Here is a 121,896-nt window from a genome sequence, read left to right on the forward strand (position 1 = left end):
CCAAAATTCTTTTATGATTAAAATATACGATGGTTGATTCAGCATTGATTGATATTAGATATTTTGTTGATATAGTACTTGGAAAGTTGATGGGTGTTTGTTGTTGCTCTTTACCAAGAAGGAGTTGTAAGTTGAGAAGCTTTAACGCCTAGACAAAACGAGTGCTTCTTTGTCTTATATCTCTTAGAGTGTATTGGTATCTCACCTGATAAAGTCGCTTAATTAATGGTCAACTCGCCAGATTATTTCACCTACTAATCACCTCCCCAAGTAGTCAAATTGCATGGTTACACTAGAAGAAAATCTGTCTATTATGACAGTTATATATCTCACAAAATGGGAGGGAGAAGAAAAAACTGTCACAAAATAGAAAATTTCGCGTTTTTGGCGGGAAAAGACGGAATTTTTCGGATAACACTTTCCGCGACAGTTATTTGATGTCATAGAATGTTACCATTAAAAAATTTATTATTTTATATTTAAAAAATTAAAATTACAACTTTATATTTAAAAAAAACACAATTTCCCCTTCTAAACCCTTAATTTTTCCCCAATTGCTTCCTCCCATCCGTGTTTCTCCCCTAAATTTTCTCCATTCCTCCTGTGCGCGTTTCTTCCCATTTCAGCCATCTTAAGTCTCGTCGTCACCACTTCCCCCCTCGTGCCCGTCCGTCCAAACCTCCTCCTCATCGTCACCAACACCCCGTCGCCACCACCCCCATCTTCTCCAAACCTTCGCAATCAACTTGAAGCTTCAAATCGTGGACATGAGTCGTCACCCCTCCGCCGGTAAGCTTCTCTTCGTTATCTCTTTCTCTCTCTCTCTATGAAGTTCTTCTTTGTTGTGGTTACAACAACTCCATGAGATTGTTTTGTGAGTTTCAGTTCTTTCCAATTTCTTTTTTCTAATCGTTGAATTTCTGTTATGTCTTTAATTCGTTCTTGCAGTTACATGGGATTATTTTGTGAGTTTGAGTTATGCCCAATTTCTCTTTTCTAATTGTGGATTTCTCTTGAATTTTAATTTATGGCAGTGTACTGTGGTACAATCTAAAATTGTTCTAATTTTCCATTCTTTAGTTATTTCAACAATTAAATTCAATGATTTTGTAGGATGGAATTGCTATGTTCCAAAATGGGAACTAATCAGACAAAATACTAGTTGCTGGGAAAACAAAATTGATTAGATCATTTTTCTATTTAGTATTCACATGGGAAAAGGCTTCGTTGTAGGAAAATACCCCAAATGAAGGCTTGTTGTTGATTATATTAGATCATTTTTCTTGTTGCTGTCTTGTTTCTCCTTCCTTAGTATACAATATATTATGTTTTGATTACTTTTAAAATATATCTATCCATCAAATCTTATTTAGAAGTATTTTTACAGACTTTTGATCTTCCTATATGTTTGGTATTAACTTAATTAACATGCTTTCCGATACAAAATCAACTATCAAGGAAAGAGGTAACTCATACCTGTTATAAGAACATTTCTTGATTTTTCAATGAGTTGGAATTGAAAATTTGATTTAGAAGAATTGTGCTTTCAGGTGGAGCCACCATATTGTTGATGCCACCATGTTGCTGATTGATTTAGGAGAATTGTGATTTAAAATTATCCTTATTTCTAATGCCACCATGTTGCTGGACTAAAAGAAACATAATAAATCATTGGTTTATGTAAGATAAATCATTTGTTGGACTAAGGATTTTGCTCGGACCCTCTTCATCTACTAGGTAATTTTCTCTCTGTCTTTCAAAGCTATTAAACACTCAAAGTTAGCCACTGAATCCTCCACCCCATTTAGACCCCTTTTGTTTTTGTATTTCAAAATCAACTTTGGTTTTTTTTTTTTTTATTTTGGATTCAATATGTATGAGTAATGAATACAGACATTGGGCAAACTGATTCGCCTAGGTTTGGTCATCTTGGCTACCGAATATAGAGGGGATTTGAAGTATAAAGATTACATGAGATTGAGTGATTTAGTATTTCCCTTGTACAGGTTTTGAGTGAACTCAAGTTTATGGTAGATTGGGGTACATTAAAGTTTATTGAACGTATTCATCATTGTCCCATTGCATAATGTCCTATATAAGATTCTGATTTCTCAACGGATTAGTTTAAATCATTCCTCACATTTTATATTTGATTCTTTAATTGTAATATTGTCACTTTAATACTTTGCTTTAGCAGTTTGTAGTCATGAAAGTACCACCTTATTTTGTCAAAGGTGTCTATATATATATATCTTGTTATATTTTTTTGCTAGTGTACAGAAGGAGAAAAAAAAAGAAAACGAAAAAGGATGGTAGTTAGTTTGGTGAAGGCTTGTGGAGGAAGAAAGTGTTTGGGTAAAGAAAGCTTTCCAAAATTTTGTTCTCGGCTTTAAATTCCATAGTGTATTTTGCTATGACTTTATTGGTGTTTTTTTTCATCTAGAGGATGTAATTCTTTGAATTTGTGATCATGGATGTTTTAAATTTGAACATGATTGTGGGTTTGAAGAGATCTATCATTTGGATGGTGTGAAATTTGTTTTAAATTCTTTGGTTTATGATTTAGGCCAAAGAGATTGGAACGGTATAAATGAATCTCAACGGCCTGGGTATTGAGAAGGTTAGATCTCTTTCAACTCTTGATTTAGTACGCTTTCTCAATTTACTTGCTGCAACTTTGTTTCTTCGTTCTTTTATTCTTCATCTTCATTTCAAATAGGGACGTCTCGGCTTTACCTTTTTTACCTTAGATGAATGCTGTTGTGAATTCTTCTTTTCTTTATACACATATGTGCAGAACCTTCATCGTATGAATATGTAAAAACAATAGTTATGAGTTGGTCTTATGGTAAATAGAGAGTATGGCATTTCTTTGTCTCATAATTTTATTGAATTGTGTTTTCTAACTTCGTTCTTTTAACTTTATAATTTTCAATGCAATGTTGATAATTTGTGATTTCAGAGAAGGCTTGATGACATACACACCATTTATTGCAAGAACTTGAAGAAGATGAGATATTGGTTGTTGAAGTTGAGAGCATGTATGTTGATCTTTTTAGTTATGTGGAACACATAAACAAGCCTTTTTCTCACAAGGATGAAGAATGGTACTTCTTGTCTTTTTACTTCCAGATTTTCTTTCCTTTTGTTATTCCCCCTAATTCAATCTCTTTTGCCTAATTAGGTTGGGAGACAAATATGATCCAACCAAGGGTTGCACAGTTATAGTTGTTTGATTTTGTAGGAATGTAATTTCTGGATGTAACTTCATACTTAGAACCTATTGATTCTTACAGTTTAGTATTTTTTTTTCTCCATATTTATGTTATGAAATTTATTGGTTGTGGTATAGAGAGTTAAGTAGTAGTTCCCCAATATTTTGGGTTTCTACTTTGAGTTGGCTAGTTTATGGTCCTAGATCCTAGTAAAAATTTTATCTTTCTTTTGCCTTTATAAAAACATGTTTATATTTGTATAGATACTACTTTATTTTGTAATTTGGGATTGATATAGAGTATAGTTAGATTTTGGTTTGTTAAGGGAGGAAGAAAATAAAGAATTAAAAGCTTGGAACTTCATGCATCTTTTTCTCTCACTCTTTTCTTGGTGAATGTATTCAAGTCTTGAAGATTATGTAGCAGAGTACTACCAGCAGCAGGTAGAAAGGCTTGTTCCGTACTTGTATGTTTTTTTTATGATGAAGACATTCTTCACTGCTCAAACCCAAAATTTGTTTTCTTCTCTATCACTAAAAGCAATTTTGTTTTCGGTCTAAAGCGAAATATGTTTTCTTTTTTGCTTAGCAATATTAATTCTAGGCAAGTTGAGAATACATATTTTGATCTTGATTTCTGTTATACTGTGAAAAAGTTTCTATAATGCTTTTTGATTTCTTCAATTTGATCTGAGTAACTTTATTTTTTTAAGAACAAACGATCAGAGTTCACCACATGGTTGGTTGAAATAAAAAAGGTAAATTAACATTGGTAAATGTGTGAAATAGTTTTATGCAATGCTTGAATTTCCTTCATTTTTAACACATTTCATGCTTTCATTACGATGGAGCCTAGGAATGGAAGAAGAAAAAGAGACTTCAAGTTTCTATTTTGTTTCTATTTCAAGGACATGATTCCTAGACTTAAAAGTTAAAGTTCTTAGTTTTAATGTTATTCTCATTTTGTTTGTAGATTTTAAAGAGTTGAAGATAACAATCGATGAGACATTGAGCTTTGAGTTATGTGAGAGTTCTTTTTTAACTGAGGTAACTCTCTCTCCCTTGTTTCTTAATTCTCTCCCTTTGCTTTCCAAATTGCCTCCCAGGCCATCTTGCCATTGTGAAATACTATTGGAATGTGAGTTTATTGGAAGTTTAATAGGTAACTGCTTAGATTCTTCTGCTAAAGTTCAAAATGTCCACACCTCCCAAGGAATAACTCACGGTAACACTCTTATCTCCATTTCTATATATGAATCTTTGACCCTTTTCTTTTCTTCTCTTATCATTTATGTTTTTCCTCTCTTTTGGCCTTATGGTTTCTGGGTTTTCCTTGGATTTTTCATTGCTTTGATCTTCTGCTTGGTTTGGTTATTTGGAATTGTTGGTTGATCCTACTGTTTTCTGTTGTTTTCTTTTTCCCCTCTTTTCTTTCTGGTTTTAGCAAATTTGAACTCAGGCTGCTAGTTTTTATGATGTGTATCGGTTGAAGTTTCAAGTTGTTTATTCTGTTTGGAAATAAAAAAAAGATCTAGAGAGACAAATGTAGTTTATTAAAGTCAACAGAGTTAATTATTTTAAAACTAGTACATGTTTGAATTCAATATTATTACATGCTTCTTGTTTTTTCTAGTTTTAAGTAGCATATGAGATTTTGTCAATGTTTGGGTATAATAATCTAGTTTTTAATGAGATTTTGTGAATGAAGGATTCTGAGTACCCTTTCATTTTTTGGACTTCCCCATTGTAGTTCTCACTCACCTTAGTTTCTCCATTCCCACCATTTGATTGGAGATTTTTTTTGTTATTACTCCTTATAGGTTTCTTAGGAAGAGTTCGATATATATGTGACTGGCTCATGGAATTATGGTATTTGGTGCCATACTGCATTGGGATATGAATCTTCTTGCAATCAAATAACTGCAGAAGGTGATTATTTGCTTGTGTCCTTGGTTCACTACCTTTGAATGTTTAATATATGGATTGGGGATTAGAGATGTATGTTTTTGCAATGTGCTGTCTAATTGGTTTTTGTAATTCAGAACTGCGGTCTTCCAAAATATGGACAACTTTGTCATACACATGGGATAATGCTGGGCACTTCATTCAAGTAAGACGCTATAGACCTACACTGTCGCAAACCAACAATGAATGGTATTTCAATACATGTATGGCTTGCACATGAACCCTTCAATTGTTGTAGCACTTTTTTTGTTCCTGAACCTGAGTAGTTGCTGTAATCTTCCTATTCGTTTTAATAATTTGAGAGAATTGGTACATGATTATTCATAGTTCATCTTTATTGGCGATGATTGCATAATACAAACTGTTTAACTCTAAGGATTACAAATTGTCGTACATGTATTGTCGTAGGCTGTTTTGTTCTAAGGACTAGGAACAACCCAAGAAGTTGTTCAATTTGCAGTGGCCATTTGGTTGGACGTTCTTCTTCTCCTTGATCTCTTTCTCCTCTTCTTAGGAACTTCATTTTCATTATCAGATTTGAAGAGGGACCACCATGAGTGGGGTAGTAAAATGAATAGAGAATGGGAGAGTGAGCTGGGTATGTTTTTGGTATGTGTATTCTAGAGAGAAAGAGTAGCAATATGTTTTTGTTTGCTGTGTTTGCCTAATATAGTCCTCATGGTCTTCTCTTTTCATTTCATGGAATCAAGTGTTGAAGTTCTTGTTTGTGTTCTGTATTTTGTTGAGACGTTGATTTAGTTATTCATTGACTGTATTATGTGTTATGGATTCTTTGTAGGTTCAACTGGAGTCGACAAGTTCATGAGTTTTGTTTCAAATATCATTTCTAGAAACGAACATTCTCGGTTGGTCCAGTCAAATATATTCAAATGCTATTTAAAATATTTTTTGATTAAGGGCTAGTATTTTGTACATGTGGATTACTGAAACTTGTATTAAGATGTACAAATATTATAAATCGTATTATAGTGTATATATATTAAAGTGTTGGCTATTTTCTTGTACATTGGTGTGAAACTTGTATAATTTCAAATTTGTCATTCTCAGCTACATTATTGTCATTCTAATGGTTCGTGTAATGGTGGAGCTGCATGGAGAACAGGATAAAACTATAGGAAATTGAGAAATGTGATAGTTATTAGTTGTTGTAAATTGGAGAACGATGACAGTTATTTAACAAAATATATTCATCGCTTTTTGTGACGCATGCATGCTTAGAAGTGGAACCCTTAGACTATGTTTTGTCAGTGTCTACACCGTCTGGAGAAATTATGTTGTCTAAGGAAAAGATTAAAGCATGTGAAATTGAGATAGCTGGTCGTGTGCTGGACGTAACCTTGTTGGTATTAGATATGCGTGACTTTGATGTAATTTTAGGTATGGATTGGCTAGCTACTAATCATGCTAGTATTGATTGTTCTCGTAAGGAAGTTGTGTTTAGTCCCCCTACTGCATCTAGCTTTAAATTCAAGGGAGTAGGAACAGTAGTACTGCCTAAAGTAATCTCAGCTATGAAAGCTAGTAAACTACTCAGCCAGGGTACTTGGAGTATTTTGGCAAGTGTGGTGGATACTAGGGAAGGTGAGACTTCTTTAACTTCAGAACCTGTGGTAAGAGAATACCCAGATGTATTTCCAAAAGATCTTCCAGGACTGCCGCCACATAGAGAGGTTGATTTTGTCATTGAGTTGGAGCCAAACACTACTCCTATTTCTAGAGCCCCTTATAGGATGGCTCCTGCTGAGTTGAAAGAACTGAAGGTACAGTTACAGGAATTGCTTGACAAAGGCTTTATTCGACCTAGTGTGTCACCTTGGGGTGCACCAGTATTGTTTGTGAAGAAGAAGGATGGGTCGATGCGTCTTTGCATTGACTATAGAGAGTTGAATAAAGTAACAGTCAAGAACAGGTATCCTTTACCCAGAATCGATGATTTGTTCGATCAGTTACAGGGAGCCACGGTGTTCTCTAAGATTGACTTACGGTCAGGTTATCACCAGTTGAGGATTAGAGACCGTGATATTCCTAAGACTGCCTTTCGTTCGAGGTATGGACATTATGAATTCATAGTGATGTCTTTTGGTTTGACTAATGCACCTGCTGTATTTATGGATTTGATGAACAGGGTGTTTAAGGATTTCTTGGACACTTTTGTGATAGTCTTCATTGATGATATCTTGGTTTATTCCAAGACTGAAGTCGAACATGAGGAACACTTACATAAGGTGTTAGAGACTCTTCGAGTCAATAAACTGTATGCTAAGTTCTCGAAGTGCGAATTTTGGTTGAAGCAGGTGGCTTTTCTTGGTCATGTGGTTTCCAGTGAGGGAGTTTCAGTAGACCCTGCAAAGATAGAAGCGGTTACCAGTTGGTCTCGACCCTCTACAGTTAGTGAGGTTCGTAGTTTTCTGGGTTTAGCAGGGTACTACCGGAGGTTTGTGGAGGATTTTTCACGTTTGGCTACTCCTTTGACTCAGTTGACAAGGAAGGGAACTCCGTTTGTTTGGAGTCCAGCTTGTGAGGATAGTTTTCAGAACCTTAAGCAAAGGTTAGTTACTGCACCGGTCCTTACTGTACCAGATGGATCTGGAAGTTTTGTGATTTACAGTGATGCTTCCAAGAAAGGACTGGGTTGTGTTTTGATGCAGAAAGGTAAGGTGGTTGCTTATGCCTCTCGTCAGTTGAAGAGTCACGAGCAGAACTACCCCACACATGATTTGGAGTTGGCAGCAGTGGTTTTTGCATTGAAGATATGGAGACATTACTTGTACGGTGAAAAGATACAAATCTTTACTGACCATAAGAGCCTAAAGTACTTCTTCACTCAGAAGGAGTTGAATATGAGACAGCGAAGGTGGCTCGAGTTGGTAAAAGATTATGACTGTGAGATATTGTACCATCCTGGTAAGGCGAATGTGGTGGCTGATGCTCTTAGTAGAAAAGTATCACATTCGGCAGCACTCATTACTAGACAGGTACCATTGCATCGAGACTTGAGAGAGAGCTGAGATTGCAGTGTCTGTGGGGAGAGTCACCTCACAGCTAGCTCAATTAACGGTGCAACCGACTCTGAGGCACAAGATTGTTGATGCTCAGAGTAGTGATCCTTATTTGATGGAGAGACGTCGCCTTGTTGAAACAGGGCAGACTGATGAGTTCTCCATATCCTCTGATGGTGGGTTGATGTTTGAAAGACGTTTATGTGTGCCAGCGAACAGTACAGTTAAGATTGACTTACTAGATGAAGCCCATAATTCCCCATTTTCCATGCATCCTGGTAGCACGAAAATGTATCAGGATCTAAAACGATTTTATTGGTGGCGGAATATGAAAAGGGAAGTGGCGGAATTTGTTAGTAAGTGTCTAGTATGTCAGCAAGTTAAGGCACCTAGACAGAAACCAGCAGGTTTATTACAACCTTTAAGTGTGCCAGAGTGGAAGTGGGAGAATGTGTCGATGGATTTTATTTCAGGGCTGCCTAAGACCCTGAAGGGTTTCACAGTGATTCTGGTTGTCATAGACAGGCTTACAAAATCGGCACATTTTGTACCAGGAAAATCCACTTATACTGCTAGTAAGTGGGCAGAGTTGTATTTAACTGAGATTGTGAGACTGCATGGAGTGCCTGTATCGATTGTTTCTGATAGGGATGCACGGTTTACTTCCAAGTTTTGGAAGGGACTTCAGACTGCTATGGGTACGAGATTGGATTTCAGTACAGCCTTTCATCCACAGACTGATGGTCAAACTGAACGTTTGAACCAAGTTTTAGAGGATATGCTACGAGCTTGTGTTATAGAGTTTCCAGGTAGTTGGGACTCTCATCTACATTTGATGGAGTTTGCTTATAACAACAGTTTCCAGGCTACCATCGGTATGGCACCATTTGAGGCTTTATATGGCAAATGTTGTAGAACCCCTGTTTGTTGGAGTGAGGTTGGTGAACATAGATTGATGGGACCTGAATTAGTTCGGTCTACTAATGAGGCTATTCAAAAGATTAGAGCACGTATGCAAACAGCGCAGAGTAGACAGAAGAGTTATGCGGATGTACGACGAAAAGACCTTAAGTTCGATGTGGGAGAAAAGGTATTCTTGAAGGTAGCACCTATGAAGGGTGTTATGCGTTTTGAGAAGAAAGGAAAGTTAAGTCCTCGTTTTGTTGGACCATTTGAGATCTTAGAGAGGGTTGGTGTTGTGGCGTATCGCTTGGCATTACCACCATCTCTCTCTGCAGTTCATAATGTTTTTCATGTTTCGATGTTGAGGAAGTATGTGGCCGATACGTCTCATGTAGTGGACTATGAACCCTTGGAGATTGATGAGCATTTGAGCTATGTAGAACAACCTGTGGAGATTCTGGCTAGAGAGGTAAAGATGCTTCGTAATAGAAGCATTCCATTAGTAAAGGTTTTGTGGCGGAATCATCGAATTGAAGAGGCGACATGGGAGCGAGAGGAAGAAATGAGGACTCGTTATCCAGAGTTATTTCAGGATTAGAACTTTCGAGGACGAAAGTTTCTTAAGGAGGGAAGAATGTAATGCCCCAAAGGTATGTATATATATATATTTTGTTTTTAATTTTATATATATATATATATTTATACTTAATTTAAATAAAAAGAAAAGAAAAGAAAAGAATATATTTTTCCTTCCTTCTTCCTCTCGCACGAGCGCCGCACACAACCCCTCTCTCATTTTCTTTTCTTCTCCTTCCGGTACCCTAGCAGCCGCCCACCCATTTTCCCTATTCTTCTTCCCGTCCTGCCGCAGCCAACCGCAGTCAGCCGCCCCATCCGTTCGCACAGCAACCGCCGTCGGCCATCTCCATCTTCTCTTTTCCTCTCCGTTCCGTCCAAACCCAGCCGGACGTCGCTGCAACCGTCGGCCGCCATCTCTGTTCGCGAAGCAAGGCCGCCGCGTGAACCTGTAACCGCCGGCTGTCTCCCCTCTCCTTTCTCCTCTGTTTTCAGCCCAGCCGCCGCCGATTCCTTCTCCTCCGTTGTCTGCACTGCCGCGCGACTCTCCGGCCATCTGTATACGGTCTCTCCGTCGCACGTCATCTCTTCGCAAAGCCACTGCTCGATTTCTTTCGCGAAGATTTGGGTAAGTTGCAAAAAGATTCACATTGGGTTGAATTTAAATGACTGATGCGTTGAAGGGAATTATTGAGAAATTGTCTTAATGTTTAGGTTCGTTCTTCATAGACTTCAACGTGGTTAAGGAGCTTAACAAATTTGAAGGTAAGGGATTTTCTACTGGACTCACTTATGATTGTGAATTGTATGTCTGAATGATTATCTTTGACTGAGTAAAGATGTTGAGATGATACTTATGAATGTACACTGTGGATTGACTGAAAATATATATATATGCATAGGAATTGAAGTAGACTTAATGTTGAATGCATATTGTGATTGTCATGGAATATATATATATGTGTGTGGATGTGGACAGGACGAAAATTGTAGATTATGCTTGTATGAGATGCAGGTGCGATCTTGTGATTGTCGTTTAGATTGGGTGTCGTTACGCTAAAGTATGACTGTGTGCTGGTGATCTGAGGGGTGTATTGACTGTATAGTTTGATTGACTGATGTATTAGTATGTTATTGACAGACATATGACCTAAGTGAGATAAGTTGACTGTTAGGACGTTGAGAGAAAGAACTCTATGTTTTGAAGTATCTGAAAGATGGATTGAATGGAATGAGGGGATAAATTGTTAGGTTGTATTGGGATGATTACCTTGTAGGTGTCCCACGGGATCACCAATTTATTTTGCACCTTCGGGAGCATTTGACTGATATGTGTTCTGCAGAACACTTGACTGATATGTACGTCCCTCGGGGCGTCAGACTGATATGTACGTCCTTCGGGGCGTTAGACTGAGATGTGTATCCTACGGGATCACAAGACTGCGACTGTACAGGGTGTCCCAATAGAACTTTAACAATTTATTTTTCCCCTGACGAGACCAGTAGAGGGTCTCTTACTGAGTATTTAAAATACTCACCCTTCTTATGTTTAATTTTCAGGCAAAGGTAATAAAGGCGGCAAACCGGCGAGGGGCAGGAAGGAAGCGTGATGCCATAGGAAACGTGTAATTGCTTCCGCTTATTTAAGATTGATTTGAAATTTAGTTTACAAACGTTTGTTGCAAACAATATTATTTTATGTTTTCTTGAATGTTTAAAAATCAGGACTGACTTGAAGATGTTTTTTTTTTTAAATTGCTTACGTTTTGTTTTATATTAATCAAAGTCTTTTGTTTGTTAAAAATTAACGATCTCGACTTACTTAGAAAAGTTGGGTCGTTACAGGTTGGCTTGAGTTTATTGCTCAAATCCTCCTCCTTTGAGGCCCAAATAGGGTGAAATATGTTCAATTCACCAAATGAAAAAGATTGGTCTCGATTGATCGCGCTACTTCGGCTCAAAGCCTAATTACCATTTTTCTTAAGACCTTTTCATTTCTTTTTATTAAATTTACTATGGAATACACTCCATAACAAGCTCCAAACATTATAAAAAGGAGAGCTCCCCTAGTTTTAGTTTCAAAGTGTCTTAGCTGTAAACACTTCTAAGTCCGAGTCTCGTAACTCTAACCAACTAAAAGAGTTACTAAATTCTCTTTTTGTATATTATCTAAGTTTAAGAGCGGAGTTAAGGTTGTGAATAATACAGAAAAAACTTTGAAAGCAGGTTCTTGTAATTAAAATCAGAAAGGGAGACATTTATTCATGTGGTTGTAATAATATTTCTTACATAATTGTTTTCTTTGATCTGGTGGGTTGTGGGTTTTCTATGTAGTTTTAGAGTAAATGTATTTTCCTTTAATTTCTCGACTATTCCTACTGTGATAGTGAAGTTTTTCTAACATTATCTTCACCTTGGTCTTCCAATAAAATGCTTTAATTAAAGCTGAGTTGTTAGGTTATATATGGTTTATCTTTTTTCTTATTGATTCAACATACTTAAGAAAAAAACAAAAGTTGTGGTAGGAAAAGGAAAGGAAATGGACAATGACAGTGTAGTTTCATTTGGTAGTTTATGTTGCAGAATAATTTGAATATCTTAATAAAACAAATCATCTGGGAAGGATAATGAATGATCATAATGGATAATTTTTCCAACAATATAATCTAATTGATTTTTCTTTCTATATTTTCAAATATAGCATATAACCAAAGATCCAGACTTCGATTAAATATTCCAAAATGTTATTATCAATCTTTATAGCACATACAGTCTAATTATATTTCTTGAATTCATCTAAGAACAATACACAACCTTTGGATCAATAGAAGATTTATTTAACGTTAGAGTATATAGATATAAGATTGTTTATGCCGTCATATATTATTGTTCTGGTAAAGAAATATAGTCACATATATATATTACTTATGTGTGTATTGTAGTAAAAGTACATTTCTTTCCATACATGAGCTATATATGTAGATCTTAAATTGGGAGGGGAGAATACATATATGTTAATTTCCAATTTATGTTTTAAGGAGCGACGTTGTCTTTTCTTCTCTCAAATGTTCAGGAAGGGCATTGTGAAGAAATTTCTTTTCCAATCCATGTGGATGACAAAAACATAGGTTGAGCTTACAATCACAGTCCCATGGATCAGAACAATCAATACGACTATTGCATGGAATGTTGACGACATTTCTGGCATCTGCCACGAACGTTTCTAAAATATTTGAATTGTTAATTGTCACGAGATCATAAGATAACAATAATATTGTGAAAAGGAAAAATATATTATCTATAAACAATTGAAATGGATTTATATATACCTGAGATAATGAAGAACATTAAGAACAAGAGGGCGAACTTTGTTGAGGGCTTCACCATATCGAATGTGTCTAGTGGGTTAGTATTATATGATTTGGAAGATTTGTATTTGTTTGTGTGCTTTTGAAGGAATAAGATATCATAATTTATAGTAAAATGTTGTAGCTTAAAATGGAAGAAATTATAGAGGATAGTTGCAACAATAACAAAATAAGATTAAATTTTAGTATATGTTTTACCATTTTTAGGTTTTAGGTTTTACAAACTTTAGCAAAACCAAAGATGGAGTTTGGCTCAAAACCCAAAATTAAGAAAGTCATCAAACTAAATGCAACAAAAAAATTTCTGAGCAGACGTACAAGTAGAATTTCTCTTTCAATACACTTTTGATTACTATATACTTTTGAAATATTAAAATAATGAAAGATCTTAAATTTAAAATGTGTGATTGCTGATATATTAAGCGTGAATTGGTATGAGATATATTTAAAATGTGTGATTGCTGATATATTAAGCGTGAATTGGTATGAGATATATTGTTAGATACACTTGAAATGTTGATACGTAGTTCATGTCAATGTTTAATACACTCATTATCTTATATCTTATATACGATTGATACACTCTGTTTATAAAAGAAAATATTTATGCTTTATTTCAAATGTGAGTTACATCTTAATTATGATTGAATGTGCATTGTTGTTGTATATGATGAATATGGTGGTGGTAGTAGACATTTACAAAATAAATTTATAATTTGCAAATTTGAATAAGGACTTGTAAAATAAAGAAAAATGTGATTTGACGCTAAAATCGGGGATGTGAACTACAAAATAAAAAAGTTAAAAGTTGTTAGATATCTCAAATGAAGTCATAATGATGTTAATTGTAGGGGATTTGATATGAGTTTTATCTTAGTCCCAACAAGGATTAGGATACGAGAGTTTCATAATCCTTCCAGAAAAGTTAGATTATCGGACACATGTACATTTGACATGCCTTATATATATATATATATTTATCAATTTCGAGGCTTGGCCTCTGCCTCATCCTTGGCCAAGATCAAGACCAAAATGGTTGATTTGGGCTTTTTACTAAAATCATTCTACTTTTAAGGCCAAAATAGGCTGGAATACGCTCCAATTCACTAAACGAAGAAGGTTAGCCTGACAGATCGAGTTAGTTTGGCAAAAATCCTATCTCTTTTCCTTAAGGCCATTTCATCCTACCAACCTAGTTGCATTTTTATTTACTATTGTTTTCTTGGTAGGATAGTTTCTCCTTCTTTGTTTTGTTTATATACCCTTTAGCCAAAAAACTAAATCACCCATGACAAGTTCTTAACGTTGTAAAAAGAAAGCACCTATAGCTTTAATTAGTTTCAAATCGTCTTAATTGTAAACACTTTTAAGTTAGAGTTTCGTAACTCTTATTAAATTCTCTTTTGGTAGTATCCTCTTTTGGTAGTGTCTAGTTTAAAAGTGGAGTTTGGTTGTGAGTAATACAAAAAACTTTAGGAAAGTGTTCTTGTAATTAAAATTAAGGAGAGAATTATTCTATCTGGTTATAACAGTTCCTTACATAATGATCTTCTTTTCAGTGGGTTGTGTGGTTGAATGTTTCTATAGTTTTAAGTTTTTCCAACAAAATACATCGATTTCTGTTGGTTCAAACACCCCTTTGAGTATGTGATCGAAAAGGCAAACTTTGATATTCTTGCCCAATTGGTGTATTTGCCAATAGTCAAAATGACATCATGAATGTCTTTTCATTCTAGGATGAAGTACTTCGATGTCGAGAAAGATTAATGTTAAGATACAGTGAAATTATATATATTTCTTGAATTCTCATCTAACAACAATATGCAACCTTTGAATCAATAGAAGATTTATTTAACATTAGAGTATATATATATATGATTGTTTATGTTGTCATATAATATTGTTCTTAGCTTGTAGAGATATACAGGCATATATATATCTTACTTATGTGTATTGTAGTAAAAGTACATTTCTTTCTACATATGAGGTATGTATGTAGATCTTAAATTGGTAGCGGAGAATACATATATGTTAATTTGTCTTTTCTTCTTTCAAATTTTCAGGAAATGTGTTGTGAAGAAATTTCTTTTCCAATCCATGTGGATGACAAAAACATAGATTGAGCTTGCAGTCACAGTCCCATGGATCAGAACAATCAATACGACTATTGCATGGAATGTTGACGACATTTCTGGCATTTGTCACGAACGTTTCTGAAATATTTCAATTGTTAATTGTCATACATAAGATAACAATAATTGCGAAAAGAAAAAAAAAGATATTTTTTATAAACAATTGAAATAGATTTGTATACCCGAGATAATGAAGAACATTAAGAGCAAGAGAGCTAACTTTGTTGAGGACTTCACCATATCAAATGTCTAGTGGGTTAATATTATATGATTTGGAAGATTTGTATTTTTGTTTGTGTGCTTTTGAATGAATAATATATCATAATTTATAGTAAATTATATGGGATAGTTGCAACAATAACAAAACAAGAATGATTAAAATTTAGTATAGCTTTTATGAGTTTTAGGTTTTAGCTTATGCAAACTTAGCAAATTCAAAGAGAGTTTGTCTCAAAACCAAAATTAAGAAAGTCGTCAAACTAAATGCAACAAAATTTCTTTTAAGCATTCATGACTGTTTTTTCTTTTCTCTTTTCAATTTGGGATGTATACAACTATCACATTAGGTAACTTTTCTAGTAGTGCCTCATTAACCATTTTTCTTAAGACCTTATCATTCTTTCTGTTCACTATGGAATATGCTCCATAACAAGCTCCAAACATTATAAAAATAATTTTTAAGAGCGGAGTTAAAGGTTGTGAATATATATAGAGATCCTCTAGTTTTAGTTTAAAAGTGTCTTAATTGTAAACACTTTAAGTCTGAATCTCGTAACTCTAAATAAAATTTCTTTTGTATTATCGTAGTTTAAGAGCGGAGTTAAAGGTTGTGAGTATATATAAAAAACTAGGGGTGCTGTACATAAGCTAGGCTGGGTTGGGTATGTGGAAAGCTATGGACCAACCCAATGTATTCGCTTTGGGGGAAAAAAATGAACGCTATCAGTTCAATATGCAAGGCAACCCAACCCAAAAAAAATCGGGTTGAGCCTGGTTATTTTTTTAAAATCTCTACAAAAGTTATTTAGACAAATTTTCATCATGTTTTTCAATATACAACGTGAACAAATTGTTATTCAAGGTGCAAGGTGATTATATATATATACATACATACATAATCGGGTTGGACTGGGTCATGCCTTACTCGCACAACCCCGCAACCCGACTCAACATTTTCTTCTCCAATTTTCTAACCCAATCCAACACAAAATTTAATCCAACTCAATCATTATAGTTTGGATAATTAGATAATCATAGTAGGTTGGGTTGTCGTTTTTTTGAACACCCGTACAAAAAAAACTTTGAGAGAATTTCTTCTAGTTAAAATCAGGAAAGAGAGACACTTATTCTCTGTTGTTGTGATAATTTTTCTTTACATAATAATAGTTTTCTTTGATTCAATGGGTTGTGAGAGTTTTCTATAGTTGTAGAGTGTTTTACATAAATGTATTTTCCTTTAATTTCTCGACTATTCCTACTGTGATAGTGAAGTTTTTCTAACATTATCTTTACCTTGGTCTTCTAATAAAATGCTTTAATTTAAGCTGAGTTGTTAGGTTATATATGGTTTATCTTTTTTCTTATGGATTCAACGTACTTAAGAAAAAAACAAATGTTGTGGTAGGAAAAGGAAAGGAAATGGATAATGACAGTGTAGTTTCATTTGGTAGTTTATGTTCCAGAATAATTTGAATATCTTAATAAAACAAATCATCTGGGAAGGATAATGAAATGATCATAATGGAGATAAAGTTCCCAAAAAATATAAACTTGATTTTTCTTTCTATATTTTCAAATATAGCATATAACCAAAGATCCAGATTTTGATTAAACATTCCAAAATGTTATTATCAATCTTTATAGCACATACAGTGTAATTATATTTCTTGAATTCATATAATAACAATTCACAACCTTTGGATCAATAGAAGATTTATTTAACGTTAGAGTATATAGATATAAGATTGTTTATGCTGTCATATATTATCGTGTTATTGTACAAAAATATATCGTCATATATTACTTACGTGTATATATTGTAGTAAAAGTACATTTCTTTCCATATATGAGCTATGTATGTATAGATCTTAAATTACGAGTGGAGAATAACATATATGTTAATTTTTCTATTTATTTTTTAAGGAGAGACGACGTTGTCTTTTCTTCTCTTAAATGTTTAGGAAAGGCGTTGTGAAGAAATTTCTTTTCCAATCCATGTGGATGACAAAACATAGGTTGAGCTTGCAGACTAAGTCTAGACTTTAGTTTTGGTATACCACGCATGTTAAGGTTATATAAGATAACTATTATTGTTGTTGATTTTGGAATAGGCCACACATATAGGAAATTTTAGTTGCCTATATTGGATTCGAGTTATGTAATTGTTGATGATATTGCTAGATTAATGAAATTATTGATGGTTTCCTTATTATACTAAATTCAGTCATTTTTTGTGTATTAAATATGTTTTATTGACGAATATACATAATGCAGGAAATAGGAAATGAAAAATTTTGTGTATTAATAAATGATATACATGACGTTAAATACATGCCAAATATACTATCTTATTTGAATCAAAAATACGATTTTACTTGACAGTTTTGTAGTGTCAAGTATACTAACTATCTTACTTGACGTTAATACAGTGTTAGGTAAATGTATACTTGACGGTTTTATAGTGTCAAGTAAATATATACTTGATGGCTTTTTAGTGTTAAGTAAATGTATACTTGACGGGTTTTTCGTGTCAAGTAAATGTATACTTTGACGGCTTTTTAGTGTCAAGTAATGTGACTAAACTTGACAGTCAATTACTTGACGGTTTTAAAGACGTCAAGTATACGTTTACTTGACAACTGTATTAACGTCAAGCAAAACCATTTTCTGAAGTAGTGGTGCCATGGATAAGAACAATTCATACGACTATTGCATGGAATCTTAACGACCCTTCTAGCATCTGCCACGAATGTTTCTGAAATATTTCAATTGATAATTGTCATATGATAAGATAACAATAATTGCAAAAAAGAAAAAAAGGTATTATTTATAAACAATTGAAATGGATTTATATACCTAAGATAACAAAGAACATTAAGAACATTAAGAACAAGAGAGGCGAACTTTGTGGAGGACTTCACCATATCAAATGTCTAGTGGGTTAGTGTTATATTTGATTTGGAAGATTTGTATTTGTTTGTGTGCTTTTGGAAGGAATAATATATCATAATTTATAGTAAATTATATGGGATAGTTGCAACAATAACAAAATAACAAAAACAAGAATGATTAAAATTTAGTATAGGTTTTACCAGTTTTAGGTTTTAGGTTTTGCAAAACTTAGCAAAAGTCAAAGGGAGTTTGGCTCAAAACCCAAAATTAAGAAAGTCATCAAACTAAATGCAACAAAATTTCTTGTGAGCAGAGGTATAAGTAGAGTTTCTCTTTCAATACACTTTTTTATTACTATATACTTTTGTAATACTAAAAAAAACTAAAATAATGGAAAGGTCCAAAATTTAAAATGTGTGATTCCTGATATATGAAGCGTTGGATTGGTATTAGATATATTGTTAGATACACTTGAAATGTTGGTATATATGTTAAATCTAATGTTTATATGTAGTTCATGTTCAATGTTTAATACACTCATGTGATCTTATATCTTATATACGATTGATACACTTGAAATATTATGTTTATAAAAGAAAATATTTATGCTTTATTTCAAATGTGAGTTATAGCTGATGATTGAATGTGTAGTGTCGTTATATATAATGAATATATGGTCGTGGTAGTAGACATTTACATAATAAATTTATAATTTACAATTTATATAAGGACGTGTAAAAAAAGAAAAATGTGATTTGATGCTAACGTCAAGGATGTGAACTACAAAACTAAAGTCATGAAATATTCATACCTATGTAAGAGTCTTCGAATTGATTGGATATATGATATATGGAGAATGGTTTTGTTTATATATGCTCGAGTTTTGAAACTATATTTGATGAATACCATTGATCATATATATATATTTATGAAACTGTTGCTGGACAACTGTACAGGACTATTAGATCAGCACAATACACGAACAAAAATATAATTCAATTACAATTTTTTTTTAAAAAAAATTGAAACATGCTTGACGGTTTTAAAATGTCATAAACAATTGCATTCTTGACGATTTTTAAAAGGCATAAACAAATACATTTTTGACCGTTTTAAAATGTCATGAATATGTATACTCTTTGTTGGCTTTTTGGCCCTTAATCTCAAATAAATTTATTTTAATTATTCAATTAATTTATGTTTTGATGATAACAAATCTGATTTTTTTTATTGACAATTTTATTAATTTGAATAGACCATATCGTAGAGCTTGGAAAAATGATTCAAACGCCTCTTGAATCACCCAAATCGAAGTTCAAATGAAGAAAATATTGCTAAAAGAAGCTTAACGAAAAAATACCCGAGATGGTGACGTGGCGACCAAGCATTCAATTTGAACCAATTAGAGAAAGCCACTTGGAGCAATGAAGAAGTATCAAATGTGGCTTTTTGTTATGTTTTATTGGCTTTTATAAAGAAAATGAATTTAAAAGAAAAATGATTTTAATATTATTATTTTTTCTTGTGTCTAACGGCTAGTTTTTTTAAAAGAGGGTGAAGTTGCTTTATTGATTTCTTTTTAAACAAAATATTTTGAAAAGACATATTATTATATTATTATTTGTATTGTGTCTAACGGCTAATTAAGTTTAAACCTCAACCATTCATTTTTCTTTTACTTATATCTAATGACCCAAATGATTTTGAATTTATCTTTCCTCTCTTTTTAAATACTTCACATTTACACAAGATCACAACATCTTTACAATCCTCAAGCAAAAAGCCACCATTGTTATTCTCTCTAAAGCTTCCAATTTTTATTCTTTTCATCTTATTCTTGAGAGCTTCTTATTGTATTGTGAGGATTAAATTTGTGAGCTTCAAATTGTATACTCACTCTTTTAGAGAGTTTTCTTTTGTGTGATTTAAAAATTTCAACATATTGTAACGGTTGGATCCTAACCCGTGGAAAGGATCGGGTTTGCTCTTGAACCCGAAAAAGGAGCAAGAATCGGTTCGGCTCAAATCCGTGGAAAGAATCCAAAGAAGATTTTCAATCAAAATCCCAAGGGGTGCTTGGGAAAGTGGATGTAGGTTGAGTTTAACCGAACCACTATAAAATTACGGTGTCTTCTTCTCTAACTCTTTTCTAATTATTTTTTAATTTAATTTTAGTTACATATTCTTATTGGTTGAGTTTGATTGCATACTTCCATTCATATCTTTTTATCAATCTTGTTATTTAACAAAGTTTACAAAGTTCTTTATTTAAATTTTAGAAAATATCTAATTAGTTGATTTTACTTTTTATTTGTTAAAAAGTTTATTTAAACCCTATTCACCCCCCTCTAGGGTTGCCATACCGATCCAACACTCTTGACGGTTTTAAAATGTCATAAACAAGGGCATTCTTGACGGGTTTAAAATGTCATAAACAAGTCTATTCTTGACGGTTTTAAAATGTCATGAAAATATGTATATTTGATGTTTATAAAACGTCAACGTTCTCTATTCTTGACGTTTTATCAACCATCAAGAAATTTGACTTCCTTGACATTGGCTTCATTGACGTTTTTAAAACCGTCAAGAATAGGGTCTCTCGACAGTTTAAAAACGTCAAAAGAGCATGTTTTTTTAGTAGAGCATGTTCTCTATAGCCTTAATTAGTTTCAAATCGTCTTAGTTGTAAACACTTTTAAGTTAAGAGATTCCTAGTAACTTCGGTTAAATTCTCTTTTGTTAGTATCTAGTTTAAAAGTTGAGTTTGGTTGTGAGTATTACAAAAAAATTTAGGAGAGTGTTCTTGTAATTAAAATTAAGGAGAGAATTATTTCACGTGGTTATAAAAGTTTCTAACATAATGATCTTCTTTTCAGTGGGTTGTGGTTTAATTTTTCTATAGTTTAATTTTAGAGTGTTCTACGTACCTAAATTGTTATGTTTCTTTTAATTTCTCAATTGCTCCTACAATAGTAGTAGTGATAAGCTTTTCCAACAAAAGTACATCGATTTACTGTTGGTTTACAGGACTACATAGTCTTTTTTTTCTCTTTCTAATCCACTGGTTCAAACACCCCTTTCAGTATGTGATCGAAAAGGCAAACTTTGATATTCTTGCCCAACTGGTGTATTTGCCAATAGTCAAAATGACATCATGAATGCCTTTTCATTCTAGGATGAAGTACTTTGATGTCGAGAAAGATTAATGTTAAGATACAATGTAATTATATATATTTCTTGAAGTCATCTAATAACAATACACAACCTTTGGATCAATAGAAGATTTATTTAACATTAGAGATTCATTTAACGTTAGAGTATCTATATAGATATATGATTGTTTATGTTGTCATATATTATTGTTCTTGTAGAGAAATACAGTCATATATATATTACTTATGTGTATTGTAGTAAAAGTACATTTCTTTCCATATATGAGCTATATATGTAGATATTAGATTGGGAGGGGAGAATACATATATGTTAATTTCCCATTTATGTTTTAAGGAGCGACGTTGTCTTTTCTTCTCTCAAATGTTCAGGAAATGCGTTGTGAAGAAATTTCTTTTCCAATCCATGTGGATGACAAAAACATAGGTTGAGCTTGCAGTCACAGTCCCATGGATCAGAACAATCAATACGACTATTGCATGGAATGTTTACGACATTTCTGGCATTTGCCACGAACATTTCTGAAATATTTCAATTGTTAATTGTCATACAATAAGATAACAATAATTGCGAAAAGAAAAAAAAGATATTTTCTATAAACAATTGAAATAGATTTAGATACCTGAGATAATGAAGAACATTAAGAGCAAGAGAGCTAACTTTGTTGAGGACTTCACCATATCAAATATCTATTGGGTTAGTATTATATGACCTGGAAGATTTGTATTTGTGTGTGCTTTCAAATGAATAAAATATCATAATTTATAGTAAAATGTTGTAGCTTAAAATGGAAGAAACTATATGAGATAGTTGCAACAATAACACAACAAGAATGTTTACAATTTAGTATATATTTTACCATTTTTAGGTTTTAGGTTTTGCAAAACTTAGCAAAACCAAAGGGAGTTTGGCTCAAATCTCAAAATTAAGAAAGTCAAAAACTAAATGCAACAAAATTTCTTCCAAGCAAACGTACAAGTAGAATTTCTCTTTCAATACACTTTTAATTACTATACTTTTGAAATACAAAAAAAAAAAAAAAAAACTAAAATAATGAAAGGCCCAAAATTTAAAATGTGTGATATTATTGTTGATTAAGGTTTGATTGAATGATTGGTATTAGATATATTGTTGATACATTTGAAATTAATAGTGTTGATAGATGTTAAATATAATGTTGATACATACGCATTTCTGTCTAATTACTTCAAGTATTTACTTATTCACTCATGTCTTAAATCTTATATACGAATGGTATATACACTTGAAATATCATAATCATAAAAGAAAACATTTATGCTTTCTTTCAAAAGTAAGTTACAGCTGAGTGAATGTGGATTTGTTATTTTATATAATGATGGTGGTGACACTAGACATAGACAAAATAAATTCAGATACGGCAGGTCCACTTGCAAAATAAAGAAAAATGTCATTTGATGCTAAAGTCAGGAATGTGAACTACAAAATAAAGAAGAACTTAAAAGTACTTCTTAGATATCTCATATGAAGTGGTCATAACGATTATGTAATTGTAGGGGATTTTATATGAGTTTTATCTTAGTCCAACTAGGATTAGGATCTGAGTTTCATAATCATTCCAGATAAGCTAGGTTACCTCTTAAGCTAAATGGGTAAGGGCACATGTAATTTTGGCATGCCTTTTTCATCAAATTTCGAGGATTGGCCTCTACCTCATCCTTGGCCAAGATCAAAACCAAAATGGTTGGTTTAGTCTTTTTACTAAAATCATCCTCCTTTCAAGGTCAAAATAGGTTGGAATACACTCCAATTCACTAAACAAAGAAGGTTAGTCTGGGTGATCGGATTACTTTGGCTAAAACCCTAATTAACCCTTTTCCTTATGGCCACTTCATCTTGTCAACCTAGTTGCATTTTTATTTACTGTTGTTTTCTTGGTTCGATAGTTTGTCCATCTTTGTTTTGCTGTTTATATTCCCTTTAGCCAAAAAATTAAATCACTAATAACAAGTTCCTAACATTGTAAAAAGAAAGCATCTATAGCTTTAGTTTCAAACCGTCTTAGTAGTAAACACTTTTAAGTCAAAGTCTCATAACTCTAGTTAAATTGTCGCTTCGTATTATCTAGTTTAAAAGTGTAGTTTGGTTGTGAATAATACAAAGAATGGGTAGGAGAGTATTATTGTAATTAAAATTAGGGAGAGAATTATTGTGTGTGGTTATAACAATAGGGAGAGAATTATATTTCTTGAATTCATCTAATATAATAGCAGTACACAACCTTTGGATCAATAGAAGATTTATTTAACGTTAAAGTATATAGATATAAGATTGTTATGCTGTCATATATTATTGTTCTTGTAGAGAAATATAGTCATATATATATTACTTATGTGTGTATTGTAGTAAAAGTACATTTCTTTCCATATATGAGCTATATATGTAGATCTTAAATTGGGAGGGGAGAATACATATATGTTAATTTCCCATTTATGTTTTAAGGAGCGACGTTGTCTTTTCTTCTCTCAAATGTTCAGGAAGGGCATTGTGAAGAAATTTCTTTTCCAATCCATGTGGATGACAAAAACATAGGTTGAGCTTACAATCACAGTCCCATGGATCAGAACAATCAATACGACTATTGCATGGAATGTTGACGACATTTCTGGCATCTGCCACGAACAATTTTTCTGAAGTGATACAATTGTTAAATTGTCATACAATAAGATAACTATTGCAAAAAGGAAAAAAATGGCTACATATAAACAATACAAATTGACTGATATACCTGAGATAATGAAGACCATTAGGAAGAAGAGAGCGAACTTTGTCAAGGGCTTCACCATATTCGATCTCTAGTTGGGTGAGTATTATGTGATTTAAAAGATTTGTATTTGTTTGTGTGTTTTTGAATGAATAATATAGCACAATTTATAGTAAAATGTTGTAGGCTTAAAATGATAGAAATTATATGGGATAGTTGCAACAATAACAAAACAAAAATGATTAAAATTTAGTATATGTCTACCATTTTTAGGTTTTAGGGTTTTGCTATGCAAAAAAAACACCAAAAGGACAATTATCGTAACCAATGCTAAAAAAGAACAAAAATAATCAAAGGTCCAAAATTCTTTTATGATTAAAATATACGATGGTTGATTCAGCGTTGATTGATATTAGATATTTTGTTGATATAGTACTTGGAAAGTTGATGGGTGTTTGTTGTTGCTCTTTACCAAGAAGGAGTTGTAAGTTGAGAAGCTTTAACGCCTAGACAAAACGAGTGCTTCTTTGTCTTGTATCTCTTAGAGTGTATTGGTATCTCACCTGATAAAGTCGCTTAATGGTCAACTCGCCAGATGATTTCACCTACTGATCACCTCCCCAAGTGGTCAAATCTTGCCAAGTAGTCAAATTGCATGGTTAGATTGCCTCGTCAAAACACAAACTGCAAAACAGAAACTGGTTAAGAAATGGCCGAGTCATGGATCTCGCTCTCTTTAAGATGTTTTCGCAGCTCTGGTCTCTTTGTGCAAAGAGTTTGATCGCCTCGTCATGCTCAGGATAAAATATCCTCGTTCTTCAATTAGTTTTGCTCAAAACTGCAAAACTAATTGGAATTCACAACACTCAAATAGACACTCTAATGCTCGGTAGAAAAGAATGAGACTGATATATATAGTGAGTATGGAGAGACGAACGATCATATTAGTGATGAGAAAAGTTTAGTTTTTAATTTAAGTAAAAAGTATTTTATTCCTCCTCTCCTCGCCATAAGCCCGACGACGGTGGCACGTGGAGATATAGACATACCTACGTTTGGCTATCTCCTCACCACTTCATAAACTTGGATGCCCTTTGGGTCTAAATCTGAGTGAATGTATGAGTTTATAAAGGCGACCTTGAGAATACATGTTTAGAGTAAAATAATAATAAATATTTGGTTACTCAAAATTTTCATTTAACAGTGTTTGATATAATAATGTTGATATCTTACTTCAAGTATTTGCCAGATTGATGTTTGATACACTCAAACTTTAAATCTTATATATGATTGATACACTTGAAATATTGTATGTTTAATTTATTAAAAGATAAACATGTATGCTTTATTTCAAAAGTAAGTGACAGTTGATTCAACACTGATTTCTGTTAAATATAATGATGACACACTTGAATTTTTGAATGGTTGATAGACGTATCAAATAAATTTATAATTTACAATTTGGATAAGAGATAACGTGCAAAATGTATAAAGAAATTGTACTTTAATGCTAAAGTCAGATATCTGAAATTCAAAATAGAGAATAAAGAAGTTCTTAGATATCTCATATGGAGTCATAATGATCGATGTATCTTTAGGGAGCTTGACATGACATTTATCTTTGATCAAACTAGGATTTGGATATGAGTTTCTTAATCCCAAATAAGCAAAGTTATCTCTTTAAGCTAAATGGGGTAGGACACACATTTGACATGCCTTAGCTTGTACGTACATCAAATTTCAAGGCTTGGCTGAGATCGAGACCAAAGAGGTTGGCTTGAGTTTATTGCTCAAATCCTCCTCCTTTGAGGCCCAAATAGGGTGAAATATGTTCCATTCACCAAATGAAAAAGATTGGTCTCGATTGATCGCGCTACTTCGGCTCAAAGCCTAATTACCATTTTTCTTAAGACCTTTTCATTTCTTGTTATTAAATTTACTATGGAATACACTCCATAACAAGCACCAAGCATTATAAAAAGGAGAGCTCCCTTAGTTTTAGTTTCAAAATGTCTTAGCTGTAAACACTTCTAAGTTCGAGTCTCGTAACTCTACCTAACTAAAAGAGTTACTAAATTCTCTTTTTGTATATTATCTAAGTTTAAGAGCGGAGTTAAGGTTGTGAATAATACAAAAAAACTTTGAAAGAAGGTTCTTGTAATTAAAATCAGAAAGGGAGACATTTATTCATGTGGTTGTAATAATATTTCTTACATAATTGTTTTCTTTGATCTGGTGGGTTGTGGGTTTTCTATATAGTCTTAGAGTGTTTTACATAAATGTATTTTCCTTTAATTTCTCGACTATTCCTACTGTGATAGTGAAGTTTTTCTAACATTATCTTCACCTTGGTCTTCCAATAAAATGCTTTAATTTAATTAATTAAGCTGAGTTGTTAGGTTATATATGGTTTATCTTTTTTCTTATTGATTCAACATACTTAAGAAAAAAACAAAAGTTGTGGTAGGAAAAGGAAAGGAAATGGACAATGACAGTGTAGTTTCATTTGGTAGTTTATGTTGCAGAATAATTTGAATATCTTAATAAAACAAATCATCTGGGAAGGATAATGAATGATCATAATGGATAATTTTTCCAACAATATAATCTAATTGATTTTTCTTTCTATATTTTCAAATATAGCATATAACCAAAGATCCAGACTTCGATTAAATATTCCAAAATGTAATGTTATTATCAATCTTTATAGCACATACAGTCTAATTATATTTCTTGAATTCATCTAAGAACAATACACAACCTTTGGATCAATAGAAGATTTATTTAACGTTAGAGTATATAGATATAAGATTGTTTATGCCGTCATATATTATTGTTCTGGTAAAGAAGTATAGTCATATATATATATTACTTATGTGTGTATTGTAGTAAAAGTACATTTCTTTCCATATATGAGCTATATATGTAGATCTTAAATTGGGAGGGAGAATACATATATGTTAATTTCCAATTTATGTTTTAAGGAGCGACGTTGTTTTTTCTTCTCTCAAATGTTCAGGAAGGGCATTGTGAAGAAATTTCTTTTCCAATCCATGTGGATGACAAAAACATAGGTTGAGCTTACAATCACAGTCCCATGGATCAGAACAATCAATACGACTATTGCATGGAATGTTAACGACATTTCTGGCATCTACCACGAACGTTGCTAAAATATTTGAATTGTTAATTGTCACGAGATCATAAGATAACAATAATATTGTGAAAAGGAAAAATATATTATCTATAAACAATTGAAATGGATTTATATATACCTGAGATAATGAAGAACATTAAGAACAAGAGGGCGAACTTTGTTGAGGGCTTCACCATATCGAATGTGTCTAGTGGGTTAGTATTATATGATTTGGAAGATTTGTATTTTTTGTGTGCTTTTGAAGGAATAATATATCATAATTTATAGTAAAATGTTGTAGCTTAAAATGGAAGAAATTACAGGGGATAGTTGCAACAATAACAAAATAAGATTAAAATTTAGTATATGTTTTACCATTTTTAGGTTTTAGGTTTTACAAACTTTAGCAAAACCAAAGACGGAGTTTGGCTCAAAACCCAAAATTAAGAAAGTCATCAAACTAAATGCGACAAAAATTTTTTTGAGCAGACATGCAAGTAGAATTTCTCTTTCAATACACTTTTTGATTACTATATACTTTTGAAATATTAAAATAATGAAAGATCTTAAATTTAAAATGTGTGATTGCTGATATATTAAGCGTGAATTGGTATGAGATATATTGTTAGATACACTTGAAATGTTGATACGTAGTTCATGTCAATGTTAATACACTCATTATCTTATATCTTATATACGATTGATACACTTTGTTTATAAAAGAAAATATTTATGCTTTATTTCAAATGTGAGTTACATCTTAATTATGATTGAATGTGCATTGTTGTTGTATATAATGAATATGGTGGTGGTAGTAGACATTTACAAAATAAATTTATAATTTACAAATTTGAATAAGGACTTGTAAAATAAAGAAAAATGTGATTTGACGCTAAAATCAGGGATGTGAACTACAAAATAAAAAAGTTAAAAGTTGTTAGATATCTCATATGAAGTCATAATGATGTTAATTGTAGGGGATTTTATATGAGTTTTATCTTAGTCCCAACAAGGATTAGGATACGAGAGTTTCATAATCCTTCCAGATAAGTTAGATTATCGGACACATGTACATTTGACATGCCTTTTATATATATATATATATATATATATATATATATATTTATCAACTTCGAGGCTTGGCCTCTGGCCAAGATCAAGACCAAAATGGTTGATTTGGGCTTTTTACTAAAAATCATTCTACTTTTAAGGCCAAAATAAGCTGGAATACGCTCCAATTCACTAAACGAAGAAGGTTAGCCTGACTGATCGAGTTACTTTGGCAAAAATCCTATCTCTTTTCCTTAAGGCCATTTCATCCTACCAACCTAGTTGCACTTTTATTTACTGTTGTTTTCTTGGTAGGATAGTTTCTCCTTCTTTGTTTTGTTTATATACCCTTTAGCCAAAAAACTAAATCACCCATGACAAGTTCTTAACATTGTAAAAAGAAAGCACCTATAGCTTTAATTAGTTTCAAATCGTCTTAATTGTAAACACTTTTAAGTCAGAGTTTCGTAACTCTTATTAAATTCTCTTTTGGTAGTATCCTCTTTTGGTAGTATCTAGTTTAAAAGTGGAGTTTGGTTGTGAGTAATACAAAAAACTTTAGGAGCGTGTTCTTGTAATTAAAATTAAGGAGATAATTATTCTATGTGGTTATAACAGTTTCTTACATAATGATCTTCTTTTCAGTGGGTTGTGTGGTTGAATGTTTCTATAGTTTTAAGTTTTTCCAACAAAATACATTGATTTCTGTTGGTTCAAACACCCCTTTGAGTATGTGATCGAAAAGGAAAACTTTGATATTCTTGCCCAATTGGTGTATTTTCCAATAGTCAAAATGATATCATGAATGTCTTTTCATTCTAGGATGAAGTACTTCGATGTCGAGAAAGATTAATGTTAAGATACAGTGTAATTATATATATTTCTTGAATTCTCATCTAACAACAATATGCAACGTTTGGATCAATAGAAGATTTATTTAACATTAAAGTATATAGATATATGATTGTTTATGTTGTCATATAATATTGTTCTTAGCTTGTAGAGATATACAGGCATATATATATCTTACTTATGTGTATTGTAGTAAAAGTACATTTCTTTCTACATATGAGGTATGTATGTAGATCTTAAATTGGGAGCGGAGAATACATATATGCTAATTTGTCTTTTCTTCTTTCAAATTTTCAGGAAATGTGTTGTGAAGAAATTTCTTTTCCAATCCATGTGGATGACAAAAACATAGGTTGAGCTTGCAGTCACAGTCCCATGGATCAGAACAATACGACTATTGCATGGAATGTTGACGACATTTCTGGCATTTGTCACGAACGTTTCTGAAATATTTCAATTGTTAATTGTCATACATAAGATAACAATAATTGCGAAAAGAAAAAAAAAGATATTTTTTTTATAAACATTTGAAATAGATTTGTATACCCGAGATAATGAAGAACATTAAGAACAAGAGAGCTAACTTTGTTGAGGACTTCACCATATCAAATGTCTAGTGGGTTAGTATTATATGATTTGGAAGATTTGTATTTTTGTTTGTGTGCTTTTGAATGAATAATATATCATAATTTATAGTAAATTATATGGGATAGTTGCAACAATAACAAAATAACAAAACAAGAATGATTAAAATTTAGTATAGGTTTTACCAGTTTTAGGTTTTAGGTTATGCAAACTTAGCAAATTCAAAGGGAGTTTGTCTCAAAACCCAAAATTAAGAAAGTCATCAAACTAAATGCAACAAAATTTCTTTTAAGCATACGTATAAGTAGAATTTCTCTTTCAATACACTTTTAATTACTATACTTTTGAAATACAAAAAAAAAAAAAAAAAAAAAATCTAAAATAATGAAAGGTCCAAAATTTAAAATGTGTGTGCTTGTCGATTAAAGGTTGATTGAATGATTGGTATTAGATATATTGTTGATACATTTGAAATTAACAGTGTTGATAGATGCTAAACATAATGTTGATACATACGCATTCATGTCTAATTACTTCAAGTATTTACTTATTCACTAATGTCTTAAATCTTATATACGAATGATATATACACTTGAAATATCATGTTCGTACGTAAAAGAAAACAATGATGCTTTCTTTCAAAAGTAAGTTACAGCTGAGTGAATGTTGATTTGTCATTTTATATAATGATGGTGGTGATACTAGACATAAACAAAATAAATTTGGATACAGCAGGTCGACCTGCAAAATAAAGAAAAATGTCATTTGATGCTAAAGTGAGGAATGTGAACTACAAAATAAAAAAGAAGTTAAAAGTACTTCTTAGATATCTCATATGAAGTGGTCATAACGATTATGTAATTGTAGGGGATTTTATGTGAGTTTTATCTTAGTCCAACTAGGATTAGGATCTGAGTTTCATAATCATTCTAGATAAGCTAGGTTACCTCTTAAGCTAAATGGGTAAGGGCACATGTACTTTTGGCATGCCTTTTTCATCAAATTTCGAGGATTAGCCTCTACCTCATCCTTGGCCAAGATCAAAACCAAAATGGTTGGTTCAAAGTAGGTTGGAATACACTCCAATTCATTAAACAAAGAAGGTTAGTCTGAGTGATCAGATTACTTTGGCTAAAAGCCTAATTAACCCTTTTCCTTATGGCCACTTCATCTTGTCAACCCTAGTTGCATTTTTATTTACTAGTGTTTTCTTGGTTCGATAGTTTGTCCATCTTTGTTTTGTTGTTTATATTCCCTTTAGCCAAAAACCTAAATCGCCCATAACAAGTTCCTAACATTGTAAAAGGAAAGCATCTATAGCTTTAGTTTCAAACCGTCTTAGTTGTAAACACTTTTAAGTCAAAGTCTTATAACTCTAGTTAAATTGTCTCTTAGTATTATCTAGTTTAAAAGTGTAGTTTGGTTGTGAATAATACAAAGAAACGGTAGGAAAGTGTTCTTGTAATTAAAATTAGGGAGAGAATTATTGTGTGTGGTTATAACAATTTCTTACATAATGATCTTATTTTCGTGCATCAAATTTCAAGCATCATCTTTCCTTTTGCCAATAAAATGCTTTAAGGTGAGTTGTTAGGTTATATATGGTTTCTTTTTCCTTATTGATTATACATACTTAAGAAAAAAACAAAAGTTATATATTGTAGGAAAAATGAAGGGAAATAGACAATGACAGTGTAGTTATTTCATTTGGTAGTTTATGTGTTGCAGAATAATTTGAATATCTTAATAAAACAATTTATGTGGGAGAGGGACAATGAATAATCATAATGGATAAAGTTCCCTAAAATATAATCTTCATTTTTCTTTCTATATTTTCAAATATAACATATAACCAAATATCTAGACTTGCATTAATATTTCAAAACGTTGTTATCAATTGTTATAGCAGATACAATGTAGTTATATTTCTTGAATTCATCTAATATAATAGCAGTACACAACCTTTGGATCAATAGAAGATTTATTTAACGTTAAAGTATATAGATATAAGATTGTTATGCTGTCATATATTATTGTTCTTGTAGAGAAATATAGTCATATATATATTACTTATGTGTGTATTGTAGTAAAAGTACATTTCTTTCCATATATGAGCTATATATGTAGATCTTAAATTGGGAGGGGAGAATACATATATGTTAATTTCCCATTTATGTTTTAAGGAGCGACGTTGTCTTTTCTTCTCTCAAATGTTCAGGAAGGGCATTGTGAAGAAATTTCTTTTCCAATCCATGTGGATGACAAAAACATAGGTTGAGCTTACAATCACAGTCCCATGGATCAGAACAATCAATACGACTATTGCATGGAATGTTGACGACATTTCTGGCATCTGCCACGAATGTTTCTGGAATATTTCAATTGTTAATTTTCATGAGATCATAAGATAACAATAATATTGTGAAAAGGAAAAATATATTATCTATAAACAATTGAAATGGATTTATATATACCTGAGATAATGAAGAACATTAAGAACAAGAGGGCGAACTTTGTTGAGGGCTTCACCATATCGAATGTGTCTAGTGGGTTAGTATTATATGATTTGGAAGATTTGTATTTTTTGTGTGCTTTTGAAGGAATAATATATCATAATTTATAGTAAAACGTTGTAGGTTAAAATGGAAGAAATTATATGGGATAGTTGCAACAGTAACAAAACAAGAATGATTAAAATTTAATATATGTTTTACCAGTTTTAGGTTTTACGTTTTGCAAACTTAGCAAAACCAAAGGGAGTTTGGCTCAAAACCCAAAATTAAGAAAGTCATCAAACTAAATACAACAAAATTTCTTGTGAGCATACGTACAAGTAGAATTTCTTGTGAGCAGACATACAAGTAGAATTTGAAGTTAATATATCACATTGTGGGTAAAATGAAAGTATTTGAAGTTAATATACTGTACAAATACAAACAATAGAAATAATGAGACTTTGATTGAATACCTTCATATTGTGGGTAAAATGTAAGCATTTGAAGAAGAATGAAAAGAAAATGGGAATGAAAATGAAAACTCTAGAAGTTGAATCTGAACGAAGAATGGAGACTGACCACGATGGGTTGATCTCCAGCGAGCTACCGCACGTGGTGGCTAAGATTCACCGACGAGTTTAGCGGTGCAAGGGTGTTGGGTGGTGGCGTCAGCTAAAGGAGAGAAATAGGGAGATTTCGAACGTGTCGTTGACGAAAAGTTGCGTCGTTCCTGACATGCATGAGAGAGGGAGGGAGATGGTTAGTGGAAGGGAGAAAAAAATGAGGAGGAGGAGGAGGAGGAGGAGTTTTTGAGATATTTTATAAGTTTTATTTTAATAAATTTTAGAATTAGGGAAAAATTGATTTTAATATACTTTTAATTTTAAATGAGTTTTATTTTAATAAATTAAATAAACTATTTTTTTATCTGTTATGCACAAAATAACTGTCGTGGAAAGTGAAATTTGAAAAATTACGTATTTTCCTGCCTAAAACGAGAATTTTTAGCATTCGTGACTGTTTTTTCTTTTCTCTTTTCAATTTGGGATGTATACAACTTTCATTGTAGGTAGCTTTTCTAGTAGTGGCTCATTAACCATTTTTCTTAAGACCTTATTCACTATGGAATATGCTCCATAACAAGCTTCAAACATTATAAAAATAATTCTTAAGAGCGGAGTTAAAGGTTGTGAATATATATAGAGATTCTCTAGTTTTAGTTTAAAAGTGTCTTAATTGTAAACACTTTAAGTCCGAATCTCGTAACTCTAAATAAAATTTCTTTTGTATTATCGTAGTTTAAGAGCGGAGTTAAAGGTTGTGAGTATATATAAAAAAACTAGGGGTGTTGTACATAAGCTAGGCTGGGTTGGGTCTGTGGAAAGCTATGGATCAACCAAATGTATTCGCTTTGGGGGGAAAAAATGAACGTTATCAGTTCAATATGCAAGGCAACCAGACCCAAAAAAATTCGGGTTGAGCTAGGTTAATTTTTAAAAATTTCTACAAAAGTTATTTAGACAAATTTTCATCATGTTTTTCAATATGCAACGTGAACAAATTGTTATTCAAGGTGCAAGGTGATTATATATATATACATACATACATAATCGAGTTGGACTGGGTCATGCCTTACTCGCACAACCGAAAACCCGACTCAACACTTTTTTCTCAAATTTTCTAACTCAATCCAACTCAATCATTAATGTTTGGGTAATTAGGTAATCATAGTAGGTTGGGTTGTCGTTTTTTTGAACACCTGTACAAAAAAAACTTTGAGAGAATTTCTTCTAGTTAAAATCAGGAAGAGAGACACTTATTCTCTGTGGTTGTGATAATTTTTCTTTACATAATAATAGTTTTCTTTGATTCGATGGGTTGTGAGAGTTTTCTATAGTTTTAGAGTGTTTTACATAAATGTATTTTCCTTTAATTTCTCACTATTCCTACCATGATAGGTGTGAAGTTTTTCTATCATCTTTCCTTTTGTTTTCCAATAAAATGCTTTAAGAGTTATTTCATTTGGTAGTTTATGTGTTGTAGAATAATTTGAATATCTTAATAAAACAAATCATATGGGCGAGGGACAATGAATAATCATAATGGATAAAGTTCCCTAAAATATAATCTTCATTTTTCTTTCTATATTTTCAAATATAGCATATAACCAAAGATTCGGACTTTGCATTAATATTCCAAAACGTTGTTATCAATTGTTATAGCAGATACAGTGTAATTATATTTCTTGAATTCATCTAATATAATAGCAGTACACAACCTTTGGATCAGTAGAAGATTTATTTAACGTTAAAGTATATAGATATTAGATTGTTATGCTGTCATATATTATTGTTCTTGTAGAGAAATATAGTCATATATATATTACTTATGTGTGTATTGTAGTAAAAGTACATTTCTTTCCATATATGAGCTATATATGTAGATATTAGATTGGGAGGGGAGAATACATATATGTTAATTTCCCATTTATGTTTTAAGGAGAGACGTTGTCTTTTCTTCTCTCAAATGTTCAGGAAGGGCATTGTGAAGAAATTTCTTTTCCAATCCATGTGGATGACAAAAACATAGGTTGAGCTTACAATCACAGTCCCATGGATCAGAACAATCAATACGACTATTGCATGGAATGTTGACGACATTTCTGGCATGAATAATATATCATAATTTATAGTAAAACGTTGTAGGTTAAAATGGAAGAAATTATATGAGATAGTTGCAACAGTAACAAAACAAGAATGATTAAAATTTAAAATAGACGAAATTATATGGGATAATTGCAACAATAACAAAACAAGAATGATTAAAATTTTGTATATGTTTTACCAATTTTAGGTTTTAGGTTTTGCAAACTTAGCAAAACCAAAGGGAGTTTGGCTCAAAACCCAAAAGTAAGAAAGTCATCAAACTAAATACAACAAAAATTCTTGTGAGCAGACGTACAAGTAGAATTTCTTTTTCAATACACCTTTTGATATACTTTTGAAATACTAAAATAATGAAAGGTCTTAAATTTAAAATGTGTGATTGTTAATATAATAAATGTGGATTGGTATGAGATATATTGTTAGATACACTTGAAATGTTAGACATTATACACACTAAACAAAGAAACAAATCCAATTACACGACAAAAAGAGACTCTTCCAAAGCTTGTAAGCCATTATTTTCACCATTTTCAATTTGTGCTGCTCAATTCAATGGCCATGAAAACCTCTCACTAAAGAACTTAAGGAAAAGAACAATATAATTCAGCAATGGTTAATGTGAAGAGTAAGCAACTACAACGTAACACCTGGAACTTTAAGACTTTTAAATTAAATTGTATTTTTGTTTAAAGATTTATTTTTTTTAAAAGAAAAGAAATTAGGAGAGAAAAGGATTGGAAATGTTATAATAATAATATATATTTAATTTTATTATTATAATTATTATATAAAAAAAAGGAAAAAGAAAAAGAAAATTCTTTTTCTCTTCTCTCTCTCCCCCGTGCGCCGCACACAGCCCCCTCCCTCGTTTTTTTTCTGTTCTTCTTTTCTCTTCTTTTCTCTTCTTTCTTCCTTTCCCCAGCCGCCCCCCAATTTCTTTTTCCTCTCTTTTCCGTTCCGTCCAAACCCAGTCGGCCACACAAGCTGCCGGTCGTCCCTTTCTTTTTCTTTCCGGCCGTCCTTCTTTTCTTCTTCGGATCTAAACCGCCGCGCCCATCCGCCTGTAACCGCTGTGTCTCTCCGCTCACAACCGTCGCGCCTCCCTCGGAAAGCAAGTTGTCGTCCAGATCTGCATCGCCGTGCCGTCCAAGTCCTCGCCGCCGCTCGTGCTTCACCCTTGCAGTTCGCCGTAACCCAGATCCGTCGCTGTCCGATCTCTTCTCCTCGTTCCGTCGCCGCTGACTCCACCTTGTTCTACGGTCTCTTGTTTAGGTTCGTTAATTACTGCATTATTCCAGTGTAAAGTTGAAATTGTTTTGTTGGTAACAAATTAATTTAAGTTATGATTAATTCAAGGTTGTTCAAACGTTAGGGTTGGGATAAGTGGCTAAATTGTTAACATGTTCTTGAAGGTGTGGAAGGTAACATTGGGTCACTTGAATTCACAACCAATTTGTGAATTTTGAATTCGGTTCGCCCACATTTGGTAAGCAAAAAAATCTACTTTGAGGAAAGTAAGTGAGATATGTATCGTGAAAGTAATGCGTGCTTAGGATTGTTTCATGCACCTTAGTTGATTAAGGAGCTTCCCTAACTTTGAGGTAAGAGATTTTCAAGAAATTCAAGATGTGTTGACTGTATGAATCATGAATCATAACGTTATATGTGTATGCACTAAGGCGCATTGGTCTTCTGGAGCCTAGGTGCAAGGCGCAAAAAAAAGCGCGAGCTTTTTTTCATAAGGGGCACTATATATAAAAAGAGAAGAAAATATATATATACACACATATAGCAAAGCAACAATGTATAAAATATAGGTACCCAATATAAGTAGCCTAAACAACAAAACACAACAAAAAACTACCCAGTATTCAACAAGTCAATAATCAAAATAAAAGTTCATCCCTAAAGATCAAACTCATCATCACTAAATTGATCGCTCGTCTTCATTCAATCCTTCGTTAGACTTATAGCCATCAGTATCTTCTTCTTCCAAATCGAAGTCATCTAAATTTACTTGTTTTCGTTGCGTGGTAGACGAGGATGAACATGAAACAATAGTCTTTGGTCTAGAGGTACTAGCTCTAGAATAGAATGATGGTTCTTTTGCTCCGACAGCTCTAGAAACATCACCCCACGTTAAAGAATCATCATTAAATACCAACTCATCATCCTCCTCAGAATCGTCATCCAATCTTCCAATCAACCATTCATTACTATCATCAATATCTTTCAAGGAGATGGGGTCGACAATATCTCGTAGGTTGTATCGACGTTTTAGTGCTCTGTTGTATTTGATGAACACTAGATCATTCAAACGACTTTGAGCAAGCCTATTTCGTTTCTTGCTATGAAGCTGAAAAATTAGAAAGTTTCATTGTCAGTGAATCAACAAATTTTGATTATCATTCTCAATGTACTTAAGGAGAGGAAAGGTAACCTGTTCAAACACACTCCAATTACGCTCGCATCCAGAAGCACTACAAGTAAGACCTAAAATTCTCACAGCAAACTTTTGCAAGTTTGGAGTTGATTGTCCAAAATTATCCCACCATTCCACTATAGGCACAAACAAAAAAAAATATATATTAATAGAAGAGCTTGTTGTTAGTATCGTTGAGTAATCGTTTAGTTGAAATTTACCTAGAGATATTTTGTCCCTTTGTCTGATTGCTAAAGGTTGTCCGAATAATGCTTCAGCCCTCTTATACTTGCTTAGTTCTGCAAGTATTTTGTCTTGTACTTCCAATGAAGCAACCATTTTCGTTATGCATGAGTAGAGTCCATTAACTATTTCATCATCCTCCTGGATGTTAGGATTCGAATAATAGAATGACGGGTTTAAATAATACCCTGCTGCATGCAGAGGACGATGCAACTGAAGCTCCCATCTTTTATCAATTATGGTGAAAATGTCCTTGTATTTTTCTTCATTATTATTAAAGGATTTAGCAATAGCTTCCTTAGCTCTATCCATGGCCTCATAAATATATCCCATAGGTGGCTTCTTCTCGCCATCAACCAATCTAAGAACTCGGACTAGTGGGCCAGATACTTTAAGAGCGAAAACAATTGTAGTCCAAAAACTAGCCAACAAAATAGTCTGAACTACTCGTTTCCCTTGTTGCTCCTTACTCCATTTGCTGTCCTTCCATTCATCTGAAGTAAACATCTTCCTCAGATTATTCTTTTGACGATGTATACTCGATAATGTAATGCAAGCAGTAGCAAAACGAGTCTTAGCTGGTCTAACTAACTCCTTTTGGTTAGTAAAACGTCGCATCATGTTTAACAATCCAGGACGAACGTATATGAAATTGCTGATCTCTATGCCTCTTTTCAATGCTTTGCGAATATTCGAGATCTTGTATATATCCTCCAACATCAAATCTAAGCAATGAGCGGCACACGGAGACCATATTAACTGTGGTCGTTTTGCTTCTAACAATCTCCCTATTAACAAAGAAAATAAGTACACATTTAAAGTAGAACTCAACTAAATCTAATAAATTAAAGTTATAACTTGTAAGTAGTCTACATTCTTACCTGCCATCACATTTGCTGAGGCACTATCGGTAACTACTTGTACAACATTCGCTTCTCCAATTTGGTCTACAAAATTATCAAGTAACTCGAACATCTTCTTTCCATCTTTCACATAAAATGAAGCATCGATGGACTCAATAAACATGGTGCCTTTAGGACTATTAACTAAAAAGTTAATTAATGTCCTATTTCTTCTATCGGTCCATCCATCAGCCATAACAGTGCATCCAACCTTGGCCCACTCTACCTTATGGTTACTCATCAACTCATTTGTTGCTTCTAATTCCTTCTTCAAACATGGAACTCTTAACTCATGATAAGATGGTGGTTTCAATCCAGGACCGAATTGCCCAATTGACTCAATCATAGGGGCAAAACTTTCATATGTGCAAGCATTCAGAGGCACTCCTGCATCATAAAACCATCGAGCAATTCTTTGGATGGTGTGCTCTCTCATTTCCTTCTTGTATGTCGCATTCAATGAAGTTTGTTTTCCTTTGTCCTTTCTATTTTGAACCACAGTTTCTGGGTTAGGAGTAAAAAATGCATCCATTGGACCCTTTTGCCTTGGCTTCTTCAAGCTCGGGCCCCTTGGTGTTGCTTTGTTGTTTACACTAACACTCCCTTCATCTTTATCCTCAATATCGTAATCTTCTACATCAATGTCCACAATCAGATTTCTTTGTTCTTTAATATCTTTTTTCTTGGACATGTACTCTTTAATTTCTTCCTTCACGTGATCCGGACATTTTGTACCGGCGGTGACATTTCTATAACCACCAACGAGGTGTTGTTTCATTCTATATACCCCTCCTTTTGTTACTTTCGAACAAAATCCACAGACAAACGTATTTATATTTTGGTCATTTTGCAATTGACCATATTTCCATGCCGGATCTTTTCTCGAACTTTCATCAGCCATCTATGATCTAAGTTATAAAAAACAAAAACAGAAACTATTTAAAACAGCAGCTGTTATTAAAAAAAAAAACAGAAGCTATCTATGGATGGGATGAAGTTGTTATAAATGGAGGATTGGAGGGGAGTGTGCTGTGAGATGGATGGGATGAAGGTTGAGTTTGATGGGTTATCGAAGGAAGTTGAAGTCGAGAAGTATAAGAAGAAGAAGATGTAGACTTTAGAGAGTTTTTTCTAACTCAATGGGTATACCATGCTATGAAAACAGAAAACAATGGAGTTTGATGTTCTTGTCAAAGAGTTACAGAAGAAGGAGAAAGCAATGCAGATGTTAACTGAACGATTGAGATACTCACCCGTGATAAAGCTGAGATGGAGGAGGCGAAAACTGAAGCACTAGCACTGTAGCACAGAATATTATTGTCTTCTCTTTTCCTCTGTTTTTGCACCAAAAAACAGAGTAATGGCAGCCGCAGCACCCGTTTTGTGTGAAGAAGAAGGGTGGCCGGAACGGAAGGGTGGAAAAGGAAGCAAATTTTTTTTGAAGTAGAAGCAGAACGGAAGACGAAGAACTGAAGAAGTAGATGAAGAGTCGTGTTGAAGAAACTTCACGCGCGAAAGGAGAAGGGTTCTTTCTTCACGTTTACGTAATAGGTTTAAAAAGCCTAGATAATAATAGTTTTTTATAATTAAAGCCCAGCCCATAACTTATAAAAAAAAGCCCACGCCTAATTCGACTTGCGCCTAGGCGCGCCTAATATGGGCCTTTTATAATTCGCTGCGCCTTCTCACAAATAAGCCCCAATTGGGCGCCTTGAGCCTAGGCGCGCGCCTTGGGGCGCTTTTTAAAACACTGTGTGTATGATGTATGTTTGTATGTGAACCCAATGTTTAATGTTTAATGTTTAATGTGTTTGACTGGGAGAAATTATATATATATATATATATATATATATATATATATATATATATATATATATATATATATGTATGTATGTATATATATATATATGTATGTATGTATATATATATATATGCATACATATATATATATATATGTATGGATTGTTGTGGATTTGATATTGAGTGACTCTTGTGACTGACTGGATATGTATATATATACACATATGGATGTTGAATGAATAAAGGTTATAGACGTTTCTGGTATAAATGTAGGGTGGAACTGGTGGGTTGTTGTTTGTCTGAATATATGATATGTGGTTATGGTTGTGTTTATGTGAATCGAGGAAAGGTCGTGGTAGTGTTCTAGACTGAAATAAATGTTATGATTGCCTAGCTGTTGACTGATACACTGATATGCTTCTGACTAGCTTTGGGCTAAGATAGAGTAGATTGACTATTGGGGATTTAGTTAAGAGTTTAAGCGATGAAGACATTTAATTGAATTGAGATTGGCTGTTAAGATGTTTAGACTGAATTGAGGGGAAAATGATTAGTTTTCTATTGGACAGTTACCTTGCCGGTGTCCTACGGGATCACCACCTTTGTGTGCATCCTTCGAGATCACAAGACTGATGTGTATCCTTCGGGATTGCTAGACTGATATGTGTTTCTGCAGAACACTAGACTGATTTTGCGTCCTACGGGGCGTTAGACTGATTGTGTGAATCCTTCGGGATCACAAGACTATGACTGTGGAGGGTTTTCCATAGGGAGCTAATAGTTTATTTTTCCCTAACGGGACCAGTAGTGTAGTGGGTCCCTTACTGAGTATTCTTATACTCGCCCCTTTATGTTTAATTTTTCAGGCAAAAGTAACAAAGGTGTTAAACCGGCGAGGGGAAGGAAGGAAGAAATTTGCTTCCGCTTGATGCTTTATCTTTTTGTTTTGTTTTTGTACTTGAGACTGATTAGAAAATTTGAGGTTTAACCGTATCCAAAAACTAGAAAATTATAAGTTTTTCCTTGAAAGTTTTAGTTATTTTAAACCGGGCCCAAAACATAAATTTTGTATTCTTATGTTTTTAAATTTAAGTGAATTTGGTACTTTGTGTAAACTCAAGTCTTTGGGTTAATTTAACGACTTTGGCTTAGTTAGATAACGACTTTGGCTTAGTTAGAAAAGTCGGGTCTTTACATACAAAGATTGTACCTTAAATAGAAAACTAATCAAAATGGAAAGTAGATATATATAAAATTTATCCACTTGTGAAGAACAATTAGACATTTCCTAAGAGGACATATATGGATTTGCATATATATGGGCCAAGTTGTCACTGATGTGGAGATTGTTACACAGCTAGCTAAGCTGCTACCGTTTTTGTTCTTGAAATAAGAAAGACATCACTTGCAAAACACAACCCCCATACAAATCGCTCATTAAAAAAAATCCCCCAAACATTCATCGTTATTCACAAAGAAACAAAACCAATAACAACCCACGAAGCCAAAACCTCAAAAAGGGTAAAAAATCAACAGACCCATATACCAAAATCGAAATAACCCATTACCTGGCGAAGAAAGAGCAATACCACCACCAAGAGAGACTCAGATGAAGCCAAGAGATTTGTATCTGAGAGATTGAAGTAAGGAAATAGAAGTTTGAACGATAGAAAGACGACGAACAGAGAACAGCGAGACAATTGTTAGTCCTTTAGATTTAAAGATTGAAATAACCCAGATTAGTTTCTAATACACCAACTAACAAGAGAGAAATTTTCTGACCTACCTTGGGCGTGAATGAAATCGAAGAGAGGTTTGAGACCTACAATGAGATGAAAGTGAATAGGCGTGAACGAACAAAATCGAAAGTGAATGTAGGCAGAGATCGAATTGAAGAGGTGATCGAATTGAGGGTGGAGCATGAATAAACGGAAACGAAATTGAAGAGAGGAATTTTGGATGTGGACGAACAAAAATGAAAACGAGAATTTGGGGAAAGCGTAACACGAGCAAGCCCTAAAAAAAGAAATGAAAATTTTTCGGCTTTTAATATTTTGCTTTTCCACTTTTTTTTTCTTAGTTTTTATAACATGTTTTGCTTTTCCACTTTTTTTTTTCTTAGTTTTTATAACATGTTAATAAAAATATATGTTACGGTTGGATGGTAGTAAAAGGCACATTTGTTGTAGTGATAGTTTGTTTGTGTTATAATTATCATGCAATTACAATACAACTCAACAGTAACCATAAACAAAAGATCAATAGAAAAATCAAAAGTACTCAAATTCACTTGGGAAAGGCATAGACAAACAAAAAGACCCTACACATCATCTGTAACGATCCAACTTTTTACCTAAGTCGAGGTCATTAACTTTTGACAAAAGACCTTGGTTAAATAAAATTTAAAACCTCAAAAGAACGAAATTTATTTTGTTTGTTTGGGCCCCAGTTTTAAATTACTAAAATTCACGTGAAAATTTAAAACTAAAATGTTTCGAATCCTTGAATACTTTAAAACCTCAAAATTTCTAAACAGTCTCACGTTCGAATACAAATAATACAATAAATCACCAAGCGGAAGCAAAATTTTAAAGTGTCCCCTGTGGCGTTCACGCTTCCTTTCTGCCCCTCGCCGGTTTGCCGCCTTTATTACCTTTGGCTGAAAAATTAAACATAAGGAGGGTGAGTATAAAAATACCCAGTAAGAGACCCTCTACTGGTCCCGTCAGGGGAAAATAAATTGTTAACATTCTATTGGGACACCCTGTACAGTCGCAGTCTTGTGATCCCGTAGGATGCACATTTCAGTCTAACGCCCCGAGGGACGTACATTTCAGTCTAGTGTTCTGCAGAAACACATATCAGTCTAATGCTCCCGAAGGATGCAGAATAATTGGTGATCCCGTGGGACACCTACAAAGCACACATCCCAATAAAAGCTAACAATTTTTCCCCTCAGTCCATTCTAAACAATCATCTTATTCGAATTTAGCTCAAGGCCAGTCAGAAGCACGTCAGTACATCAGTGAACAACTAAACAATCATAACATCCACTTTAGTCTACAAGGACACAACCACGACATTTCCTCAATTCACAGAAACACAATCATAACCATATATCATATATTCAGTCAAACGACAATCTACCAGTTCCACCCTACGTTTATGCAAGAAACATCTATAACTTTCAGTCATTCAACATCCATATGTGTAAAAATACATATCCAGTCAGTCACAGCATGCACTCAATACCAAATCCACATCATTCCATACATAAATATATCTGTCTTTCCCAGTTAAACACAATATACACTAAATTCCAATTTAACCATAATTGTAGGTGAGCCCAGTAGAAAGTCTCTTACCTTAACTCAAAGTTTTATGCAAACCCCTTGGTCGAACTAACTTTAACAATTACAACCTAGACATGAACAAAGAGAAATCAACATCTTTCCAAGTAGGTTCAAGTATCTAAATCACCCATGTGTGAATTTAGCACTTACCCAGTTAGTTAGTGGAGGAACGCACCCACTCCAACTATAGAGAATTTCAAAGATTTACTAGCTTCAAACAGTACCTACAAGAAATATTTATCCAACCAATTAACCAACCCCATAGCTCGTTACTTTCAATGCAAAAAAACCAACGAAACCTAAAATTCTCATTCTTACCACAACTACCCAAAACAAGCAGAAACGACAACGAAGAAAAATTGGAGTTGGCACGAATACACTGGAATGGAGAACCAACAGTAGCTATTTCACGGTCGACGGACGAAGGATGCACCACGGCATACCACGGCGTGCAGCTGTCGGATTGTGAACGAAGGCAGGGGCAACCAAAACGTCAATTTGGCTTCATCAAACGATCAACAGCTCGCGAACAGAGTGATTCGTGATGGAGAGACGGCGTACGGCGTGCAGCTGTCGGATTTTGAACGGTCGCCAACCTTACAGAAACGAAGCCTAGGGTTCGGCCATATTTGGTTTATTGGAGACAAGAACAAGATGCAACGCCAATGAGTCTACAGATGGATGGCGCGCAAGATCAAACGCGGTAGAACCTTCGGTCGACGACTTCGTGAATCGGAGAAGAAAAGAAGAAGAAGAACGATGGTGTCGATTGGAGGGTGGTCAGTTGAAGGTGCGGCTAGAGGTAGGGCATGGGGAAGAGGAAGAGAAAAAGATGGGGGAGGGGTCACGCGAGAGAGAGAGGAAGAGAGAGAAATTTTAATTTCTTTTTCTTTTTAAATTATTAATTAATAGTAATAACATTATATTATTATTATTGTTATTATTACATTTTCATCCTTCACTTCTTTTCTTTTCCAAATAATCAAATTTCTCTTCCCAAGCCTAAAGAAACAAAATAACACTCAATAAAATTTAAAATCTTAAAAATAGAGCAATCTGGTTAAAAATCAAATAACTTAGAGTTCGGGGTTTTACATTCTTCCCTCCTTAAGAAACTTTTGTCCTCGAAAGTTCTAATCGTGAAATAACTCTGGCTAACGAGTTCTCATCTCTTCTTCTCGCTCCCATGTCGCCTCTTCAATTCGATGATTCCGCCACAAAACCTTTACTAATGGAATGCTTTTATTACGAAGCATCTTTACCTCTCTAGCCAGAATCTCCACATGTTGTTCTACATAGCACAAATGCTCATCAATCTCCAAGGGTTCATAGTCCACTACATGAGATGTATCGGCCACATACTTCCTCAACATCGAAACATGGAAAACATTATGAACTGCAGAGAGAGATGGTGGTAATGCCAAGCGATACGCCACAACACCAACCCTCTCTAAGATCTCAAATGGTCCAACAAAACGAGGACTTAACTTCCCTTTCTTCTCAAAACGCATAACACCCTTCATAGGTGCTACCTTCAAGAATACCTTTTCTCCCACATCAAACTTAAGGTCTTTTCGCCGTACATCTGCATAACTCTTCTGTCTACTCTGCGCTGTTTGCATACGTGCTCTAATCTTTTGAATAGCCTCATTAGTAGACCGAACCAATTCAGGTCCCATCAACCTCTGTTCACCAACCTCACTCCAACAAACAGGGGTTCTACAACATTTACCATACAAAGCCTCAAATGGTGCCATACCGATGGTAGCCTGGAAACTGTTGTTATAAGCAAACTCCATCAAATGTAGATGAGAGTCCCAACTACCTGGAAACTCTAGAACACAAGCTCGTAGCATATCCTCTAAAACTTGGTTCAAACGTTCAGTTTGACCATCAGTCTGTGGATGAAAGGCTGTACTGAAATCTAATCTCGTACCCATAGCAGTCTGAAGTCCCTTCCAAAACTTGGAAGTAAACCGTGCATCCCTGTCAGAAACAATCGATACAGGCACTCCATGCAGTCTCACAACCTCAGTTAAATACAACTGTGCCCACTTACTAGCAGTATAAGTGGATTTCCCTGGTACAAAATGTGCCGATTTCGTAAGCCTGTCTACGACAACCAAAATCACTGTGAAACCCTTCAGGGTCTTAGGCAGCCCTGAAATAAAATCCATCGACACATTCTCCCACTTCCACTCTGGCACACTTAAAGGTTGTAACAAACCTGCTGGTTTCTGTCTAGGTGCCTTAACCTGCTGACATACTAGACACTTACTAACGAATTCCGCCACTTCCCTTTTCATATTCCGCCACCAATAAAATCGTTTTAGATCCTGATACATTTTCGTGCTACCAGGATGCATGGAAAATGGGGAATTATGGGCTTCATCTAGTAAGTCAATCTTAACTGCACTGTTCGCTGGCACACACAAACGTCTCTCAAACATCAATCCACCATCAGAGGATATGGAGAACTCATCAGTCTGCCCTGTTCCAACAAGGCGACGTCTCTCCATCAAATAAGGATCACTACTCTGAGCATCAACAATCTTCTGCCTCAGAGTCGGTTGCACCGTTAATTGAGCTAACTGTGAGGTGACTCTCCCCACAGATACTGCAATCTCAGCTCTCTCCAAGTCTCGATGTAATGGTACCTGTCTAGTAATGAGTGCTGCCGAATGTGATACTTTTCTACTAAGAGCATCAGCCACCACATTCGCCTTACCAGGATGGTACAATATCTCACAGTCATAATCCTTTACCAACTCGAGCCACCTTCGCTGTCTCATATTCAACTCCTTCTGAGTGAAGAAGTACTTCAGGCTCTTATGGTCAGTAAAGATTTGTATCTTTTCACCGTACAAATAATGTCTCCATATCTTCAATGCAAAAACCACTGCTGCCAACTCCAAATCATGTGTGGGGTAGTTCTGCTCGTGACTCTTCAACTGACGAGAGGCATAAGCAACCACCTTACCTTTCTGCATCAAAACACAACCCAGTCCTTTCTTGGAAGCATCACTGTAAATCACAAAACTTCCGGATCCATCTGGTACTGTAAGGACCGGTGCAGTAACTAACCTTTGCTTAAGGTTCTGAAAACTATCCTCGCAAGCTGGACTCCAAACAAACGGAGTTCCCTTCCTTGTCAACTGAGTCAAGGGAGTAGCCAAACGTGAAAAATCCTCCACAAACCTCCGGTAGTACCCTGCTAAACCCAGAAAACTACGAACCTCACTAACTGTAGAGGGTCGAGACCAACTGGTAACCGCTTCTATCTTTGCAGGGTCTACAGAAACTCCCTCACTGGAAACCACATGACCAAGAAAAGCCACCTGCTTCAACCAAAATTCGCACTTAGAGAATTTAGCATAAAGTTTATTGACTCGAAGAGTCTCTAACACTTTATGTAAGTGTTCCTCATGTTCGGCCTCAGTCTTGGAATAAACCAAAATATCATCAATGAAGACTATCACAAAAGTGTCTAAGAAATCCTTAAACACCCTGTTCATCAAATCCATAAATATTGCAGGTGCATTAGTCAAACCAAAAGACATTACTATGAATTCATAATGTCCATACCTCGAACGAAAAGCAGTCTTAGGAATATCACGGTCTCTAATCCTCAACTGGTGATAACCTGACCGTAAGTCAATCTTAGAGAACACCGTGGCTCCCTGTAACTGATCGAACAAATCATCGATTCTGGGTAAAGGATATCTGTTCTTGATTGTTACTTTATTCAACTCTCTATAGTCAATGCAAAGACGCATCGACCCATCCTTCTTCTTCACAAACAATACTGGTGCACCCCAAGGCGACACACTAGGTCGAATAAAGCCTTTGTCAAGCAACTCCTGTAACTGTACCTTCAGTTCTTTCAACTCGGCAGGAGCCATCCTATAAGGGGCTCTAGAAATGGGAGTAGTGTCTGGCTCCAACTCAATGGCAAAATCAATCTCCCTATGTGGCGGAAGTCCTGGAAGATCTTCTGGAAACACATCTGGGTATTCTCTTACCACAGGTTCTGAAGTTAAAGAAGTCCCATCTTCCCTAGTATCCACCACACTTGCCAAGATACTCTAGGTACCCTGGTTGAGCAGTTTACTAGCTTTCATAGCTGAGATTACTTTAGGCAGTACTACTGTTCCTACCCCTTTGAATTTAAAGCTAGATTCGGTAAGGGGACTGAACACAACCTCCTTACGAGAACAATCAATACTAGCATGATTAGTAGCTAGCCAATCCATACCTAAAATTACATCAAAGTCACGCATATCTAATACCAACAAGGTTACGTCCAGCACACGACCAGCTATCTCAATTTCACATGCTTTAATCTTTTCCTTAGACAACATAATTTCTCCAGACGGTGTAGACACTGACAAAACATAATCTAAGGGTTCCACCTCTAAGCATGCATGCGTCACAAAAAGCGATGAAATAAATGAATGAGAAGACCCTGAGTCAAACAAGGTCAAGGCAAAATGCCCTAACACTGGTAATGTACCTGTCACCACTGTGCCGGCCTTCTCTGCTTCTGATCTATTAGTGGCAAAGATTGTACCCCGCTGTGGAGGTCCTGCTCCCTGACTGCTCTGTCCAGCCCCAGTAGATCTCAAGCGACATCGATCAGCCATGTGTCCCTCTTGCTTGCACTTATAACAGACTCTCGTTCCCATCAAACAACGACCCAGGTGGCGTTTCCCACACGTATTGCATAGTGGCTTCTCTCTAGTAGTGTCTCCTGCCCCACCAGAACTCTGCTGGAAACTGCGAAAAGGATCGCCTGGTCTCAAGTTCCTCTGAGGAACTCCCACAATTCTCTGCTCTGCTTTCCTCTTCTGACCAGACGACGTTCCCTTATCAGAACTCCTTGCCTGAATTTCGTCCTTCCCAATACTCATATCCACTGCCAGACGCAGCGCTTCAGCCTGGGTAGTGGGCTTTAATGCTCGCCCAAAGCCTCTAATCTCATCTCTCAATCCTTTGACAAACCTCTCAGCTCTAGCCTGCTCATTACCAACAAGTTTAGGGGCGAAGCGGGACAGCATATCAAACTCCTGGTCATACTCCTCAACTGTCATGTGTCCTTGCTTCAATTCCAAGAATTCCTGGCTTTTGGCGTCTCTAAGGTTAGCCGAGAAAAACTTGGTATAGAAGCAGTCTTTAAACTGATTCCAAGTGATCTGTCTCACATCTCCACCTAACATACGTATCGTAGTCCTCCACCAAATAATACCTCTGTCCCTCAGAAGAAAAGCAGCACACTGAACCCTATGCTCCTCTGGACATCTCATGTAAATAAATATGGTTTCCACATAGAACAACCACAACTCAGCTTTAGTAGGATCCTCCAGTGACCCATCAAACGTCTGAGGGTCATATTTCCTAAAGTCTCTCAAATGTTTCGCCTCAGCAGAAAGCTGGTTCGGTAGTATCTGTGGCTGTTGTGCAGCCAATCCTTGTGCAGGAGGGGTTGCTGGTACAGGGGGAACCACAGGTGCAGGCGGAACAATTGGTGCAGGTGGAACTGCAGGTGCCTGCTGGTTCTGAGCTATAGCCGTCATAAGCTCCGTGAACCTCTGCTCCATGTGAGCAGATAGTGCAGCAAACTCAACGTGAGTCACGGGTGCAGCAGGAATTCGCTGTTCAGCTTGACCCTCAGTAGGTTGATTACGACCTGCTCCTCTACCCCGGCCTCTACGACCTCCTCTACGAACACCTCTCTTTGGCGGCATAATTCCTATTATTCACCAACAACACTCTTTTTTTAAAAAAAGTCTTAATCATAAGCATAAAGCAAGTCTTTATCGTCATGCAATCTAGTTTAATTTAGGCAAAGTCATGCAAATAAACCATACATATAAGCATAAAGCATACCTGACGAGAGACGAAGGGTCGCGTTAGCCATAGGGACACAAAAACATAGACTTACAAGTTTTGAGGTTTAGAAATTTTGAGACTGTATTCAAACGTGAGACTGTTTAGAAATTTCTAAGTTTTAGGTTCTGTAGACTGACTTACGATGTAAGTCTATGTTTTTGTGTCCCTATGGCTAACGCGACCCTTCGTCTCTCGTCAGGTATGCTTTATGCTTATATGTATGGTTTATTTGCATGACTTTGCCTAAATTAAACTAGATTGCACGACGATTAAGACTTGCTTTATGCTTATGATTAATATTTTTTTAAAAAAAGAGAGTTGTTGGTGGATAATAGGAATTATGCCGCCAAAGAGAGGTGTTCGTAGAGGAGGTCGTAGAGGTCGAGGTAGAGGAGCAGGTCGTAATCAACCTACTGAGGGTCAAGCTGAACAACGAATTCCTGCTGCACCCGTGACTCACGTTGAGTTTGCTGCACTATCTGCTCACATGGAGCAGAGGTTCACGGAGCTTATGACGGTTATAGCTCAGAACCAACAGGCACCTGCAGTTCCACCTATACCAGTTGTTCCGCCTGCACCTGTGGTTCCCCTTGTACCAGCAGCTCCACTTGCACCAGCAGCCCCTCCTGCACAAGGATTGGCTGCACAACAGCCACAGATACTACCGAACCAGCTTTCTGCTGAGGCGAAACATTTGAGAGACTTTAGGAAATATGACCCTCAGACATTTGATGGGTCACTGGAGGATCCTACTAAAGCTGAGTTGTGTGCGTTGTCCTCTGTGGAAACCATATTTTAATTACATGAGATGTCTTAGAGGAGCATAGGGTTCAGTGTGCTGCTTTTCTTCTAAGGGACAGAGGTATTATTTGGTGGAGGACTACGATGCGTATGTTAGGTGGAGATGTGAGACAAATCACTTGGAATCAGTTTAAAGACTGCTTCTATACCAAGTTTTTCTCGGCTAACCTTAGAGACGCCAAAAGCCAGGAATTCTTGGAATTGAAGCAAGGACACATGACAGTTGAGGAGTATGACCAGGAGTTTGATATGTTGTCGTGCTTTGCCCCTAAACTTGTTGGTAATGAGCAGGCTAGAGCTGAGAGGTTTGTCAAAGGATTGAGAGATGAGATTAGAGGCTTTGCGCGAGCACTAAAGCCCACTACCCAGGCTGAAGCGCTGCGTCTGGCAGTGGATATGAGTATTGGGAAGGACGAAATTCAGGCAAGGAGTTCTGATAAGGGAACGTCGTCTGGTCAGAAGAGGAAAGCAGAGCAGAGAATTGTGGGAGTTCCTCAGAGGAACTTGAGACCAGGCGATCCTTTTTGCAATTTCCAGCAGAGTTCTTGTGGGGCAGGAGACACTACTAGAGAGAAGCCACTATGCAATACGTGTGGGAAACGCCACCTGGGTCGTTGTTTGATGGGAACGAGAGTCTGTTATAAGTGCAAGCAAGAGGGACACATGGCTGATCGATGTCGCTTGAGATCTACTGGGGCTGGACAGAGCAGTCAGGGAGCAGGACCTCCACAGCGGGGTACAATCTTTGCCACTAGTAGATCAGAAGCAGAGAAGGCCGGCACAGTGGTGACAGGTACACTACCAGTGTTAGGGCATTTTGCCTTGACCTTGTTTGACTCAGGGTCTTCTCATTCATTTATTTCATCGCTTTTTGTGACGCATGCATGCTTAGAGGTGAAACCCTTAGATTATGTCTTGTCAGTGTCTACACCGTCTGGAGAAATTATGTTGTCTAAGGAAAAGATTAAAGCATGTAAAATTGAGATAGCTGGTCGTGTGTTGGACGTAACCTTGTTAGTATTAGATATACGTGACTTTGATGTAATTTTAGGCATGGATTTGCTAGCTACTAATCATGCTAGTATTGATTGTTCTCGTAAGGAGGTTGTGTTCAGTCCCCCTACCGAATCTAGCTTTAAATTCAAAGGGGTAGGAACAGTAGTACTGCCTAAAGTAATTTCAGCTATGAAAGCTAGTAAACTGCTCAGCCAGGGTACCTGGAGTATCTTGGCAAGTGTGGTGGATACTAGGGAAGATGAGACTTCTTTAACTTCAGAACCTGTGGTAAGAGAATACCCAGATGTGTTTCCAGAAGATCTTCCAGGACTTCCGCCACATAGGGAGATTGATTTTGCCATTGAGTTGGAGCCAGACACTACTCCCATTTCTAGAGCTCCTTATAGGATGGCTCCTGCCGAGTTAAAAGAACTGAAGGTACAGTTACAGGAGTTGCTTGACAAAGGTTTTATTCAACCTAGTGTGTCGTCTTGGGGTGCACCAGTATTGTTTGTGAAGAAGAAGGATGGGTCGATGCGTCTTTGCATTGACTATAGAGAGTTGAATAAAGTAACAATCAAGAATAGATATCCTTTACCCAGAATCGATGATTTGTTCGACCAGTTACAGGAAGCCACGGTGTTCTCTAAGATTGACTTACGGTCAGGTTATCACCCGTTGAGGATTAGAGACAGTGATATTCCTAAGACTGCTTTTCGTTCGAGGTGTGGACATTATGAATTCATAGTAATGTCTTTTGGTTTGACTAATGCACCTGCAGTATTTATGGATTTGATGAACAGGGTGTTTAAGGATTTCTTAGACACTTTTGTGATAGTCTTCATTGATGATATTTTGGTTTATTCCAAGACTGAGGCCGAACATGAGGAACACTTACATAAAGTGTTAGAGACTCTTCGAGTCAATAAACTCTATGCTAAATTCTCTAAGTGCGAATTTTTGTTGAAGTAGGTGGCTTTTCTTGGTCATGTGGTTTCCAGTGAGGGAGTTTCTGTAGATCCTGCAATGATTGAAGCGGTTACCAGTTGGGCTCGACCCTCTACAGTTAGTGAGGTTCGTAGTTTTCTGGGTTTAGCAGGGTACTACCGGAGGTTTGTGGAGGATTTTTCACGTTTGGCTACTCCCTTGACTCAGTTGACAAGAAAGGGAACTCCGTTTGTTTGGAGTCCAGCTTGTGAGGATAGTTTTCAGAACCTTAAGCAAAGGTTAGTTACTGCACCGGTCCTTACAGTACCAGATGGATCTGAAAGTTTTGTGATTTACAATGATGCTTCCAAGAAAGGACTGGGTTGTGTTTTGATGCAGCAAGGTAAGGTGGTTGCTTATGCCTCTCGTCAGTTGAAGAGTCACGAGCAGAACTACCCCACACATGATTTGGAGTTGGCAGCAGTGGTTTTTGCATTGAAGATATGGAGACATTATTTGTACGGTGAAAAGATACAAATCTTTACTGACCATAAGAGCCTGAAGTACTTATTCACTCAGAAGGAGTTGAATATGAGACAGCGAAGGTGGCTCGAGTTGGTAAAGGATTATGACTGCGAGATATTGTACCATTCTGGTAAGGCGAATGTGGTGGCTGATGCTCTTAGTAGAAAAGTATCACATTCGGCAGCACTCATTACTAGACAGGTACCGTTACATCGAGACTTGGAGAGAGCTGAGATTGCAGTATCTGTGGGGAGAGTCACCTCACAGTTAGCTCAATTAACGATGCAACCAACTCTGAGGCAGAAGATTATTGATGCTCAGAGTAGTGATCCTTATTTGATGGAGAGACGTCGCCTTGTTGGAACAGGGCAGACTGATGAGTTCTCCATATCCTGTGATGGTGGATTGATGTTTGAGAGACGTTTGTGTGTGCTCAGAGTAGTGATCCTTATTTGATGGAGAGACGTCGCCTTGTTGGAACAGGGCAGACTGATGAGTTCTCCATATCCTGTGATGGTGGATTGATGTTTGAGAGACGTTTGTGTGTGCCAGCGAACAGTGCAGTTAAGATTGATTTACTAGATGAAGTCCATAATTCCCCATTTTCCATGCATCCTGGTAGCACAAAAATGTATCAGGATCTAAAATGATTTTATTGGTGGCAGAATATGAAAAGGAAAGTGGCGGAATTCGTTAGTAAGTGTCTAATATGCCAGCAGGTTAAGGCACCTAGACAGAAACCAGCAGGTTTGTTACAACCTTTAAGTGTGCTAGAGTGGAAGTGGGAGAATGTGTCGATGGATTTTATTTCAGGGCTGCCTAAGACCCTGAAGGGTTTCACATTGATTTTGGTTGTCGTAGACAGGCTTACGAAATCGGCACATTTTGTACCAGGGAAATCCACTTATACTGCTAGTAAGTGGGCACAGTTGTATTTAATTGAGGTTGTGAGGCTGCATGGAGTGCCTGTATCGATTGTTTCTGACAGGGATGCACGGTTTACTTCCAAGTTTTGGAAGGGACTTCAGACTGCTATAGGTACGAGATTAGATTTCAGTACAACCTTTCATCCACAAACTGATGGTCAAACTGAACGTTTGAACCAAGTTTTAGAGGATATGCTACGAGCTTGTGTTCTAGAGTTTCCAGGTAGTTGGGACTCTCATCTACATTTGATGGAGTTTGCTTATAACAACAGTTTCCAGACTACCATCGGTATGGCACCATTTGAGGCTTTGTATGGTAAATGTTGTAGAACCCCTGTTTGTTGGAGTGAGGTTGGTGAACAGAGGTTGATGGGACCTGAATTGGTTCGGTCTACTAATGAGGCTATTTAAAAGATTAGAGCACGTATGCAAACAGCGCAGAGTAGACAGAAGAGTTATGCAAATGTACGGCGAAAAGACCTTAAGTTTGATGTGGGAGAAAAGGTATTCTTGAAGGTAGCACCTATGAAGGGTGTTATGCGTTTTGAGAAGAAAGGGAAGTTAAGTCCTCGTTTTGTTGGACCGTTTGAGAGCTTAGAGAGGGTTGGTGTTGTGGCGTATCGCTTGCCATTACCACCATCTCTCTCTGCAGTTCATAATGTTTTCCATGTTTCGATGTTGAGGAAGTATGTGGCCGATACATCTCATGTAGTGGACTATGAACCCTTGGAGATTGATGAGCATTTGTGCTATGTAGAACAACCTGTGGAGATTCTGGCTAGAGAGGTAAAGATGCTTCGTAATAGAAGCATTCCATTAGTAAAGGTTTTGTGGCGGAATCATCGAATTGAAGAGGCGACATGGGAGCGAGAAGAAGAGATGAGGACTCGATATCCAGAGTTATTTCAGGATTAGAACTTTCGAGGACGAAAGTTTCTTAAGGAGGGAAGAATGTAACGCCCCAAAATCGAAGGTAATTTATGTTAAGAAAATTTTTCGATTTGTACAAGATTTATTGTTTTGAAGAAAATATGTGGAAGGGGGGAAGAAGATTTGAAAATGTGGTAATATAATTATATATATATTTATTTAGCGTGGATTGGTATTAGATATATTGTTAGATACACTTGAAATGTTGGTATATACGTTAAATCTAATGTTGATATGTAGTTCATGTCAATGTTTAATACACTCATGTGATCTTATATCTTAAGTACGATTGATACACTTGAAATATTATGTTTATAAAAGAAAATATTTTATGCTTTATTTCAAATGTGAGTTATAGCTGATGATTGAACGTGTAGTGTCGTTATATATAATGAATATATGGTCGTGGTAGTAGACATTTACAAAATAAATTTATAATCTACAATTTATATAAGGACGTGTAAAACAAAGACAAATGGGATTTGATGCTAAAGTCAAAGATGTGAACTACAAACTAAAGTCATGAAATATTAATATCTATGTAAAGTGTTCGAATTGATTGGATATATGATATATGGAGAATGGTTTTATTTATATATGCTCGAGTTTTGAAACTATATTTGATGAATACCATTGATCATATATATATATTTATGAAACTTTTGCTGGACAACTGTACAGGACTATTAGATGAACACAATACACGAACAAAAATATAATTCAATTACAATTTTTTTAAAAAAAATTGAAACTGCTTGACGGTTTTAAAATGTCATAAACAATTGCATTCTTGACGATTTTAAAATGTCATAAACAAGGGTATTCTTGACAGGTTTAAAATGTCATGAACAAGTCCATTCTTGGCGGTTTTAAAATGTCATGAAAATATGTATATTTGATGTTTATAAAACATCAACGTTCTCTATTCTTGACGTTTTATCAACCATCAAGAAATTTGGCTTCCTTGACATTGGCTTCAATGACGTTTTTTAAACCGTCAAGAATAGGGTCTCTTGACAATTTAAAAACATCAAGAGAGCCTGTTTTTGTAGTAGTGCAAATGAAGTCATAATGATGTTAAATGTAGGGGATTTGATATGAGTTTTATCTTAGTCCCAACAAGGATTAGGATATGAGAGTTTCATAGTCCAAATAAGCTAGGTTATCGGACACCTATACATTTGGCATGCCTTTTTTTTTTTTTATTTTTGTTTTTTATCAATTTCTAGGCTTGGCCTCTGCCTCATCCTTGGCCAAGATCAAGACCAAAATCGTTGGTTTGACCTAAATCACCCATGACAAGTTCCTTGTAAAAAGAAAGCGTCTATAGCTTTAATTAGTTTCAAATTGTCTTAGTTGTAAACACTTTTAAGTTAAGAGATTCCTAGTAACTCTTGTTAAATTCTCTTTTGGTAGTATCTAGTTTAAAAGTGGAGTTTGGTTGTGAGTATTATAAAAAAAATTAGGAGAGTGTTCTTGTAATTAAAATTAAGGAGAGAATTATTTCATGTGGTTACAAAAGTTTCTAACATAATGATCTTCTTTTCAGTGGGTTGTGGTTTAATTTTTCTATAGTTTAATTTTAGAGTGTTCTACGTACCTAAATTGTTATGTTTCTTTTAATTTCTCAATTGCTCCTACAATAGTAGTAGTGATAAGCTTTTGCAACAAAAGTACATCGATTTACTGTTGGTTTACAGGTCTACATAGTCTTTTTTCTCTCTTTCTAATCCACTGGTTCAAACACCCCTTTGAGTATGTGATCGAAAAGGCAAACTTTGATATTCTTGCCCAACTGGTGTATTTGCCAATAGTCAAAATGACATCATGAATGTCTTTTCATTATAGGATGAAGTACTTCGATGTCGAGAAAGATTAATGTTAAGATACAGTGTAATTATATATATTTCTTGAAGTCATCTAATAACAATACACAACCTTTGGATCAATAGAAGATTTATTTAAATTAGAGATTCATTTAACGTTAGAGTATCTATATAGATATATGATTGTTTATGCTGTCATATATTATTGTTCTTGCAAAGAAATACAGTCATATATATATTACTTATGTGTATTGTAGTAAAAGTACATTTCTTTCCATATATGAGCTATATATGTAGATATTAGATTGGGAGGGGAGAATACATATATGTTAATTTCCCATTTATGTTTTAAGGAGCGACGTTGTCTTTTCTTCTCTCAAATGTTCAGGAAATGCGTTGTGAAGAAATTTCTTTTCCAATCCATGTGGATGACAAAAACATAGGTTGAGCTTGCAGTCACAATCCCATGGATCAGAACAATCAATACGACTATTGCATGGAATGTTTACGACATTTCTGGCATTTGCCACGAACAATTTTTCTGAAGTGATACAATTGTTAAATTGTCATACAATTCTTAATAAAACAAATCATCTAGGAAGGATAATGAATGATCATAATGGATAATTTTTCCAACAATATAATCTAATTGATTTTTTTTTCTATATTTTCAAATATAGCATATAACCAAAGATCCAGACTTTGATTAAATATTCCAAAATGTTATTATCAATCTTTATAGCACATACAGTGTAATTATATTTCTTGAATTCATCTAATAACAATTCACAACCTTTGGATCAATAGAAGATTTATTTAACGTTAGAGTATATAGATATAAGATTTTTTATGCCGTCATATATTATTGTTCTGGTAGAGAAATATAGTCATATATATATATTACTTATGTGTGTATTGTAGTAAAAGTACATTTCTTTCCATATTTGAGCTATATATGTAGATCTTAAATTGGGAGGGGAGAATACATATATGTTAATTTCCAATTTATGTTTTAAGGAGCGACGTTGTCTTTTCTTCTCTCAAATGTTCAGGAAGGACATTGTGAAGAAATTTTTTTTCCAATTCATGTGGATGACAAAAACATAGGTTAAGCTTACAATCACAGTCCCATGGATCAGAACAATCAATACGACTATTGCATGGAATGTTGACGACGTTTCTAGCATCTGCCACGAACGTTTCTAAAATATTTCAATTGTTAATTGTCACGAGATCATAAGATAACAATAATATTGTGAAAAGGAAAAATATATTATCTATAAACAATTGAAATGGATTTATATATACCTGAGATAATGAAGAACATTAAGAACAAGAGGGCGAACTTTGTTGAGGGCTTCACCATATCGAATGTGTCTAGTGGGTTAGTATTATATGATTTGGAAGATTTGTATTTTTTGTGTGCTTTTGAAGGAATAATATATCATAATTTATAGTAAAATGTTGTAGCTTAAAATGGAAGAAATTACAGGGGATAGTTGCAACAATAACAAAATAAGATTAAAATTTAGTATATGTTTTACCATTTTTAGGTTTTAGGTTTTACAAACTTTAGCAAAACCAAAGACGGAGTTTGGCTCAAAACCCAAAATTAAGAAAGTCATCAAACTAAATGCGACAAAATTTTTTTTGAGCAGACATGCAAGTAGAATTTCTCTTTCAATACACTTTTTGATTACTATATACTTTTGAAATATTAAAATAATGAAAGATCTTAAATTTAAAATGTGTGATTGCTGATATATTAAGCGTGAATTGGTATGAGATATATTGTTAGATACACTTGAAATGTTGATACGTAGTTCATGTCAATGTTAATACACTCATTATCTTATATCTTATATACGATTGATACACTTTGTTTATAAAAGAAAATATTTATGCTTTATTTCAAATGTGAGTTACATCTTAATTATGATTGAATGTGCATTGTTGTTGTATATAATGAATATGGTGGTGGTAGTAGACATTTACAAAATAAATTTATAATTTACAAATTTGAATAAGGACTTGTAAAATAAAGAAAAATGTGATTTGACGCTAAAATCAGGGATGTGAACTACAAAATAAAAAAGTTAAAAGTTGTTAGATATCTCATATGAAGTCATAATGATGTTAATTGTAGGGGATTTTATATGAGTTTTATCTTAGTCCCAACAAGGATTAGGATACGAGAGTTTCATAATCCTTCCAGATAAGTTAGATTATCGGACACATGTACATTTGACATGCCTTTTATATATATATATTTATCAATTTCGAGGCTTGGCCTCTGGCCAAGATCAAGACCAAAATGGTTGATTTGGGCTTTTTACTAAAAATCATTCTACTTTTAAGGCCAAAATAAGCTGGAATACGCTCCAATTCACTAAACGAAGAAGGTTAGCCTGACTGATCGAGTTACTTTGGCAAAAATCCTATCTCTTTTCCTTAAGGCCATTTCATCCTACCAACCTAGTTGCATTTTTATTTACTATTGTTTTCTTGGTAGGATAGTTTCTCCTTCTTTGTTTTGTTTATATACCCTTTAGCCAAAAAACTAAATCACCCATGACAAGTTCTTAACATTGTAAAAAGAAAGCACCTATAGCTTTAATTAGTTTCAAATCGTCTTAATTGTAAACACTTTTAAGTCGGAGTTTCGTAACTCTTATTAAATTCTCTTTTGGTAGTATCCTCTTTTGGTAGTATCTAGTTTAAAAGTGGAGTTTGGTTGTGAGTAATACAAAAAACTTTAGGAGAGTGTTCTTGTAATTAAAATTAAGGAGATAATTATTCTATGTGGTTATAACAGTTTCTTACATAATGATCTTCTTTTCAGTGGGTTGTGTGGTTGAATGTTTCTATAGTTTTAAGTTTTTCCAACAAAATACATTGATTTCTGTTGGTTCAAACACCCCTTTGAGTATGTGATCGAAAAGGAAAACTTTGATATTCTTGCCCAATTGGTGTATTTTCCAATAGTCAAAATGATATCATGAATGTCTTTTCATTCTAGGATGAAGTACTTCGATGTCGAGAAAGATTAATGTTAAGATACAGTGTAATTATATATATTTCTTGAATTCTCATCTAACAACAATATGCAACGTTTGGATCAATAGAAGATTTATTTAACATTAAAGTATATAGATATATGATTGTTTATGTTGTCATATAATATTGTTCTTAGCTTGTAGAGATATACAGGCATATATATATCTTACTTATGTGTATTGTAGTAAAAGTACATTTCTTTCTACATATGAAGGTATGTATGTAGATCTTAAATTGGGAGCGGAGAATACATATATGCTAATTTGTCTTTTCTTCTTTCAAATTTTCAGGAAATGTGTTGTGAAGAAATTTCTTTTCCAATCCATGTGGATGACAAAAACATAGGTTGAGCTTGCAGTCACAGTCCCATGGATCAGAACAATCAATACGACTATTGCATGGAATGTTGACGACATTTCTGGCATTTGTCACGAACGTTTCTGAAATATTTCAATTGTTAATTGTCATACATAAGATAACAATAATTGCGAAAAGAAAAAAAAAGATATTTTTTTTATAAACATTTGAAATAGATTTGTATACCCGAGATAATGAAGAACATTAAGAACAAGAGAGCTAACTTTGTTGAGGACTTCACCATATCAAATGTCTAGTGGGTTAGTATTATATGATTTGGAAGATTTGTATTTTTGTTTGTGTGCTTTTGAATGAATAATATATCATAATTTATAGTAAATTATATGGGATAGTTGCAACAATAACAAAATAACAAAACAAGAATGATTAAAATTTAGTATAGGTTTTACCAGTTTTAGGTTTTAGGTTATGCAAACTTAGCAAATTCAAAGGGAGTTTGTCTCAAAACCCAAAATTAAGAAAGTCATCAAACTAAATGCAACAAAATTTCTTTTAAGCATACGTATAAGTAGAATTTCTCTTTCAATACACTTTTAATTACTATACTTTTGAAATACAAAAAAAAAAAAAAAAAAAAATCTAAAATAATGAAAGGTCCAAAATTTAAAATGTGTGTGCTTGTCGATTAAAGGTTGATTGAATGATTGGTATTAGATATATTGTTGATACATTTGAAATTAACAGTGTTGATAGATGCTAAATATAATGTTGATACATACGCATTCATGTCTAATTACTTCAAGTATTTACTTATTCACTCATGTCTTAAATCTTATATACGAATGATATATACACTTGAAATATCATGTTCGTAAAAGAAAACAATGATGCTTTCTTTCAAAAGTAAGTTACAGCTGCGTGAATGTTGATTTGTCATTTTATATAATGATGGTGGTGATACTAGACATAAACAAAATAAATTTGGATACAGCAGGTCGACCTGCAAAATAAAGAAAAATGTCATTTGATGCTAAAGTGAGGAATGTGAACTACAAAATAAAAAAGAAGTTAAAAGTACTTCTTAGATATCTCATATGAAGTGGTCATAACGATTATGTAATTGTAGGGGATTTTAATGTGAGTTTTATCTTAGTCCAACTAGGATTAGGATCTGAGTTTCATAATCATTCTAGATAAGCTAGGTTACCTCTTAAGCTAAATGGGTAAGGGCACATGTACTTTTGGCATGCCTTTTTCATCAAATTTCGAGGATTAGCCTCTACCTCATCCTTGGCCAAGATCAAAACCAAAATGGTTGGTTCAAAGTAGGTTGGAATACACTCCAATTCATTAAACAAAGAAGGTTAGTCTGGGTGATCAGGATTACTTTGGCTAAAAAGCCTAATTAACCCTTTTCCTTATGGCCACTTCATCTTGTCAATCTAGTTGCATTTTTATTTACTATTGTTTTCTTTGGTTCGATAGTTTGTCCATCTTTGTTTTGCTGTTTATATTCCCTTTAGCCAAAAAATTAAATCGCTAATAACAAGTTCCTAACATTGTAAAAAGGAAAGCATCTATAGCTTTAGTTTTCAAACCGTCTTAGTTGTAAACACTTTTAAGTCAAAGTCTCATAACTCTAGTTAAATTGTCTCTTAGTATTATCTAGTTTAAAAGTGTAGTTTGGTTGTGAATGATACAAAGAAACGGTAGGAAAGTGTTCTTGTAATTAAAATTAGGGAGAGAATTATTGTGTGTGGTTATAACAATTTCTTACATAATGATCTTATTTTCGTGCATTCAAATTTCAAGCGTCATCTTTCCTTTTGCCCAATAAAATGCTTTAAGGTGAGTTGTTAGGTTATATATGGTTTCTTTTTCCTTATTGATTATACATACTTAAGAAAAAAACAAAAGTTATATATTGTAGGAAAAATGAAGGGAAATAGACAATGACAGGTGTTAGTGTATTTCATTTGGTAGTTTATGTGTTGCAGAATAATTTGAATATCTTAATAAAACAAATCATATGGGAGAGGGACAATGAATAATCATAATGGATAAAGTTCCCTAAAATATAATCTTGATTTTTCTTTCTATATTTTCAAATATAGCATATAACCAAAGATTCTAGACTTTGCATTAATATTTCAAAACGTTGTTATCAATTGTTATAGCAGATACAATGCAATTTTATTTCTTGAATTCATCTAATATAATAACAGTACACAACCTTTGGATCAATAGAAGATTTATTTAACGTTAAAGTATATAGATATAAGATTGTTATGCTGTCATATATTATTGTTCTTGTAGAGAAATATAGTCATATATATATTACTTATGTGTGTATTGTAGTAAAAGTACATTTCTTTCCATAAATGAGCTATATATGTAGATCTTAAATTGGGAGGGGAGAATACATATATGTTAATTTCCCATTTATGTTTTAAGGAGCGACGTTGTCTTTTCTTCTCTCAAATGTTCAGGAAGGGCATTGTGAAGAAATTTCTTTTCCAATCCATGTGGATGACAAAAACATAGGTTGAGCTTACAATCACAGTCCCATGGATCAGAACAATCAATACGACTATTGCATGGAATGTTGACGACATTTCTGGCATCTGCCACGAATGTTTCTGGAATATTTCAATTGTTAATTGTCATGAGATCATAAGATAACAATAATATTGTGAAAAGGAAAAATATATTATCTATAAACAATTGAAATGGATTTATATATACTTGAGATAATGAAGAACATTAAGAACAAGAGGGCGAACTTTGTTGAGGGCTTCACCATATCGAATGTGTCTAGTGGGTTAGTATTATATGATTTGGAAGATTTGTATTTTTTGTGTTCTTTTGAAGGAATAATATATCATAATTTATAGTAAAACGTTGTAGGTTAAAATGGAAGAAATTATATGGGATAGTTGCAACAGTAACAAAACAAGAATGATTAAAATTTAATATATGTTTTACCAGTTTTAGGTTTTACGTTTTGCAAACTTAGCAAAACCAAAGGGAGTTTGGCTCAAAACCCAAAATTAAGAAAGTCATCAAACTAAATACAACAAAATTTCTTGTGAGCATACGTACAAGTAGAATTTCTTGTGAGCAGACATACAAGTAGAATTTGAAGTTAATATATCACATTGTGGGTAAAATGAAAGTATTTGAAGTTAATATACTGTACAAATACAAACAATAGAAATAATGAAACTTTGATTGAATACCTTCATATTGTGGGTAAAATGTAAGCATTTGAAGAAGAATGAAAAGAAAATGGGAATGAAAATGAAAACTCTAGAAGTTGAATCTGAACGAAGAATGGAGACTGACCACGATGGGTTGATCTCCAGCGAGCTACCGCACGTGGTGGCTAAGATTCACCGACGAGTTTAGCGGTGCAAGGGTGTTGGGTGGTGGCGTCAGCTAAAGGAGAGAAATAGGGAGATTTCGAGCGTGTCGTTGACGAAAAGTTGCGTCGTTCCTGACATGCATGAGAGAGGGAGGGAGATGGTTAGTGGAAGGGAGAAAAAAATGAGAAGAAGGAGGAGGAGGAGGAGGAGGAGGAGGAGGAGTTTTTGAGATATTTTATAAGTTTTATTTTAATAAATAAATTATTTAATGTTTTTAGAATTAGGAAAAAAATTGATTTTAATATACTTTTAATTTTAAATGAATTTTATTTAATAAATTAAATAAATTATTTGTTGTATCTGTTATGCACCAAATAACTTGTCGCGAAAAGTGAAATTTGAAAATTTTCGTATTTTCCTGCCTAAAACGAGAATTTTTAGCATTCATGACTGTTTTTTCTTTTCTCTTTTCAATTTTGGATGTATACAACTATCACAGGTAACTTTTCTAGTAGTGCCTCATTAACCATTTTTCTTAAGACCTTATCATTCTTTCTGTTCACTATGGAATATGCTCCATAACAAGCTCCAAACATTATAAAAATAATTTTTAAGAGCGGAGTTAAAGGTTGTGAATATATATAGAGATCCTCTAGTTTTAGTTTAAAAGTGTCTTAATTGTAAACACTTTAAGTCCGAATCTCGTAACTCTAAATAAAATTTATTTTGTATTATCGTAGTTTAAGAGCGGAGTTAAAGGTTGTGAGTATATATAAAAAACTAGGGGTGCTGTACATAAGCTAGGCTGGGTTGGGTCTGTGGAAAGCTATGGACCAACCCAATGTATTCGCTTTGGGGGGAAAAAATGAACGCTATCAGTTCAATATGCAAGGCAACCCAACCCAAAAAAAATCGGGTTGAGCCGGGTTATTTTTTTAAAATCTCTACAAAAGTTATTTAGACAAATTTTCATCATGTTTTTCAATATGCAACGTGAACAAATTGTTATTCAAGGTGCAAGGTGATTATATATATATACATACATACATAATCGAGTTGGACTGGGTCATGTTACTCGCACAACCCGACAACCCGACTCAACACTTTTTTCTCCAATTTTCTAACTCAATCCAACTTAATCATTAATGTTTGGATAATTAGGTAATCATAGTAGGTTGGGTTGTCGTTTTTTTGAACACCTGTACAAAAAAAACTTTGAGAGAATTTCTTCTAGTTAAAATCAAGAAGAGAGACACTTATTCTCTGTGGTTGTGATAATTTTTCTTTACGTAATAATAGTTTTCTTTGATTCGATGGGTTGTGAGAGTTTTCTATAGTTTTAGAGTGTTTTACATAAATGTATTTTCCTTTAATTTCTCACTATTCCTACCATGATAGGTGTGAAGTTTTTCTATCATCTTTCCTTTTGTTTTCCAATAAAATGCTTTAAGGTGAGTTGTTAGGTTATATATGGTTTCTTTTTCCTTATTGATTATACATACTTAAGAAAAAAACAAAAGTTATATATTGTAGGAAAAATGAAGGGAAATAGACAATGACAGTGTAGTTATTTCATTTGGTAGTTTATGTGTTGCAGAATAATTTGAATATCTTAATAAAACAAATCATATGGGAGAGGGACAATGAATAATCATAATGGATAAAGTTCCCTAGAATATAATCTTGATTTTTCTTTCTATATTTTCAAATATAGCATATTACCAAAGATTCGGACTTTGCATTAATATTCCAAAACATTGTTATCAATTGTTATAGCAGATACAATGCAATTTTATTTCTTGAATTCATCTAATATAATAACAGTACACAACCTTTGGATCAATAGAAGATTTATTTAACGTTAGAGTATATAGATATAAGATTGTTATGCTGTCATATATTATTGTTCTTGTAGAGAAATATAGTCATATATATATTACTTATGTGTGTATTGTAGTAAAAGTACATTTCTTTCCATAAATGAGCATATATATGTAGATCTTAAATTGGGAGGGGAGAATATATATATGTTAATTTCCCATTTATGTTTTAAGGAGCGACGTTGTCTTTTCTTCTCTCAAATGTTCAGGAAGGGCATTGTGAAGAAATTTCTTTTCCAATCCATGTGGATGACAAAAACATAGGTTGAGCTTACAATCACAGTCCCATGGATCAGAACAATCAATACGACTATTGCATGGAATGTTGACGACATTTCTGGCATCTGCCACGAATGTTTCTGGAATATTTCAATTGTTAATTGTCATGAGATCATAAGATAACAATAATATTGTGAAAAGGAAAAATATATTATCTATAAACAATTGAAATGGATTTATATATACCTGAGATAATGAAGAACATTAAGAAGAAGAGGGCGAACTTTGTTGAGGACTTCACCATATCGAATGTGTCTAGTGGGTTAGTATTATATGATTTGGAAGATTTGTATTTGTTTGTGTGCTTTTGAAAGAATAATATCTCATAATTTATAGTAAAAGGTTGTAGCTTAAAATGGAAGAAATTATATGGGATAGTTGCAACAATAACAAAACAAGAATGATTAAAATTTAAAATGGACGAAATTATATGGGATAGTTGCAACAATAACAAAACAAGAATGATTAAAATTTTAGTATAGGTTTTACCAGTTTTAGGTTTTAGGTTTTGCAAACTTAGCAAAGTCAAAGGGAGTTTGGCTCAACACCCAAAAGTAAGAAAGTCATCAAACTAAATGCAACAAAATTTCCTGTGAGGAGAGGTAGAAGTAGAGTTTCTCTTTCAATACACTTTTTGATTACTATATACTTTTGTAATACTAAAAAAAACTAAAATAATGAAAGGTCCAAAATTTAAAATGTGTGATTCCTGATATATTAAGCGTGGATTGGTATTAGATATATTGTTAGATACACTTGAAATGTTGGTATATATGTTAAATCTAATGTTGATATGTAGTTCATGTCAATGTTTAATACACTCATGTGATCTTATATCTTATATACGATTGATACACTTGAAATATTATGTTTATAAAAGAAAATATTTTATGCTTTATTTCAAATGTGAGTTATAGCTGATGATTGAACGTGTAGTGTCGTTATATATAATGAACATATGGTCGTGGTAGTAGACATTTACAAAATAAATTTATAATTTACAATTTATATAAGGACGTGTAAAACAAAGAAAAATGGGATTTGATGCTAAAGTCAAAGATGTGAACTACAAACTAAAGTCATGAAATATTCATATCTATGTAAAGTGTTCGAATTGATTGGATATATGATATATGGAGAATGGTTTTATTTATATATGCTCGAGTTTTGAAACTATATTTGATGAATACCATTGATCATATATATATATTTATGAAACTGTTGCTGGACAACTGTACAGGACTATTAGATGAACACAATACACGAACAAAAATATAATTCAATTACAATTTTTTTTAAAAAAAAATTGAAACTGCTTGACGGTTTTAAAATGTCATAAACAATTGCATTCTTGACGATTTTAAAATGTCATAAACAAGGGCATTCTTGACAGGTTTAAAATGTCATGAACAAGTCCATTCTTGACGGTTTTAAAATGTCATGAAAATATGTATATTTGATGTTTATAAAACATCAACGTTCTCTATTCTTGACGTTTTATCAACCATCAAGAAATTTGGCTTCCTTGACATTGGCTTCAATGACGTTTTTTAAACCGTCAAGAATAGGGTCTCTTGACAATTTAAAAACATCAAGAGAGCCTGTTTTTGTAGTAGTGCAAATGAAGTCATAATGATGTTAAATGTAGGGGATTTGATATGAGTTTTATCTTAGTCCCAACAAGGATTAGGATATGAGAGTTTCATAGTCCAAATAAGCTAGGTTATCGAACACCTGTACATTTGGCATGCCTTTTTTTATTTTTATTTTTTTTTATCAATTTCTAGGCTTGGCCTCTGCCTCATCCTTGGCCAAGATCAAGACCAAAATCGTTGGTTTGACCTAAATCACCCATGACAAGTTCCTTAACATTGTAAAAAGAAAGCATCTATAACTTTAATTAGTTTCAAATCGTCTTAGTTGTAAACACTTTTAAGTTAAGAGATTCCTAGTAACTCTTGTTAAATTCTCTTTTGGTAGTATCTAGTTTAAAAGTGGAGTTTGGTTGTGAGTATTATAAAAAAAATTAGGAGAGTGTTCTTGTAATTAAAATTAAGGAGAGAATTATTTCATGTGGTTATAAAAGTTTCTAACATAATGATCTTATTTTCAGTGGGTTGTGGTTTAATTTTTCTATAGTTTAATTTTAGAGTGTTCTACGTACCTAAATTGTTATGTTTCTTTTAATTTCTCAATTGCTCCTACAATAGTAGTAGTGATAAGCTTTTCCAACAAAAGTACATCGATTTACTGTTGGTTTACGGGTCTACATAGTCTTTTTTTTCTCTTTCTTATCCACTGGTTCAAACACCCTTTTGAGTATGTGATCGAAAAGGCAAACTTTGATATTCTTGCCCAACTGGTGTATTCGCCAATAGTCAAAATGACATCATGAATGCCTTTTCATTCTAGGATGAAGTACTTCGATGTCGAGAAAGATTAATGTTAAGATACAGTGTAATTATATATATTTCTTGAAGTCATCTAATAACAATACACAACCTTTGGATCAATAGAAGATTTATTTAACATTAGAGATTCATTTAACGTTAGAGTATCTATATAGATATATGATTGTTTATGCTGTCATATATTATTGTTCTTGCAGAGAAATACAGTCATATATATATTACTTATGTGTATTGTAGTAAAAGTACATTTCTTTCCATATATGAGCTATATATGTAGATATTAGATTGGGAGGGGAGAATACATATATGTTAATTTCTCATTTATGTTTTAAGGAGCGACGTTGTCTTTTCTTCTCTCAAATGTTCAGGAAGGGCATTGTGAAGAAATTTCTTTTCCAATCCATGTGGATGACAAAAACATAGGTTGAGCTTACAATCACAGTCCCATGGATCAGAACAATCAATACGACTATTGCATGGAATGTTGACGACATTTCTGGCATCTGCCACGAATGTTTCTGGAATATTTCAATTGTTAATTGTCATACAATAAGAGAACAATAATTGCGAAAAGAAAAAAAAGATATTTTCTATAAACAATTGAAATAGATTTAGATACCTGAGATAATGAAGAACATTAAGAGCAAGAGAGCTAACTTTGTTGAGGACTTCACCATATCAAATATCTATTGGTTAGTATTATATGACCTGGAAGATTTGTATTTGTGTGTGCTTTCAAATGAATGATATATCATAATTTATAGTAAAATGTTGTAGCTTAAAATGGAAGAAACTAGATGAGATAGTTGCAACAATAACACAACAAGAATGTTTACAATTTAGTATATATTTTACCATTTTTAGGTTTTAGGTTTTGCAAAACTTAGCAAAACCAAAGGGAGTTTGGCTCAAATCCCAAAATTAAGAAAGTCAAAAACTAAATGCAACAAAATTTCTTCTAAGCAAACGTACAAGTAGAATTTCTCTTTCAATACACTTTTAATTACTATACTTTTGAAATAAAAAAAAAAACTAAAATAATGAAAGGTCCAAAATTTAAAATGTGTGATATTATTGTTGATTAAGGGTTGATTGAATGATTGGTATTAGATATATTGTTGATACATTTGAAATTAATAGTGTTGATAGATGTTAAATATAATGTTGATACATACGCATACGGTAGGTCAACCTGCAAAACAAAGAAAAATGTGCTTTGATGCTAATTAAAGTCAGAGATGTGAACTACAAAATAAAGAAGTTAAAAGTACTTCTTAGATATCTCATATGAAGTGATCATAACGATGTAATTGTAGGGTATTTTATGTGAGTTTTATCTTAGTCCAACTAGGATTAGGATCTGAGTTTCATAGTCATCCCAGATAAGCTAGGTTACCTCTTAAGCTAAATGGGTAAGGGCACATGTACAATTGGCATGTCTTTTTCGTCAAATTTCGAGGCTTGGCCTCTACCTCATCCTTGGCCAAGATCAAGTTCCTAACATTGTAAAAAGAAAGCATGAAAAGAATTTACGTGAGAGAAAAGAAAACTTTAGGTGTCACTGGCAGCCGTTGGTTTCTTAACAAAAACAAAACAAAAGATAAAAGGAAAATTGTCAAAAATAGGCTAAAAAGAGACGAGTAAATGAGTTTTAAGATTGATTTTGGAAAAGTAGAGTTTTAGGATAAATTTGAAGTGAAATATCCAAAATACCCTTATTTAAAATTTCCCCCATTTTCTTTTCTTCTGAACTCTCCCACTTCTACACTTCAACTTCAACTTCAGTGCCTCCGGGAACACCTCATCGATTCATTTCTTCTCCACGACTCTCTGTTTTTAGTTTCGACTTCAACTCTAGTGAACGCTTCTCTACTCCTTTTTCGATTTCAATTTCGTTTTCACCAAACCTCTCCATTTCTTCTCCACTACTCCTCTCCGTTTTCATGTCGTATTCATCCTCTTTGAAGTCAAGTGAGTAATAAAATCTGAGTTTTTATTTTTTATTTATAGATCATTGTTGTTTAAGTTGTCTGTTGAGATATGGAATTTTTGTTGGACACATTTTAGATATACCATTAAATGTGTATGACCCATCTCTTTGATGCCATTGAGATTTTTCAGCAAACAAATTGATGCATATGTCCACAATATTATGTACTAAAGGAATGTAAGAAATTTGTTATGATGTTTGTTTTATTTTCTCATGATTGGTTTACACTTGATTTATAAAAATTATTTGTATTACTGTGAGAAGAAATGCATTCCTTCGGGTGGGTAAGAAGTTCATGATTGGAAGTAACATACCTATAGAGAAGAAATGTATATGTCCTACCGGCGCACACACATATGATTAGAAAGAGAATTTAATTAGTTGGTGAGTAAGAAGCTGATAGAGAGGGGGATTTAGGAAGAATTGAGCATATAATTAATAAACATATTGGACGAAAAACCATTTCCACTCACCACAAACTGTAATAATAGATAATTTGGTTAATAATCCATTATATTTGTGCATGCTACATATATATACACATACCTGGGAGTTTAGGACATTAATTCCAGCATATTTGGTATCCCATCCAAACTCAGTAAAGCTACCAGTAAAACAATGTTGAAAGACATTATCATTTTTAGAGTTAATTACATTATTATAATCAAAAGCAACATTGTTGTTCTCTACTTTGTTGATATTTTTAGTGATGTAGTTCCAATAAGATGCAGTCTTTGTTCCCTTATTTAACCAAGCAGCTCCCCATATTAATTTGTCCTATGTCAAACTAGTTTATTTAGGATTCATTTGTTAGTGAGAATTTGAAAAAAATGATTCAATGAGTTTTGTTCCTAAACCTAAACATAAGAATTGTAGGTTTTCCTCCTACTGTTAATCATTTTAGTAAAGGTGTTACAATATATGTTTAGGAGTGCAAACAATTTGATTTAGTAAGCCTCTTATTGAACTTGTGCTTTATCTCACATGCATCTCGCACTTATCTCACTGACACTCAATTGGCCAATGTTGTGTAGAACGAACCTTGTTATTGATGTTCTTGGTACGAATTTTACATTATACCATAATTTCATCATCATCATTATTATTGACTAATTCTTCATGAAACGGTTTCATCATCGTCATTTTATGATTTTGTGCATGTTTATTAAGTTTATCAAGCCTATTAAGCCTTTATGTTTTATCTTGCACGCATCTTGCAACTATCTCGCATGTTTCAAACTTTCACTATGAGTTTCACAATCAAATTGCTACCCCGTCTAAGTTATTTAGAGTGATTTTGTGCATGTTTATTAAGCCCTTATGTTTTATCTCGCACACATCTCACAATTATCTCGCACGTTTCAAACTTTCACTATGAGTTTCACAATTAAATTGTTGCCCCTTATAAGTTATTTAAAGTAACTTTCTGCATGTTTATTAAGCCCTTATATTTTATCTCGCACACATCTCGCATGCATCTCGCAAACATCTCGCATCTTGCACCTTTCTCGCAACTTGCAAAATTAAATTTTTATAGTGATTTAAACATGTTTTAGCAAGTTTTTAGTTGATGGTTCTGCATAATGATCATTCCTGAGTACTATCATAGAAACACTTGTTGAAGAAAAAAAAAGAAATCACAAGGATATAGTGGAATAATGTGCCTTAATTTTATACCATTGAAAATATAAAAGAAAAACTAAAAATTATTTAGTCATTTAGAGTGATTCTAGGCATGTTTAGTAAGTTTATTAGGCAATTATATTTTATGTCACAGCATCTTGCACATTTCAAACTTTCACTATTACTTTCAAAATCAAATTGTTAACCCTCATAAGCCATCAAATTGTTAACCCTTCTAAGCCATTTAGAATGATTCTATGCGTATGTAGTAAGTTTATTAGGCTCTCATGTTTTATTTCGCACGCATCTTGCATCTATCTCGCACATTTCAAACTTTCACTATTAGTTTCAAAATCAAATTACTACCTCTCCTAAGTCATTTAGGATGATTCTATGCATGTGTAGTAAGTTTATTAAGCCCTCATGTTTTATCTCGTACCTATCTCGCACATGTTCTTATGTTGGAAGATTAAAAAAAAATTAATACATAAAATTCTAAAAAACGCCAAAAACATAATTGTATGCTAAAATAAAAATATCAAAATCTAGGTCATTGGGACCCCTCATACGCAACCTATAATTAACTTCAAAAAAAACTTTTAACTTGAAATTTGCATTATCACAACTAGACATAATTAATAGTTTCCAACTTATTTTATACAACTAATATATAAATATTCAACAAACTAAAACTTGATACACAAATGAACATATGCACAAAATGAAGTTAATACAATTTCATCATATAAACAAAATGTGACCACAAACAAAAATCCTAATAGTGTATATCAAATCTAACAGGTTGTGTCTATTGGTATATTGGTATTGTGATCATTGTAATGACCCACCATGACTCTTTTGCAGCCACCAATCACCCCATTTTCTTGGGATCATGTTAAGTTACTACTCGCCGACGAACCTTTGATGGAGATTGAGGCGTGAGAAGCTTAGTACATTATTTGAGCATACTACAAAACAAAAAATGTGTAGAGTAAAACAAATAAACTTTGATCCAACTCAATGCATGTTTTAAAAATTTTGAGCTAGCTACCTTACTACATTTTGGAACAAGAAGTTCATGTCACTATGCTTACCAAAAGCATCCAAAATTTGCTTGAATAACACTTTTTAAATCTCAACCACCTAAAACGTTCTTAAGAAGTGCTACATTTCACTCCAACCTCTTTAAAAGTGCTACATTCTAACTCTAAAAACAGTTGGAGTGTTTTCATTTTATTCTACTAATTTTCATGATGCTAGAATATAATAGCTCCAAATTTTTATCCAGCAAAATTAATCAATCAAAATAGAATTGTGAGTTCTTCATAGATTATAAGGATTTTGATTGATCAATTTCAGTACTAACTTCGTTCTAGCCAGAGATAACTTCAATTACTTAAACTGCTAGCGTTGAGTTTAAACTGCTAGAGTTGAAGATACGGTGAGAAATGGTGAACGTGAGAGGCTCAGAGGGGAGAAAATAGGCTGCCAATACGCATTTCTCACCGCATCTTTGATGGAGAATCTTGCACGCTGCATACTAACCACCACGAAGGCCTGAATAGTCGGTGGGAGGCCTGAATAGTCGGCGACAGTAAAAAGACGCGACGGCAACTGAAAAAGGAGAAGAGTTAAAGTCGGACTGAACTTTGCCTTAGTAGAAGTTAAAGTGAGGGAGAAGGAAAAAGGAGAAAATGACATAGAGTTAAATTTTAGGGTTTTTTTTTAATTAAAGGATAATATAGACTTTTCACAACTTATTTATCATAAAAGTCTTTCTTTTGAAAAAAAAAAAAAATCATCTCAAAACTCTCTGTACCCATCCAAATAATCTCATTTTTTTTGCAATTTCCCAATAAAAAGGTGGAATTGGCAAAAATGACAGCTTAGGAGATAATCCAAAATGGGTTTATTAGCTGTGAACCTCATTTCATCTGCTTCTTGTTTTGTTCCTCACTCGCCGCTGCGTTTCCAAGCAAAAAGAAGTAGCCAACCAGTACTTAAGGCGGCGTTTCAGTCATCAGAGAAGATGGATAGTGGTGGGCAGGTGGCGCCTGTGTCGAAGCTGATGGAGTTTCCACATCTGACGGCTTCGCATAGAGATCTGATGGTGGATCTAATCGAAACCGTTGAGAATGGGTTAGGAGATCATCTTCTTCCATCGACGGTTCCGACAGATGTGGAGTATTATGAGAATCAAAACGGCACTTCACAGGGCACTCTTCTCATTCGTTCTGCTCTTCCATCTTCTCCCGTAAACTCATTTCTCTCTATACCTTCGGAAATTGGCAAAACTAGTTGGTTTTTACTTTTCCCAATTTCCACCTTCTTTTTTTTTGCCATTCAAAAAACTCATTTTTGTTTAACTTACATATACTTCAATTTTTGTTTTCAAAATAACTCATTTTTAAAATTAAACATGTAATCCAAAAATTATTATTGTTTTGGTCCACATAGTTATGAACTTTAACTTCCAATCCTGGATCGACACCATCACTTTGGCACTTCGTTTGATTCCGAAAGTTTGTGGGTTCACTGCTGAAAATATAATTTTATGCTCTATTAACTTCTTGTGTGTTGTTGCTACTAGGTACATAAGTATACAAGTAGTAGTAATTAAGTTATGAACTTTAGTGTATGTGCCTTGCTTAAGGACTCTAGAAATAGGAGTATGAGAAAGTAGTCATGTAGTCTCTGTATGGTCTAAGAAGTTGGAGTTTAGGGGATTACAGAGTCTTTTTTTTTCTAATTCATTGGTTCAAACACCACCTTGAGTATGGAATCGGAAAAGCAAACTTTGTTATGCTTGCCCAATTGGTGTCTTTGCCAATAGTCAAAATGGCATCATGAATGTTTTTTTTTTTTTTTATGAATTTTGATATGGAGAAATATAAATGTTAAGATCATTTTAAATTAGGTTCACCTAAGTAAAAAAAAATAAAAAAAAATTAATGATATATGCACCATTAGACAATTTTTAATTGGGTGAGTTTCCATTTCGTTATTCCATTTTTAGAGTGTAAGAAAAAAATTACAACAGTAGAGTAGAGGATTCAAAATTTATGAGTTGTGTTCTTTTTCTTTCTTATGTAAGTTTACAATATGATCAACTCTTTTATTCAACTTGAAAACAACTCATATAAAGTTTAGAATTTGGTTATTGAAGTTTCATTTGATTATTTCATTTTTTTCAGATTGATTTTATGATAGCAAGTTGGTTGCACTTGAAGCAGCCACAAGGTGGTGCATTCAACATAACCAACATTGCTGGCTACTTGAAACCCTCAAATGACATTCCTCATTTTCAATTCGAGTTGGTTCAATGTAGCCCTACCTTTCTCATCTTCTTTCTTGACTTGCTTCCTCGAACCGATATCATCCTCCGCCCCGACTACCTTACCACCTACTACGAGGACACTGGGCTCGAGAAGCTTCGACAACGACTTGCCGCCTTGCCAGAAGTAAGCCCTTACTTCTCGTCGTCGCTCTACTTTCGTAAAGTCGTTTCGTCTACGGGAATTCTGGTGGGTGTGAAGTGCCAGGAGAGCGAGTCCAAGCGAGTGGAAGAGATTATTCAGGAGGAGATCGGTCCAATCTCGAAGGAGGTAATGAGGATATGGATGGAGTTGTGCTTGAATAATGGAGGAAGAGAGCTTGAAGAAGATGAAAGGAGTTTGATGGAGAAGAGAGATCTTATGATAAAGAAGAAGGCGATTGAGATGGATTTGAGCAAAACCATGCCTTTGCAATTTGGAGAAGAAGTTGCAAATAGAGTTCTTCAAGTTATTAGAAGTGCTTTCAAAACTGCTTAATGTTTGATTATCTTCAAGTTATGTACCTACTTTGTTTTGACACCATCTTTTCAGCACGAGTATCTAGTACACACTATCAGTACAAAACTTCTTAGTTACAATAGATTATATATGATGAGTTCATATTGACATAATTTGATCAATAATATCACAAATAATCGAAGAATTTACAAAGCAATATATAGAAAACTCAACTTACATAACATGAAATAAAATATACATAAAATTTCAAATCAAGAAGCTACCTAAAAGAAATAAGGATAGTGGCGATGGTACCGATTTGTCGATGAGAGAAAGAAGCGAGACGAAGAACAGTGAGGCTGCGATTCTTTAACGCTTGTGCAATAGTATATTTTGGTAATTTCCATCGCTTGCACTCGTTTCCCTGTCCAGTGGGCCATATGCAGATATTTTCTCTACCCATAATCTAATCCAAGTTTTTGTCCAGTGGGTTTAACAAAGCATTTACCGTTCGTACAAAGAGAGATGAAGAAACTCACTACCAATGGCGTTGATGGTTTATGCATCCGCAAAACCTTTTAGTCTTCCACCGTTGGTACCGGCACAATCTAGTTTCAGAGCAACGAAACCGGCAAGGGTAATAAGGAGCACGGCGTCGCACATGGCGGAGGGGTCGTCCTCGAAGCTAAAGGATTTTCCGCATCTATCGAGTTCTCAAAGAGCTCTGATGGGCGATCTCATCAACGCTATCGAAGATCGGTTCGAGGATCGTCTTCTTCCTTGTACACTTCCTCCTGATGTTGAGTATTACCAGAATCAGAGCGGGAATTCGGAAGGCGCTCTTCTCATCAGATCTGGCTCGCCGGACTCTTCGGTATTCCTTTCTATCCCTTTCTTGAAAGATTTTGTGAGTCTGATTCTGCTTTCGAGTTTCCATTTTCGGAGGTTTTTGGTTCGAATTTTCTTGACGATGGTGTGGGAAATTTTGATGAATAAAGTTGAGGTTTAATTGCAAATTAATTAAATTACGAAGAAAAATACATTTTTCCTTCTAGTTTTTGTATCTACGTAATTAATTAAGGTTTAATTACAAATTAATTAAGTACTATTTCATGATTTACCCTTTTAACTAGATTTTTCACTAACCGAACCACAATCGAACCGGCCAATATATCAACCGAGCCACTTGAATCCTTTAAATGTAGAACACACAACCTCATCGTTAAACATGGCACACACAACCAACTGACCAAAACTATGCACTGACTTAGCTTCATGGGTCGATTGAATTTTTTCGATTTTAGTAATAAAACTTGATTAACCATATTCTTTTGTTTTTCTATGTAGTTAAAATTATAAATTTTAGTTAAAATTATAAAATTTGAAAACTAACTGCCAAATTAAAATTATAAAACTCAAATTTCAATGATAAAATTGTAATATTTTGAATCTAACGTTGACGTATTTGTTAGATACAAACTTGAAATTGATTGAGGAACATTTATCTCTTATTAATCTAACGAGACTACGTGACAAAATAGATATGAGGTTGAAAGAATTCAATCTTCTTTGTTTAGAAATTATTGAATCTATTTTGTTATCACATTTGGAATTCAAGGGAGTAGGGCTTTTTTACTGAAAGTTTGCTAATGCCCCACAAATTCCAATTGAACAAAAATTTCTAATTTTGTTTATGATTGGATCCATTCTTGTAATGCTACAAAATTAAAATTTCTAAACTTTCTGTCTTAGATCAATTTCATATTGGCAAGTTGGTTGCACAGTCAATTACCAACAGGAGCATCACTAAACATAGCAAGCCTTTCTGCCTACTTGAGACCTTCAACTGATGCTCCAAATTTCCTCATAGAATTTATCCAAAGCTCTCCAACCTCCCTCATTCTCATTCTCGATCTTCCTCCTCGAAAGGATCTCGTCCTCAATCCTGACTACCTCCAATCGTTCTACGAAGACACAAGATTAGACACTTATCGTAAAACCATTGAAGAACTCCCTGAGGCTCGACCGTACATCATGTCCTCGCTTTTCTTTCGCTCCTTGGTTTCTCCAACTTCCATAATTTCTCGTGTCGATACAGAATCAGGTGGACCTGAACGCATGGAGGAGATTATAAAGAACCACGTTGGTCCCATTGCGAGAGACATGGTTCGAGTATGGGTAGACGAATGTGCTTGCAAGGAGAGAGAGGTTGGAATGATGGAAAGAGTTGAAATTGAGAAAAGAGATGGGTTAATTAAGAAGAAAACTATTGACATAGATTTGGGTTCTAGTTTGCCAAGATTGTTTGGACAGGAAGTAGCTGATAGAGTAGTGGCTGCTATTCAACAAGTCTTTGATGAAGCATGAGAGTGTTTTGCTTTTGTAAATGTGTAGAGTATTGTTGAGATTTAAATCTCTCACTTGTCAATTGCAATGGAAGAATTTAGATCTCTCTCTCCATCGTTTGATATGGTTGGATTAACTTGATCTATATAGACTTTTTTGGATACCCATTTATATACGATGAAAAGTGCTCAATAGAATAATTTTTATCTGTCAATTTGAATATAGCTTAACTAAGACATATCCTATTGATTAAGAGAACAAGTTTGAATCTTATAGTTGTAGGCATGTGTTGTGTTGTTAGACTCAAGAATTGTTTATTACTTTTTTTAATATTGTATTTTATTGTGTAACATTAGATAACTGCAACTAATTTTATAATTTATATATAAATATAATATGTAACAAATTCTAAACATTGTAAAACTAAAATCTTACTAATTTCAAGAAATCAAAGTCTATTTTCTAAAATTATTAAATATTACGAATCTTACTAATTTCAAGAAATCAAAGTCTATTTTCTAAAATTATTAAATATTACGAAACTCTTTCTAACGATCATTTCTCTTAAAACAACTTTACTCTCGTTCAAATCGATTTCGTAGTTTAAAAATAAATATTTATAAATTATGTTTTGCTATAACAATCTTTTAAATTTATTAAAATCTAATGGGTTATCACTTATCAAAACCATGATGAAACTTGATAACTCATTGCATCCGCATACAATCCAAAGTGATAACAAGTTCCGTGTACCAGATTTTGTTAGTTGTTAGTAGACTTATGTCTCATGTACATACATGGTTAGTTGTTACTATTTTCACCCACTTAATTTTTAGAGTTAAAAGAGAAAATAGTGTACCTCATTCACGAACAATTAGACTTTGTGGACATAGAAATCATATGTCAACGACTTAATAAAGTGATAGTTTGTCTAATGACTCTATTTCTTTTTTATAATTTATTTCAACTAAATTATTAAAAAGAAATGGAAAACATATTTACTATTCAATCTCATTAAAGACAATAAATATTTTCACGAAAACAATACTTCTAGTAACTAGGGTTATATTCAATGCACTCAAATGAAACCTTCTTACTAATAAATACAAATAGCAAACATTAAATAATTAAATGTAACGCCTATCTTTGTAAAATATAGAAAGTCTATGGTAAACATTTGGTCATCTTGCCAAATATAGGAGTAAACATTCAAATGTTGTTCTACATAGACAAATATTTTAATTTTATTGAAAAGTAGAGCAAAAATTACCTATATAGTCTCTAAAATTTTAAAAATCTACTCTTTTAGTCTATAAATTTATAAGAATAGACTAATTTAGTTTATGTAGTTTCTAAATGTGCATTTTTAGTTTCGGAATGTTTTAAAATAGGTTTAAATGTAGGGGTATTCAAATAACCCGAGTAAGAGTTGGGTAAGGTTGGATTGAATTTCTTTTATGTTTTTTCGAATAGGGTTGAGTTCGGGTTGCATTTTTAAAGATCTAGATTAACCCAACCTAACTCGAACTTTTAATATTATTAAAATATATATTACAACTTATACATATTATTATAAAGTTTTTTTTTAAGCCTGTAATAGATACGTTAAATTTTGATATTTAATATTTGAATTTTCTGAAATTTTAGTAATTAAAATATGTCATGAATAAATTTAATTATTTTAAGTTAATAAATAATATACATAGAAAAAAGAAAAAAAAAAAAACAATTGACAACCCAACTCAATCCATTTACACACCTATTTAAACGATCACTAAAACAACTTTATTTTTTTAAAAAAATATTATATGACATCTTTAACTAAAATAAATTCTAAAATTCATATTATATTAAAAAATATTTTTTAATTTTAAATATCATATAAAAATTTTAAATAATCTTATATCTGTTTTTTAAAACTAGAATTTAAAGGGGAGATTTTGAGAAATAAAACATTTTTGGTTTTATATTTTGAATTTAGCACAATTTTAAAAAATTGTAATTTTGTTTTTTAGATTCGAGATTCTTTTCAAATTTTTAAAAACTGTTTAAAGAAAATTTCACTGTGCATCATCAATTTTTTTTTAATTTGAAAATAAAGACAAAGAAGTCATACAATATTACCTAAGAAAACTAAAAATGGATTAATGAAAACTTGGGGACCTCTCAGAGCAATTTTAACCAAAAACCATATAACATAATGCTTATGTTCTTTAGCTCGAGGCATCTTGGGACAACTTTAGTCCGAGATCATATTACATAATGCTTCGTATATCCAAAGTCTCTTGTTATTATGTTTGATTTCTTTATCTTTATCTTCAAATTTTAATAAAAAAAAAGGCTCTATCTCGATGACGCACTCGGCCGAGAGATACCAAGAAATTTTCTTCAAAGAGTTTTTTAAAATTTGAGAAGAATCTCGAGTCTATCTCGATCAAGATTGACCTTGAGAAAAATAAAATTACCGAATCTTCTAAAATTGTTTTACTTTTAAAATATAAAACTAAAAAAGTGTTAGTTTTGTCAAATTTGCAATAATAAAAAAACGTACAATTTACGAATGAAAGGAGTAAATGAATCAATTCTTATAAACGGTTTTAGGTAAGTTCTTAAAACTCGTAAATTTGAGGACTACAAACTTAAATTTCCCAAAAGTGGGAATATGTGTAATTTCAAAAAGAGGAAAAAGAAAAAGAAGAGAAGAAAAGCTAGGTCATAGGCGTAAGAAGAGTAGTGGAATTTTTGGTGTATTATGGAGAAATGTTAAGACATTTCTTAAAAATGACTGCAACACACTCACAAGATCTTTGTTCATAAGTCGAAGTCACTATCCAAATCCATCCACATTCTTACCAAATTCAAATCCAACTTCCCAACTCCTTCTTCTTCTTCCAATTCTTCATTCTCTAACTCAATTTCTTAATCCGACTCCGTTTTTGGTACCTCTTCAAAGAAGAAGAAACGCAAGGATTTGGGTCCAATTTCTGCTTGCCGGGGCCTGGGACTCATTTTACGATCGGAATCCTATGTCTTCGAACTTTTACTCGTTTTTAGTTTGTGGGTTTTCAGGTTTGTTTTTTTTTCTGTTACTGGTTCGTTATATGTTTCTTCAATTGTCTTGATCTTTCTACTCTTTCTCTTCATCTTTGTTGTTGAATGTATGTTGTGTTTGATGGGGTTTGGTTTCTGAGTTGTGGTTCATCAATGCTCAATTTTTAATTGCTAATTGGATATAATCTGGCGTCTAATGGTTGTTGGGTTTGTAATCTACACATCGATGTTTTACTTTCCTCGTCATACATCGTTTGTTTATCCCTTTTTCCGAAATGGGTATTTGCTTATTTTATGTTCTGTCAAGATTTCCATATTTGTGTCTATCATGTTTATTTGGTGTAGTTTTTATTTAACTGCAATGGTTGATGAGCTTTCAAGGTTAATTGTGGGTTTTGGTCGTCTCTATACGATAGTAGAACTCGTGTGACTTATGTTTGTTAGAATTTTGTTGACTCTCATAGGTTTCATTTTCTTAAATGCTGAATTATCTTGGAGATAAAAAGGACGAGAGAATGAAGATGAGGAACAGATACAGGAAATCAACTGCTTTACGTTGTGATGCGGGAAGCAGATGTTTGATATCTGTGGTAATTGGGAGTCTTATGGGGTGTATTCTTCTGCTGAACTTATATTCTGCTATAAGTCCTGCGGATGAGATAGGTCAGGGTATTCATCTTCGAACAAGTCATCACCTTCACTTTCCTGAACTTGAAGAGGTGGAAGAAGAAAACATTCAAATTCCCCCTCCCCGTAAGAGATCTCCACGTGCAACAAAGCGAAGACCAAAGAAAACAACCACACTGATTGATGAATTTCTTGATGAAGATTCACAGCTTAGGCACAAATTCTTTCCTGATAAAAAAGCTTCCATTGATCCGATGATCACGGGAAATGATAGTATGTTCTATTATCCAGGGAGAGTTTGGCTTGATACTGAAGGGAATCCTATTCAAGCTCATGGAGGTGGAGTGTTATTTGATGAAAGATCTGAAACATACTATTGGTATGGAGAGTATAAAGATGGTCCCACCTACCATGCTCACAAAAAGGGAGCTGCACGGGTAAAAGCTACACTTTACCTTCATTTTCTATAATACTAGTCTAATGCTTCCTTAGGTAAAAAGAATTCCTATTGCATAGACAGTTGACTTGCATCTCTATGAATTTGTGTGGAAGCAACAAACTTTGATCAGTACTTCAGTCTTTTATTCCCTTTTTCCATTACTGGCGATAGTGTCTTCTCTATTATATATATGGGAATTTCCAATGTTGATCATTTTTGCCTTTTCAGATAAGAAGTATTTTTTTCTTTCTTTTGTTATTTTGTATAGCTTACTGCTTCTACTTGGAGTTCTTAGCATAGGTTTTTTAGTAATTACTCCACAGACTCGGTCATTTTAGTTTAGATTGGAAGGTTTTTCTGCAATCTTCTTTTAAGACAAAGGATGGTTTATCACTTTGTCCCCTAGGTTTTTTGTTTGTCTTTGGCTCTTTGAATGAGCCTCTCCATTTCTTATCATTAAAAAGAAGTCATTTATTGCTCCATGGTGGTTTTAATGACTTTATGTCTTTTATCTTCTTAAACATGAATTATCAGCTCTGGTGACCGTTTTATGCTAATTTGCTTCTAGTTCATCAGTTCTTACCTTATTTCACTCTTGATAAGGTTCGCGTCCAACTTATGAATCTTGTTAGTTTTTTAGATGGTATGTGATACTTGGAAGCATCCAACGTATGAATCCTATTACTTCATTGTCTTGGGAGGATAGCATTGAGAAGAAATTTAAGGGGGAGGAAGTGGGTACACTTTGTTATCTTTCTCTTTTGGAGCCGATTGAGAGTATGCTGATTTGGGATGGGAGCTTAAGAAATGGAATTTAGATAAAACAGGATTTTCATTGTTAAATGTGAAGCTAAAGAGTCAGTTGATATTCCCTCTTTTCCTAATTTGCTTGGCTTTGGGAAAGCTTAAATATAGCTGAACTGAGACTTTCCGCAGAACATGAAAAAGTTCCAAATTAGCATAGGTCTAAATTCCTAGTCCCTAGACTATCCCTTTTAAAATTGTATTTGATTTCTTTAAGCTGAATTAACCAAAAACAAGGCCAACATGGCACTAACTCAACTGCTCAACACTTTTCTTTTTTTTGAAACCCTTGCAGATTAGGACAAGAAGTCCTTCGTGATTAGAGAAACACCATACTAACTTTTGGTTCTAACCAATGGGGTGACAAGACTGAACTACCATATGGTGAGCCTAATTTGGAAATTCAAGATTCCAAAAAAGCTGAAAGTTCTTTCATGGTCATTGCTCTATAGAAGTTTGAATACCCACAAGAAGCTTCAAAGGAAGTTTCAACTTCCAAAATAGGATGATCTCTCCTTCTACGTGTCACCTTTGCTTGAGGAGGAATCCCATTATCACATGTTCTTGCATTGTCCTTCTGTGGCTAAATGGTGGCAGTTTTTCTTCAATGTGTTCGGGGTGGATTGCTGGCTTCCTTAATTAAATTTATGATTGGCTTATGGAAGTGCCCAATGGTAGGATACTTGGCAGCTGTCGGCAAGGGGAAAGTTCTTTGGAGATGTGTGACGCCTTCCCTCCATTAGGGGCGTTGGAAGGTAAATAATAGTCTGGTTTTAAAGGTAAGTATTCTTCTTTAGAGTCCTTCTGACTAATGGTTCAACCCAAGGGCTCTTGGTGGTGTTAAGTATTCTTCTTCAGAAAGAAATGTGAGACATTTTTCACTGTTGTGTTGTGTCCGTACGGACTGCAGAAGTATGAAAAGAGAAAGAAATTTGGACTCTCATATATATTCTATCATTCATGTTAATGATGAACTTTATTTGGCATTTAATAGAAGATAAAAAGGTGAAATAGCAGGTATTGAATATGAAGGTCTCATCTACGTACTTGATGATTTATTAGTTCATCCACCAGAGTTTGCTCACTAATTGAATATGAAAGGTCTCATCTCCATACTTGTTCGTCACCTCTTGATGATTTATTAGTTCATCTCATCCACCAGAGTTTTGCATGCTTCAAATGGTATCTCAGGGATGCTCACTGAGTCTATTAATGAGATGCGTTATGGTGATTCCCTTAGGGTGCTTTGAGTCTTCTAATCCCCTTAGCATTTAAGAGATGAAAATTTGTTCTATTGCCACTCATCTCCAATGCTATACTCGAAGAAAAAAACATCACTCTCTAGTTTCCTCCAATCAATGAGGATAATTCTCTGAACTGAAATCACAAATTGTGTCGAAGAAAAGGTTTTTAGTTATTTGGCTCCATCTCTCATGAGAACAAGAGCCATCTTCTGGGATTACTGTTGACAAGTACTTTATGGAGTAGATTTTGATGGTGTTTTCACTAAAGGAGTATTTCATTCTTCAAAGGACCGTTTTACTTCTGCTTCTCTTTCTCATCATGTTGAAAATTCTTATGGAACTTATGATGTGAGCTTGAGCAGTGTTGATGATTACATGTTTCTCTAAGGGTTGCTAGCTTGAGTAGTATCGATGATACGGGTCAGTTTACTATCATTATTTCAAGAAAGTGACAAAGAGACTCATTTTTCTATTTCTTCACCAACGCCTTAGTTTCTCTTATTGAGGTTTGCATCTCAAGTTACATGAAAATACTTCATTGAATTCCTAGACATTCCTTGTTGAGGTTTGCTTGCTCTTTTGATATTGAGGTTTGGGTTTGGTGGTCCTTGCTTGGTGATAAATTTCTTGAGATGGCTTTGGTCCAATTTACAGGTCCATTTTTCAAAGTGCAGCTTTCTGTAGTGAGTTTGGTCTTTTGGTCTTCCTCTTTGCCATTTTCTTTTTGTTTTGTACACTCAATATTTTCTGTTCTTTTCGGTTCTCTGTAGTGGATCTTTCTGTCTTCTGTTTAGTTCTCTTGTTTGCAGAGTTTGTTTCTCTGAGAATCAGTTTCGTTTCATTTATTCAATGGAGCATTTTCTTTTTAAAAAATATATATTGTTAGTGGTTAAAGGTACGCTTTTGCTGGTGCTGGTTTACATAAAAACATAATGGTTGGAGACAGTGTAGTAGAGAAAGAGGACCAGAATTGAAAAGAATGTTAGGGATGGAAGAGAGGAAATTAAAAGAGCGTAGTGGGAAACAAGTGGATGTGCTACGCTAAGTCAAAGACAGTTGATGATAGGAAAATATCTTAAATATTAGACAATGCTTATTGAGATTTGTGGCTAAGCTTGAGCTTGGCACTTCCCATTATGGCATGAACCGAGTTCTTTCTCTCTACACGCATCAAAGGGCCCTTGGATATTCTCAAAATCTCAAGTACCAAAACCTTATATCCAGAATAACGTCAGCAGCGGAAACTGATTTTTCTACGTTGGTTGGGCAATTTTACAAAGGCCTTTCAATTCTTTATTCAACCAAAAATCATCGTCTATCTAAGACTGCTGGAGTTAATCAACTAACACTTGAAACTTTGGCATAAGAAGAAACCTCACAGGAGATGAAATGCGTAGGCCTACAGTGGTAGCCTTTACTAGTAGCAAGAATAAGAAATCTTTCGTATAATCTACAGTGGTAGCCTATATTTGTAGGTAAGAAAAGGAGTAATGGAGCAAAAATATTTTGATACCTATAAATAATGATTCTCTTTGGGGAGAGGAACAGTGTCTTGAGGTGTGGAGAGGTACCCTGGTGAAGTTTGGTCTCTGGTGAGGACCGTGAACTTTCATGTATCTCTTTGGGCTTCAATATCAAAGGCTTTTTGTAAATTATGACCCAGACAACATTTTACTTGGTTGAAAACCCTTTCTTTAGTGGGTTTTTGTGGGCTTGACTTTTTTGTATGTCCTTGTATTCTTTCTTTTTTTTTCTTTTTTTTTTTCCTCCTTAGTTAAAGCAGTTATTTCTATCTAAAACATGTTACGTGGTCTAAATCTTCAATCCCATCACATCATTCTACGTTCAGCCTGTTAAAGTGCAAGATTAGGTATGCTGTCAAAGAATCCTCCAACCCTAATTGCTCCATCAATTCTTTTCAACCAGATAGAGTCCCTCCTCCTCCATCCCTCTGATTTTAAGGCTAACTCTCTATGCTACAACGCTTGATAGTTAATACTAGGCAGTTCATAGGATGTAATATTTATCTAATGATTCTTAAAACCAACAATTGTTTGGTTGTGACTTCTTTTACGATCTGATATCTTTTATTCCTGTGCTACTAGCTGTAAATTGATCACATTTCGTCTTCTGCTCATCATGTGATTCAGGTTCACTGTTTTAATATTTCACTATTAACTTATGTTGCCTTCTCTTTTTCACTTGACTAATGTATTCTCAACACATGCAACAAGTTAGCCTTAGCAACTACACTTACATTTTGTCGTTCTTATGATTAGGTTGACATTATAGGAGTCGGTTGCTACTCCTCCAAAGACTTGTGGACCTGGAAAAATGAAGGCATTGTTTTGACAGCGGAAGAAACAGATGAGACCCATGATCTTCATAAATCAAATGTACTCGAGAGGCCGAAAGTAATCTACAATTCAAGGACTGGAAAATATGTAATGTGGATGCATATTGATGATGTAAACTATACCAAGGCTTCTGTTGGTGTTGCCATCAGTGATTACCCCACCGGTCCATTCGATTATCTCTACAGCAAAAAACCCCATGGATTTGATAGTAGAGACATGACAATCTTCAAAGATGACGATGGTACAGCCTATCTCATTTACTCCTCCGAAGACAATAGTGAGCTTCATGTAGGATCTCTCTCAAAAGATTATCTCGACGTGACCAATGTAGCGAGAAGGGTTCTCATCGGCCAACACCGAGAAGCACCAGCTTTGTTCAAACACCAGGGAACTTACTATATGGTCACATCAGGGTGCACGGGATGGGCACCCAATGAGGCACTAACACACGCAGCTGAGTCAATAATGGGTCCATGGGAGACAATGGGAAACCCGTGTATAGGAGGGAACAAAATGTTTCGATTGGCTACATTCTTTTCTCAAAGCACATTTGTTCTTCCCTTACCTTCATATCCCAACTTGTTTATTTTCATGGCGGACCGTTGGAACCCTGCAGATCTTAGAGACTCGAGGTACGTTTGGTTGCCATTGATGGTTGGAGGACTTGTGGATGAACCCCTTGACTACAATTTTGGGTTCCCTTTGTGGTCAAGAGTGTCTATATATTGGCATAGGAAGTGGAGGCTTCCTCAAGGCTGGAATTCATTGAAATGATACAAATTGTTCTCGAAATCTCCCCCTCAATGTACCATATAATAAAGGTCTTTGTTTTATTCTTTGGGTGTCGCTAATAATCTTCACTACATATTTTATAGGCAAAAGAATATTACTCTTGAGAGAATTTATACGTTTATTTTTTTGTTTAACTAATAATTTATGATAGCAGTCTTCAGTTTTACCCTTCTCTTTTCCCTAATCTCTCAGACTCTCATTTTAATAAAGTTTAAAACTCATCTTGATTCCTAAATTTTGCCTTTTGCGAAATTAAGCGATTTCCTCTTCAAATTACATTCACTCTATGAGATCTTTCCTATAAAAATTACCATATTCAAACAAGTATGATTGATAACTCATTTTCATAACTTTCACGAAAATGTCATCCTTATTTTGTTTAATTATATTATAATTAACTCAAAACTATATAGTTCATCCATCAAACACATATTTAGTCATGCTAATTTGACAAAATATTTATAAAAATAAAATATTTGCAACATAAATAAACATTGATAGACATTTTAATATAAATAAATAAAAAATGAGCAAAATATTTCTTTTGGAAGAACAAATTAAAATATTGATTTTGTATTGTAAATGATTTATTTTAGTCATTTACACTTTCCCTCGACTATCAAATTTAATAGCCATATTCTCTAATGAGCGGTTTTATCATCCGTTTATGGGGTTTTTACAAAGCAAAGCCCAATAACCCGATTTAGGCAAAGGAATGGGTGATCGGAGGAGCCACCAACACGGTGGCGACAGCAGCAGCGGAGAGGAAGACGGCGACGCCCAGTGGAGATCTGCCATTGATTCTGTTGCTATCTCCTCTGTGTTTATCTCGTCCTTAACTAATGGTGTTCCTGCTACTTCCATAGCCACAACTTCAAGCTCTGATAATGGTTTTGAGTTTAATCTTTGTGCTCAGCCGCCCAAGCAATATCAAATCAAGGTCGGTACCATCACCTTTCCTTTTCCGACCATCAATCGTCTTTGTATTGTTTTGCTTTTTTTTTTTACTTACTTTGAATTACATTTTGCGGCTCTTTTGAGTTGAAGCTCTTGGAATAGGAAATGATTGAGATGTAATGTTATTTAGATTTTCAATTCTTTATCGAAGCTAGAATAATGGGTTTGTTTATTTGTGATTACTATGTTTTTTGTCTTGCCGTGAAGGCTGGGAGCTATGTGGAGTTTCATAAATTTACGAACACTCAATTATATTGGCTAAAACATTTGACACGATAACTTTATGCCCGGAACTAGATATGTCTCATCCACTTGGAAAGATTTCTGGCAAGACACTCCGTTAATCATAGAAACACAACACTTCTAACAAGTATTTGTCTTTACTACGAAGCATTCTTTTGGTGTAAATATGGATGTTACTTATTGTCTTCTACCCTTTCTCCTCCTTTTGCCTGCATTAAGAAAGTGTCTACATTGTCATTTCTTTCAATATCTGACTGATGGGCTCCTTGACTTGCAGGCACAAAAACTATTGGATAATATTTTGGAAACTACTCTAGAGTTGGTGGAACATTCCAATTCTGTTCCTTGTGATGATGATTCCAAATCCAGCGAAGGTGGAATTCGTTTGTTTAAAAATGCTCCAGTGGGGGTTGTGTTTGATCACGTGGGTAAGTACTTTAACTACGTTTTCTTATTTGAAGAAGCCAGAAGACAGACTTAGTGATACTTAGATGCTTATACTTAATGACTCCTGATACTGGATATCTTAAAGCTTAAACAAATATGAACTATTAGAAGTGAATCTTTGAAAACAAGTTACAACTTCCCAAAATGTACATCTATTCATCCTGTGTTTCATGTTTCCCAACTTAAACGTGCCTTAGGAGTTTGGGACAGCATTACGATGTGGAATCAGATGCCTATTATCTGTCAGATTTGTTTGAATGGATGGTGAAACCAATGGAGGTGTATGAATATTGCAATTGCAAAAGTTCTTCGACAGGTGCTTGGGAAGTCATCATTAGCTGAAAGGGATTGCCTGAACATGAGGCCACCTGGGAGAACACAATGATTTCAAGTATCAATTCCCTATGTTTCATCTCGAGGACAAGGTGAATTTAGAAGTAGAAGGTAGCTTGTTTCTAGAGTAATTTGTCGAGAGGAAAGAGAGAAAACTGAACCATTTAAAATAGGTTGGGAAATCACTGTAATTTCCTTAGTGCGAGGTTGTTCTTGATCAATAATGATTTGTGCGTAAGATAACTGACAAGAATTTAACTATAAATAGAGGGAAGGGGAAGGCGGATAAGCAACATTTTGGCGAGGTATTTAGGGCTTGAGAGATCTCAAGATAGAGAGGATGTAAATACTTCAAACTCGTGGTTTATCTTGTATTTGGTTATCATTTATCTTTCCATATATTTAGGTTCTAACTAGAGATTATTTATTTGGGTATGGTATGAGGAGGTAGGAAACCTCACAAATAGGGATATAGATTTCTATCAAGGGTGATGGAAATTTTGACGATATTACCTTTTGTTCTAAAGGGGGATGAAGTGAAGATTCTGTTAAGAAACTGCATCTATTCCAAAGTGAACCCAACGAGTCATATGAAACAGAGTCTAATGCAGTAATAGCATGATAGAACACTGATACAGTGTTTCTATTTTATTGATAACCATCTAACTGCATTATATAACTAACTACTCTTAGCCCTATCTAAATCTAGGTATCTAACATAGCACTAGTATCTTCTCTTTTAGTTCCCGCCAAAGACTCTTCTATTGTTGAGATTTGTAGTCTTTAGATGTGGGCGATTCTTTCTCGATCTCTGGGTGTTGCAGTTTAGCAATGATTGCTTTATTATTTTGTCTTTCAGGAAATCTTAAAGTGCAAATTGATTGGGGGTCTTACTTTCTGGTTCTTTAGTTTGCTCTGGTTTCCCAAAGAGGTTGTTTCAATTTAAACCTTGCTTTTTCTTAAGCCAATTGCCGTCCGTTCTGTAATTACGCTTTGTTCTTTGAGTCGATGGCATACCAACCTTTTTGCATTTGAACAAAATATGTTCTTTTAAATGGGAAAAAGAAAAAGAAAAAAAACTGATGACGACCTATCAAGAAACATGGAACAACATAAAGAAAAAATAAAAATAGGCGTTTGCAACAGATAGGCACACGCCATATGCATCTGCTCTATTGAAAAGGTTGTCACATCTTTAGTAGGGAAATCTCGTATTCGTAATGACCTTGTGAATGGTGTTATATTTGCTCTATTCTAATTAGAACATCAAGTATACAAGCGTATATCTCTGACGATGTTAAATGTTATTCATTTCTGATATTATGGATTCCAAATGAAGTTCTCTGTTTGTTATATGTATAATGCCTTCAGATGAGCTTCCACGCCCCACAAAGAGACCTAAAATTCTACCAGGGAAAGAAATCAACGAGAAATCAAAGAAGGTTGCCATCACTTTGATCCAAATTCTCTTGTTTATCATTCATCCACGTTTTCTTAACACTACTGTTTTCTTTTCCTTTCACCATAAAGTTCAAGCAGCAGCTCCGATCCGTGGCTGTTGAAGGAGAAGACATAATAACTGCTTCGAAACGTGTGTGTGAGAAGTCAATTGCTCGGCTTGAAGCTAAAGAAGCAGCAGTGAAAGCAGCAGCCAAAAGAGAGGAAGATAGGGTAGCAAAACTGAAAAAGGTAAGAGGAGAGAAATGGTTACCATCAATTGCTAGGGAAATGAAGTTACAATCTCAACAATGATAGTATAGGATTTAGATAGCAATTAGAAATCTTTCTTTTAGTATTTATGTTGCTGCTGGAACTTCTTACCGTCAATGAAAGAAGACAAGAAAAACTGGACCGTCAAATCGAAAATTTCATCAACAATTCACCATGCTATTGTGGAGAATGAAGATTGTTGTTTTCTTGCCCAGGAAACTCTTTATGATATTCTTTGTCATTTATCATTAGCTCTGGGCTGGAGAAAAGGTTATGTAGGAGGTAGAAGAATTTTGATTTATTTGGGGTTTCTTTTTCCCTCTCCCATGTTAGCATAATTGTAATATGAGTTTACTTTTTTTATGCCTACTTGAAAATCATTAGTATAATAGAACTAGTTAAAGAAATATATCAAAATCAACTTTTACAATGAAAATGTTAAATTTGTGGGTTATATTTAACTATTGGTCACATGAGAAGCTTTTAAGAATTGCATAGGATTTACCTAACAAATATTTAACTATTGGTGGAACCCCCCATTTTCTCACAAGAAGGCTAAAGATTTTCTTCTCATTTCTTCCTTTCCCATTTGATTATGTTCTTCCATTTCTAATATGTCATGAACTAATATTTTAACATCTCATGCACTAAGTAGAATCAAATTTTAAAAAATTAAAGTGTTAGTCTGATAACTACTTTGTTATTTATTTTTGTTTTAAAAAACTAAGTCTATGTTCGTTTTCATTTTTAGAATAATTTGTTTTTAATTATAATGATTGAATTTTTAACTAATATTTAAAAAAACACGAACTTTTTAAAGTGGTTTCTTTTAAAAAAATAGAACAAAATGCGAAAATATTTACACATATAGAACAAATATGAAAAATAAAAAAGCTCACATGCCCCCAATGTAAAATAGCAAAAATACTTTGATTAAATGGTCACACATGTGCAAAAATGATATTGTACTTAGTTTAATCTAAACGATTTTGGTAGAATATTTGATAATGAAAAAAAGAATAAGAACACAATAACATTGAACATGAGAGAGGATGAAGAAATTCTTAAAAAGAAAATTTAGAATTTATCGAAAAGTTAAATCAACCTATACAAATTTCACATGCATTTTTAATTATGTTATAGGATCTAAAAAAACAATTTAAAAAATAAAAGTATGATAATTACGAAAATGAAGTATAAATGATTGAAATTTATTTAATTGTTGAAGTCCAATTAAGTATATTTATGTTTGGTTGGATTTGGAAATTGTGAAAACATATTGAATTGAAGAGGCAAAATGAAAAAGTTAGAAGCAGTAAGTCTAAGTCCAAATTAGCTCATCTTTCAACATTAATATCAGATGTACTTTCCCTTTTTATTAAGGAAGACAGTACCAATCATTCCACCACTCTCACCATTTCCTTTCTCTCTCCCCCGGTTGTCTCCACTCTCCCCGCCCCCACGTCGCCCCCCTTCCTTCCGGACATGCTCCACTGTGTATGTTCCCCCGCCGTTGCCGGAATCTTGTTTTTGGGTAGGATTTTGGATATTTTGGATTGTTTCTAACTTTGTTTTTGGTAGGATCTTATTTAGTCATTGGATGTTTTGCCTAAGTATTATTTTACCCATTGAAGGTTTGAGCTGATCGGAGCAGGTGTTCTGCATGGGAAACGGATTTTGTGGACATTTTTAGTAAGTATTAAGGCTCCAAGGCCCCAAAGATTCTGTTTTGATTGCTGAAAGTTGGATTTATAACTCTTATTTGTGGTTTTTATTTAGATTGGGTTTTTCCTTTTGTGGAGTTTGGAAGTGATTTTGGATCAAAGTTAAACTTCAGTTGTTTGGAGATTTTTGGAATGAATTCTTGTTTGGAATTAGGCCTTGATTTGCTCATTTAAGTTGTGGTTTATTTGGCCATTGTTTCATGGTTTCTAGTCTTCTTCATTTGGTAACAATGCTACACCTGGCTTCTTCATTTGTTCTACTTTTCCCATTTCTCTGGGATAATTGTGATCGTTGTGGGATGATACTGTTGTGCAATCATACTGTTCTGGTTTCGAATTGGATTAATAGGGAATATAGTGATTTATACTTCTGAACTTGAGGGCTTTTATCAATTTAAGCCCTGAACAAATAATTGTATGAGTTTAAACCATGAACTTTTGCTAGTATATCAATTTACACTCTCCATTACAGTAATCTTTGCCATCGAAGTTTGAAAACATTATAGGTTTTGTTTTCTTAAATGCTCAATTATCTAGGAGATAAAGGGCGAGAGGATGGAGATGAGGAACAAATTCAGGAAATCCACTACTTTACGTTGTGATTCACAGAGCAAATGTTTGATATCTGTGGTAATTGGGAGTCTAATGGTGTGCATTCTTTTGCTGAGTTTACTTTCTCCTACAAGCCGCAAAAATGAGATGGGTCAGGGTATCCAAATTCGAACGAGTCATCATCTTCACTTACGAGAACTTCAAGAGGTGGAAGAAGAAAACATTCAAATTCCCCCTCCCCATAAGAGACCTCGACGTGCACCGAAGCGAAGACCAAAACGAATGACCCCACTGATTGATGAATTTCTTGATGAAGATTCACAGCTTAGACGCAAGTTCTTTCCTGATCATAAAACTTTCATTGATCCGATGATCACGGGAAATGATAGTATGTTCTATTATCCAGGGAGAGTTTGGCTAGATACTGAAGGGAATCCCATTCAAGCTCACGGAGGTGGAGTGATATTTGATGAAAGATCCGAAACATACTATTGGTATGGAGAGTATAAAGATGGTCCCACCTACCATGCTCACGAAAAGGGAGCTGCACGGGTAAAAGCTATAGTCTGTCTTTTTGGACCTCCATTTTCTGTTATGCTAGTCTTATGCTTCCATGGATAACAAATTTCCTATTGCATAAACTCTTGGTGTGCATCTCTATGATCTTGAATGGAAACAACAGACTTTGATTAGTGGTTCAGTCTTTTTTCCTCATCTGTTTCTTAATAGTGTCTTGTCTATTATGGCAATTTCCAATGTCAATTTTTGTTTTCTTTTTATGATAAGTAGTTTCTTTTTTCTTTCTTTTGTTATTTTGTACAGCTTACTTCCTCTACTTGGATTGCTCATCCTAGGCTTTTTAGTAATTAGTCCATAAGACTCCATTTTAATTTAGAGTGGAAGGTCTTTTTGTAATCCTTCTTTAGGGAAAAGGGATGCCTTATCCCTTTGTCCCCTAGGTTGTTTTTTGTTTGGCTTTGGCTGTTTGAATGAATCTGTGAGACCTCCTATTAAACAAGCTCATGTGAGGAATGTTTTGGGAATGAGAAAGCACTAGAGGAGAAGTGGCTCTCTTGGAATAGCCATGACTTATGGTTTTCTTTGTGTTCTCTGCGTTTTCTGCTTGTTTTGATGTTCGCATTGATTTCAATTGTAATCATTGAACTCTATAGTTGAGTACTTTTGAGTTATCATAGAAATACTGGGAGGAAGATAGTCCCTTGTTCTTGGCCGTCCTTCTTTAGTTCTATGCCACCAGCTTTAAATTTATCACATTTTCCTCCTAAGAAGTGAGTACACTATGGTTTGGCAAGCGTGTTTGTGTCAGACATTTGGGCACTCCGACACTTGTTTGACATGTATCAAATGCTTGTCAATGAAACAAATGTGTTAGATATACATAGAACACTTGTTGAGTAGACTAAAGAGAAACATAAATGAGAATAATAATAAATTTTGAGTGTGTAATCATACAAGTGAATCAACCCATTAACTTTGAATTTTCTTCTAATATAGAAATGTATATTTTAATAAATGTATCCTTGTCATGTTGTGCCCTAGATTTTTAGAAAATGATAACTTGTCATGTTTGTGTCGTGTCGTGTCCGTATCTGTGCTTCTTGGTTTTCTACAGTATTTTATCGATTCTTTGTTTTAGTATTTCACTATTAACTTCTGCTGTCTTTTCATCTTTTTTTCACTTGAATAATTAATTCATTCTCTATATGAGCAACAAATTAGCCTTTGGAACTATCCTAAAACATTTTGGCATTTTATGATTAGGTTGACATTATAGGAATTGGTTGCTACTCTTCCAAAGACTTGTGGAGCTGGAAAAATGAAGGCATTGTTTTGGCAGCGGAAGAAACAGATGAGACCCATGATCTTCATAAATCGAATGTGCTTGAGAGGCCGAAAGTAATCTACAATTCAAGGACTGGAAAATATGTAATGTGGATGCATATTGATAATGTGAACTATACAAAGGCTTCTGTTGGTGTTGCCATCAGTGATTACCCAAACGGTCCATTCCATTATCTCCAGAGCAAAAGACCCCATGGATTTGACAGTAGAGACATGACAATCTTCAAAGATGACAATGGTACAGCCTATCTCATTTACTCATCCCAAGGCAATAGTGAGCTTCATGTAGGACCTCTCTCAGAAGATTATCTCGACGTGACCAATGTAGCAAGAAGGATTCTCATCGGCCAACATCGAGAAGCACCAGCTTTGTTCAAACATAAGGGAACTTACTATATGATCACATCAGGGTGCACGGGATGGGCTCCGAACGAGGCACTGGCACACGCAGCAGAGTCAATAATGGGTCCATGGGAGACAATAGGAAACCCATGTATAGGAGAAAACAAGATGTTTCGACTGGCGACATTCTTGTCTCAGAGCACATTTGTTATTCCTCTACCTTCTTCATACCCCAACTTGTTTATTTTCATGGCAGACCGATGGAACCCTGCCGATCTTAGAGACTCGAGGTACGTTTGGTTGCCATTGATGGTTGGTGGACTTGTGGATCAACCCCTTGACTACAATTTTAGGTTCCCTTTGTGGTCAAGAGTGTCTATATATTGGCATAGGAAGTGGAGGCTTCCTCAAGGCTGGAATTCATTGAAATGATACAAATTGTTCTTAAATTTCCCCCTCTGTGTACCATATAAGAAAGTTCCTTCTTCGACTCTTTAGGTGTCCTAACAGTATTCATCACTAATGCAATAATGTTCACTAGTTCATGTTATAGGCACAAAATATTTAACCCTTGAAGGATTTTACATGTTTTTCTTTGTTTAAATTTTTTTTATGAGGTTTATGTTAGGCTTGTAGTTTCTATTAGTTCATACTTGATCTTGGGTTATAATTTTATGATCTCCAAAAATCTCATTACAAGTTCATTCAACAGCATGCCCAATAAGAAGAGCATACGAAACAAAGTTTAAGATCATAACAACGAAGATTTTGGGATAGATAATCAACCTCGTTCGAGTTGGAGCATGAATATTTCAAATTTTTCTTATATTTTTGCATCAAATTTATTATGGATATACACCAATGATAATAAAACTCAGAATATTTCTTACGAACACTTTTTTTCAACATACAACTCCAAGATAGAGACTGAATCTTCAACCTCAAGAATGAAGGTAATTGTTATTGTGCCAACTTGACCTATTACTATAATTTAAATGCATATTTTTCTATGATTTTTTTAAACCTCTATTATAGACTTTTGACATATTTTGCTACGTCTACAATTTTTTAAAATGTTGTTGTATATACTAATACTTTGAATCTAATTGCTATTTTTTCAACTATCCATATTCATAAATATAACAAAATACCAGGATAGATTGCTAAGGATCTTTTGCGGACTTAAGGACTAAAAAATCTCGAGTTCAAATCGGATCGAATCAAATTTTAATAAGTCTTTCAATAAATAAAAATAATACACTAAAGCACGTGCGAAGGCTAAATTCACACGGGTGTCTTCTCTCCGTCTACCTGTCCAGGCACCCACGCGGCGGCCCAAACCACCGGCTGCCCCTTCCAAGCCAAGAACATCCCGGCTCCAGCTCCGTCGCCATCCATCACTGTCCACCCATCCTTGTACCTCCTCAATAGCGCGCGTACATCATCATTTACATCCTCACTAAACGACACCGGTTTAAAACCGCCGTCATGCATACGACGGACCCAACGCGCCGCCGTCTCACGCCTCTCCACCGATTCCGCCAGCCCGCGTGCAAGCAAGTCCACGACGGCGCGTCCAGCTGCGCGTTCAAGCATTAGCCTTTCGTCAGTGACGACCGGGAAACTTCCGTCCAAAGAATCGAAGTAAAGCCTAAACCACCGTAAACACTCCTGAAGGTGTTTGACAAAGTCGTCGGCGCCGCCGTGGGCGTTGAGATCGGCTTCCTCCTCAACGACAGTGATAATCTTGGGCCGCAATGATCGGAATAACGATATGAGAAAATCGCGGCGGTTTTGAAGGGGGGCGACGGAGCGCAAGGCACCGGAGCAGTTGACGGCGACGGCCTCGTCGTGTTTGAGGGGTAAATTTGTAAAATCGAAGTGCGAAACGTCGCCATAGTGGAAAATGGGTTTGAATTTGAAGGGAATTCCCATAAGCCTTGCGAACTTCTCTAGTCTTCTACTTATTTCCTTCATCAACTTCTGAGATTAATGCATTTATGTCAAAAAAGCAACGAGTAGAAGTATTTGTGTTTTCCTTTTAAATGAGTAATCATAGTTTTACAATATTTCAATCAATTTCCATTGAAGGAGAAACCACAATAACATAAAAAATAATAGCAGAGGAAAAACAATATCATGATGGGTATTATATTATTGTTCTAGTTTTTGAAAAACATTTAGTTCATATTAACATCCACCAACATTTATCTAAATATATCCTTAGTTATATGGGATATTTGACTGATTTTATTGCCATCAAAACTTAGGATATCATATTTTGAAGTATATTCAGTATTATGTCAAACATTATGATCATGTTCTGTGTTGGGTGTGTTAGATTACAAAAGATTTTTTTCCTACTTGTTGATATGTTTAGTTTAGTACATGTTTGTTGGTTTTGTTTAGAGAATATCTTATTCTTCCTTGAAGATCATCTTAAGCTGAGGTTGAAGCATACGTTTTATGGTATTGTTTATTTTTTAGAGTTAGCCTTTTTGAATGAGAAGAAAGGATGTGTTTAAGGGTTTTAGCGATTATTCAAAGAAAAATACCCAAAAGCACTTGTTTGTTAATCTTTGTGTGTCTTAATTTGTTGTTTGAGGATGTTGCCAGTAGTCATTTAGACAAGATGAAAGTGTGTGTTCATATGTTGTTTATGGTGATATGAGTGGAAAAGAGTTTATCCACTATTTAACTTGGAAAAACTATTTCAGAAGAGCTCACTCTTAAAGAGAGTTTGATCTCATCTAAGTAAGAAAAGCTTTTATGTGAATGTGATTATGTGTGAGCTCAAACTTGAGGGAGTCTATCTGATCACTACATTGTTATAATCACTTAACTCTTTATATAATGAAGTTTGTTTCCACTAGACTGCAACTCCCCCTTCCACAAGAATATAATAACGAATTTACAGTGAACTGGACTATCAATATTTGTGTTTATCTATCTATATGTTGTCATTGTATGATATTAAGTTATATTTTTATTATTCATCGCTCTTACAACATCATGCTTGACTTCTGTACTATGTGTTTTAGATCCACTTTAAAAATTAAAATGGATAATTCATAGTCTTGAAATTTAGAAATTACCTAGGACAATTTTCACTTTCAACCTTCATAATAGTAGGAGCATCTTGTATCTCTAATAATAGTACATGTCAATAATAAAGGTATGTCTAATTTCAAGGAAATTTTTTAACTTTTGAGACTAAATTATTACAGAATCGAAATTACGAAAACTTATTATAAATAACTGTTTAAGAAATCCCTTTTAAATTACTAAAAAGTGCTTTTAGATGTAATACCTAGAAAGGAAAGTAGTTCTTATTAAACATAATTAGAGTTACCTTATGAGCTCGTAGGGTTCCTTCCGATTTGGCTGCAACCAAGGTAGTTAGAGTAAGGTGCGGAGTTTGGTCCGATTGTGTTGCCAAAGCTTCAATAAAAGTTGGCCATTGAGTGCAAAATGAGGAGTAACTTCCAGCAATATCAATTATATGCAACTTCTTTTCACCTTGTAAAGCTTCCATTAAGGAGCCATTTGAAGCAACATAGCCAAATCTCATCCATGGACTCACCTCCTCAAACTTCAACACCATTCTTCTCATCGACTCGAAACACGACTGTTTCTCCAATGCTGCTGCCAAGGTTCCATAGCACTTGGCGCCTGAGTCGGTGACCCGACTGAACATGCCTTGAAGGAAGTAGAACGCTAGCTTTTGATCGATGTCGCCGTATGGAGAACCAAGCTCATTCAACACCCACATGAGGTGTTGGATTCGAGGAGTGTTATTGTTGACGATAGCAATGGCTGTTTGGAGGAGTATTGTAGAAGCCCATTCTTCAGAAAGATCAAAGTTTGGGTCTTGATCAACTGGAGCAACAACACCTGAACATATACTATGTTGGATGAACATAGAAATATATATATCTCAAAATCAATTGACAAGTTGATAAGCGTAATAATTAACCATGAATCTTATAAAATTGGTTAGATTTCTCTTTCATTCCAATGTGAGATTTTCTCCCTGTCTAGAATGTGTTAATCATTAATACATTTAAGCTCTTTGATAACCAACCAAATGTTCATCTTATGGTTCAATCATGCATATATACAAATTTTCTCAACTAAATCACTTCTGATTTCATTTCACTTTCAACCAAGGAGAAGTGTTTACAAGATTATAAAAAATAAATAATAGAGACAAAAGTTCCATTTTTTTTTCTCTAATATAACTTAACCCATCATCTAAACACTCATATTTAAAATGAGAAGTGTGAAAATAGTCTAATTCAATGAAAATGTTTCCTTATAAATATATCATCTTAAACTTTTAAATCTTTACATGAAACTGTCAATAAAATTTTAGATTTTTTTACCTTAAAAGAAAACGTTTAGAAAAAAGAACTTTACACTGTAATCCATCGACTAAAGCTTTCAAAGATTACGTTCATTAAAAAGTAGAATAACACAAAGAATTCGATGGTAGTTTAAGATCGTATGTACCAGTGGATGTAGTACTAGTCGTGGTGGTGGAACATTGAAGCTGTCGGAGTTGGTGGTGGTGGTGGTGACTTGAAGAAGAGGAAGCAGAGAAATGATCTTCATCCTCCATGAACAAATTGTTGAAGCATTCTTGAGATTGTGGGTTTTGAAGATAGAAATTATAATGATTTTGATCACTAGAATTCTTTGAGCTGCTGCTTGAATTATTGTTATAAGAATATTGATCAGAGGATTCAAGACGATCATTAACCAACCTTAACAAGGTATCCATGAATGAGATTTCACTGAAGGAAAAAAACACCTTATAAATATATATAATTATTTTATTCAAGGTTTGATATATGAAATAATAAGATTTAGAAAAAAGCAACATGAAAGTGGGGAGAAGGCATTGGAATTAATGACAAGAAATTGAGAGGTCTGACAAAAGAGATGATAAAAGTGTTTGAGAAAAAAGGTTTTAAACAAATGAGGAGAGATCATTTCAAAACCCACACAACCCTAGTGGGTTTTGTACTTTTGTTTACCTTTCAACTCTCTATCCATCCTTTTTATCTTTCTTTCCCTCCCTCTCTGATCCCTCTCTCCCTCATCCTTATTATATTCAATGTGACCATCATAATATATTATATAGTTGTCATACAATTAATTAATAACATACAAACACAAGTAAAATAATTGTTATGACGTGCCTCTCTAAGTAAACTTCAAGGAAGGAAGACAACCTACAAGCACATGAAAAGAAAACATCGATGTGATGTTTACCACGTAACCTTGAAAGCTTAAGTCAGTATTTAACAAATGGTCAGAGTAAGCAAGAAAGGGGAAGAAAAGAATAACTTAATTACTTTGGGTGTTGCTTATGGCCCTCTTATTTATATCAAAATGAACTCAGAGTTCCAAATCCAAGAGGGGATTAGGAAATACAAACTCGAACTGACCAAGTTTAGAGAGATGGAAGAATTTGAACTTAATTTCAAGGCAGAGAAAAAGTCAAAGACAGTTATGGTTGAACTATATAAGTTTCACTAATGTAACTATCCATCACATAATTAATTTCTAAGTGATATTGATGGTGGTAAAAGAGTGCCAAATGGAGGTTTTTGAGAAAAGAGAGAGAAAAAGGAATAATATAGGATTAAGATCAGTAGTAAAGCTGCCGGCGTGTGAAATATCATCATCAACCTTCCACTTCCACCATGGCTGCTATTGCTAAACCCTTACACCTTGAAACACTATCAATATATATAATTTTTTGAAATTTGTTTACATAAACAAATGGAGTTGATAATAACATTATTGTTTTAGAGTACAAAAACAAAAGGGTAGGGTTTGTGGGGAATTTTAATATTGCTGAAAATTTATTTGTCTAAAAAAAAATGAAAAATGGTGTCTTTCAAAGGTGGGTTTTTTGTTATGATTATGTCCCAAACCCAAGTTGGAATTTATTTGTCTCAATCTCCTTGTCCTCAATCTCATTTTCTTCTTTTTATATATATATATGAATTTGTATATGTATTCTTTTTATTATAATAAATGGAAGAAGAAAAATATTGAAAAAATATCCATTCACACTTTTCACTAATATGTTTACGTCAATTTATCTTATCGATTTAGTTAACTTTCAACTTTGAATGGTGTATCAATTCAATTTTAATATCTCTATTATATTTTATTTATATATATCTACGAAAGTTTAAAGTTTAAATTGATACAATCCAAAATTTAGGGATATAATATGATATTCATGCTAACACACGTACCTGAGATTATGATCTAATATCTATTTGATTTCTAAATTTCAAAACTAGTTTAAGAACTTAAAATTGGGATATGCTTTTTTTTATGGTGCGTACTCATGTGGGATATGTTTTTTTTAGGTGCGTACTCATCTTGTGTTTAATGTTAATATTGATTAATTAATTTATAAAGTATCCATATGTAATATTTTGTTTAAGTTTAGGATTAGTTTCTTTGATTTATTAATCTTATGGTTAGTTTTATTGATTAATTAAGATTAAGATTAGTTTGTATTCTAATTGATTGTTTCGCGACGATAACTACTAGAACTCAAAAAGAAGTTGTCTAAGTCGATATAAAATAGTGACAAAAAGACTAACTCAACAAACTAATAACTATTAGTGCGTACTTATATATATATACACTGTTTTAGAATATGTATTAGTACTAAATAAATAGAATAGACACAATTAGTGAAAGCTACGTTGCTAGAGAAGAACAAATTGTTATTATTATTATTATTATTATCTTATTTTAATATAGGAGTAGTGACAATCTATATACCCAAATTAAAAGAACTTAATTAAATTATATATTTTAGTACTTCATAAACTTTAACGTGATAATGTATATATTTTATGTTTAAAAATATTTTAATTAAGGTGATTAAATTTTTAAGTTTTTTACTATATAGCAAGTCCTTATCCTTGTTAGTAAAATGCCCCATGTATGTGTATTAATACTAATGGTAAATAAGTGATTGATTTGGTACATAGTTGGATAACTTTATCAGTATCAAAGTTTTACATTGGCTATGTAACTAAGTTCTTATCTAGTGGATAATAGATGCTAGCAATGCATCTAACCCAAGTGGAAGATCATGGGAATAACTATTTTCATTGAGTGAAATCAAAAGAAAAATTATGGAAGAGTTTATGTCTATAATTGTGGAGATAATTTGAGAGTTCTTATCCCTACGAGTAGTATTAGAGTCATGTTAGTAAAATTCTCAAATGCCAATAAAAGAGATGTAGTGAAGTCTCGAAAGTAGTCATAGTGTGATTTGTGGCTACTTTATCGGATAGGCGATATGCTCTAGTGAAAGAGAATTAACCTAAATAAGAATTAATGTAGATAGTTGACTATACAAGGGAAGAAGATTTAGTGGCCGTTTGTTCAAGAGAAATGTTAGTTTGGAATACAACTAAAATTCTAGACAAGATGATGATCATGAATATATTAGTATATAACGTTTGGGCTTGAAACTCAAAATAACGCAACCAACGACGAGGATTATGCCAATAATTTCATGTCAGTAAAAAGTTATTTGGAGGATTGTTGTCCTCAATAGGCAAACCAACAACTTCAATATAAATTAATATTCCCTTTTCATCATGTTCAATTAAATAATTTGGCTTCCCTATACCATTGTTTTGTTAATTACCAAAATGTTTTGTCAAATCATTCACTTTGTTAGTCTAATATAATTATCAACATGTAATAATGTTAGCATTTAAGTAGTTGATGTTAAAAAGACTTGATGATTAAAATAAACACACACAACAACTCATTATCAAAGTTTTAGAAACTAATTAAGATTAGCAAATGAAATAAAATATTGGGAAAATTTATAAATTTAGCCCTTGAATTAATGATAATATATATAACTTTTTAATGACATCAAAGGAATAATTGATTCATTAGTCTATTGTTTGGTTAAGTACCCCATCCAACATGTTACATCATAATCTTTGAAAAAACTTGTATTTAGTATATTTGGAGATATACCAAATAACAACTAATTAATAATAATAGCTACTATTTTGGAGTCTTCCTTCTTAAGGGAAAAAGAAAATAGAATGGGATGAGTATTGAAATTTTGTTTAATAATTGTTCAATTATTTGAAATTTTCTAAACAATATTTCACTTTCCAATTAGAAACCCCATATATTTATAAACTTGAAAAAACCAAGTCAAAACACACTTTTTAATTTAATAATTAAGGAAAAGAAAGACCAAAAGACTTAGACAAAAAAAATGTTTGATTAAATTAATTAATGTTGTCCCTCCCTTAATCTCTCACCTAATTAATTATATAATCAAGGCATGTTTTCCAATAATTACAAGTAAACAATCGTTAATTATATATTAGGGATATAGGAAGACCAAGGAAGTTTCTTTTGGATATAATTTTAGAACATATATGGTAATGTATATTACATAATGACAAATTTGTAAGCTTATTGTATAATGATTCTTTCACAACTTTTAGAGTTTTGATTTTGATTTTAGTTATAATCATTGAATCAATTTATTTTATATGAAGCGTTGATCCAATTAAAAAGGAAAATTTTACAATTATTAATCATTAAAAATTAATTAAGTTGGGCTATATTATGTAGAATGACTTTTTCTTTTCTTTTTGAAAACTACCTAAAAGTTTAGAATCTTTCCAAGTGCATATTTGATTAGAAGTTTGGATTGATATACATGATTGATACCATAGGAGTTTTTTATTTGAAGTTTTTGTAATGACAATGATGGTTTTTATTGTAAAAATGATTTTTGGGTTTAGGGTTTGAAAAGTATGAGGATATACATCATCTCGTCAATTATTTGTGCCATATAGTCTCGTAATATATATGTTATTTAAGAATGACTTAACTAATGTATATGTGATGTTATACTAGCCATTGCATAAAAGTTCGAGGTTATTAATGTAGGTGAACCGTGTACAAGAAATAACAAGATATGATAGGTAATTGATAAGGTTTAGTGAGTCTTTACTTTGTTAACACAATGGATACAAGTTACATGAGCATAACTCAGCCGATGTGCGATCAAAATCTCAAGGTCTGAAATTTGATCTCTCAACCTATATTTTAAAAAGAAAGAATTTGATCTAAATCATTATTGTAGAGATATGTGAGTTGGGGTATTCGATGTTTGTGTAAGACAGCTAAAACCACAAAATATGTAATCCCTGTTTGTAAAATTTGTTACTTATGAAACGATTAACATTTCATTGAATTGTCATATATATGACTTAATGATCTAATCTTGAGTAAATACTGTGAAGATTTAACCAAATAGGGAGTTGGAAACATATACTCATAAGACGAAATTGATCATTTTCTAGAGTAGATTATGAACCGCTCACTTAAGTGTTAATTTAGACAATTTAATAAAAGGGATCCCCACCCGTTCATTAGTTCAAGGGAGAGTTAAGTTTGTGGTTAAATAATCACAGACACACTAACCATTAGAGGACTTTAGAGACGAAATGAATTGAAAATATAACAATCAAACAATATTTCGATAAAATTTAAATGTAATTGTTTAAGTTTGTTAGTAAAAAACCATATCACTTTTATAAGTTCTTTAAAAAGTTGCTATACATTTAATTCTACCTAATCCAATTATCAGAAAATATTCAAGATTGTTCACCCTCTCCCTTGACTATCCAAGTTAATAGCCCAATCTCTTCAAAGCAAAACCCAATAACCCGATTTAGGCAACCAAAATTTGTTACCTTTATTGGCTCTAAAAATGAAAGGCTATGGTGGCAAGTCAACAATAGCAGCGGGTGAGAGGAAGTCGGTGACGACAACGACCACTTCAATCTCGAACTTAATCTCTGTCCTCAGCTACCCAAGATGATCAAGGTTGATAGCATCATAGTTTTACTTTGATTACATTTGCAACTTGAGTTGAAGACTTGAAGTTGTTTACGGGAAATGGTTGAGATATATATAATGTTATTTACATTATCAAATCCATACTGAAGTAAGAACAATGTGTTTGTTTAGTCGTGACTTGTAATTTTTGTTCAAATTTGATTGGGTTTTATTTGTTCAAAGGGTGAAGCAGCACAACTAAGAATAGACTTATCAAGTGGAAAAAAATTTAGATCTCTTGAATCTTTATAGTTCACAATCACTCAAATATAATGGCTAAAACTTTTGATACTGTACTTAAGACCCCTAATATTTGATATCTTAAAGCTTAAATGAACATAGAACTAATATAATCAAATTTACTTCGAAGACGAGTATCAAGCATCAAGTATAACATTCACAAGGTCCTTACTCCATTGAATTCAGCAAGAGGAAAAAAGAAACAAACTAAACATGGAATCAAATTACAACTAACTCTACTCTGTGGAACACTTCTCCAAGAACTTTTCAAAAAGAAATTCAATCAGACATTCTTCTTCAACAGTGCGAAATTACAACTTCAACTTTTCAAAAGCAAAGAATCGAGCTTCAGTTCAAAATTCATTCACAAGAAAATTACTAAAAACAATTTTCAATCAGTATAGATAAACGAAAAGCAAATAATTTGAGTCTTGCAGAAAGAGCAATTCTTAAACTTATGGACTCATTTAAAAGAGCCACAGCAACTAACCATACAAAGAAAACCTCTAAACCAAACAAATATGACCAAACGAATTATTACAGAATTCTAGTAATCGAAGTCCATTGATAACATTGATTAACAGATGCTTCGTACCACTATAAAAATAAACCAAATCCTTCACAGCATAACATGATATATATGAAGACTACTCCCAAGATCAGTAACTATTTGGTTTTTAGTTTTTGAAAATTAAGCCTACAATTATCCCTTTTCAAAACTAAATTTATTGTTTTGTTCATTTGGGGATGTTCCTTGGATTGTTATTTTGTTTGGTTCCTCCATTTTTGTAGGCTTCCTGTCATCCCCTCCTATTGATTTCATTGTATTTTTTCTTCTTTCGATGGGATTTGGTTCATCTTGCTCTCGGGTGTTTTCGGTACTCTTTAGACATTTCATTTATCAAGGAAATGGTTTCTTGCTAAAAAGGGTAGTTTTTGTTTAGAATTTGACTAAGAATTCAACTCTTTAATAATAAATGGAGAGAAAATAGATAAATTTTCAAAAAGCAAAACCAAAATAGTTAGCAACAGGCTAAGAGATGAAACATTTCATAAAAGCAACAAAGAAAATTCTTGAATTAGAAAATAGAAAGCCAAAAGGCCAAAGTTCATATCAAACTAACAATTGCTTTATGTCAATCAACAACAATGCCTGTCGACCAGAAACTAAATCAAGATCAATTCTTCATTCAAAGGACAAGAACAGAGATATGAAGAAAGGAATCTTATGATATTGCATTGAAAAATAACAAAAAAATCCAGGTATTGAGAGCAAAGGCAGAACTCGAAGCATCAAAATTAAAAAACAATAAAACATTGTCTCCTCATTCCAGAACAAACAAAGACAAAACCTCAAGTTTGAAAGCAAATAAAAACAGGGTAAGAACTAAAACTAAGAGGAAATTTCAAAAATTTTCACCAGATTAAAATTAGTCGACGCTTTGCATAATATCCTCAGCAGTGAATTTAGTACCCTTATCCTTATCTGCAGAAGCACGACCCTTAGCCTTACGATCAAGCAACGACTTCCTATCCTTATCCAACTTGAGCTTCGTAATCATAACCTTCGACGGCTTAATTCCAACATTAACAGTGGAGCCATTCACTTTCTCTCTAGTGATGCGCTCAATATGAATGATCCACTTGCGACGGTAGACCTGTACGACCTTACCTTCACGGCCTTTGTACGTTCCTCTCAAGACCTGAACTTCGTCGTCCTTCCGGATCGGCATGGAGCGGACATTGTACTTAGAACGAAGGTCGCCGGAGAGGGTCGCACTCATCAAAATCCGCCGTACGCTGGACGGCGCGGAGAAGTGTGCCTTGCGATTCTTACGGCGGGAGCTGGAGACTCTAGGGTTGTACTTCATTGTGATTGATTAGGGTTTTTGGGTCTCTGAGGGAAATTGAAGTTAACCAAAGGCAAAGAGGAAGAAAACCTAATTTTAAAGGTTCGTTTTATATTTAGGGGATTGTACATTTTGGACTTGGATTTACCAAAATACCCCTAAATCATTTTAATTGAGGTATCTAAGGGTTGAAGTTATTTTGAATTGCAAAAACATTAAATTGCATGATGAATGAAATATCCTAGCTTGGGTTTAAACGAAACTCCTTATTTATATTTATTTGATCATGAAAATTTCATCATTAGTTCTAAATGAATTTGATTAGAAACACTAACCAAATTGTCTTGAGTAACTAATTGATACAAATTGAATCGATGACACATACAAATTTCAAATTAATACTAATCGCATTAAGATTTAGGACAAGTTGGGACAACAATTAACTTTTAAACATCTAGTTAATTATTCTATGGGTTATATTCTAAGTTTGGTTAGATCAACACTCTTCTAATTAATTAGAATCGTAAGCTAACTCAACTCTTTGCTTCTAGAAAAATATACAACCTAGTGTTACAATTTTGTATATGAATTCAAGTTAAAACATATATCCACAAGCGTCCGATAAATATGTTTTACTAAAGATTAAAACTGAATCAAATCATCCAATACATCAAACCAAGTTCAAAAGCTCAAAAACAACCCAAGCTAGAAAAGTATACCTTTAGCCTCTCATCCACATGTTTGGGGACATAAACTAGTTGAAAGAGATAAGAAATAGGGAGAAAACAATATCAAGGTGGATGGAATCTGAGATTCTAGCTAAAACCTAGCAACGCAAAAAGGTATATATAAAAACTATATGGCGGACGTTGATAGTCTTCTGTGTGCAACATGTGTTTGGAACACCGCACTGCCTAAAGCCTTTTTGCGATAATGCGCCAATAAATTACTCAAAACCTAGCTACAACATAACCAAATAGGATCATAGAATATTAAAAAAATGATTTCGGTTTAAGCAAAATAAGAGATAGTGTATTTCCAATATTATCACTATCAATAATGTTACGACAGACCTTAGCGTAAATCATGTAAATTGGTAGCTTTTGAGCTTAATACAACATCCATTTTGAATGTACGGTTGTTTAAAGACAAGTTGAAATCTAAAGAATAGATACTCATAGTTACTAACGAAGTCAAGAAACAAACAAAATTAATGTTCTTTGTTATTTAAGATAAAACCTATTTCAAATATCTATAAAAAAAAAAACAAAACAAAAAGTTGCTTCAAATGTGAAATTGATAGTTGGGGGACTTAACAAACTCTCACCCTGTCCACTTTTGCAAGTTACTCAAAGACCTTTAAATGTATATATACTCACTTCCCAACTAATAGTCTTCTAATGTGGGATAACTAAAGTATCTTTTATGTGAAAATTTTGCTATGAGCTACACAGTGAGCAACTTATTTAGCTTACCAATACAATTTCATCAACTGCATCCTTAATCTCGTTAAAACTTTGACAAGCAAATGTTGACCATATTAACCACCTCTCTTACATCAAGTCTCCAACCACTAAAGAGCAAGAGAAGGGGATATCAAAAGGTGAGGGAAGATTAAGCTCTCAATGGTGGCTTGTGCTTCAGATCACTTCCAAGAAATCTTCTTGAAGCCAACACTAAATGAACCATGAAGTCAACACTAATAAGAGATTTAGAAGAGTAATGAACCACACCCACCCCACATCGTCGCTCCTTTTCTCTTTGCTCTAAGACGCTTCCTCGTTAAACTTTCACTTACTCTAACTATCCGGACCTAAACTCAAACACTTTATGTGAGGGAATGCATCTCAGCAGAGAGATCAACCTTTCTTTGTAGATGTTTCAAGCATTCAACAAAACTTTATAAAATTTCTAGAGCTCCATCCGCACCCAAACGAAAGCTAAATTGGAAGCCTTACTGCACTTCCCAAAACTTTCAACCATCCATCTTCAAAACTCCAAAGATGCCAACCAGCCTTTATATCCACCATAAAGATAGGCCACATATTGGGATAGACTAAAACCAAATAATCTTGGCCAGCTACAATTCCATAGAACATGGGATGTGGACTCCCAATCTCTCCTGCAAAACAGAACAAAGAAGAATAGTACTGATTCTTTGCAATATTGTCATTTTGTGGGAATGATGTCTCAAACGATCCTCGAGACACAATGTTTTGTCTTAGGCAGAGTCAAGACTCATAGCATTCCAAATAGAAATTTTCACAACGACATTTCAAGATTCTCAATAGAAGATGATGCTTCCTTAAGAGTAAACAAAGAAATGCCTAAATGATAGTCACTTTTTATAGAGAAAACTACCCTTTGAGTCATAGTTCCAAATGATTTTTGTTTCCGAAAAACTCATGTTTCGACATGCATTTTGAAAATGACCTCGACATCAAGAAAAAAAGTTACATATTAAATCTTCATTTCATCTCCATCAACATCCCTTAAAAGGTTATTCATTATACTTTTGGTCAACTGACTATCGCACAAGATCAGGATGCTTCTTCTTCTTTTTTGTTAATCCATGGGTCTTGATTAATATGAATGCGTCAGCCATCACCCACTTTTCACCTCACCTCTTTCTTGAAAAGTTGTCTACCGCATACTATGTTTCTACATGTGTGAATGATGGTTGTTGCAAATTTAGGCCTTCAAGAAGTCTTCACCTTTATAGTGTACCGTCCTCTAAGGATCCTAGCCGATAAACTATTAGGACGCTTTAAGATGTGTCAACTTAATTTAGCAATTAAGACTTAGTTGAAAAGGTTAAGGTCTCCAAAACCAAATCCACCATTTTCCTTGCTAATGTATAACTTCTTCTAATTTCTTTAGTGAAACATACCCTCATCAAACTCTACTACAAAACGTTCAAACATCTTATCGATTTCATTTTCTCTATAAAAAATTTCTCCTTTCTCAAATAAATAGGACAATAACTTAGAATAAGTGAAATTAAACTAAATGTGCTACACCCATCTCCATCTTTTGCAATACTCCAAACGTTATATAAATGGCATTGACAAAAGAAGGAAAGTTAAATTCTTAGTTGAAGTGGAAAAATATTGAATAAAGACATTCAATAAGAGTAAAAGTAATTTTGAACCATAGGGGTTGGTTTCACGAACATCTTAGATTTTTAATTTTTATGGTGTGGTCGACATCTAGACTATCATGTTTGTTTTGCAATATTGTAAGATGTCCTAACATCCGAAGATTTTCGAACATCTTAAGATGCCCAAACAGAAGACGTCTAGAAAGTTTTGGATGTCCTCTTGAAAGATGAGTTTCTAATTTCTCGACATCCCATGTTGAGTGTGAACCAATCAAATTCTTCCAATCTATTTGTACAAGTCCATTCGAGCTATTTGACGATCTATGGGATGAAGGGATCAAACCTCAAACCTCGAAGTTAATAGTACATGTTTATGCTGAGCTATCTATCTTATTAAATGATTAATTAATCCAAACACTTAAACTAGTAGGTGAAAGTAAATATAAAATTATATCATCTAACACTCTCCTCACTTGTGAGATCGCAGTATGTAAAATACTCAATAAGTGAAAATCAATATTAATTGTGGAGAAAGTAATATCACAAACCGTTTAAACACATCACTTTTTGTACCATCTACTCCAATACCATGTTTAAACAACTAAGTATTAATTCATACTACATTTAGTACTGTAAAAATTTAATAACTTATCGGTAATCTAGAAAGTAAGTCTCATTTGATTACATTTGTTCGTTAACTATTTAGCACTTGAGGTTACCTACAAATCTACTATCAAGCCAGGGAAGAGTGCTTAATTTAATTGCAAGTCGACGTTGGGTAAGACCTACTACTACATTACCAATATAAAAATTGTGAATATGTGATTATGGTTGGTGTTAGATGTGAGAAATTGAAAGTGTAAATAAATATTGTAAAAAATTGATAAGTATTAGTATTGATGTATTAATAAAAGTTTGTATTAGAATGGGATGAGATTTCATTACAAATTGGTTTATGTGGTAAAAAGGGAACATTGGTGTAGTAGAAAGGAGAGATGAGGAGCGGACCATGAGAAGGCCAAAAAAATCGCGTAACTAATGGTGAAAGTGATAGGCCCCATCACTCTTAATTTCTTTATTCTTCAAAATACTTCACATTTCCCCATTTCCTTTTCTCTCTCCCCAATTCTCCGGCGGATCTTCTTCTCTTTCTCTCTCGTTTCTCTCTGCAATTCCGATCCCCAAGATGAGCAAGGGACCCGGCCTTTTCTCCGACATCGGCAAGAAAGCTAAAGGTAATTCCTCGTCATTCCTTTCGATTCTTCATTCATTCTTACTTACTCTTTTCCTTTTTCTTTCCAGATCTTCTGACCAGGGACTACATCTCCGATCAGAAATTCTCCGTCTCTACTTACAGCCATGCTGGAGTGGTAACAATCATTTACTTCTCTTCTTTCCATTTCTCTGTCTCATGATTCCATAGCTCTAGGTTCAACGCATGGTTCGTTAGAGCGGAAGACGTTGGTTTCAGTTTTTATGCAATCGTATTCGATTTGGTAGTTTTGATTGTTCTTTGAAGTGATTCTGCACTCACTGTTTCGGATAATTGTGCTATTGTACTCTTTTCGTTTCAAATTTGATCAATACTTTGCCTTTGTTTTATGGATTTTCTTTAGAAAATGTTTTCCAACTTCTATGGTAGGGATGCCTGCTTGGATCTATTAACTAATCTGAAATGTTGATGGATTTTTGTTATGGTGAAGAAATAAGGGATGGTAATTTAAGTGTCTAGCAACATTTTAAAGTTATTGTAAATATAACAAAATATATCCTTTATAGATTTCTACTAGTAATATGGTCTACTACTGATCTACATTTCGCTATAGTTGCAGATTCTTTTGCATTTTACTATATTTTCAAATTCTTTGGATTTTATTGCTATATTTGCAACTGCTTCAAGAAATAATGAAAAAAAGTATGCATTTTTCTATCTCTTGATGGTACATTTCAGCTGTTATATGTTGTTATTGCTGTTGGATTTTGTTTTACCTTGTCTAAATTCTTCAGCTGTTACTGTCCTTTTCTCTTCCTCGTAGTTTAAAGTGTTGTCATTGCTGTTGAATACTCACTAACTTGAATTGTATGTGTTTTCTGAGCTGAAATTGTAGTTTTTTAGTAGTTTGATGAATACCATGATTTCATTTCAGTCATCCTGCTACTAGATTCTTTCTTCAATTGCTGGTGCATGTTAGGTAATCTGATTTTGCTGTGACTTCATGTCAAATTATATTGATTCATTGTTATCCTTACTCTTATAGGTCCTTACCTCAACCGCAGTGAAGAAAGGGGGACTATCAACTGGGGATATTGCAGCATTGTATAAGTACAGGAATGTTACATTTGATGTTAAAGTTGATACAGAATCAAATGTGAGTTGTTTTGCTTCCTCGCTTGTGTTCATTCCACGTTTCTTTTTCCTGACTTCGCTTCATTCTATGTATCCTTGGGTTTCCATCTGACTCATTCTTTTTTTTTTCTTAGATATCTACCATCGTCACTTTAAATGAAATTGTTCCATCCACAAAGACTATTGCATCAGTCAAGATCCCCGATTTTAACTCTGGCAAGGTAAAGTCTAGCATTCTTTTCATTGGAGTATTGGAGATTTGTACTTAAAATAGAGTTGGAGATCTCTTTTATACTTCAAATAGCCTGTTTCTGATTATTCATCATTCTTGTTGTAGTTGGAGGTTCAATATTTCCACGATCACGCAACCCTTGCAACTGCAGTTGCCTTGAATCAAAACCCCTTTGTCGATGTTTCAGCCACCATTGGTACTCCAACCATTGCCTTTGGTGCAGAAGCAGGCTACGACACAACTTCTGGTAACTTCACAAAGTACGCCGCTGGCATTAGCGTGACGAAACCTGACTCATCTGCATCGATAATCTTGTAAGATATCATTCCTATTGGGAGAAAAATCACTTTTGCCAAACCTACAAGTTCTTTTGTTATGTTGGATCTGTTGCACATTCTAATGTATAGTCTCTCCCTATCATAGAGGTGACAAGGGAGACTCAATAAGAGCTTCCTACGTGCACTATTTGGATCAATTCAAGAGGAGTGCTGCTGTGGGAGAGATCACCCGAAAATTCTCCACAAACGAGAACACTTTCACAGTAGGTGGGTCATATGCCGTTGATCAGCTGACAGTGGTGAAGGGGAAACTGAACAATAATGGGAAGCTTGGGGCACTTCTACAACATGAAATTATTCCGAAATCTTTGTTGACGATCTCGGGCGAGATCGACACAAAGGCATTGGACAGAGTTCCCAAGTTTGGTTTGTCTGTTGCCCTCAAGCCATAATTTATTTCAAAGGTTTTCTTTGTGAAAGGGACTAAAATTCTTGCGTTGCTCGTGAAAGAAGAGCACTCAATAAGTAGTTCCACAGATTCATTTCTTTAGGTACTGTGGATTGTTTGTTATTTCATTTATCCCCCCCTCCCCCTCCCCCTCTATTTTGTTTGTTCTTCCTTTTTAGGCTTTGGAGGAATTTGGTTATTTTGACAATCTATATCCTTATATTGGAGAGAGTTAATGATTTTTGATTGGTTGAAAAATATTCTAAATTCTGATTTCATTTCTTATTGCTTAGTTTTTATTTATTTTGTTTAACATCTTGTTTACAAAAGTTGTGGTATCTTATAGACTTATTTTCAAATATGATGAAAGGAAAATTAGTGTAAGTGAACCTAATTGATCATCGAAATTGACAATAAGGATGCAGTGTTGGAATGAATTTGATTTCTATTTGTTTTTTCAAAGGAAGAAAATTGATGTTTGTTTTAATCTCAATTTGTTCTGTTTTGATTTGATTGGTAGTTTATTTTTCTTTATTGTATAAAAATATTTTTACAAATTTTGCCAACTTTCTTAACCATATTCAAATTGGAAATATAAATTTGTCTATGTTTGGGGTTCTTAATTTTTTTTTTTTTATCAACCATGTTTGAATTTTCTAATCATTAAAGTTATGATAAAATTCATATCATGACAAATTTTTCAAATTAAAATTTTAATTAAATCAATTCATAACATGGTTTTTAACTAAATTGGGATCTAATTTAGTTATATAGTTTTCACTTAAACCTTAAAGGTGCTTAAACTAAATTTCTATCTTTAAAGAGTTTTTTTTCGAGAATAAGAGGGAGACATGAATGGACCAATATCACGTTTGATTGAGAGATATTAAGAACATGAAAGTAAGATTAAGAAAGATTTAAAAGAATTAAAAGCACTATCTATACCAATAAAGTGCACATTCTTTCTCGGTGTCTTCATCATATAAAATCTAAAATTAAGCATGCTTAATTTGAAACAATTCTATGTTCTATGGTGGGTGACCTTTTAATTCTATGTTGTGTGATCTTTTGAAATTTTTTTAGAAAATTCCAGAAAACTGAACTCGAAATTCTGGACATGAGGCATTACATTATTATTATAGATGCTTAGTGTCTAAATAAGGTCACTCCCTTTAATCCATGTATCAAGTAACCATACACTTTTAATGATTAAGTAATGTTACATCCTACTTGTCAAATTGCCTATAAACAATTGAATTTGGTGGATTTGTAAGACACATATATTTAAGGATTTAGGTGTGGTATTTAGAGCAAATTTTTGTTTTTCCTATTTTAGAAGTTTCCATTTTTTCTTCCTTAAAAAATTTATCAACCAAGTAATATTTTCCATGTATTGTTATTATTTTAAAATACTAAATATATAAGAAAGATTCATTTTGAATGGGGACCAACCAAGCTTGTGGCAAAAACCTTTGTAGTTCATTGCTTATTTATCCTTATTTTCTAGATTCTAGATGTCAACACAAATGAGTTGAAAATGAAATTAGTGGTCATAGTTGGGTACGTACGGATTCCCTAAAAGTTAAGACTATGGCACAATTACCCATAAACATTCCACTTGTGACTTTGTCTTTTCACCTTTACCAGCCCAACCCAATTAATAAACTTGAAACGGATCGTTACAAATTTAGTAATTAGATTTAAAATAATTAAGTATATAGCAACATTTTAAAAATTTACAAATATAGCAAAATTTGTCAAATTCTATCAAAAATATAAGTGATAGATCATGTTACAAATATTGGTCTATCAGCAATACAAGTCTATTGGTGATAGTTTTGCTATATTTGCATTTTTTGAAAAATGTTGCTATATTTTTAATTATTATTCCTAAAATGGTCATCAATTGCAATTTCTCAACTTCAATCGTCCAAAAAAAATCTTGATTGGATATCTTATGTATTGTTGATAAAAGAGACGAGAATGAATCAATGTCACATTTAGATTAGAGGAGTTCTAAGGACATAAAAATAAGGTTAAGAAATATTTAAAAGAATTAAGAGTTTATACCTATACCAACATGATGCATCTTCCTTTTTGGTGGTTCGATCATAAGAACTCTAAAGTTAAGCGTGTTTAGTTCAGAATAATTCTATATTATGTGACTTTTAGAAAATTTTACTATGATGCATGTGAGTGAGGACAAAACATGTTGAAATGACTTGTGTTGATTTATAGGAATAACGTTCACTCTAATAAGCGTTTAAGACAAATAAGAATAATGTTGTCAGGTCGCAGAGAAATGTAAGAGAATGTCTAGGTCTAGGATGTTGCAAATACACTATTTGATAAACTTGAAAGTTGTTTGATAAGTGATATACTTTTTATATGTTAGTCGATCATTGTAGATATATCATTGATCTACTATTAACAACAAACGCAAGTTGTTTGATATATAAAATCGATTGATATGTGATTATATACAACTTATACATTATAATTGATAGATATTCTTAAAAGAGTTAGTCTATATTATGTACTAATTAATATACACGTTGATATACTTAATTTCAATAGACTTGAAAATTGTTTGATATTGCTTAATTATATGTAATTGTTATTTTTTCAATCTTATGATCATCATGATATACTACAACATTTCTTTAAATTTGTTTGATATATATTGATTGATACACTCAAAAGTTTATTTAATATGAGATGTACTACGGCTGATACATTATCGACATTCTTTGAAGTTGTTAAATAGTTATTGAAATATACGTCTTAACATATACTATTAAGATAGACTTAAAAGATGATTAATATGTAATACACATTGTTGATACACATATAGAACATTGTTTTTTCGAACAATTTGGTTTAGTTGAGCGACTTAGTTGTGCTTACATTTCATCATATGGCTTAACTTCAAATCTATGTGAATAAAGTGCATAGGATTAACCCCCCTTCCTCTTAGTTAGATTGTTTGATTACATCACACTTCCATCCCTATTTTTCTTGTGATTATCATTAAGTCGTCTATTTCATATATATTCTAAACCCCTTTATTATGTACTACTTAGACTTTAGAATTATTGAATCCCCTTTATTATTGCTTAAACTTTGGAATTATCTTGTGAGAATCTACGCTTTTTAGGCTCCCTATAATTGAACCACATCTTCTATTAATTACTATTTCGTTTTAGATAGTTATTATAAATTTCTTTTGGTAGAAGGTCTTGATTAGTTGTTTATTTTTCGTAGCTACTTAGGGTTGCTCTGATTTCTTTTGTGGACTTCTTGATGGAAAAGAAGATCTTTGGAAGAACAAGTAGTAATATTTCATGCACGACCAATTTCCAAGTAGGTTTCATGTTTCTTTGATATATTGTCCTTGTCCTACTATACATATCAAAACTTTAGTATTAGTAAAAGAGAAAGAAATGTGCGAACATACAATGACAGTCAGAAAAAATGTGTAATGGATACAATGACGGTTATTGAATCCAACATTGTTAGTCAACCTACAATGTCAATGACTAACGATGTTAAATATGTTTGACATTCCATGCTTTATCTTTTCATCTTCACAGTTTTTAACAATTGAAGCTCTCACTGCCCGTTCTATTTTCTTCATTTTCATTCTATAAACCAAAGCTCTCCTACCAACCGTTCTGATCTTTTTTTCTTGTAGCTGTAGGAAGTTTGAATTTGTCATTGCTTCCACACTCATTAATATAATCATTTGACATGAATGCAGTTGTGCCTAAACCAATTGTTTTGTTTAAGCTTTGAATTAAAGAAATCATATTTTTGTGCTAAATCGACGAACAAAGTCACTAATATGTATGTTTACCTCTAAATTGACTTGGTATCTCTTAAACAAAACCACATCCTTCCATCGTTTGGTTATCGACCAATTTAAAGTGAATTAACTGTCATTGTAAAATTACAATATAACATACATTTTGATAAATGATACGGTCAATTGTCCGACATCATTTCTCTTTATTGTTTGGACACAGGCCGATATTAAAGCTGAAATTTAATAATAGTGTTGCATTTTATTTCTTTGTATACCTTGAGCAATAATAATAATACTCAAGTTTTAGTTTTAGATGGTTGTATGTTTGGTTTGAGTCTTTGATCAAAGTACCTGAGCTTATGACTTATAAGTATGCATGAATTGTTCTAATGATTAGATTATTACATGTTATGATATCATTACCAACTTATGATATGAATCCTCTTATTTAATTTGGTACCATCCAACTTTCAACATGTGGTCCAAAATCGAGCATATTAGTTTTCTTTTCTCTTTAATTCTCATTCTATCTTTGAGTCAAGTATGAATAACCCAATCCAAATTTAATAATGGTTCTTTTACAAATCTTCAATTGCAAATGCCACAAGACAAAGTTTTAGTGAACACAGATTTATATATATATTATGTAAAAATGAAAGAGATTCCCTCTAATTAGAATAATAGAAAGTACTTAATTCACTAACCTCATGGAGGGTGTGGAGAAAACGAAAAAAAAGTGATTGAAAAAGTGAAGATATTGTCGAGCTCTCTACTATATAAAAATAAACAAAATCAATAAAAGAAATTTACTATATATATCTATAATTAAATGAAACAAAATCAATTAAAGTAAATATTGATACAACATAGAATATGAGGAGAGCTCGTGGTCATAATCAACAATGAATCTTAATATTATATTCTATATTTAAATATAACGTTTAGTTACCATAATTTAATTAATAAATAACAACAAAAAATTTAATCAAAGATCTAAAAAGTGATGTGAAAATGGGCATAGCCACCACCTTAAATATAATAAAGTGTTCAACCCACTTTCTTTTGTCTAACTCTTTCTCTTTTCCCATCTGATTCTTACTTTGAAAAATAATAGACAACTTCAAGTAGAATCAATGTGTCATTCCTAAAAACTACTCTAAAAGATATGTACTTATTTTCAATTTAAAATGGGATCTTTGTTTTTTATATATATAAAAGAGAAGTCTTCCTCGAGTTGGGGAAGAAAATTTATATAAATTACACAAAAAAAATATCAACTATCAAAGTAGTTTTATTCTTCTACAAGTGTGCTAATGGACTGTATAGCACTTGTGATCTTAGTTTAATTTTCATCGGATGCTTTAACCTTAGTCTCAATTTGGTTTAGATGCATACCAAGTATGTAATATTCTCTCGACAAATAAATAATATAAGAAATCTAAGAATTAATACACATATTTACATAATTTACTAACAATTTTCTGTTATAACGGACAATGAAAGAGAACAATTTTATTAGAAAATGTTACAATAACACTTAATAGGAATGATATCTACAACGTTGAAGAGGTTATATAATGTTTTGTTTATAATTTTTATTCTTTTTCAATGCTTAATTATTTCAAAAAAAAAAAAAGAAACTAGCCAATTAAATTTCTGAATTTACTGGACTTTATCATATGGAAATCATACACATGAGCCAATCAGTCCAACCCTACCTCTTCTAGTTAAATCAAGCAATAAACTATAACATTCATGTATGAAAAACTTAAGAGAAAACAAATGGAGGTATTTTTCCAATTCATGAGTTGATGTAATTCAAGTGCAATAATGTTATTATTCAACTTTGGACTTAGTTATTTATTGTTTTACTATAAGTTTTTTTGTTCAAGCTAGTCATAATTGAATGTGATGAACGAATAAGATAGTCGTTCATTCACAAATTTTCTTCATAGATTTAACTTGTTATATATATACAATGATAATATAGTCTCTCTTACTAAGATCTTTCTAATTTTACTTGATTGTCATAGGAGGATGATATGCTCATGGTTCGCTAGACCGTGTCGAAGGTGATATTAAATTCAAAGATTTATTTATGGTTTGTCAAATCTCTTCACCTTAAAAGTCACAGTCAAATATTCTGATTCCATCCAAAAAAAAGTTTTGTGATCAATGAAGCTATATAGAAAAGCATACGTTGTAGCACATACTGATTTTATTCTTCTTTTTTTATATATGATCATTGTTTTTAGTTGTTTCTTATATGTGTATATATATAGTTTATGAGGGAATCATTTAGCCAACAAGACTTCAATTTAAAAATTGAAATTGCAAAGTAATCAAAGGACAAAACAGATGCGTATCACTTTGTTTTGTCACAATAAAGTTAGAGTACTCAAAGTTTCTGGTCAACCCACACCCTCTTTCTTTAGTGAATTGTGCAAAATACAAGCTTAGAATCTTAATAGATCATGTTTTTTTTTTTCATTATCATTGTGGACTCCCTTCCATCAGTACAGTACCAAGTGTATGATACTTATGTCTAAGTTAGTATAAGGAATGTATAGTTCAACCAAAACGTAGTCTAGAACTCTCCTTCGAAGATTACTTATTTATCTTTTTGGAGATCATCGAATGAGGTTATTATTTTTCCTTTTATGAAACTTGATTCTAACTGACATGTAACCTCGACGATATTAGGTTTGCTTTCGATGTTCAAGATTGCAGAGTAACCAGACTAAACGTGGCTCTATTGACTATGATTAGCAGTCCACTTGAGGTATCAACTTTTTCCTTCTAGGCCATGTATTCCTCTATACCTTATCTCGGTACCCTATCGGACATGAGCTTGTCCATAGACTTTTGACCTTACCTTAGGCAACCTTAAAAAAGGTTTAAACTTTATAAATACTATTTTCATTCACTAATTTATTTAGTTCACGGTCTATTGATTAGTGCAAAATGTTCAAGTTTTATCATATATATTTTACTACTTTTCTCTAGCTAAAGAGTCATTTCAAATGATGTTTTGATCCCACTTTGAACTAAAACGAGCTGAATGAGCAAACGATAAATTATTAATTAAACAATAATTTGCACCATAAATTAGCAACCCAAATACAACCCCTAACTAGGAGTTTGGAGTTCATAAATAATTAGTAATCCAAAAACAACTCCTAATTATAATATGTTAAAGTTTGTAAAACTCAACGTCTTATAATAATCATAAAATAAAAGGTTTTATCGAGTTAAAAAATTAAATATCCAAATACAACTCATAAACTCAACCAAAAATAGTTTGTATCATAAATACAAACCTTCCAAAATACATATCTAAAATAGTTTGCATCCAAAAAAACAAAACAAAGTGTTTGAACCAAATACTTTAACATCCCACACCACTCAACTCCCTAAACTATGATAGTCTCACACACTCTAATAACAACAAACTATATTATAACCAACAATAAATGTACTCCAAACAAAGTTTGGAGGAAATAAAAGTATATACACATTTTTTAAGTGATAATAAAAGGAAATTGAAAGAGAATAGTACTTTTTTTTTACTACAGCAACCATTGGGATATGGAATTAAACCCCAACATCAAAGAATATTATAAGTCATGTCAAGTTAAACTTAGAGAGGATGTAGATTGAAAACATATTAATTTGATACACACTTTTAAGTACAATTTGTGTACATTTTATAATTTGATAAGACCCCTCCAAAAGTTGACCTCAAAACCATTATAAACCGTTCAAATCAAAGTATCATTGGTAATCCCCACATGCGTTATTAGTTTATTCATTCTTGAATGAGAACCCTCCATTTTTAGGCATTGCTATTAACCCTATAAATTCCACCACCAAATCATCACTTTCTCCTCACTCAACAAAACCATCCTTCCATTTCATAAACCCTAAATTTTCTCTTCCTTAAAAAAGAAAAAAGAAAAAAGCCATTTCTCAAATGGGAAATTACCATTTTCAAACCATATGTCAATGTGCTATTCTTCTACTTACCATCTTCATAGCCTTTGGAACTTATCAAATCCAAGGAAGGCCTTTCAAACCTCTTACTTCATCTCATATTCCTTCCCACTCCTCTCTCGGTGACGGTTTCAGGGAGTCCGACGTCGGTAGCAAGGACGATTTTCGCCCTACAACGCCCGGAAATAGCCCTGGAGTTGGCCACCATTCGATTCGAAGAAGTGGCACCATGGCTGCCATTGCTTCTGATGGTCGAGCAGTGCACATTACAGAAGGGTTGAAGGATGATTTTCGACCAACGGCACCGGGACATAGCCCTGGCATCGGTCATGTTCAGCATCACATTGCTTCAAAACCAAATGCTTAATTTGAATAGTTAGCCTTAAGATTCTGTATTATCGTTTTATCCATATTTTTCATTTCGTGGGTCTTGTTGTGGAGCTGTTGTTGCATGCTAGCAGCTTTAATTTCTTGTTCTTTCTCTAAGTTCTTTAGTATATGAAAGTGATTGTTTTGTGTTATTTTGTTCCAGTAGATAGGTTAAATTAAAAGTTTAGGGTTTAGGGATTTTTCTTAATTAATTCAATAAAGTTTAATGTTTAAGAGATTTACTTTTATA

General features: G+C 33.7%; 11 protein-coding genes and 4 long non-coding RNA genes across 19 annotated transcripts; 10 read left to right on the plus strand and 5 right to left on the minus strand.

The window, feature by feature from the left end:
- Window positions 1-528: 528 nt before the first annotated feature.
- On the plus strand, window positions 529-2,437 carry LOC116402228. 2 transcript variants are annotated; one of them, XR_004214693.1, is made up of 3 exons: window positions 529-789; window positions 1,551-1,737; window positions 2,274-2,437. It is a non-coding gene; the product is annotated as an uncharacterized LOC116402228 (long non-coding RNA). The 2 variants fall into 2 exon arrangements; XR_004214694.1 differs by lacking the exon at window positions 2,274-2,437 and adding an exon at window positions 1,894-2,241.
- A 33,387-nt stretch (window positions 2,438-35,824) lies between these two features.
- LOC116401982 lies at window positions 35,825-37,569 on the plus strand. The gene is made up of 2 exons (XR_004214322.1): window positions 35,825-36,259; window positions 36,400-37,569. It is a non-coding gene; the product is annotated as an uncharacterized LOC116401982 (long non-coding RNA).
- On the minus strand, window positions 36,817-37,579 carry LOC116401980. The gene is made up of 2 exons (XR_004214320.1): window positions 37,428-37,579; window positions 36,817-37,343 (listed from the first exon to the last, which is right to left on the minus strand). It is a non-coding gene; the product is annotated as an uncharacterized LOC116401980 (long non-coding RNA).
- A 198-nt stretch (window positions 37,580-37,777) lies between these two features.
- On the minus strand, window positions 37,778-39,455 carry LOC116402076. Its single transcript, XM_031880874.1, has 3 exons — window positions 38,534-39,455; window positions 37,840-38,440; window positions 37,778-37,793 (listed from the first exon to the last, which is right to left on the minus strand). The coding sequence occupies exons 1-3, from the start codon at window positions 39,453-39,455 to the stop codon at window positions 37,778-37,780; spliced, it is 1,539 nt and encodes a 512-aa protein (XP_031736734.1).
- A 3,323-nt stretch (window positions 39,456-42,778) lies between these two features.
- Window positions 42,779-44,585, minus strand: LOC116401981. The gene is made up of 4 exons (XR_004214321.1): window positions 44,026-44,585; window positions 43,858-43,931; window positions 43,720-43,775; window positions 42,779-43,013 (listed from the first exon to the last, which is right to left on the minus strand). It is a non-coding gene; the product is annotated as an uncharacterized LOC116401981 (long non-coding RNA).
- Window positions 44,586-54,308: 9,723 nt separating this feature from the next.
- Window positions 54,309-54,686, plus strand: LOC116402077. The gene has a single exon (XM_031880875.1). It carries the CDS (start codon window positions 54,309-54,311, stop codon window positions 54,684-54,686), a length of 378 nt encoding a protein of 125 aa, XP_031736735.1.
- An 18,602-nt stretch (window positions 54,687-73,288) lies between these two features.
- LOC101223133 (red chlorophyll catabolite reductase) lies at window positions 73,289-75,396 on the plus strand. Its single transcript, XM_004147975.3, has 2 exons — window positions 73,289-73,704; window positions 74,645-75,396. Exons 1-2 carry the CDS (start codon window positions 73,354-73,356, stop codon window positions 75,260-75,262), a joined length of 969 nt encoding a protein of 322 aa, XP_004148023.1. The 5' UTR covers window positions 73,289-73,353; the 3' UTR covers window positions 75,263-75,396.
- A 147-nt stretch (window positions 75,397-75,543) lies between these two features.
- Window positions 75,544-77,783, plus strand: LOC101202861 (red chlorophyll catabolite reductase). Its single transcript, XM_011651036.2, has 2 exons — window positions 75,544-76,097; window positions 76,976-77,783. Exons 1-2 carry the CDS (start codon window positions 75,768-75,770, stop codon window positions 77,588-77,590), a joined length of 945 nt encoding a protein of 314 aa, XP_011649338.1. The 5' UTR covers window positions 75,544-75,767; the 3' UTR covers window positions 77,591-77,783.
- A 2,474-nt stretch (window positions 77,784-80,257) lies between these two features.
- LOC101203100 lies at window positions 80,258-87,051 on the plus strand. Its single transcript, XM_004147977.3, has 3 exons — window positions 80,258-80,638; window positions 81,085-81,684; window positions 86,014-87,051. The coding sequence occupies exons 2-3, from the start codon at window positions 81,100-81,102 to the stop codon at window positions 86,863-86,865; spliced, it is 1,437 nt and encodes a 478-aa protein (XP_004148025.3). The 5' UTR covers window positions 80,258-80,638; window positions 81,085-81,099; the 3' UTR covers window positions 86,866-87,051.
- A 422-nt stretch (window positions 87,052-87,473) lies between these two features.
- On the plus strand, window positions 87,474-90,982 carry LOC101203340. Its single transcript, XM_004147978.3, has 4 exons — window positions 87,474-87,823; window positions 88,361-88,511; window positions 90,235-90,305; window positions 90,394-90,982. The coding sequence occupies exons 1-4, from the start codon at window positions 87,599-87,601 to the stop codon at window positions 90,613-90,615; spliced, it is 669 nt and encodes a 222-aa protein (XP_004148026.1). The 5' UTR covers window positions 87,474-87,598; the 3' UTR covers window positions 90,616-90,982.
- A 943-nt stretch (window positions 90,983-91,925) lies between these two features.
- LOC101203585 lies at window positions 91,926-95,704 on the plus strand. 2 transcript variants are annotated; one of them, XM_011651037.2, is made up of 4 exons: window positions 91,926-92,107; window positions 92,208-92,265; window positions 92,835-93,401; window positions 94,632-95,704. In XM_011651037.2, the coding sequence occupies exons 1-4, from the start codon at window positions 92,073-92,075 to the stop codon at window positions 95,484-95,486; spliced, it is 1,515 nt and encodes a 504-aa protein (XP_011649339.2). In that variant the 5' UTR covers window positions 91,926-92,072; the 3' UTR covers window positions 95,487-95,704. The 2 variants fall into 2 exon arrangements, with proteins under 2 accessions (XP_011649339.2, XP_031736994.1); XM_031881134.1 differs by lacking the exon at window positions 91,926-92,107 and having other exon boundaries at window positions 92,222-92,265; window positions 92,804-93,401.
- A 488-nt stretch (window positions 95,705-96,192) lies between these two features.
- LOC101210294 (protein SHORT-ROOT) lies at window positions 96,193-100,140 on the minus strand. 3 transcript variants are annotated; one of them, XM_031881133.1, is made up of 4 exons: window positions 100,094-100,140; window positions 99,567-99,850; window positions 98,407-98,948; window positions 96,193-97,037 (listed from the first exon to the last, which is right to left on the minus strand). In XM_031881133.1, exons 2-4 carry the CDS (start codon window positions 99,835-99,837, stop codon window positions 96,339-96,341), a joined length of 1,512 nt encoding a protein of 503 aa, XP_031736993.1. In that variant the 5' UTR covers window positions 99,838-99,850; window positions 100,094-100,140; the 3' UTR covers window positions 96,193-96,338. The 3 variants fall into 3 exon arrangements, with proteins under 3 accessions (XP_031736993.1, XP_031736992.1, XP_011649340.2); XM_031881132.1 differs by lacking the exon at window positions 100,094-100,140 and having other exon boundaries at window positions 96,193-97,034; window positions 99,567-100,065; XM_011651038.2 differs by lacking the exon at window positions 100,094-100,140 and having other exon boundaries at window positions 99,567-100,062.
- Window positions 100,141-106,434: 6,294 nt separating this feature from the next.
- On the minus strand, window positions 106,435-107,167 carry LOC101203829 (60S ribosomal protein L26-1). Its single transcript, XM_004147980.3, has one exon. The coding sequence runs from the start codon at window positions 107,093-107,095 to the stop codon at window positions 106,655-106,657; it is 441 nt and encodes a 146-aa protein (XP_004148028.1). The 5' UTR covers window positions 107,096-107,167; the 3' UTR covers window positions 106,435-106,654.
- Window positions 107,168-111,248: 4,081 nt separating this feature from the next.
- Window positions 111,249-113,757, plus strand: LOC101204241 (mitochondrial outer membrane protein porin 2). Its single transcript, XM_004147982.3, has 6 exons — window positions 111,249-111,409; window positions 111,477-111,544; window positions 112,433-112,543; window positions 112,656-112,742; window positions 112,859-113,067; window positions 113,177-113,757. The coding sequence occupies exons 1-6, from the start codon at window positions 111,361-111,363 to the stop codon at window positions 113,481-113,483; spliced, it is 831 nt and encodes a 276-aa protein (XP_004148030.1). The 5' UTR covers window positions 111,249-111,360; the 3' UTR covers window positions 113,484-113,757.
- Window positions 113,758-121,257: 7,500 nt separating this feature from the next.
- On the plus strand, window positions 121,258-121,644 carry LOC105434739 (precursor of CEP9). Its single transcript, XM_011651856.1, has one exon. It carries the CDS (start codon window positions 121,258-121,260, stop codon window positions 121,642-121,644), a length of 387 nt encoding a protein of 128 aa, XP_011650158.1.
- Window positions 121,645-121,896: the final 252 nt, after the last annotated feature.

This window comes from Cucumis sativus, chromosome 2, assembly GCF_000004075.3.
Source record: "Cucumis sativus cultivar 9930 chromosome 2, Cucumber_9930_V3, whole genome shotgun sequence".
In the NCBI taxonomy this organism is placed as follows: Eukaryota; Viridiplantae; Streptophyta; class Magnoliopsida; order Cucurbitales; family Cucurbitaceae; genus Cucumis; species Cucumis sativus.

Coding starts and splice junctions, on each gene's coding strand:
- LOC101210294 (XM_011651038.2), bottom strand. CDS start 99,939: ATGTTGCTTTTTTCTAAATCTTATTATTTCATATATCAAACCTTGAAT. Junction 98,949..99,566: donor GACTAGTACTACATCCACTG/GTACATACGATC, acceptor GTATATGTTCAG/GTGTTGTTGCTCCAGTTGAT. Junction 97,038..98,406: donor GAACCCTACGAGCTCATAAG/GTAACTCTAATT, acceptor CATTAATCTCAG/AAGTTGATGAAGGAAATAAG.
- LOC105434739 (XM_011651856.1), top strand. CDS start 121,258: ATGGGAAATTACCATTTTCAAACCATATGTCAATGTGCTATTCTTCTA.
- LOC101203829 (XM_004147980.3), bottom strand. CDS start 107,095: ATGAAGTACAACCCTAGAGTCTCCAGCTCCCGCCGTAAGAATCGCAAG.
- LOC116402076 (XM_031880874.1), bottom strand. CDS start 39,455: ATGGCTGATGAAAGTTCGAGAAAAGATCCGGCATGGAAATATGGTCAA. Junction 38,441..38,533: donor CTCAGCAAATGTGATGGCAG/GTAAGAATGTAG, acceptor CTTTGTTAATAG/GGAGATTGTTAGAAGCAAAA.
- LOC116402077 (XM_031880875.1), top strand. CDS start 54,309: ATGCGTTTTGAGAAGAAAGGGAAGTTAAGTCCTCGTTTTGTTGGACCG.
- LOC101203100 (XM_004147977.3), top strand. CDS start 81,100: ATGCTGAATTATCTTGGAGATAAAAAGGACGAGAGAATGAAGATGAGG. Junction 81,685..86,013: donor ACAAAAAGGGAGCTGCACGG/GTAAAAGCTACA, acceptor TCTTATGATTAG/GTTGACATTATAGGAGTCGG.
- LOC101203340 (XM_004147978.3), top strand. CDS start 87,599: ATGGGTGATCGGAGGAGCCACCAACACGGTGGCGACAGCAGCAGCGGA. Junction 87,824..88,360: donor CCAAGCAATATCAAATCAAG/GTCGGTACCATC, acceptor CTTGACTTGCAG/GCACAAAAACTATTGGATAA. Junction 88,512..90,234: donor GGTTGTGTTTGATCACGTGG/GTAAGTACTTTA, acceptor TAATGCCTTCAG/ATGAGCTTCCACGCCCCACA.
- LOC101204241 (XM_004147982.3), top strand. CDS start 111,361: ATGAGCAAGGGACCCGGCCTTTTCTCCGACATCGGCAAGAAAGCTAAA. Junction 111,410..111,476: donor CATCGGCAAGAAAGCTAAAG/GTAATTCCTCGT, acceptor TTTTCTTTCCAG/ATCTTCTGACCAGGGACTAC. Junction 112,544..112,655: donor AAGTTGATACAGAATCAAAT/GTGAGTTGTTTT, acceptor TTTTTTTCTTAG/ATATCTACCATCGTCACTTT.
- LOC101223133 (XM_004147975.3), top strand. CDS start 73,354: ATGGGTTTATTAGCTGTGAACCTCATTTCATCTGCTTCTTGTTTTGTT. Junction 73,705..74,644: donor CTGCTCTTCCATCTTCTCCC/GTAAACTCATTT, acceptor CATTTTTTTCAG/ATTGATTTTATGATAGCAAG.
- LOC101202861 (XM_011651036.2), top strand. CDS start 75,768: ATGGCGTTGATGGTTTATGCATCCGCAAAACCTTTTAGTCTTCCACCG. Junction 76,098..76,975: donor CTGGCTCGCCGGACTCTTCG/GTATTCCTTTCT, acceptor TTTCTGTCTTAG/ATCAATTTCATATTGGCAAG.
- LOC101203585 (XM_011651037.2), top strand. CDS start 92,073: ATGTTCCCCCGCCGTTGCCGGAATCTTGTTTTTGG. Junction 92,266..92,834: donor GGATTTTGTGGACATTTTTA/GTAAGTATTAAG, acceptor TCAATTATCTAG/GAGATAAAGGGCGAGAGGAT. Junction 93,402..94,631: donor ACGAAAAGGGAGCTGCACGG/GTAAAAGCTATA, acceptor TTTTATGATTAG/GTTGACATTATAGGAATTGG.